This window comes from Pelecanus crispus, chromosome 8, assembly GCF_030463565.1.
Source record: "Pelecanus crispus isolate bPelCri1 chromosome 8, bPelCri1.pri, whole genome shotgun sequence".
Classification (NCBI taxonomy): domain Eukaryota; kingdom Metazoa; phylum Chordata; class Aves; order Pelecaniformes; family Pelecanidae; genus Pelecanus; species Pelecanus crispus.
Window position 1 is genome coordinate 28,442,471 of NC_134650.1, and position 129,545 is coordinate 28,572,015.

The following is a 129,545-nucleotide window of genomic DNA, read 5'->3' on the forward strand; positions in this document are numbered from 1 at the left end:
AATTTCTAATGTACTTCTTTAAAAATAAGCAAACCTGCTCCTGGTATCTAGTTAATCCTGAAGACAATCTAATAGCACTTCAGCTATCACAGCCATGGGAGAAACCTGTTCAGTAGCATTTGAAGTGGAAAGCAAAGTTCAAGTCATTCAGATTCTTCTGTGTTTAGTTTTTAAGAGTTTACACTTGACAAAAGTGTCTGTGTTTTGTAGAGTTTAAATGTCTTTGGAAAGATCTTTTGGAATGCACAGCTTTCTCAGTTCAAAGTGTGGATCATACTGATTTGTTTGTTTGTTTGTTTTTTTTCTTGACTGGAAAATACCAGGATGCTGGACCCCAAATGCAATTGTGCTTTCTCATGTTTTCATTATACATTGTTTTGCAAAAGCCATATTTGTCTTTCTTACCAATGTACTGCTGCCAACATGTAAAGCAAAAAAATAAAACCAGCAAAACCAGGAAAATCCTCCCTGCCCCCAGCCCCAAACTTTTAATCTCTACAGGACAAAAATGGCACATAAACCTGAGTACTAATAAGTTATATTTTTTTATTTAAGCGTAACAGCTTTCAGATATTGTATTAAAGATTTTGCTCTAGTTTATGTGCATGCAACTTGTTTACATCTTTAAACTACTTTATTTGTATATTATGAAACAAGATATGTTGAAATCTAAATCCTCTAGTGCATGCTTTTTTCTTTTCTCCCTGTGTGTATATACATAAGCTAGAAGAAGTACTTTTACGTCATGTAGCATGTGTTTAAAAAAGACATCTGCTGTAGAAGCACTAAATGACTTTGTTTTTACTGTGCCTTACTTCAAAACCATTCCAAGTGCAATACCAGCAGAGCAAAATGTAATGAATCCTGTTGTAACATGTTCATGGATGTCTGAATTGATCTTTTTTGTTAGTGTACAATTTGAGTTGTACTTCAAAGAACTGAATGATGTATGCTTCTTTATACTACAAATAAAAGAGTTGCTTACAATGTGTATTGGCTTTTGAAAATAACTTATGCTTTGTTTTAATGTATTTTCATGGGCCATCATTCTCTGATAAATAACCTTTTACTCATTTTTCTCTTTCTCCTAGATTTAGGTAAGCATGTGTACCTTGCAAGAGTGGTGTGTTTTTTTTGTTTTTGTTTTTTTTTTTTTTTTTTTCTTTTTGCATGTGCTGGTAAGCCAGAAATATGCATGATATATATTTCTCTTGTAATGGAACGCTTTTTAGGCAATGTGATGTAACTGTTTACAAGCTTAATTCTCTCATTCTAGTGCCAGAGGATGCTTAGTTCTCTCCTTCTGGTGCAACAGGAAACGAAGTATTGAACTTAAAATTGTGTTCATGTTTGGATTTAATTGGCCTAATGGGTCACTCCCTTTTCTGTGCCACACAAAATGCTACGTTTATGTCACAATGGAGCCAGACAAGCTTTCTGTAGTAAAAATGGAGAGGGGAAAAAAATTGTATTAAAATAACTTTTATTGCTCTCCAGTCAGAAGCATCCCATGCCAGATGCCATTTCATCATTAAAACCTCCCATCTGAAGTTTTATCACAATCAGCTGGGACTGGAGAGAAAGCTTTTTCACTGTTTTAAAGTGGGACTGTTTAAATTAATCTGTTTCCAAGATTTGTCTTGGTGAAGTCTACCAAAAATCTTACTTTTAAAGTAATACTAGAAAGGACTGCACCATTATAATAATGTTCTCATTGTGCCTTGGAGGAGAATGCTTCTGCCTTTTGAAATTTTGGGGAGTCTCTCTCCTGAGCAATACAGTACTGATGCTGTGTAGCTACCAGTCCACACTGCAAATTCTGCCACGGTCCAGCTGGTCACATCTTGGTTATGGCTTTGCAGTCAGTTGAAACATCTTATTTCTCTCTTAACGGCCTGCATGGAACTTGTGGTTTTCTGTTAGCTAAAATCATGCTTAATCTACTTAAAAGGATGGAAGTTTTTTTTTTTTTTTTACAGCTCCTTCCGTTGTTGTTTATACATTGGCAGGTGCCTTCCTTGGCAGGTTGGGAAAGCTGAGCCAGGGCTGGAATGGAGCACCTCAAGTAACACGTCAGCCATGTTTTAGATGTACACATTCCCCTTGCTCTTTTACAGCTTCATGGTTTAGTCAACAATGATTGCAGTTTAAAAGTTTTAAGCGCAGTCACACGCTAACATGAACTGAAATTAGTAGCAGACTCTGTCATGTGCAAAGTCTGTATCTAGCTGTTACTAGAGAAGTTTAGTTATCACCCTCTGCTGTTTTAATCCCTGTTTAGCATGAGATGGTGGAAACTAGTTATAGAAACTGAACTTGGGACATTTCATGCTGTGCGTTTGTATGAAACCTAACACGTGGGACTTGAGAGTAGCGTACATTTTTTAGGAGTTGTCCGTGCAGAATGACTGCAAAGGCGGTGATAGCATTTTGGTGAGACCAGAGACCCCCAGCTGGGCATCTAACAGGCCCGACCTGCAGACACTCTTACTCTGAACTTTCCTGCTTATTGAAAATACAAACGCGTGTGGCCCGCGGTGATGAAGGCCTCCTTCGCTTTTAATCTCACGTCAGCTTGGGTGCCTGGACCGACGTGAGATTCAAAGCGAAGGCGGCGTTCATCTGCCAGCTGGCATTTTAGCCTTTTCTGTGGTAAAAATGAGAGGGGCCTATGCCAGAGGGGTTTCCCTGGTGCTCCAGGCCTGGGGGGGCAGAGGAGCCCGGGGAGCCTCCGCAGGTGGCTGCGGCCCTGCGGGGCCAGCCTCCCCGCCATGTCCCTGCGGGGCCAGCCTCCCCTCCGTGCCCCTGTAGGGCCAGTCTCCCCGCCATGTCCCTGCGGGGCCAATCTCCCCTCTGTGTCCCTGCAGGGCCAGTCTCCCCGCCATGTCCCTGCGGGGCCAATCTCCCCTCCGTGTCCCTGCGGGGTCAGTCTCCCCGCCATGTTCCTGTAGGGCCAGTCTCCCCGCCGTGTCCCAGGGTCCGACGTCTGATCGCAAACATTTTTTTCGCTAGCCTCTGGCACAACCAGACCGTGTTTACTGTTGGCGTGTGAAGTTTTCTTGCAACAGGCTAAGGAGCAAATCCCATGTAATTAGGCTCTCCCTCCCTGGCCTGGTGGACGTGACCCAGCGGTTCGTGAGGCTCAGCCGTGGGAGGGGGGGAGTCTGCTCTGAGGCCAGGAGGAGGGGTTGTGCTGAGGCAGGCATATTTTGAATGTTGGAGACCTCAGGTGTATGGCAGGTAACTCCTGGAAGTTAAGGTGTGCTTACATTTATACCTTAGCTGCACTTCTGGAAGCAGCATGCACCAGAAGTAACCGGTTTGGGGCTGCTTACCTGCAATTTGGCAGTAGAGGCTTTATAGCTGAGCTGGCTTTCAAATCCAAGAGTTCTCCTTTGCAAATGGAACATAAACACTTGCATCACACTTCTTTGAATGATGGGTTACATCACTGGACAAGGCTGGGAACTTGGGGTAAGGCCTAAATATTTTTTCTTCTCTTTGATGTATGCATTATTCCTTGCGATTGAAGTTTTAGGCCATGCTGTGTTGCAGAAGCCTTATCAAAGGGACTGCTCTCTTTACATGCATATGGTTTAACGGAGTAAGAAAAAAAAATACTGTCCCCGTTGTTAAAGAAAGGGTCCTCACACTCTGCTGTCAGCCACAAAACTTGTTTCTGAAAAAGAAGCTTATTCTGTGCTCACAATCAGCAAAATGCCTCACCCGCGCTTGTATTCCCATATTAAATAATTGAAGAACAGAATTAGCATTGTTTGTATTTCATCTCTTAGTTTCACGCTTCTGATAGTGCTCATTTGGCGATGATACCTTTACTCATGTATTTCTGACACTTTTATCTAGAAATTATTTATATGTTGGTCATCCCGTGGGGTGTTCCTCCCTAGTTTAGAGAGAAGATAGCTTATTCTTGTTACTTTTGTTTGAGATGAGGTGAGACTGAAGAGTTTGAAATGGCCATTCTCTATTTTAATAGTTGCAGCTGTGCTTCCAGATCAGGTGTTTTGTGTCAGAATTTCTTCATTTGCAGAGCAGACTCACACTAGACAGGCTTACAAGTTTTGCTTGTTTATGTGAACTAAGATATTTTCAACAAACTTGTATTAGTGAAACTCAATTCCTGATTTTTTTAAAAAGGAAAAAAGGCCTTTCAACACCTTCATTTTTGAAATAGTATTTGTTTCATTTCAGTCAATTAAAATGGATCACAAGGCTTACTGTTTAACCAGTTGCATCCTGTTTTATATAGATTTGTATTTGACAAAATCCATGGTAATGAATTTTGAGTCTATCACTTACAGGATCTTCTAAAAGCTGATTGCATCTAAAGATAACCTGAAATATTCTAAAGCAGAAAACTTTCCTGAAATGTGCCAAGGTCTGCCTGTAGTCAATCTAAAACTTTGCCTTTTTACATCTACTTGTTATATGGATTTTTGAAAAGCAAACCCAAAACAAACCAGAGGCCTGATTTTTTTTTTCCTTTTTTCTTTTTATATAATGAGGTGAGGGCCACTATATTATTGGACTGGATATGTAGTTGGAAATATAAATATTAAAATAAAGTTGAAGGTATGCTAATCTAGACTTGCTAGTTGCTGTTTCTTATATTGGTGTGTTATGTCCAATTTTCAGTTTACTTTATATACTTGATGATTTAAAAAAAAAAATCTAGCTATCTGATGTTGCTTTCTGTGTGCTTGCTGATAATAAAAATTAGAGTTCAAATAAAATGCCTTCCCTTCTGTAAACTTTACTAAAGTACTGTTATAATTGTGTCTATTTGATGTTAACTGTGTCTTTGAGAGATTATCTTTTGCTGTGGGGTTTTGGTTTGGGGTTTTTTTGCATTTTTTGAGTAATCTTTATTTAGTGGCAGGAGTAGGAGTTTTAGATTTGTCAGGAGCATCAGTGGATTTTTAGTTTGGTATTGTAATTTTGTTAAACTGTTGCTGTTTAGTGCCTACACTGATCTTTGCTACCAGTAGATGTCCCCTTTAGATCAGGGTTTGCAAGTAGTGTATTTGAAATAAAAATGCTTAGGGGCCTGTGAGTTTCATTGTTAGCAACTGCAGTAGAAGCTTCTACATACAAATGTTAGTAAATAATCTGATGTCTGTTAGTCTTAAAATTGGAGGTCATTCTGTTTCCCATAAAACAGTTGATTTAATTTTTTAAAAATTTTTCTCGTTTTTCTGTTTTAAATGTTTTCTGTGTAAAGTGGTGCATTCATTGATATTTGATAGGGTTGTTTTGAAATGTACAAATTTATTTCAAATTGTGAAAATTACAGTAGAATCTGACTCTAGTTGGAAAAATAAACTTTTAAAAATGGCTCTACAACAAGAAATCATTAAAATACCTAGCAGAAATCCAGTGGAAAAGGAGTGCTTTAAGTGTGACCCAACTGTGAACATACTATTTTAGAACATAAGAAACTATGGGACCAAGAAATGAAGCAAAATGACTCTTTAGTGTCTTCTGGATTTAAGAAAGAAAAAAACTTATACCAATAGCACAAAGTTAAGGGTTTACAACCGATTAAATTTGGTAGCAAAAAACATGACTGCAGCCTAAGCTGGACATGCGTTTGGTTGCGACAGCTCTCTGCTCCCAGCTGGTAGATCTGTGTGTGATGTTTACGCTTTGCTGATTGATCTACTTGCTCTTGGCCTTGTGGTTGGTTCTTGGTTTCCTTGTGCAGTATAATGGCCTCAATATTGGCAGGGTTTCTTTTTGAGAGGTGGTGACTTTCTCAAGGTGCTTGTTCAGCTCCTCATTGCTGGGGGTTGTAAACTACTGTTGGCAGAGAGCAAATTAATTTGCTGTTCTTGTTGGTCTGGACCCTGTTTCCAGCCTAGTCCAGATGCACAGCTGCTGGATATCCTGGCATGGTGGCCAGATATACAGGGACGCCAGTACTTGCCCTCCTCCTGATGCTGCCTTTGCAGAGCAGGCTGTGCACGTGGCTCAGAGGGAGCTGGAACTCAGCATGAAGAGAACCAGACTTGACATTTACTTTGCCCCTCGATCTAAGGCCCATGTCTGATGTTCTGAATCACCCTGTATGTGTTAATTTCCCCTTGTAAAGAAAAAGCCAAACTGATGATGTAGGCTTGTTTTCATTTCCAGCCTTTCCCCCATCTCTTGGGTCATTTCCTTGGGTCGTGTTGAGCAGCATGAACTGACTTCAGTCTTCAGAAATTCTCATTGTAGGGGATCTCATGCATGGTAATCGCTCAGACTGTAGTGTGTACATGGTATAGAAAGAGGTATCGTAAAAATGGGGAGGGTTTTTTAATGTTTAGTATTATATTTTCTTGTGTTGCTCTAGCACTTGCCGTATTTTGGGACTGCGTCATTTGTTCCAGAGAGAATTCTGTGAAATTAGGAATGACTGGGGGAGGGGGGGGGCGTTGTATATCAATAGTTCCGCTATTTAAAAAGTTAAACAAACAAACCCTTAGCCTTCAGACACGTGAGTTGTCTCCGTAGATTGTTGTTGCTTTGAAGCATTCCCTGTATTAAGTGTCGTGATGTTTCCCACATAGTTCAAGAATAAGTGAGGTATTTTTAACTCATTTAAAATGTGAACATAGCAATAGAACTATAAGGAAAAAATCATTAGCTCTCAAAATGAGGAGTTTATAAAAGAAACTTGTGTTTCATTATAAAAATACAATAAGCTTATTTGCAAGGTATGTTTTTAAGTGAAAGCATATAAACCGCTAATTTTTGACATTGGAAATTCTAGTTTTAAAATGCTGGGTTTTTTTTCCTTTTCTTTTTTTCTTTTCCTTCTTCTTGGAAGTGTAATGAGTATTTATCTTACTCAGACTTCTGACCCTGCACTAAGAATGTTGGGGTAGCAGAAAGTACAAAGGAATGGTTAGAGACAAGGGAGAGTTTAGAGAAAAGGCCAAGTACCGGGTCCTGCACTTCAGTCACAACAACCCCATGCAACGCTGCAGGCTTGGGGAAGAGTGGCTGGAAAGCTGCCTGGCTGAAAAGGACCTGGGGGTGTTGGTCGACAGCTGGCTGGACATGAGTCAGCAGTGTGCCCAGGTGGCCAAGAAGGCCAACAGCATCCTGGCTTGTATCAGGAATAGTGTGGCCAGCAGGAGCAGGGAGGTGATTGTCCCCCTGTACTCGGCACTGGTGAGGCCACACCTGGAATACTGTGTGCAGTTTTGGGCCCCTCAATACAAGAAAGACATTGAGGTGCTGGAGCGTGTCCAGAGAAGGGCAACGAAGCTGGTGAAGGGTCTGGAGCACAGCCCTTATGAGGAGCGGCTGAGGGAACTGGGGTTGTTTAACCTGGGGAAGAGGAGGCTGAGGGGAGACCTTATCACTCTCTACAACTACCTGAAAGGAGGTTGTAGTGAGCTGGGTGCTGGTCTCTTCTCCCAAGTAGTTAGCAATAGGACAAGAGGAAATGGGCTCAAGCTGCGCCGGGGGAGGTTTAGGTTGGATATTAGGAAAAATTTCTTCAGGGAACGGGTAGTCAAGCATTGGAACAGGCTGGCCAGAGAGGTGGTTGAGTCCCCATCCCTGGAAGTGTTCAAAAAACGGGTAGATGTGGCACTTTGGGACATGGTTTAGTCTAGTCTACCCTTGATTGGCTTAGAGTAGACTTGGTAGTGTAGGTTAATGGTTGGACTGGATGATCTTAAAGGTCTTTTCCAACCTAAACGATTCTATGATTCTAAGTTAGCAAGGTTGAGCCAATACCAATAGAATAAAAAATTTAGACTTATGAGAATGTAACTCACCTTGTGACAAAAGCCTGGGAACATTCAACAGGGCCTTTTACTGCTTGTAGACCTTCAAGGACATTCTTCCCTTGTTGAGCAGTAAGTAAAAATGTGAACAACGACATGTTGCGTTGCTCTTATTTTGGGGGAGGAGCTTTTACACTGGACCTGATGAATGTGCAGTTGTTCTGGTTTATATCAATCTCTTGTATCGGTCCCTACCTTCTGGCTTGGCTCTTAGAGCATTGTAACTTTTGAAAGTTTTGTTGTTGTTGTTTATTTGGTTTTAATCATCACCTGTGATCAGCAGTGAATTTTCTGCTAGCTGGGGGTGGGGGGAAAAGCTAATGCTTCTGCCATGGGTCACTTGTATGTGTATATTCCCTTTTAAAATAACTTAGGATACTGGAAGTTCATGCAAATATAGCTTTTAAAATATGTATTTACGTGCAAAATCTTCAAAATCTTTACTTTGGGTGCTTTTAAAAGGATGATATCAAAAAGTATGCAAGAGCAAAATGAAGGAAACATTGTTATATTTCTTCTTACCACCATCCACAAGAAGGGACTAGAGGTGGAAGGAAACCACATTAGAATAAGTGAGGAGAAGAAGAGTGAAATGTATGATGGTATCTTGGGGAGGGGGAAACTTACAGGAATTTTCTTCCAGAAGCTCTGGAAAACTGTTGAGAGGTTTGCCGGAAAAATCTCTCTGATGTGTGCAATGGAGTAGCAGTAGAATTTAGCTTTCTTTGCTGCATTGAACTTGTCGGCTTGTCAGGAAGAGTAAGATCTTTTCCTGATGTTTTCTGTACTCTTCTGCTGTTAGGGATCTGGCTTCCTAGGTCTAGGTGTCTACTGCCTTCATCATGGGTGGCAGACACACAAAGACCTGCTGTGGGAGAAAAATAAAGGTGTGCTGTAACTGAAGCACAGAGAGGCAGGCAAGGAATAGGTGCTTCCTCATCTCTAGTGAGAGGTTTACTGAGGAAAGGACAGTTTGTGTCTCATCTGGAGTGTAACATTTGTTGCTACAACTTAATCCAATTAATTCTTATTTAAAAATGCTCTGAAAATGTGGGTCTTGTTCCCATTGGATTAGGTGTGTCTTTCTTTTGTTTGATGCAATGCAGTCCTTGGGCAATCATGAGTCTTACTGTGAAAATCCACGCAAACTACATTGAATATTAGTTGTAGTAATAGCATTAATTTAAAATGTCCTTGAAAAGGTCAGGACTACCTTTTTTGAAAAGCAATGCAGAAACTTAAAAATACAATCAATTTTGCTTACTTTTTACTGACACTGAAGTAATCTATGCCTGATGAATATAAGTAGGTAAGGTCATTGTAAGTTTTATGTGTGGTATTTACCTCTTAAATCCTTCTAAAATGATTTATCGGAAGACAAGTACATCATATTCCTGATGGCATCTGGAGCGCAGGTTAGATGATGATCTGCAGGCCGTAAGTAGACACATCCTAAACAAGTAGTAAAAAGTTGGAATTATACCTGTTAGTGCCCATGTGAATAATAGACATTTCTCTTGCTTGTGAGGAGGAAAAGACTTATAAAGATGGCAGCTTCCGTGCTTTCAGTGAAACGTGACTTCTGCTTGTCTCCTAAATCTAATCTTTTTGCTCAGTTAAAAGATATTGGTGACTGAGAGGTAACAGCATGTCAGTGTTTTTATTAGAGTAACCTGATCTTACTTTGTAAGAATTAAGCCCCCAGAAAAGAAAGGATTCTGTAATTCAGAATTTTCAGGTTGCAGGAACAGTTTTGGAGCTGGTTTGGAAAAGGAGGTAAATTATAATGCCATGGGCCTAGACGCTGAGGATGGCATCACAGAGAGTCAGTGTGCTAACAACAGGGGAAATTGTGAATGCAGTGAAGGCAATATTGAGGGGTTGTTTTCATGGGTTTTTTTCCTCCTATTCTGTTCACTGGCACCAGGAGATCATCCAGTCCATCTTTTTTAAATAGAGCCACTCTGAGGAAATAGCATGGTGATGTTGTAGTGTAGTAACTCACAACTGAAGTGAGCCTGAAGACCTTCCAACTACAGGGCAAGTTCAATTTTGGATATTGTGGCTTTTAGAGGCTTTGTAATGGCTAGACTGTTTTGGCTAGTGGCATAGAGATTAGCATCACTCTTCTAAGGATTTAGAAGGTGGTACAATTTTCTGACCTGCTTTGAACAGGAAAAGCAGGTTGGAAATATGCTGAGGAGACAGTCTGCAGTATTAGCCAATACTGTGGGTAGGGTGGGATGAGCTGGAGGCAAAGAGCATTACTGCTGGCAGACTATTCTTGGGATAATTCCGGATAGGCCAGAAATGGAGCAGTGAAGGTGAGGAGAAAAATCAGTCAAAGCACTTTGTAGATTTAACTAAACCAGCTTTGAGGTGGGTAGCTCTGGAACTGCTGGCAACACAGCCCCAGCAGCACTGAGTGTCAAAAAGCTGGACAAGTAGGGATGCAGTTAACAGCACAGAGGTCATTCTGCTCATGTTGCTAGTCTCATGAGCTGCAGTCACAACTGATTATAAAATGATGGACTCTAGATTTTTTTGAGACAATTAAGATAAACGGAAGTGGGGGAAAGGTTGCTGGATACAATTGCAGTTTGTTCATTGGACGTCTGTCATTGAGCATAAATGAAGGTTTAGCCTCTAGATATAGAATAGGAAATGGATTTGAACTCAGAAAGAAGAGCCAAGGAACAGCTTTTCTTATGCCAGCATCTCAGTTTTCATCCCTGTAAAACAAGGCTTATTTAGCAAGAGGGAACATGTAATACTTGTACTGATGTCACTGTAAAAAGCACATAACTTTGAGGTGTAATTATGGAGCTGACAATGAAGCAGACACCCTTGGATCTTGGAACCCTTGAATTTGTAACTCTGGCATTTGAGTCAGAAATTCTTCGGAAAAGCTATTACTGAATTAACGAGTAACTTTTGAATCCTGTTTAGCAAGCACAGCATGTCTCTTCAAATTCTTCTCACTCCTATGTATTGTTACCAATTTCAGAAATATTCAGTTTCTTATTACCTATAGATAGGAAATTTGTGAAGTATACAGGAAAAATATGGTTGCAGTTTAACAGACTATGACACTAAAAATTGAACTCTACAAACTCTTTGTGTAACAGGACTTGCATTTTTTCCTGAATGCTCAAAACCACTGCCCTCCCTGCCCCCACTTGAATGTTTTTCTCTATTGTTCAGTGTACCCAGGAAAAATAAGACTCTGTGGTTTATCACTCATTTTTATTTTTTACCCACATAGACCATAGGGTGTTTTTTGAATTTTCTTATTAAAAACACCCCTCCTTAGTCCCCCAAAACAGTGGAACTTCGATACCCAAGAGATCAGTTTTTTCAGTACCTTTCTCGATGCAAGTAACACACAGTGCTTTGCACATCCATGTTGTTCAGATAGTATTGTGAGTGAATAGTTGTGCTGCGCAGAATGGTAACTATATGACAGTCTGCTTCACTTGAAGATGTTGGAAAGAATACCAGTTATCCCCTCTCCTCTCTTAAATGGATTCTGCTGGTGTGCTTTAGAAATTATATAAAGTTTCATGCTTGCTGCCCTTCAATCACTCCAAATTTGATAGATTTACAACAAGATGTTTTTCATGAATGACAAATAAAATCTTAGATCTGAAACTCAACCTTGCTGCTTCTTCACCAATGGCAAGGTTTCCAAATAGATGACCATGAAGAATATGGAAAATAATCCAAAATACTCCCTGTCACTGTGGTGGCTTTGCAGTGCTAAAAGGAGTAAAGCTTGGTAGGTTTGTTTGCTTTTTTTAATATGAAAATGGAAGTAGCAATTTATACCGAGGGTGATATAACAAAATTAGTGCGAAAGGAAAGCTTTTGTCCTACCTTCTGCTGCTGATGAGTAGCTCCTCAAATTGTTTCCAGAATGCCTTTGTGGCACAGCCTAGACTGTTTCAAATCTAAGGGCCTCACATGTCTCTGGCCTGTTCTTTGTGTATCCCCTCTTCAGAATATACCCCACTTCTCTATGGTGGGCACTTTTTAACCTCTGCATAGCAAGCATTTTATATCAAGTGATCTGTTTGATTTTCTTGAACCTTTCTCTGAATGGATTGCACAAGTAGCCTAGGCCAGCAATCTGCCCAAAGCAACAGCCATCATTGCCCAGGTTTCCTCTGATATTCCCTAAATCTAGAGTTTATCTGTGAAAGGAGCTTATCTAGTTTTGGCTCAATTTGGGTATATTTGAAGTGTGATGTTCACATTTAGTTTTAAATTATCTTTGTTTACATGCTCTGTTTTGACATAGTATCTCGACACCAAATAAGACTGGTCATTTTTTTACCCCCTCCCTCCCCCCCCACTCAGTTGTTCAGACTTTCATTTAGAAGCACAAAGAAATAACCTTTTTAAAGAATGTTATTTTTTCCTAGGTGAATACAGTAAATGCAGTCCATTTCAGACCAATAGTCAAACCGCACATAAGGCCTTTTGACTTACATGTATTAAAGTATTGAAGATAATGATCTCTTGATAATGCTTCATGATGGGAAAGCATTCCTCCCTTTCAAAAAGTGCCTCTGCATTTATCTTACTGCAGTGTTCCCTAAAAGATTACTAATGTGGAGCTTTATAAATAATCCTTTCTGTACTGCTGTAAGAGTAATTTAATGGATATTTCTGGGAGGACATGCTGATGGGAAGATATTTATAGGAAGTATCAAGGGGTGTCTGACAAACTGAGGTGCATGGTTTGGCTTTTAAGTCAGATCTCGGAGCAGAGAGGAGGGTGTTGATGTTGGTGAATATACAGTTTGCTGCTGTGCAGTGTGAGCACACTTTGTGCCTACTGTTCCCAGCCCACCCACCATGTTCTGAGAAGAGCTCAGCTCTTCAACTGTTGTAAACATTGCTCCAGCTGTGTGAAGCCAGTGGAGTGGCTACAGTAGTTGCTGGAAGGCCAACCAAGGCCAGCCTTAATTATGCAGACGTTTTAGAGAAAATCATTTAAATGTTCCCAACACTGAGCAAACAAAGATTTCCTCTTAACCCCACTACAGTAGGAAGCCCTTTTCCTGAAGGACAAGTATTTTTTTTCCTTTTGGAATGGTTTCTCTTCCTGAAAGCCCTCACTGAGTCATCAGTCCTACGTGGCCATGCCTCTCAATCCAGCCCCTTTTCCAAGTATCTTGTTTCTTACAAAGGGAGCTTTCTCCATGCAAAATTCTGCAATACTTTTTAGGCAAACAAAGCTGTAGAAGGGTTTTTTTCCCTCAGTTTTTTTTTTGAGACATGCACTGTGGTAAATTTTGGGATACCAGGAATTTGTTCTGTAAGATTTAATGCTGCCTTTCATAAATATACCTTCATGTGTCCTTTTCTTCAGTTGTGTATTTGTTTTGTGAAAACAATCAGTTGGGTAATACTGTCTTTCAGGTGGTACCTTTTGTGGTAGGGGAAGACTGAAGACTTTCTGAGCAGTTGTTTAGCATGGCTGGTGTTTGAGGCAATTGTTTCATGTGGTTTGGATGGTTCTGTACTGTTGTAGGAACAAGAGAGGGACACTGAATTAATTGTTTATATATGAATTATTGATTACTTTTAAATTAATGAAACTGAGAAGAGAAGCATGTGTTAAAAATTTCTAGGGTTCATCAACCACCATCTGTTACTTAAGTGGATTTGATGTTGGGGCATAAATAAGGCATTAGGTGAACCTGAGTATCTTTCAGTAAGACCAGAATTTTGGAGCTGAAAAGGAAGACTGTAAATATGGAATAGTAGGAACAGAATGGAGTGAGATAACACAAACAGCTCTAACCAAAGAGCGGGCAGGAGGCATTACTGCTGTTGCAGATAATACAAGCACTTGAATAGCACTATCCTGTCCCCCTCCCCACATATTTGCTGCTTAGCAGCTTGCTTCCTTCATGAGTATAGTGAGAGCTGGGGACCTCTTGTGAGAGCGTCATCTGAACCTGTCTAATCCTCGCTTTTGAATTCGGGCTCCTAGCTAGGAGGATCTGTATCACTGGCCCTTCTCTTCTCCTCCCAAGTAGAATCACTAAGTGGCATGGAGGGGGAAAGAAGCAATTATCCTTCCATTAGCACCTTAAATTTCCTCTGGTTTGAGACTGACTTTAAATGGTAAACCTATCTGGGAGTGGGGAGGGAAATCATTGATAAAGCTGTGAATGGTTAAAAGTTTGACTTATGGGAAAGATCAGCGATGGAACAACTTGTGATCAATATGTGGTACGTTGAAAAATACTGAAACTAAAAGGTGCACATCATAACCGATAAGACTCTAAAATGCTTTATATACGTGACCTGAAATGTGAACCAAAACATATATTGAGTTCTGGGAACTGAGGATCACAGTACTTAACAGAGATTTTATGTTATCTCTGTGGGACATGGTGGAAAATAACTTGACGGAATTCAAATGATGATTGCTTAAGAAAACATTTACCTTAGTGACCTGCATAAACTTAGATGATTATGCAATACCTACTTGAAACTCATCTGTATTTCAGCTAGCAATGATATTTCTTTATTTCTTGACTTCCTATGATTAATATTAAACACTTGCTGCATTCCAGCTGAGTGGAGGTTGTCTCCTTGGTGACTAACATGATTTTTTTGCGTTTATTTGAAATATCTCATAATGGAAAGTGGGTTAAAACCAAAATTATAGCACAAATTGCATATGATACAGTGATACTGAAAAATTAGTACACCCTAAGACATCTTTGTCCATTTTACCAAAGCTTATTCAATGCTGTGATGTTCTGCCCCCTGGGAGCCTTGGGGTTCCAGTATGTACCCAACAACTGACTGCCCAGCAGATATCCTCCACTATGGCCAACAGTTACTGGAAATTATTTTTGCCTGTCTGGCAGGTGTGCTGTCAGCTCTTCCCCAGCTGTGCCTTTTGAATTGGGAACCCACTCTGTTACTATTCCAACTGGTAGTGGGTAGCTGGGTCACTTGCTAACATGTCCTGAAGTCTCGATTTAGAGGCTCGGCATGTGTTAGGATAAGGAATGCCTTGCTGTAACCCAGATTACTTTAACTAGGAGGAGTTAAATGTGATTTAGATTGTGAATACAGCATTCAATCATAATGCTCAGAGCAAGCAGTTTGTTGTTGTTTGGTGTTGGGGTTGGTTGGTTGTTTTTAAATAAAAGACATGGGTGTAGAAATAAAGAACCAGCCAGCCTCATGTTTAGTCTAGTTGCATTTATAGCATGTGAGAAAGCTCTCCTTTTGTGCAGTAAACAGCTTTGCTCTTTCCCCTTCTGATAAGAGGTACTTAAGGGTTTAGCCTTTGTGAAGGGTTTAGCCTTTGTGTCTTCCACCTTTTTGGTGGGGCATTTTAGCTTTTACAGCCGTTATTCCCTTCCAAGTCTTCTAGAAGATTTATACTAGTTTAATCTCTCCTGCTGCCCCCCTTCTTCCAGATCCTATTCGTTTCCTGAGTAGGAGACAGTTGGGCCACCCTCTTAGTTAGGATAAAGGCTGTTTCCCTTCCATATGTATGTAAACGTTTCCACATATTAAGCACCAGTTCTTTTACTGAACTGCTTAGGTTTTGCCTCAATGAGGTGTTAAATTCTCTCCTCTCCCTTTGATGGATGCTGTCCCTTGCTGCAGAACACAGTTTCACTGAGGCCCTGTGTTCGGTATTGGTCTGTGCACTGAAAACGGTGTGCTGTAATTCTATGGAGCTTCTTACTGGCTCTTCATAGAGACCAGGCACCACTCAGGGGTAGCAGATTTCCAACCTTTTCCTCTTTGTAGGCTTCCTAGCATTTTCTCATTTTAAAAGCAAGCCTCCACTGAACTCTTCCGCTTTGTTCTCCTCTGCCCTATGATTAAGCATATGTGACTGCCATATTAGCAGTGGTACCAGAAGTTGGGACTTTGCTCTCAGTTGGAGACATTGTACCTTGGTTAGCTGTCATTCCATTAGCGCCTTCTGGGAAGGGCTATTTTCTATCACTGTTTATAGTCAGAAAATGGTGTAAGATAGTCCAGTCCTTAGTTAAGTAGAAGGAGAAGCAGCAGTGGCTTCGCTGGAGCTTGGTACAGAGGGACACTGTAGAAGTTGTGAGCCACCTGATTAGCTCTGTTTGGTTCAGTGCGGGCAGGCCAAAGCTGTTTTCCTCAGCTGCATGTGAGATTTCATCTCCTATTCCTGCTTGCTTAGGTTTATTTTGTGGGAGTCATACTGAGAATAAAATGACTCAAAATATACAAATGGGGAGAAATAATTCAAACTGCATATGATCCTAAACCTCCTTCTCGGTCGCAAATAAAACACTAACACTGGTTGCCATTAATGTCTTGCTTTATGCCCAATGTCTGTGCCTTTGGGAAGCTCACAAAGTAGAAGCTGGATTCCGGTATGTGTTGCCTGAGCACTGGCACCTCATTTGCTAGACAAAAGAGACTACAGAGAAGTGTCCTGAAAACTCATTGAAAAAATGACTTGTGTCTAATTGTGGACTTTTTTCTTATCCCTGACTTTTCTTAGGGGGAATTAGAACAGCAGGCATAAAGATGGGATCTCTACGTTGATTAAATGTTGTAGCAACCCTGCCCCCACCCCCAAGCTGCAGTTTGCCTTCTAAAAGAAAAAAAAAGTAATCCTAAAAAAGCCAATATGCTGTTGAGAGTAGAAAACCTGATTGTATCTATCTGACTCAGTAGAGTGCCAGCAATATCAAATGAAGATTTGAAGGTTCTTGCTTGTTTTAAACAAATTTGAGAGCTTGAGAAACACTTCCAGAACAGCTCAACAAGCGAGCTCCACATATCTCAATAATGTGATTTCTTTTTTTCTTCTTTTTTTTTTTTAACATCATCACTGAGTATTTTTTATGTTGCATGATACCCAGTTCTGATTCTGCTTGCTTGGGCCTATCTGCAGCAGATCTCTCCTGTCTGCAAAGCGGCCTTCAGTGATGCGTAAGCTACCAGAGTGTATTTTGGCCAAAAGAAACACATGTAGCTTAAAAACTACCTTACAAGCTGAGTGGAAAGATAGAATTTAATTGCCTTTTTCATTTTTGCTACTTTGTTTATGAAAGACTTAGTCACTGTTTAAATATTTAATGTCACTCAGTATTGTACTGTATTTAGTCTGTGTCCTTCCAACCAAATGGTTTTTTTTGTTACAATGGATAGAATGCCATTTCACTCAGCTAGTCTGGTGTTTGAACTGTTAAGAGTTCATGTACTGTTGGAAAAAATCTTGAGCGTAGAGTAATATAAGTGCAAATGATATAAAGCAATGAAGGCACAACCCCTGTAGGGGGGATCCAGGGGGGAGGGCAAAAATAGCACAGAAAAATTGAACAATAAACACTAGAACATGCCCTGCTTAGCCAGTGATATGTTTAACTCTTGCTTCTCTAAAGGGTGTTTTATATAGCTTAACTGCTATCTAAAATGTATTGCTAAGAACTTTGCAAGCGATTTTTCTGCTTTCTGCTATGAAGTAGGAGTTGAGGTTAACCTTTTCTAGTAGCGGAAGACTGCAACTGGAGACAGACCTGCTCAGTAACCAAAATATTTTTTTTCCTTTTTTTTTTTTTTCCCTTTTGTATGTTTTGTATTCCTCTTTCTAGCTAAGGAAACCTTATTGGTCTCCAGTGTCATTTTAGCAGCTGGATTCGTTCCAAAGGGTTTAGGCTCAGACAATCAACATTTTAGACTCTCAGTGAAACTCTGCTGACAGCCACAAAATGTATGTCTGTCTCTCCAAACCACGATGTCATTCAGCCCAGTATTTGGCCAGTGTTGGGTTGCTTGTTTCCTTCATTGTTTGTGCAACTTTTCCATTATAATTTCTGTCAGTGGTGAGGTCAGATGGCAATGATGACATTCTTGGCATAGCTTTTTTTTCATATCCTTAGAAAAAATAATCCCATAGTAGCACTTAATTCAGTTTCAGTATTGCCTTATTTGTCCTATTGGCTTGACGACTTGTACTCCTCATCCAGTTACTGTGACTACAGCCAGGCAAATGTCACAGGGCGGTATTTGCTGTTGCTTGAATAAAGCTATCCTCGATCTCTCAATTTGCTTTCTGTTGAAGATTTTATAAGCAAATTTTTATTCCTGGTAAGGGAAGAAGTGGTGGGAACCATGGAATTGCACGAATGCATGTATCAGCAAAATAGTGTGCCAATTAGTGCAGCTAGAGACAGGAACAATTACTACAAGAACTTAATCACACAGCACAGACCTGAACAGCAACTGTTCTAAGTAACAGGCGGTTGTAAGGATCAATGTCTTATGAGCAACCAGTACACACGGAGACACTGCATAAAAAGCACACAGTGTACGTGTTGAATTAATGGCAGTTAAAGTGGAAATCAGCACATCTGCTGTTTCTGATTTCTGAATGGTTGCACCTTTATTATGAAGCATTTCGTACAATGCCAGACCTTAAAACTAAAACATAATTCATTAAATCATAGAAAACCAGTGCTTTGGAGCAGGCTGTGCAGCAGCTTTGAAGGCACTTGTTCAAATGACAGAAGACTGGAAAAATCTGTTCTTACATCATACTCACAGAATTTCCTACTTGAAAACAGTGACATACTGACTTCTAAAAGTTTGTCTTGTCCTTTTCCAACACATTGTATGAAAGACTTGGCTGGTGGATACACCAGGGAGTTCATGGAATATTTACAAACAGATCCTTTTATTGCAGTGAGGAAAAATTTATGATGCATGTAAGAGAACAGGGAGAACACTCAGCTACTCTGTGTTGTGTATGTTTCTTGCAGCGTTGTTGCCACCTGGGCAGAAAGAATCCATTGCACCTTTTGTACCAAGCTATATTAAATTTAGGAAGGCAACCCTGACTTTTCGTGCCTTGTCCTAAAAAAACCGCTCACTACCGCATTAAATCCCCAAAGCTGATGTTAGTGTTAAAGGCAGCACTATGCTAGCTTTAGTCTTGCTATTTGCAGAAGATCCAGTGTGTTAAGAAGTTTGGCTTAGGAACTGGCATGTTTGGTGCTAGATGCTACAGTTGTTGAGGTGTAGCGGTGCTTATTGTCTTTTAAAACTGTTTTCTTAGAAACACTTGCCTTCTCAACTGGCAAGATTTTCAACAGTCTCTTGTCTTCTCTGCTTTTTATTAAAAGAAGGGCCTTTCCAAGTCATCAGTCATTTCTCATTCCAGTGACGCAAGAACTTCTAAAAGTAGTTGCTCCCTTTTCCCTCCAACTTATTTCATGTGAGGCCACTGATTATCCAGCGCTGCATTCCCAAGCAATATGTTCACGAATGTCTGAGTCCTCTTCAGGTGCATCACTTTTCTTTCTTTGAAAATTATGACGCATTGATCAAAAATTACAGGAAAGGGCAGGCTGACTACTTTTCTCATCTACTAGAGGTCAGGTGGAGAGGAAAGAGTATGAGTGGGTGGGAGGATGGAACTGCATTGATACTAGAAACAGAAGTGGAGTCTGATTATTAAGACTGGTGGGGGAAAAAAAAACCCAGAAGCAAAAGCCCAACAAACAGCATCTGGGGTTCAAATACTCACTGTCAATTATTTGCAATATGAACTATCAGAGAGTTACCTGTTGGCATGAACTTCTTGATGCAAGGGGCAGGACCTCTTTGATCAGAACTGCTTTATTACTTTCAGACTGTCTTGCCTGTACCATTTTCAGGCGTTTTAGCCCATGCTCCCCACCCTCTTACCTAGAGAATCAGTCTGTCCAACCTTCAGGAATTTTCCATGCTGTACACCTTTTCATTTCTTCCAGACCCAACTTTTTATACTTTCATTGGTTCCCTTTTATCTTTATGGATAACACAGCTCCAACATGCAGAAGTGTTTATGATCAAAATATTTGTCTTTTTCATTTGCTTTGTCAGGTGAATCTTTCTGTAAGAAAAGTTGAATGGCAACATTTGAAAGAAATCTGCAAGGGCTGAGGCCCTCAGGCATCAAATGGCTGATCTGCGAAAGACCTACATGTGTGTTTTCTAGGTATCGCAAAAACTACTTCTAACAATATTGGGTTTGTTAATCAATGATCTTGCACCAAAACAGGGCCTTGCTGAAAAAGCAGTGACTCTCTAAGGTTTTCTTTTTTGTTCTTTGCTTATTTGCCCACCCAGTTTTATTATTCTCCTCTTAAATGCTTCATTTCAGTATCACCATGTATATGCGACTGGGTTTGAGAGATGTTCCAAGTGTTTCTTTATGGATGGTTTAACTCTTTCTGCAGTGTATTAAGAGGTCAGGACTAAATTATTGAATGTGTACAGAAGTTACTTAGCTTGCTAACAGGCTAAGCTACGCACAGGCAGCTTGCTGTGACTTCTGTTTGGCTTATTTAGGCATGACCTATTGAAGTTTTCTTGTGTGCACTTCTTTGTGATATACATCAATTGCACCAACACTTAACTAGGTATTTTTATGCATAAAGGTTTCAGATGAGAAATGGCATAGAATGACTTTGGCTTTTTTTTTTTTTTTTTTTTTGGAGGGAGAGCCCTTGTAATGGGAGCAAGCACAGACTGCGAACAGTCTTCCAGCTCTGACCAGTAGATGTCACAACAATGACAGTAAGGAAGAGATAAGGTTTGGGGTTTTTTTTTGGTTTCCAGACAATATTTAAAAATAATAAACTTAAATAATAATTAATAATAATAAACCAACAAAAACTTCACTCTGAATTTGCAGAAGCAGCTCAGAGAACTTGTACACCCGGACTTCTCTAGCAGATCAATCTTTTCTAAAATTCATGGTACATACAAGCCTTTGCAAAGCAAGTATCCTATTTTTATTCCTTCTTTATCTTAAAGTCTGGTTAATTTTTTTCATTCTGTTCTCTTTTACATGTAGCAGGTGTTACTGGTAACAAAGGTAACAGTAGGTTATTGTAAAATAATAGAGAATCTTCGCTTCTTAGAGAATCTCGGCAAATGACAACGCTTTTTGTGTGTTAAGAATGACTGATAAACGTTATCCTTTTCAGGAGGCAGAGTAAAGTTTAGTGTTAACTTCCATTGCAAGTTTGTATGCAAAACTATGCGTGAATTTAAATATATTAGAAATCCTTTTTCTTTTCCATGCTGGACTGACTACACTCTTAATGGCCTTTCACATACCTTAAGACTTTAATCACTACAGCAGTCGCTAGTTCCTGAATATTATTCTTGCAAATCAATTAAAGTCGCGGGGGGGGAGGCGGGGGGGGGGGGGAAGCTGCAGGGACCATTTGGAAAAGATCTCAATCCTCACCAAATTCACTACAGTAGAGTAAGTGTTGGATTAAAGCATACAGTGGTATTTTGAGTTAGGCTCTGAGAGATGGCAGGGCGAGGGATAGAAGTCCAGGAACAAGCAGAGGGAAGCAGATAGCTCCAGTAATGCTGCGGAATATTGTGAGGAAATGCTAGCTACAAGAAGAAAATTAAAAGGCCTTGATTTCTGCCAGCACTTCCTTTGGGTTTGGGTCCTAAATGAACAGAAACTCCTGATCGCTCTTCTGAAGGAACTGACTTTAACAAGACATTCCTTCTCTCTGATGACCTGAAATTAAAACACAGTGTTTTGCAAGGTAGAAGTGATGGTTTCACAATGCCTGGCATAAAGTCTGCTCTCTGCAATACAACAGGTAGGGGTGTCAGCCTGAGCACTCAGGGTTGGCCATGCTCAGATTTAAATGCCCATTTATTACTGTGTCTCCTGTCATCTCTCCTATCCCATCAATCTTAGTGAATCAGCCTGTTTGCATCTGAAAGACTTGCACTGACAGTAAAGTATACGCAGCCAATCCATGGATTATTACTAGTGTTGGTATATGCTAATTATATACTGGGTAATCATACTAGAAAACATGTGGAACAGCTTTCAAACTCCTTGTGCTATTTTTAGTAAAACTTGGATATAATTACTTTGCGTTCAGTTACTGGCACTGCAGCTACCCCTTTCTGCTATATTTATAGATTTAAAAAAAAACATTGTTGAAGGTAATCGGCCAGGACATGTGCTCTAAACAAGAGGCTAATCCTAAAGTGGCCCATGTTCTCACCGTGCAATGCGAGCAGATCACTGTGTGATGGCTGCTCCTTTTCTCTCTCGGGCAGGTGTGCATTGCTAACCAAAGGCCAGAGCTTTTGCTTCAACACTGAGAGTGGAACACTTGCATACCTTAATACACCTAGGGATTCTGCAGCTGAGTAAAAGACCCTGTAACAAAACCGCAAGGGAGATAAAAATCTGCATCTCAACTCAGTGGTATCAGTGCTACTGAAAAGTTTTAAGGCCTGAACCTACCGTAGCATTCCCAAAGGCATTTCCCTTGGCACTGCTTGATCAGCCAAGACTTGGCAAATAATTTAGACTTTGTAGGAATTTTACATCTATTTCTGAAACAGTTTAACTGCATCTTGCCTGTGATGATATCCTTTCAGGAGTGGAAATTACTGTTTATGATGCACTCCCTGAATAATAATTTCTCAAAATAATCTTGTCATCATCTAATTGAAACAATGATACTTGCAAGTAGGAAATCACTAGTTACTGTGCAAACTGATACTCTGTCAGCAGTGCTGATCATTCATTACGTATGTCTAGGCTCACTGTTGCTGGCTCTAAGTTGAGCCCCAAACTCTTATCATATTGATTCAAAATTGCCACTCTTCCAGGGGGAAAAATCAATATCCCTCACTTCATATGTCACAACTGAGCGTAGCTGTTTACCACTGCATTGCAAATAGGGAGTTTCTTCCCACTCTGCATTTGGGTCTGCATTTTAAATAAATGACAACACATTTGCATTCTTTTTATTTATTTGAACACTATGATTTAAGAGCCTAAATGCAAGTTCTTCCCTTTATTTCTGCAAGTAGCACTGCAATCATAACTTACAAAAATGTTTAAAATACAAAATGTACATGAAATTACAATACAAGGCTCTGTAAACATCTAGAACTTAATCTTTATTGTCCCACATTTTTAAATATAAAACTTGAATTTGAACGATTTCCGAACCTCAAGGAATGACATCCATTATGAGTATCAAAAATAGAGTTTCAAAGCTTTGTTTGTATCAGAACAAAACTCATGCTATTTTCATTCTTTGGTTTAAAAAGGATGGCAGTTCCCCTGACAACATGAAAGTTTTACTATAGAAATTCAGATTGCTAGTTTACGGTAATTTCAGAAATCACCCCCTCCCCCCAGATTAACAGACTACCCCTTAATTTTTTTTTTTCAGCATTGATCTTTGACCCTCCTTATAGAAAAGCTACCTCATCATTAAGGCTTTCCTTCAGGATAATCTGAATTATTAAAAAGTTTTGGAAAAGTACTCAGAAAGAAGAAAGGACTTAAGGGCAAGGAAGTGGATGCCAACAAAAGATCAACAGTTGCCAGGTTCTGTTGTTTAATTAAATTTGCATAGTCCAATAGAGATTGTGTGCTTTTTATATCACTAAAATTATACAAGATTAACAGTCTTTACCTACGTTATCACACAAGCTAAAATAAAATTAAGACCCTTGTATTGAAGCTTTTACAAGGCAAATACAAAACTGCTTTAGTATCCAAAGCTATATTTTTTTATTTCATTTTTAAATAGGAAAGCATCTCTATGTCTACAGGCATCAAGGTATTTAAAGGCATCAGAAAATTTAGTGCATAGCAACCCCGGATTGTTTGGGCTCCTACATTTTAGGTACAGTGTGAATTCCAGCTACTTGGAGAACTTGCAAGGAGAGTCTGTACCAGTAGGATAAAGGAGCATAAATCCCATACAGTATGAAAGCTTTTAAGTTAGAATTCTCCTAGAAACAATAGTTAATGCAAAAGACCCAATAAATGAATGAAAACTGGAACATGCCTTGCCACCAGCACACAGTCTGAAGACAATTACATAGTTTACAGTGGGGATGGTGTGTGTGTGTGGGGTTTGGTTTGTTTTTGGGTTTTTTTTTGGTTTTTTTTTTTTTTTTTAAGATGTTAAAAAGGTAAGTAGATGTCTTTCTGAGCATGTGAATCCTTTTCTAGAATCTTTAAAGTAAATGAGTAGAGGACAGAGTAAAGCACCATCGCTGAGGGACAATTACAATATCACACTTTTCAGATTACAGCCCTGCCAATTTTTTTTTCCTGTAAATTTAAAGATTTGCACCATTGAATAATATATTCACAAAAAGGATGCTTAAGATTCCCAGCACACACCTAGTGGCCTTGCATTAAGTTGCTCGAAGTAACTATGAAACATCGATAGTAGCCTTAGGCTGCACTCTTAAAAGGAAGTACATGACAAAAGAGTTGTAATTTCACCCGGTTAATGTATAGTCTTTTAAAAAGTTCATGATTCAGCTATTACAAAGATGCGATTACAGCTACTTTAATGGTATAGCTTGGGCGCTGACTTAAATTTTGGTGTAATGTTTTGCCTGCAAAAGGCTCAATGGGAAAGTTTTCCCCATGACTGTCTGCCAAAATGCAACATCAGTAGAGTCTGTGTTTACTCTTACAGGTATTGTAATTCAGTAAGGGTATCCACTTTAAGACCATTTTACTGCAATTTTAAGAGTCTACAGCAATTTTCTGCAGAAAGAGGCATGTGCTCCACACGTGTTAAGCCACTAAAATGTCCACAATTGTCTGAACTAGCTTCAATGCAAATACACTTTCTATATTTCAAAATTGAGTGTACGCGCTCTTAGTTTTCGTTAGAGCATCAGAGCTCAAACAAAAGAGGAACTAAAACTAACATCTTAAAAGTTTTGAGGTTCAGTGTATTTCTGTTCTTACTTTGCTGTGATTGTTGTACCCTGTATGTTCCATATCAGAAAGCTTTGTAAACGACAGTGTCTTCTGAGGGAGGGAAATGTTTGTGGCCTAAGCAGGCAGTTTCAGATCCCCTCCTAGGTTTCTAATCATAGAGGCCTGAGATTTTTAATAACTGTGTAAACAGATTGTTTCAAATGTATCAGATTATGTGGGTAAGGGAAACGCATCCTTTGAGCACAGCACAAAGTTTACTGCTGCTACAAATCTTGTGTATTTCTTTGGTAGCCTCTGCTTCACACGTTTGCAGTTAAACGTGGGCAAATCATACTACCTAATCGCTAATTCACAGTAAATTACTTTTTAGCACACTGAAGTTTATAAACAGCTTAAATTTAAGGAACTGTAATTGTCACCTCCATAGGACTTCCAAGTGGCATGGTCAGGCATACAGCATATAAAAGGTACAGATGTGATCAAATGATTTATTGCATGGAAAACTTGAATGCCACCGAATTGGCAATTTCAAAACCATATTCTGTAGGGATAACAGGAACACTTAGATCCTCAGCAAATATCAAAATTTCTCCTGTATCTAACATGGCTTTGATGTTGCTGTTCTTTAATCTAAAATCCTACTGCTCAAATTTGATTACAAATGTAACTTTCTAAGAAAAAGCTATTTCAAGAAGGAGCCTGTGCTAATAAAGAACAGGAAGGTTATCCACAAAGTTATAAAAGGTAAATTTTGGAATGTCATTTCTATCCCAACACTTTCATGATGGAATGGTCTTTTTGCAGCCTATCAAGTAACATTTTTCAGTTTATAAACAAGTGCAGATCTACATTTGGCTTTGCTTCCTATGAATCTAAGAAAGAAAACACTACAGTATTGGTATACACAATGGCTTCCATGGCATTGGCTTCAGATGACAGGTATGATTCGCCACTGGAAGATCATATTAAAAAAAATTAAACAATAGAAGCTTTAAAGGCTTTCCAAAATGACCAAAAGGTGTTACAAATCATCAGTTACAAACTATACTATCTCTAAGGGAAAGCAGCACACTGAAGATGGGTATTAAATCTTTTTCCACATTCAGTACTGTGAATATTATAAGAGCAAACTAACATCTCCACACATCTGAAGCACTTACAATATAAAAGTATTCTATTTAAATGCAAAAAGCAAAGCTTGTTTGTAACTTTAAAACAGTTAAAATATCTGGTGTAGATTCTGTGTGTCCATTTTAAGAAGTCTCTTTACAGCATCTGAGGAACTACAATTAAAATGCTCTGTCTCTACATCAAAAATGTAACCCACTAAAAGGGCTTTGCAAGGATCCACTGTTCCAGTTCATAAAGGCCACAGAGTTGGAAGCACAGTAAGTCTAAAGAGGAAGAGGACGAAGAAATACTCAGAGAGAAACTATTAAGTTTTCATGGATGTTTAGTTGTAAGCTTATCCGTTACTGGATTCCATCAGATATCCTTGTCTCCAGAGATCCAGGACATGTACGTGCAGACTGGCTGGCCACTGTTGTTCCATGTGACACCGAGATCTGTGACATATCTCTTCCTATGATCTCATTCACTAAAAAAAAAAAAAAAAAAAAAAGAACAAAAAAGTGACTGTTTTTATGCTTTCCAAAAGGTAGAACTCATCAGTGTATCCCTTTTAAACAGAAATATTTCAGTGCTAAGCCTTGATGCAGTTAAGTAACAGACGATGAATGAGGAACCTAACTTCAGTAACAGTTGAGCAAGAGGGGGGAAGTCCTAGTTTCTCTTAGTATTACACTTTGTACTTACCATAATCCGTGTTGGAGAATCCCTAAACCACTTGAAGAAAATAAGCACATATATATTCATGATAACAGGTAACTGAAAGGCACAGATTAGGTCAGTTTAGTACAGATTTCCCCACAGAACTCCTTCTGTTCAAGAGTGTTAGAGGCACAACAAGTAACTCCAATAACTCTTGACTCTTTCAAGCTACTTACAGAACTTCCTCAGAACTTGGATTTGGGTTAATAGAATATTCTTTTTAATACTATATACCTATTTAATTGGCCAGTTTTCTGAATATTTTCATTTCTGAAACTGTAGTAACAAAAATCTTCCTTAGTTATCCATCAACTTTTCTATAGTGAAGAATTAAGACTGACTAACGTGCAGGTCGCATCATTTTGTGTGTCTGTGTGTGCATCAAATTCAGCAAAGATTAGTCAGCTATTACTATTTACAAGTGAGGGACACCACTGCGAATCTGACAAAGTAGCACTTAAATTATCAACAAATGACAACTTTGGAGTGTTACTCTAAAGCCTACATAATTGACTGCAGCACAATTGAGTTTAGAATAGATGACAAAAATAATTATTTGAACGGATCAGCATAAATGCAGTGATATAAATGTCCATTTTACAAAATGGGCAATGGTCAGTTTAACTAACAAAACTGAATAATATTCTAAGTGGAGATGAAAAATATCACATTAGTTAGTAATGACAAATGTTTGATAAATACTAGATTATAACTGAAATATAAATTATTATTTAATAGTTAGAAGAGACAGTCAATCGTGTTGTTTTCCGTGATTGAGTGGCCATAGGTATACGGTATCTCTTATTCAGCAAAACTTTGAATATGCTGAATTGTAGTAATAAAAGAAAAGCCTCTGACATGAGTTTGTTTGGACCTTCTATAAAGAGGCATTTAGTGGGATCCTTTTGTTGAGTAAGGACCATTCCTGGTAAAAGTAAGAACTTTTTGTTTTGTTAGTAAGCAGCTTCTATTGAAAATCTTAACCGGTTTGGAACCTAGGCTTTTGCTCTTTTGTTCTTCCTTGGGTAACTTTACCAAACAATATTGCTATACTGCACCACCCTTCTTAATGCTTCCTTAATTTTCCATAGCAGGATTTAGCCTCCTACTAACCATTCCTGTCCAGTAGAAGCATAACAAAATCAATCTACAGGTAGCGCAGATTGTTCTTTAGGTTTATAGAGTGTTCAACAGTCTGAGCTTTGCCTTTTGTTGCAGCAGTAGCATACGTGGGTCTGAAAGAAAATGCATGAATGCTCTCAAGTATGTATAATGTATATAAAATCTAACTCTGAAAACAAGTTTTGTCTATGTTCTTTTAGTTTACTTAGGAAAGCTTTACAATCACCTTATGTCATATACCCGTATGTAACCACGGAGGAGGTAGTTGTTACCTAAAAGTCAATCAATAGTAATGGTATTCTTTTGCATAAATGCAAGGACAGCTTGTTAAAAATACACATTATGGCAGCCCAAAGGTGAAAACAGTTCAGATGAGCTATGTAATAACCAATTCCCTCAAGCATTACAAGACTTGCAATTTACTGCACTTCAAAAAAGTCTTTCATTCAATGAACTTAACGGGCACTATGATACTGAAACTTGTGTGGCTGCAGGTAGAATACTTTTGCGAGTATTTTTATTATGCCAACACAATGCATAAGTAAACAGCTGTTAAAAAACAAGACCTTTTTTTTTTTAACAAAATTTAGATGTTCACTTACAAGAACTATGCTCCATCAGTTTCTGTCAGGGCACTCATTAGCATGCTCTAACTACAGGACTTCTAACAGCTATTATCCATGCTCAGCTACTGAACAGTTGCTTTGTGCAAATCAAGTATTGCAGCTGTTCAGTACTACTAAAACTTTGATGAGCGGTACAATAATGAGCAACATAGCTAAATACCTTTTATGTTTTGAAATCATTAGACAGTTACTTCCTTTAAGTTTTGATAGATGATGTGGTGGCAATCTGTAGTGGCAACATCAGAACAAACTCATCTATACTGTTGCAACATTTTGTATTTCCCACAGGCAAAGGTGTTTAACTGAACAGCATGTAGCCACGTGGCATTAAATCTTCCTTAAATCACATTACGCTGTGAATACAATAGCTGGTCACGTGGTGTTTTATTTGCTGAAGTTCTGCATAATTCATTATGTAGAGTATTAAATTAAAATTACAGGTTAGTTTGTTTTGGGTTTTAAAAATAATCATCGATTTGTTTACCAAGAAGCTGTTTTACAGCTCAGTGTGATAGCTCGGTCACACCTTTCACTTTGCTGTTGGAGAAGTTTTTTTGGCAACGTTTTTAGCATGTGGCCAATACAGATTTATCTGGTTTATATGGATTTACACTAGAAACATCTACCACTTCTAAGGGAAATGCAGTACCTTGTCTTCTTCCCAACAGAAAATTCTAGTGGAGTGTTTTACTTGGCACAGTGATTTTTTTTAGGATTGCCAATTTTTAAACCCAACCAGTATTCAAGTGAGTGTGGGGTTTGTTTGTTTTTTGTTTAAATAAGAAGTATCTAAATTGGTGTTTTGTCAGAGTGCCACGCAGGCCTAAATAAAAGGCCAGAATCCCTTTTCTGCTGTGTCTGACAAAGGTGTTTTCACTTTTTCACAGACCATAGCCTCCTGACTAACACATCTTCCTACTTCATACTTCCCAAGAGTGCCCGTTTCAGCTGTCTGGAAATCTGTAAGCAACAAATGGATGGGGGAGGCCTGCAGACTCCAGAAGACTACGCGTTGATTTGGATTATGTACAGATGATGGTAAAAATGCTTCAGAGAAAGCACAGCCTGCAGAAGCCAGCAGCTGAGATCAAAGTGCTCTAACCTTTGTGGTGTGATAGTCTGGCTGCCAGGTTTGAGACAAGAGGGCAGGGCGGTATCAGGAGTGATGCGGTAACAGGCTACATGGGGCATGGGCCTGCTGCCTGACTGGCTGTGCCACACGCTTCTGAGCCACGGAAGGGATGAATGGGGGCAGGGGGGAGTCCGATCTAGCCTGCAGGCTAGTAGATGGAGGAATGGACATTTAAATGAGGAAAGCAGCTTTTCTAGAGAAGGCTGGTCTTTTAAAGCCTGAAAAAAACATTGTAAGAAGCCATAATGAATATTTACCAAAATTAGGCAGCCTGGAAGTCCTTTGGAACAGCTCACTGAAGAGATGTACAACTTAGCTTTAAGGCACCAAATAATGAGATGCCTGCTTATTATCTAAACTGGGAAGCATTTGGCTTTATACGAAAGTGGAATGGTATAAATTAAAGAAGTCTAAACTGTAAATCATGTAGTCAGTAAGAATAGTTAAAATCCTACATAGAAACGTATTAGACTGAAGGGGAAATCGTATGGTGTTCTCCTTTTTGTATGAATTCGTGATGGAGAAAATCATATTTGTTTAAAAACTAAAACAGAAATCCAAAGGTTAGTATCTGAATGCATGAGATGCCTGTATACCTTCCTCCACACAGGGTCAATCACAGAACATTTAGTGGTCTGATTAAAACTGAAAACTTAATCCATGAGCATAAATGCAGGTTTTCTATAATGTTGTCTAGCAAAATCCAAGTTTTTAGGTGACAAATTGGGAGAAGTCACTTTCAACAGTCCTGAGAAAGGACAGAGCTCAGGCTATACTGATGATGCTTTACAAGCAAAAGAAAACTTCTTTTCTATACTTCCAGAAGAACACTTTATACCACCCTTGCTGTTTTCGACTATGGGGTGCATGGGCTACGCTGTCCTAGATATATGGCTAGAAAGATTTCATATGCCTTTTTGCTTAACCTTAAAAGCCATCCAGTTAGCAACTAGATACTAGAAAACCAAGATGCATGGCTTTTTTAATACATGCACTTTTTTTTTTTTTTTTCTTTTACACAACTTCCTTCCTTTCTTGAGCAAAAGCTTCTAGGGGAAGGCTGCAGAGCTTGTTCAGGATTCAGTAATACAGCTCTCGAGTATGTTTTTAAGGTTCTCCATGGTCTGTCTGCCAGGTTCATTTGTGTTGCGTAGTTTATACTTCTGTTGCCTCTTTGAAGAGAGCCAATCTTATGAGACTTCAGGTGGAGGTAAACAGTTATGTGGGTAGGACCTTGACTCTTTCAGCCTACTGCCTTCCCCCCCGCCCCATTAAATCACTGCCTGGTTGGTATGTTTGGTGCCAAGTGTTCTGACTGCTAATCCCATACCCTGGACCTCTACTGTCAAGAGATGAGGAACCAGAAATATTTTACATACTAAATAATTACAGAGATCTAGCTAATATTTAGTACTCATTTAGTACCTACTGATCACCTAAAATTGTTTTGGATGAAGATGTCAGTTGAGTGGATAACATAAAAAGTATTATCAAAAGTTTTATGTGCTAACATAATTGCTAGGATTTATAGCAACAAGTTGCTAATCTTGAAATAACGACTGGATGAGATCAAAAGAGAGAGGGGTAGCGCACACACTACACTGTACATAAATGTGGCAGATTCCTCCACTACAAAAGTGGTAACTGCATTTTGAAAACTTGTTTGTCAGATATGGCATGGATCAAAATGCAATACAGCTTTTTTTTTTTTTTTTAATAGAATCCTGCAATTCCTGTGAAATGGAAATGATTTTAACAACTTTCTTATTGTCTATTTAATTGACCTCTTTGGCAGTTATCCCAGATTTCAGAATTTCAGCTGTTACTTTGTTTGCAATAGTTTCACCTTTTTCTTCCCTAGTATTTATACATACTGTAAGCTGGATGGTTAATTTACACTCATAGTTAAAAATAGATTGTGCAGAACAGAATTTAACATGGTGGGGAGAAAACCTTCTGTAACAGACAGATTAGATTGGACCTGTCAATGCTGGTGATACTGTAGTATTGTATTGCAAAGTTTGTGGGTTTTTTTGGTTTTGTTCTTCCCCCTCTGTGCTGCATTGAAAAAACGTGAACATGCTGCATTGAAGAAGCACTGAAAGTCATCTGGAGGCTCAAGACCCTAGAACCTTTCAAAACAAAATTAAGCAGCATACCAACATCAATACCAGCAGAACAGAGTAGAAGATAACTAGCTCTGACTTTTGGATCTTCTGTCAAGCTTGTAAAACAAGAACAACACATACTCTGTTTTACTGGGTTGTTCCCACTGTTTTGATTTCACACAATGTTCTGTTTGCTTTTTTAAGTCCCTACTGACTGCACATGAAAGACAGCTGAGCCACTGAGATTGACAGAAAACTGGGCACAGCTCCTTGGCAGCCTCCTCCCACCCCCCATCTTCTAGGCTGAGGGCTTCGCCTCTTGGTCACTGAAGCCTTGCACTGGGACAGCTGATAAAGTTATTGCTCCAGCTGTTTGCTGCATGAACAGCCAGACTGTTCATGAAGATCTCCTAAAACTGTTGCAATTTGCAATCCAGAGTTTTAGGATAAACTAAAATTAGGCTGAACAGCTCAGCCATTTCTGCAGCTAGTGACACATACAGCTAGGGGTAGCAATCTTATCAGCTGTTCCAACAGAGATGTGTCCTGTGAGCAGTAGTGACCAATCTCTCAGGGGAAATTCTCACCTACAAAAAGTTATCCCTGTTAGCCAATTTGAACAGAACAAAGCTCTTGTATTATGAAGCATTACAACATTGTTGAAGCTGGTGCTTTTAATAATAAGTTGCTGAGTGTTTTGGATAAATTTAAAAAGAAAAAAAATTATGAATTTACAGTAACAAGTTCTTAAAAGAGGAACTGGTGCTTTGATACGTTTGTAAGATCCATGCTTTTCTCCTACTGGTTTGTTTAATCAGTTCTACAATGTCAACTTAATTTATTCTCTCAGTGTGAGACTGATCCATAATTTGTCAGTCAACTTGTATACCTGTACCTGTATTACCTGTATTATATTAGAATAAAACCACATTTAGACGTAGCATTATCTCCAAGATAGGTGTTTGAAGTTCTAACATCAGAAGTAAAGGCATTATCTTTTTAAATCAAATACCAACCAAATACCAGCATGCTTCTAAATTGCTCTGTACTTAATTCCCCCTATCTCTATGAATGCTAAGAGACAAATATTTTGCACTGGTGCACAAAGGAAAATATAAGCAATTCCTGAACCTGAAAGGCCTTTCAGGGAATAGTGCAAGTGACCTCTATTCCCTTGCAGGAAGCTGGTAATCTATAATCAGCATCTATACTTTGTACAGGACAAGAGAATCTCTCTAATAGGCAGTTACCAAGCATTTTAGATTTTTGTAGGTCAAAAATACTGCCTTGAAAACCTCCATGGAGAACTACAAGCAAACCAGTTCAGATTACAAACCATTAGGTACGTAATGGGCAATAGCAGAGACCTAGGGAAAAACATCATGATCCTTCCCCAGGATGTTCCACCAGCCTCCAAAATGTGTTTGTCCTAGGGAACTCCCAAGCCAGAGACAGTATCTTTTGTGCTGAATGGTCCCATTTGGATTTTTCTCCCTGGGGTGTTTAAGGTCTGTGCAAAATTCTGTCATCCGCAACATTCTGAGACGGTAACTTCCAAAGCTTAACTACGTATAGCTGTAGCAATGTTTTTCATGTGTTGAACTTGCTGCATGATTACTTGGTAGACACTTACTATTTTCTCTCCTAGGAAGTATCTTCCATTACCTTTTCCGTACCACTCATTCATTTTATTATCCTTAGCGTATTCTCCTCATTAATTTTTCTGGCTGGAGAGTCCTAGCTGATTCAGTGTTAACTTCTGTTCCAAGTCTTCGGTCATGCTAGTTGGCCTTAACCAAAATACCCCACAAAACAACATGTATGCATCTAATTCTTTTGGGACATCGGGGACAAGATGTAGGCACATAACAGATCTATATAGTAGCATTTGTTCATTCTCTGCTGGTTTCCTAAATATTCCTGGTATTTATTCACCCTTTTAAGAGTACTTTTAACACTACTGAGCAAGTTTTCATAGAATTGTCCATTTTAAATTCAAGATGGGTTTAAATAAAAATAGTTCAGAGAGCTTGTCACTGTATGTACAGAATTAGGGCAGGGTTTTTTTTTCCTTCCCTTACCCTAACTTCCACTCCTTTAAACTAACTGATTTTCTTTAATCACAAGGCCTTCCTGCACAGGCTTCTAGACAGTTTTTGTTTTTCACTACTCTGAAGAGCTGAGCAGCAGAGGTGTCACATTTACCAACTTTCAGTCCCCTGGCTCCAAATCAGATTTAAACAAGAGGTTATATGTTACAGCTAATAGCTCAACTGTTGTTTACTCTTTCAGAGCTTTTGTCTGGCATGTCATCTAGTTGAGGTGAATTGTCACTGTCTGTTTACCTGTTTGTCCTGAAGCCTTTTTACTGACTCTTCAACTTGAGACAGGTCCTGCAACATGTCCCTTTTTCAAAGCACTTTGGCATGAGAAACTCTAGTTCCTCAACTGTGAGCATCAATACAAAAAAAACTTTCTAAGTTCATTTATTTAACTTTAACTGAATTCCTGATTTGACACCTGTTGGCCAGGTTTCATATTTAACCTAGTAATTTTCATGTTCTTTTCCTGTCTTCTGTGTTTGGAAGCACCTTGCAGCCTCTCTCACTGCAGAGTAGCTGTACACTTAATCTGAACCTTCATAAATAGTTCGCAGACAGCTTGCAACTACTTTACCCTTTTGACCACCTATTTTTTCTTAAGTAAGTTTTATTGTTTTCCTATAGTTCCCCTTTGAGGTTTGCCACAGCCTATAATGCCGCAACTGCTACAAAACAAAGAAAGATTTGTTAATTTTTATTTTTTTTAAGCAGTTCCTGTACACCCCTTTGGACCAAATAAAGAGATGTTTCCCCTTGTGGGTTCTTCTCATGACTTAGTGCTCCATGAAGCAGTCATCACATTTACCCATTCTATAAAGGATGACTCAAGTATTCCATTAGTGTATTTCCTGCCTTTGCAGATTGTCTGATCTCCTGCAGCACCCTATAGCTATGGTTGCTCTCCTCTTTAATTTAGAATATAATTTTAATTTAGTATAATTTAGAAAGAAGCTATACTCTTCCTAATTTAAGCCTAATTTTAAGAAAGTTAAATCTGTAAGCATTCTGTACTACTAGTTGATACAGTTAGCTTGTCTGATTTGACACTAAGCATTCTTCAAGGCACAGAACCATTCTACTAACTCTTCTGTGTAAACATCTCTTGTGTTAGTACCACACTATCTTTCTTACAGCAAATACCTAAAATACCCATTATTTTAATTTAAAAAATGGCATGTTTCTCAATTGTATTTCTCAGATGCTAGCATTTGTGTGTAAGCATATTTCTCTCTGGGTCTGGTTTTCCGTTTGTGTGCCCTTTTTAAAAGGGACCTGGCAGCATACATTTCTTAATTCTAAGTTTGGGGTTTGCCAGCCTGTGTGTCACTCTCTAGTTGATGATACTGGTGTTCAGGGGTTATTTTATTATTAAACTGAGTTTTTGTTTTTCAAGAACTCCTGCTCTTCAACAATTAGTCTGTACCTACCAGATTCTGAGTTGCACAGGATATAGTCTAGAACACAGAAATAATCTAAGCCGTAACTGGTATTTTACTAACCGATTTGCTGTTTCAAGATACAGAAATGTCAACTTAGTGTACAGAGTTCTTTCCCTAGTTTTGCCATTCAGAATAGTAGCTACTTACCTTACTGACAACATTTTGAAATGTAAGGAAAGCAGAACTAAGTCAGGTTTTTTGAAAGATGGTAAAAAGACCAACATCGTGATTTATTTTAGTTTCATGGGCAAACTTAAGGTCAGTCTACACACAATTAGTGTGAGAGTTTTATTAAGGCTATATACAGAGCTTGGTTACTTTACTGTTAACAATCCCAAATCTACTGTACACTTACAGGTGTTCCCCTTTGAAAATCTATGGGGAAAGTAAAATGTGTTATATGTGTTTTTATATATGTGTATATACATATATTGGGGGGGGGGGGAAGGACAGTATAGTTCTTTGGCATTTTAGGCTTGTTTGTAATAAAGTGAAAAACACTTAAGAAGAATGAGTATAAACACAAACACGACCAATATACCATGCATCAATTTCTAACAGCGATACTATTTTAAAAAGTCATAGTGCATAATGATCTTCTTTATATGTGGAATGAAGAAGCTGAAAGCACCTTAAAATAAATCTAGATGATCCTTCCCAATTATAGTGCACATTCAACTAGAAATCTATTTATGAATCTGTATTCCTCATACTTAGATTGGTAGTGCATGCCACTGTATTCCATCTATTTCAATTGACATTGCTTCATCTTTTTAAAAAAAGGAGAAACATTCTATTCTCATAGTTAACTGATCTGGCCACTCTACAACCTTGCCTTTGTTTGGCTTAAGATTTTTATATCCTCTTCTGTTGTTTTGCTAGATCCTACAGCACTCAGGAAGTTCTGTGGCAGTTACATATACTTTAAGTGGAGGTTTTTACTGAATGAGTGTACACCTGGTTCACAACTTCTGATTTCCAACTATGTCAGAATACACAGGTGTCCAGTTATAGCAATACTTAAGTATTACATAGTGCTTTTCACTTGTAGACGTTAAGACTATTAAAACACTTTCCCCTTTCCTTCGTGCTCCAATTTTAAACATTGAAGCATTTCAGTAAGCAGACTCACCCTCTAGATTTTCCACATAGGAGTTGGACATGAGTGCTGAATGTTGAGTCCATTTCTCTGTTGAACCTGATGGCTGGTATTCCAGGTCAGAGATAAAACTGTCTGTGTCAGAGAAGAAGACAGACATAACTACTGACTGGACTAAACCAAGAAGTTACAGTTCACTCAACCAGGACGTGACTTTCCGTTTTCTTTTAATAGCACTAAACTTTAAATACCCAGTTTCATTCACAACTACTACATATTTTGACATAAGTAACAACTTATAAATTACCAGAGTGCCTATTAAAAACAGTATCACTTATCGTGTATATTTAGTTACTTTTCAGTTAGCAGCCAGAGCCATAAGGGTAACAGTTAATATTTTTGGATGCCTGCTTAGTCGCATCATCATGAGTTTTGTGTACTAAATAAATTTCATTTTAGTATTTGTGTTAGTTTAGAACATTCCTCCTGCAATTTTCTCAATCTGCTTTACTTACTGCGGTCAAATTAAAAGCGCTTATGCCCCTTGACAGCACCTCCACTGAACAAGGTAGACAAAAGAGCCAATAAACCCTTTATTTTTATTTTTCCTATCCTTTAAACAAAGGAAACTGTTGCTGTAAACAGCTGTTAGCTTCCCCTTTACTTGTCAGACTATCTGAATGTTTTGCCCAAGGTACAGAGCTACAGTCAGGCCACACACAGTTTGAAGCGTCAGAAAACTAAGCATTATCTTGGTATAGGTGGTGGCTCCATCAGACCAAGGCAATGTGAGAAACCAAGGAGGAAGTGGAGAACTGTATTCCACTAAACTGTTTTTCCTGGAGGAAAAATGAATGTAGAATAGTGTATTTATTACTTTAACCAACAAGTGCGTGTTTATTCAGTTGTGATTAGTGACTATGCAGAGCTTACAACAGTATACTGGGTTGGGTTTGGGTTTTTTTTTTTTTTTTTTTTTCCCCTGCCCAAGACAGAGCAGCAAGTTTAGTACATTAGGCTTTAATACAATTAAGAAAATTACTCTGGAAACTGGCTAATTTGTGCCTTCTGGATAGAGCCACGTTTGCTTTGCCAGCATGATTTCTAAGCCCTGCTTAGGGATGGCTCCTGGGAGAATGAAAGAGTCTATTCTTACTTCCTCCTGAAATTCAAGCAGTTCAAATTACTTCTTTGGATGACTTCTTATGCTTAATTATTTAAAGCATAAAGTTACATGCATTTAAACAGGAAGTGGAAAGCATTATCTGGGTTCCAATGAAAATGTCTGCTGCCATTTTGAACGAAAGGAGTAGATGAAGGACAAATTCTTGCCAAATAATAGGAGATTAAGAAAAGAACCTTTTTCCCACCAACTATGGTAGAACCAGCGAGAAAATAACATTTAAATAAAGATCTAATGAATCCAAGGAGATGGGCAGAAAACTACCTTGGGATGAAACAAATTAACTTCTATGGGCAATCCTCTTTAAAGCTCAGGCTTTCAAAGGAGCAGACAACAAACACACTGACAAAAAGCCTCCAGAGAAAACAGTGGAGTTAATTAGCTCTTTTAAGCAACAGTCTCTGCACCATAAAGTCTGCATAGCTTATACAGTAAGGATTATCTGTCACTTTAGCAGAGAAATATGATTCTGAGCAATTTTTCTAATTTATTTCATACATAGAGGGATTCTGAGGTTCTTGCATGTTCTGACAAAGCTGTTGACAGTATTGAGTTTTTGCTTTTATAAATCCCTGACAAAATGTGTCATGTGTAGCACATGTAGCATGTCTCCAGCCAGCACCTTCTGGAATGAAGCATGCACTTGCCTTGGGCACACAATATTTGTTGTTTGTGAAATGTGGTAAATAAAGCAACAGCCTTTTAAAGTGTGTAATACAGCATAAAGATTTTGTTCAATGCACACTGAAGTTAGAATCTTGAGCTACCAGATAAACATACATTAGAAATACCTTTCATAAACATTTGAGAAAGGTTTTTACTTCCTTAAGCAATACTAAAATGTGTTTTGTACCCAAAGAATATAACACTAAAATGACAACTATTTCATTTAAATAGAAATCAAGAAAACTGACATCCTGTAGATCTATCTATTTAACTGATCAAAAATTCACACTTTTATGAACTACCTCTTTCTCTTGGCTCCTCCCTTAAGTAAAGAAAGGTTAAGAAAAACTTTAAACCCTCAATTACCTGCACCAGATTTGGGTCAAAGCAGTAAGTCAACTTAAAATGAGAAGTTCTATTACAGATACAGGCAGACCAAAAAGCTACTGGAGTTACATCATATGGTTTTCAGGATCTCTTCCCATAGGAGTCAAGCAACTTCATTTTCTGTAGCGCTATCTGATCAAATGTTTAGCCTGTGTATCCTTTACTATGACTGAACTGCTGAACTGAAGTAGGATGTGTGGGCAATGGGACTTAAACTAGAAGATGTACTGGTTTTAGAAAAGTAGATCCCAAAAATGTTCTAGAATGCATGATTGTTTGCAGTGTTGCTAAAGTAAGTAGCACAGAGTGGGCTTTTTTTAATATGCTTTGCAAAAAGAAGTTTCATATAATTGTATGGCAGATCGTATCAACTGTCTAGATTTGGTAGTATTGCTGCATCCACCTAAGAGTTTATGTGTTTTAGAGAACAGATGAGTGAATGGCTGTATCTACAGAGGTAACGAGTATCAGTAAACATCAAAGAACATTATGGAGAGACTGCAGCACACATGTCCTCGGATATAGCCCTTCTTTTGCCAATTCCAGATAGGACTCTACCAGCTGCGTTTACGTGAAGAATCCCTGCAGCTACATCACACTGCTTAGTGCAGTAAATTTAGCCTGGTTTTGACTCCACATGACCAGCAAGTAGTAGTGTCAACTTTCCCTTAAAAAAAAAAAAAAGCTGCCAGGCTATAATTAACCCTCAGTCTTCTCTGCTGTGGAGCAGCCAGCTGATTCTGTTGGTTTCTGATCAAAAGCAGTCATATGGCAGGCCATGTTTGCAACAGCAATCTATCAAGGTTGCGGTGGGTTGCCTTGCAAGTTACCATTTCAAGCCATAAGACAGGCTTACAGTAAAGTTGGCACTGAACCTGGAATTACTGAGTAGTACTTTTTTTTTTAACTAACTGATAAACTAAGGCTGCAAAATGCTAGGAGGAGTATAGTTTTCCTGTGCACATTATGTTTATAGCTATATAGACAGACTGAATGTGCCTGCAGAGTCACAGCACAAGCTCTGCAGTTATTTGGTACAGTAACAAATATCCCTGTCCATGTCATGGTTATGATGTCACTCACACTCTGCATTTATGTATCATAGTGAAACCAACTCATTTAAGTCATACGTTTACCCCTTTCTCTCACACAAGAGGATAGACGAGTCTAACATAGTAAGTATCAAGCGTGCAGTAGCTAGAGGACACATGCTGTGCAGCGGAAAGCAGCGCTGAAGTGTCTAAGCATGTTTTTGCCAGTGTCACAAGGGCATGCCTAACTCCTTCCAGTTCTGCTACTATTGCGAGCATCTGCACAGTGATGTAGACATGCCACCTGCATTCACGGAATAAGTTTCTAACCTCTTCTAATTCTTAAATGGGAATCTTTTTGCGGTGGTGCAACTAGTTAAGCTTACTTTGAATTAGTTACAAGGTGTTCTGTGGCTCTCAGAGGCAAACAGGAAGTTTCATACATTAGCTGGTCATAGATACCTGAGGATTTATCTGAAATTCTTTACACATCAGCACTCTATAGCAGGTCTTCTCAATAGATGCCTTGCTGGTGCAGATTTTATGAACACAGTGAATGAAGCCATGAGAAGATATGGTCGTATCATCCTTTAACTGTTGACAGCCCCAGATGGATAACATTCTCTTCACCTTTCGTCGCTCTTCCAACCTTTTAGTTTTAATCTACTGCTCAGTCTGGATCTTCCTCTATTTCATCTGTTACACCCCTTTCTAAAAGTAGGTTCCCATTCTCTTCCAATACATTTCAGGTTCTGCCTTATCACCTTACTCAACATCAACATCTCACTGCAGGAGCCCAGAAGCTTACGAGAAGAATTAGAACCGTAAACTGCTTTTTATTGCTATCTCCATACTGCTTGACAATATATATTTAATAGACGGAATACTAAGAAAGGAGGAATTTGAACACAAACTTACTAAACAATTTATGCTAGTGTAGTTTTTGGAATGCCTTTTATCAACAGGAATATTCTGAGAGTTCTGTGTACAATGTAGGCTAGAGTTCTTGTCACACAAATCCATGTCAGGCATGCTTGCTGCAAGATGCAACATTTCGTTCCGTGCTTAGGAGACAGTAAAAAACCCCTTGAGTTTGAGATGTACATCTTGAGAACATCTCAAGTTTGAGTTGCACTAGCAAGACAGGTTTTTGAGCCGCTCTCTTCCATACTACGCTAGACTCTAGCATTCAGTATTTTTTGTGTTTCTGTAGACCTTCAATGCTCTGTTTGGCAGGATGCTGCCTTAATTAAGAATGGCCTGTTAAGTTTTAAGTACGTATAGAAATAGAAAGTACAGCCATTCTCCAGTACTTTCTCATTAGTTACTACTGTGATTCTCCAGAAGTTAAGCTGAAGCTACAGTAAAAAGCCACCAGTAAAGACATACAAATTTTCTAGCAAAGATCAGAATAATCTCTGAGCTTCCCAGCAAGAGAATTTATCTACTAGAAAGTTATCACAGAACTATTAAAATGAATGAATGCAAATGGCTTAGAATTCTACATGGAATGTGTCTGACAAAGCAGACTTACTCCTTTATGTACACAAAATGGTTAGAGGATTTCTAGTTATGATTTATAGTAAATCCACATAGTGGATTTTCTAATCTCCAGCTTTATGTAATGGAGATGCAATGAGTAACAAAATGTAAGAGGATTAGTAGAAGGTCATCCTGAATTGCTCAATACAGCCTAACATAATACCTTAAAAATGGTTAAATACAATTGTACATGTTAGAAGTCACATTGCTGTAGAAAGCCATGAAATCCAAGGTAAACTCAAACTCACTCCTAAACTGCAAACCATAGGAGACTAAATTTTAGATCAACAGTATTAGAATAGACTCAAATCTAAAACTTGACAGTGGGATAGGTAAACCACCAGACTAGGAGCACTTTTTAAAAAGGGGGGTGGGGTGGGGTGTGGAGATAACAGGGCCTCATCATATAACTAGATTGAGTCTAACTTTGACTAGCTTTTTTTTTTTTTTTTTTTCCCAAGTGGGGAAGAAATGGGAGCTTTATTAGATGAGTATACAACAGAGCACAGCATGGATGATGGAGATGGGAAAGGACAGAAATGACCAACTGCCTGTTTCTTGTCATTTCAGCTGCCTTGTTTACACCTATTTGCAGCCCTAAATATTCCATGCTGCCTATATAGGGAAATGCTAGCCTGGGGAGTTGGGCAGACTTGCTGAAAGATGTTAAGGGAAAAAGAAGGTCCAACATATCAGGCAGGGGAGGAAAAGCAGAGGGGACAAATAAAGAGCAAGAAGCTGCTTTTATGTAGTTCCAGTCCAAAAGTTTACCAGCTTGTGCAGATTGCAAAGACCTAAGCAGAAAAGAGTACTGTTTTTCAGAACACCTTTCAAGTAGTAGCATACAGTAGAAATTACTTTGAAATTGTGTTATGTTTCAAATGTTTTCTGTAATATCATTTGAATTTCATATCTAGGTGTCCTCATGCATTTTGATCCCTTGTTTCTTCAAGTGAATTAGAAAGTGTTTCCTGTAGGGAGCAAGGATGTGAAGAGGGGAAGCCACACAGAAGAGCAAATTCAAGGTGGAGATTAGAAAAGTCTAAAAACATCAATCAGATCCTATTGAAAAACAAGAAAACAAAGAGCCACACAAACTTCAGTAGGGAAAAAAGAAAGGGGGGTGGGGTTGGGGTGGAAGAAGTAGTGTACTTTATTCAGACACCCAGTAGAGGTAGAGGATCTGCCTTTAAATCATGTAATCCTTTTTCACTCATAGTCTGAACAGAGCCCAGCTTGCTCTAACTAGTAAAGGGCAAAGGAATACAACAAAATTTAAGATACCCCATTCTGGTCATTGGTAAGCATATCTGACTTTGCAAAGAAGCTATAAATGGTGAATCCAGATGTGTCACACCTTCCAGGAGATGCTGGATCAACACTAAGCCAGGTGCTCTTGACTTGAGCACCAATGGATGAAGCAGCTTTGTAGTTCTGTATTAAGTAGCGGATTTGGATTTTTTTGGTGTGTTTTGAAGAAAAAGCCTGAATGTTGGCTGAAGAGACAGTAAGATTCACTTTTAAGAGTCTTGCTTAAAGGAATTTATGTAACTGCTATCCAGACTGCCACTTCTGTAGGTGAGGTGAGGGGGTTTTTTTGTTTGTTTTTTAAAGAATTTTAAAAGCATACTCTGTCAAACTAAACAGCTTAGTAATTCCAGGACTAATTTTGTCATGAGGTAGCACTACCATACTACACTCAAATTTTGTTAAAATTTCTTAAAATATTTTATTTTATTGGCAAAGAAAATATCTACTATGCTAATTTTGAAATAGCACATGTTACTTAAAAGAAAAGATTATTTAAGCTGTCAGGGCTTTTTGTTTATTTTTTTAAGACTACTGACTTAAATATTTAAGTCAGTAATCCAGACATAATTTATAAAATTTTCAGTTGGCTTTGCCTTAGTGTTTTGAGAGGTTTATTCACCTTAATTAGTAACCCTTAAAAACCTCTTTTCCAATTAAATATAGCTTTCAGGTTTGATATATTAGCTAGGAGAACACACTGTATCAATATTCATTTATGTATGCAATTATGTTTGGATTTTTTCCCCTTAATTGTTACAACATTAATGTAGAATAACTCATTTGCTATTTGTGTCTAGCTCTATTTGTACAGAAACTAAAATTCAATTATACACAAAAGAAACATTTTGAAATTTTTTAAACCACAGTATTATGTTAGATACATTATGAAAAAAGTGTTCCTGTCTAAACATGTTTTTTATTTAAAGCTGATGAAGCAGAGGAAGTATTTACTCATGTTGAGAGAACTGAGCAGCTTTTTTCTTGTCAATATGCCCTTTCACTATGCCCTTCAAGATTTTTGGAACAGCAGGTTTCGGGCTAGACATCTGATTTGTGTTTGCAGATTGGAAATGAAAAAAAAAAAACCACCAACCCCACCCCAACCCCAAACCCACCCCCTACAAGCAATCATCGAACGGCGGTAATATGAAACTGAAATGCAGGTAATCTCTATGCTTGCAAATGTATTGCTGCTGCCAAGTGCCAGGTTAGCATTTAAAACCATGTTCAATTTTCCATATAGGAAGCGTATACTTTAATCACCAGTTATCAGACCTTCTTTAGACTTCTATGGCAGCATTATTTAAAAAAATAAATTAATACAGCTGTGGCCATCTGACTCATATGTATATTGATTATACTTCCCTAAACTATTAGCAAGTGGCCATGCTTTACTTGTGGCTCTTGCAGCTTTTCCTGCGAGTTGATGTCTCTGTCAGCACAGAAACAACTCAGCAATTTCACTGTGTTAAGCAATGGAAATAGTTTCTAAAAGCAACTAATATTTGTGATATAGGGGAAAAAAACCTGAATTTCTTTGTACCATGCATTCATTTTAATTTCTGAACAAGTGTAAACAAACTGCCAGGGTACTCATAAATGCTAAACACTTCTGCTTATATTGTGAAAAGCTTAAGTACAGTATTTAGTAGTATTTTATTTATTTCTACATCGGTTTTGTGGGTGTGGAGGGAAGAAGGATGAAAAAAAGGTAGGTTCTAACATGAACATGACACTGCTTGAAACATTAGATTTCTCACTCCTCTAGTACAGAAGTAGAAAATGCTATTTTTCCTGTCGCATTCTGCTTCATAAAGCCTTGCTCTTCTCCCCTCAGCATGTCCTTGATAGAACCAATCTCTTCCTTCCTTTCTAAATAAAGTTAAGTTGATTGATAAACAAGTGTTTCTAAGAAGAGAGCTTTGTTTAATTAGGGTGGCCATTTAACCGAAAGCCCAACTCTATTATCAGTTTCTCTCATTCTCTTCTTAGTATGCTGTGTCTTTAAATGCATTTCGTACTACTGACTGGAGGTCACAACAGCACAAGTCCATTTATGCAAGGAACTGGGACTGACATGGGTATCTGACAGATGGCCTACGCTTAGTCTTTACATTACTGCTGATGCAATTAAGTAATTACTATGGATGATTAAAAACAAACCCAAAAAACACCGCAACAGTTAAGGCTATTGTACAAAAGAGATACCAGTAAGATTCCCATCATCAATACCAAACACCATTTCAGGCCAGGCCTTCTGTTCTTCCAGTCTTATAACATGACATGTTCTTTAAATTGCTTTGCATCTATGCTTCAAGTAGCCTGACGTTTAGGATCTGACATCTCTTTCTTTTCACTTGGGTGGACAAGTTTTGTAAATTAACACTGTCCAAGTACTTAAAGTAGAGAACTTCAAAGCCTGGCCTTTAGCACTATGTTAAACAAGTGAATTTCTCAAAAAGGTAGGAAGAGTGGTAAGGAGAAAGCAAAGAGCTACTGTGAGCAGAGGTGCTGAATGATGACAGCATATCTACAGAATATCTGTGAAGAGACTAAGACAATGCCAAAATGCATGTGATATATTTTCAAAAAACTAGCCTGCCATTCAAAACTGGGACAAGTCCAAGAAACAAGACTCCAAACCACATTTACATCACTTAGATATATTATTATGACTTTCACTGAAACATACCACCAAGAGAATCAGAAAAGGCTTCAAATTAATTCCTTATATATAAGGTATTAACGTGTAGGAGTTAATACTCAAGCCCTGTTTTATGACAAAAATCAAAGTCTATGGGCAAATTAGACTAAAGTACTTGAACTGTATAACTACAAACTTACAGCTGACATCATTAGTTTTAAACAAGTCATTGCTTTGGACACAAAAATACAAACCCATTTTGATGATACAAATTTAATTCTGTGAAGAGGAGTGTGTTCTGAACAAAACAACCCTCCCATACCCACTTTGTACTTTAATGTAGATTGTATCCCAGTATTAAAGTATTATATCCACTTACCATCATCTAGCGTGATGTCTTGTAGTCCTATGGTTTGAAAATTCAATTCTCGATCTTCAGGTTCTGGTTTAATGTTAATAGCTGCCCCATCTGGTGAAAATGGAGATGAATCGCATACGGTATGGTGTACTAGGGATGACGCTGCATTAAGGCCTCCCAGTGCTGGACTATGCGCTTGAGGGGAGTGCTGTCCCGAGTGACTTACAGTGGTTGGTGGGGGAGATGAGGCAGGTCCTGAGCTAGGAGATTGGTAAGGCAGAGGTTGTAGCTGGGGTGAAGAAGGTCCAGACAGCGGTGAATGGACCAAAGGGTGGGAAGCTGTTGGGGATGGGGATGATGCGGATGCTGGATTTGTAGAGTGGTATGGGACTTGTTGCAGCTGGGGAGAAGACTGCCCAAGGGACCGACTCATTGCAGAAGGGATGGAGCCCTGCCCAGCGCTCGGGCAGTGGTACCCCATTGATGGTAGGTGAGAAGACGACTGTCCTGAATGAGCTGGGTGTGCTAGTGGGTGCCCTGCTGTACTTGATGTTGACACAGAACCTGGATTTGAAGAATGAAACTGCATTGGTGGTAGAGCTTGGCAGCTAAGATTTATCAAATGAGGTACAGCAGTGTCTTGCTGAAAGGAAATAGTATCAAATCCTTGGCTGGAGGCAGAGTTCATAGGAAGACCAGACTGTCCATTGTATACATCGTTAGACTGCATAGGCTGGTAAGAAGGCCTCACAGGAGGTGCTGATGTTACCTGAAAAGACTGAACCACAGCAGGAGGCAAAACATGACACTCTTCACTCGGACTAAGGTTTCTGCCTTGCATATGTGGCAGGTGGGATACTGCTGAGGTCACCATTGCTGTGTATGGTGGTTGAACTGGACATACAAGGCTCCTGGGTGATGTAGACAGTAAATTGTCATGTGGATGCCCTTGCTCTGGTGAAGGCAATTGAGTTCGGATAGAGTGCAGGCCCTGGACATTGCTTGTATGAGGCAGGGCCAAAGATGGAACAGCAGACAAATCCATCTCATCTCTGTGCTCTTGTTTCATTATAACTAGAAAAAGTAAAACACTGTATTAAAATTCCAACCCATTTGTATCTTGTGATAAATACACACTAATTGCTGTTTAACAGCCACAACAGTTTTGTTAATGTCCTTGCTCTAATTTCCCTTCTTTTGCTCTGCTGTGGTTTTTTTTTTTTTTTTTTTTTTTAAATACTTTATGCCTGGTATATTAACCCTCAAAAGCCAGAACTCTCCTAGCATTTACTCAAAGCCAGTTATCTTCCCTTCTAAAATATCCTCCTATGCAACATATGTTTTCAAAGGCGTTTGCAACGCAGCCAGAGAAAGTCCAGAAAGTCCAGCACATCTAAAGGATGCAGCCCATCAGAGGCGGGGGGGGGGTGGGGTGGGGTGGGGGGTGGGCAGGGGGCGCGCTGCTGGGCTCCACTGAAAATAGGCAGACAAGAATTCAGTATCAGGCACTAGGAAAAGGTGAATGCAATTTTTAGCTGGCTTCAAACTTTCCTTAGCCTCTGATCAAGATGATAGCTGAACTTTGGCAACACCGTTAAACTAGTCTGAGTAGCGCATATTGTTTTAATTACAGCAGCTCTTTCAGCATATCTCCCAATTTCAGTGATGGCAACAATTGTTCGTATAATACAGAGTTACAAATTGACACACTTTCAGTTACAGGATTATTTTTTTAAGCTACTGGTAGGCTCATGAAAAGATACTGATTTTAAGTACAAATAGTAGAAAAATACTAACACTTTTAACTGCTCAATTACTACTTTATACAATACACTGTTAAAGAAACTGTTATATATATTTATAGATAAAATGGATTTTAAGACGTTTGTGCAATAACAGCTGCAGTTATAATTAACCTTCTTATTTAAGCAGTGTCATTACTTCATTCCACCATTTAAATAATTTAAATATGGATTTCTGAAACAAAAATATAGTTTAAGATGTGTCTTGTAACTATCTTAGGAGCTGACATTCTTAAGAATGGTTGAAAAATACCACATAAATCTCAGAACACTATAAATGGATACTTAGCGTACCAAATACTGAGGTAACATGGCTCAAATTGGGCAGGAAGGTATGAAGTAGGTAATTTTAGAGCACAAGTGAGCAAAACTTATTTTAAATAGTGTAAACTACTGGTAGTTGGCTTTGTCAGCATACACATTAGCTTTAAGGAAGTTTATATTAATATCCATATCGGACTTTAAAGACTCCTTCAGATACCTGACTTCAAGTCCTCCAAACAGTTCTAAAGGGTCTAGCGCCATCACTGGTACATTGTGAATTCTGACTACTCTAAATGGGTACAAATTTCTTAAAAGAAAAGAGAGTAAGTGGCAGGCAAAGGACTAGGCATTGCATATCTAGAAGTAACCAATTCCTCGTACCAAATGGAAGGGATTAACATGTTTTAACTACATGTACAGTTAACATGTACAGTTTTCGCTTCTGGCTAAGTTACAAACTATTTTCTCTCAACACGCTGCAATGTGTCCAGAAGGGAGAAAAATGGTTTTTATCTTCCTTGTATCTAAATCGGGGGGGTGGGGGGGGTGACATTTGTGGGCAGGGGGAAATGTGTAAAACCTGTTATTCTACGATCTCACTATCCTCACTAGAATTACTTAGAAGAGCAGCTTCTGAGAGTCACCATCATTATCAAAGAAAAGTAGAATGCAAATTATTCTGTAAAAATTGTAGTGAAGAAATACCTGCTGTAATCATAGCACTGTAGCTTATTACTCTAAATTTCAGCTTTTTAATTAGACAAGCTTAAGGAAATTGTTTTACAAACAATTCAAAGCTAGTCTTATCTACCTGTCAAAGGTAGACAAGACTGTCTGAATTACTTTCAAATGTCTACTTCAAAAACCAAAACGTTGCATTCTATTTTATTTTTGTATTTAATACCTGGTGTATAAGTAAAACGTTGAGACTGGCTTTTTTTCCTCTTGCCATTGCAGAGATAAAACTGCACCTGAACTGCAGCTGTAATGGTTTTGTTATGGTATGGAGGAACTTCAAGTATGATGTTTGCCTATATGAAAGTTGAAACAAAAGAGTTTTACATATCAAATGCAAATGAAACTGCTCTTAATTACAGAAAAACTAAAAAATTATTGCAAAACTAAAGCAAACTGATGTTTTGAAATTGGTAAAGTTTATGCATATTACATAGTAAAACAGAACTATAAGCAAACTTCTACTTGGAGACTTTTTTCTTTTAAACACAAGTGTTCTGAAGGCAATGCTTTTAATTAAATAGACATCTATTTCTAAAGGATGGTTTGTTTATCTGCCAGAGCATAAAAAAACTCTAGCAGCCAAAAACTGCATTTTGGGTCATTATGCTTTTAAGAAAAAATTTAATGCACTGGAGATTATTTGTCGTCTTAAAAAAATTATCTTCGGTTTTCTTTTTTCAATTTCTTTTTTCATTGCTTTCACAACAAGCATACTATTTCCAGTTTCTTCAAAGCATTGTCTTAATGGCTACTTTATAGTATTAAGCCAATTTAGAAGTCTCCAGTTGTCTGTCTGAATCAGCCAGTGATCTGCTTACTTTACTAAATGAAGTCTAAATTTCAGAACAACAGTGAAGATGTCTAGTTTCTCATTTTAAAACAGAAAGCTTTCTAAAGTAAGAAAAATTGTTTCTCACCCCTTGACACTTTTCCCTAATTATTTTCCCTTCTACTTCCCACTGTGGTCGTCCATCTGTTGAGAGAAATTTACAAATAATTCAAGTGTTTTAGAAAGTGCTTTTTGCTTAAAATACTTAATCTTAAAACCACTTAAATACTTAATACAAAACTGCATTTATTTTCAGTCATATATAGGCCATTCAACTGACATATATTGTAAACAAAGTATAAAGTACAGAGATGCTTTAGAAGTGTCAACACTACGTTGTCCATAAGTTGACCGTTGGGCAGGGTTCTGCATTTTAACAGAACCTGCTGATTCCATACAGTTAGATTTAATTCCAAAGCAGGCAGTGTGTACTATAAGTGTACAGAAGGATTTTTTTCCCCATTTTTCTAAAAACATTTTTGAAAGGTAGTTAAATTACTACTAACACTTGTGATTATTCAAACAAACATGCTGATGACTTAACCTGTAAGTCACCATGTGAGAGATAACATATGCCATATCTTCATGCACATACCCACAGGTTATACATTTAAAACAAACACCCTTCCTGGAACCGAAAGACCCTGTAAGTTCAAATACGGGGCAAGTTGTCTGTGTTGTCAGGGAAGTAAATCACCTTGGTGAACCTCTCTCTGCTCTGACCTAGCATAACCCATTATCCTTAATCTAACACTGGGTTCTCTCTGTTAAGTGGGTTTTTGTACAGGCTATCAGGGAACCTATTGCCTAGCAGCAGAACTTCTTTAAAAGGCATTCAAGTTGTGTGTCAAAACACATTCTTACATAAACCCCCCACTTAAGTTGTATTTGCTAATAAAAAAACCTCCAACTCTTACTTAAATATTTAACTAATATTGAAGTAATAAGATGTAGAAGAACTGGACTTGGTTGCAAACTTTTATTTTTAATGTTTTACTTTTGCTACTGTTTTCCCAAAAGTTCAAATCAGATATTCAAGTCACAGCATAAATTTAAGTTGTTCAAATTTTATGCTCTTTATATTAAAGGGACGATCAGGGAATAAAAGGAACTCTACGTATTAAGACAGCTAGTCCTAAATTTTCAACTATTTTTCATGCATTTTAGTCTAAGTAAGAAATATTAAGATCAAGATGTATATCCAGAAGAGCTACAGAACCAGGAAGGAATGCTGAGTAACTGAACATCTTTGAGTAATATGTAAGTATGTAGTTGAGCATGCGTATGCGCACCTGTGTATAAGACAAAACAAAACCAAAGAAAACTTGCAAAATGTTCATCATATCTGGTTGTAGTAAACTAAAAATGAAAAGTATTTCATAGGTTTTTCTGGGTGTTAAATTCTCTAGTTTATGGAGGTGCATCATCATGTAGTGATAGAAGAGAGGAAGAACATGGATTTAGGGGGGGGAAACGCTTTCAAACCTGTACTTATATTCATCCAAAATCTGCAAGTTTCTCGATAACTTTGAGTCTCTATTTCCTATATATTAAACTGAAAAATTTAATCTACTACCCTCTCAAAGAATATTTCATTTCATTTCATGAGATCAGTAGGAAGCAGGTAAATTTCTCTACAGATTTCACTGCATGAAACTGTGTGGAAATGAAACTGAAACTACTGAAAATTAAATGAAACTATTTCGCTGCATACACACTATGTCTGTAGTATACCTTACCTGAAATGCTTGCCTGCAATATTATTTTTAACTCTACTTTAGTAATATGCAAGTGTTAGCCTGCTGCATTTCTCACCCATGACTAAGTGTTGCCCAGAAGACTGAACTTGGATTCTAGAGAATGAGAATCATGTAATATAACTGACTATAACATTTCTGATTGCTTGGCAATTAAATGTTTGACCAGCTTGTCAAGCACACAAATGTTTAATACACATACAAAAGGTTGCTGCTGTTCGTACCACTGCTTATCGCCAGCATTTTGCCTACATGCACACTTGCCTGTTTACAGATGCAAATTAGGCATAGTCACAGCTGAAGCATACACTGCACACCAAATCTGAGCCAGAGACTTTTTTAAAGAAATGCATCCCTTAAGAATAACTTCTATAGAAAAACTTACACAACTATATGGAAAAAAAATCAGTTGTGTTTTCTAGCTAGTATTTATTTCATCAGCTTAGGAGTAAGTCAGTTCCTATGCAGATGTAATATGACGTCACTGCCAAATAGTACATTTCCATTAGATCCCATTTTCATTTTTTCATTTTTTTTATAAGAAGGAGAAAATACATGGTATGATCTGTCAACAGCATCTTTCAAATACACACAATTCAAAGTTAGTTAGCCTGTAATTGTCTTCCTGAATCAGAAGTACTATTTTCATTCATAATTGCCAACCACCGTATAGATCAAGGCCCAAACTGACATTTCAGATTACTACTTGTGACTTAAATATGGTTTTTAAAAAAAATTAAAAAAATTCCTAAAATCAAGCTCAGGTAGTGTTTTTGGTTTTGTTTTCAAGAACTAAAAAAAAAAAAAGTAGTAAGACCATATTTACCTTGTCCTTTTTCAAAAAATATAATTTTGGATTCTGGAAGAAAATTGGATCCTGTCACCACCATTTCATGGCCTCCATTTACTGAGCAGCTATTGATGCTGTACTTCTCAATCTGAGGAAGTTCTTGAGCAGATCGCTGAGCTTTAAAAAAAAAAAAAAATCAATGGAAAAATTATTACTCGCAATTTTAATCACAGTGACATTTCTTTTATGATCCTAACTTAAAGAATCAGGGGTGAAACTAAAATGACCATCTATTTACATGTATAAATTGTATTTGTGTATGATTTATCTTTTTTTTTTTAAATCATGTCAAAATTACATTAATTATAGGAAAGAAACACCAGGAAGCCATGAATCCCAACAGTCTCTACTGTTACAGCAAATTAAATTTTTCATTTAGGAATATTGGTTTAAAAATTACTTTAGTATTTTATAAACAAAATGAATTCTAGGGGAATTTCAGATTGTTTAAGGCCATGTTTTGATTCATTAGTGCCAGCATTTACCAAATGAACTCTCTAGAAGTTCAGCTGTTCATTAGATAATATTGTATAAAGACAAGTAATGGTATAGACTCTTGTAAATGAAGTGGTATTAGTTCTTCAAGAAATGAATATTTATTTTCACTGAGATATATCAGCTGCCTCTGCTCCTATACAGGAACTACTGAAGCTGCTAGCTATGTGACTGCAATATTAGGTTTAAAGCCTAAAACATTGTTTTTCCTCCAAACCTTCAGGCTGCCACTTGGCAAGTACCACCTTTCAATAAAGATATATTAATTTGTGGTAATTTAGCACTTTACACCATGCTTTTGTACATACACTTGTTATATACAATTCTGACAATAAATATTGTCAGAATGACAATACTACTGACACACGCAGAGAACTTAAGTATAAGTTATGTATAGGTAAAGCAATCTTACAGCATTCAACAGGTATGGAAGCAGTCTGCAGAGATAAGACTTTTCCACTAGGTTGTGGGATGTGAACACGAAACACAAGTCGCACTCTGGTATTCTTTCTTCCAATATCTGTCTCTCCTTTACGGAGCTCTATATCTGAATTGCGAAGTTTCAAAATACCAGCACAATCGATACTGGAGATAGGTGAGGACGGATGGATCAGAAGAGAAATGGAAGAAAATGAATCAAACTATTGCCAAAGTATACTCTGTAAGCCTTTCTTTTGTTAAAGAATGAAGAGCATTCTATTTTTCCCCCATGTCACGCTATTTTAGATGTTATTTTAAGTTGTCTGAGATTAAAAGATCTGTTAGTGTCAAAACAGCAGCAAGTACTCCATTGAAACATTTTGTCCTGTAAACGTCTAACTGCTGCTTTTTTGAACCTTTAAAAGATTTACCCTTCTAAGTAAGTTATTTAACATAGTAAACATCATTTACAAGGAGCAAGAAACCTAGACTTAGTTCTGCCTTAGGAAGGACTGGAGAATGACAGAAGTGTAGCCATCAAATCCCTGCTACCATTCCACATACTTATCAATTATTTGAGACACACGTACTTTAACCAAGTAACATGTATACATAAACTTCTGAGGAGTGTTATCTTGCACATCATTGTGGGTTCATAGCATTCAATGGAACTAGCATGAAGTCTGCCAAGTAGGAAGTTTAAGCTGACTTCAGAAATCTACATTATGTGCTACATAAACAAATAATTGCGCTTGACTCTGTTCACCAACCCTCCAGCAAGAACAGAGCATTTTAATTCTTGCTGTAACTAACCATTAAGCTATTATTTAGCACATTCTATCTGGCAAGACCTGAACAGTCAGAATAACACAACTGCTAAAAATAAAATTAAAAAAAAATTAAAAAAAAAACAAAACAAGGAAAAGGCCTACCAAGATACCAGAAGTTAAATCACCACATTCAATCCAGAAGCAAACAACTAAATCTATAACTATTTTCAAGAAAAAAAGTCTTATGTGTTTGTAAAATCAAACAAAACCTCTACCAGCCAGTAGCCCACATAGAATTCTACAAACGTGGAGTCACATATATGTATGGATTGTATGGGGAAGTATAATCCCAGAAGCACTCATCTATCTTCCCGTCAATCTTGTGAGCTTCCCTGTCTCTCTGCTCCTTTACTTCTGACTACCTAAACATTGACATGTTTAAAGAGATGTGTCTATCTTAATCATGAGCTATATTTGTGGAAAATACGATATTCTACAAGAATAAAAAAAGAAAAGAAAAAAAAAAGACACATAGCATCTAAGTTATGCTGTGATGTACCTGGCTGACATATTATTTTCAGGAAGAAGTGGTATTTCCAAAACTTTTGTGCTGGCAATTATTATCTCTTGACTAGCTGTTGCAACTGTTTTTCCAGTGATTCGGTGCACCTGGTAGAACGCATGAGGTCTTAAGTAGCGATCATCTGCTGTTCCGATGAACATTTGTAGGTTTACTGGCTTTTCGCTGTAGCCCAGGAGCTGATGAAAAAGTAGATGTAATAGTAAAATATTAGTTGACTTTTACTGCATTTGTGTATGCATAATATAAATATGCAACTAGTACAAAAACTTCAGAGTCGAAAAGTAGCATTTAATTACAAACTTCGTCAATCTTTTCAGAGATCAGAAAACTGAGTAGAGATATCTGTCTCCCAAAACAAGTATCAGCAACAACATTTACCAGAACAAATGGATATCAAAATATCTTTATTATTCTTGTATCACTCAAAGAGAAAAGAATCATTTTATCTACAGAATTTCTACACCAAGCTATGCTATGTTATAGGTGAGTTTCTGATACTGTTTTTAATCAAAGCCAAATTATCAATTTTACTAAGATACACCTAGTTTCTAGAAATCCTAAAATATTTTAAAGTTTAATTGTTCTACTATGGAATGCAATAGTGAGTTTTATTAAACTTAAGAGGTTTTGTGAATGCAAATGTATTGTTAGGGCAAAGAAGTTTAATTAATAGCTAGAAAATCAAGTATGGTTTATTTTTGGCAAAGAAAATGTTTTAAAAACCAAAATTTGATAAGTTAATCCATCCATCTTTCCTTTTCTTAAATATAAGACTAACCACCAATGCACAGTTATCATAAAACCACCTGTTGTTTGAGCTAACAGTAGTAATTCTAGGCACAAAACACATTGAAACATCAAGAAAAAAAATTTTAAAAACCCCATTAACTCTAAAAGAAAAAGCTAGGTTTATGATAGTACATTGGTAACATATTATCCAGAAGATTTAAGGAAACAAGTTTAACCAATAGTAACACGCAAGTTTCCTTTAGCCACTACATTTCTAAATCTGAAGCCTATAAAATATGTCTTACAAATCCATGAAGTTTACTTCACCTTCCTGCAATTGGCAGACTGATGCACATTGCAAGTTACATAATTTCTAAAAAGCAATGCAGCAAATTTACATTTCATCAACTTCGAAATAAACTTATGTTCAAACTGGAGGGAGGGCCAGACAGTCATTCCTTGAATGTGGTTTTGTCATGTCAATATTTTTGTCTCTAGGGAGAGTTATTTGGTCACACAACAATATTATCCAAGCTCTTTACAGAACTAGCACTTAAAAAACAAACAAAAGCATGTCAATTTAACCGACTTACAGGAATGATTTAACACCAGTAGTCAGCAGTACAAAACACCAAAGCACACACCCACACCCAGAAATCAGAAGCACCGCTGTAGATTCCTTGTATCTTGATGCACTACTTGATGCAGTGAGCTTTATGTACACCAAATGAAGGCCTATTTTCTATATTCAAGTTATGGCTATGACAGTACCTACCACTGTTGTCAGTTTTATTAGAGCTTTCTCAATCAAGAACAGAAATTTGGTTTCTGATGGAATTCTGGTACTTTAAAGAGCCATTCTCACAGCTTTCAGTCTTACATGCATGCTTTTGTCCAAGATGTAATACTCATTAATTAATCGATCTAGATACAACAGCATAGTCATATTTCCTTTCCATTAACTTTAGTTTGCATTTTTCCCATTTGCCCTATGAGGTTAAATGTGAAAAGCAGAACAGCCAAAATCTAGACCACCTAAGACAAATAAAACTGAGCTTACTCAGATAAACCCAAAACAACAACTGAGGCTTGTTCTTCACCTCTTCATATCCAGCACACACACAATCTAAAATAATTCCCGAGACATACTGCAGATAAAAATCTACAGACAAGATACAGCATGTAACTGTTATTGAGCAACAACATATCTTGAGCAGCTGACAAAAGCTCAATAGATTGAATACATTATTTGTTACAAACACAATTCTGAGACTGCTCTCAGAAAATGCCTTTTTTTTTTTTTTTTTTTTTTAAGTGAATTAAGAGGAAAGAAAGGAAACAGTTCAGAAGTATTGCTTCTATTGCTTTTCTGGGCTGGGAGATCTCTACATGATTACTACAGTAAGGAGACTGTGCTGCTTTTCATGGTTGTATACAAAGAATTCGGAATTCTGTTGTCCTCAAATCTCCTTGTACCTTTCTTGGGAGATGTACAAGATCTCCCAGCTGTTGTGCCTTTAAGAAGTCAGTCCAGTTCAACTTTTACCATAAAATGTAGACTACGTTTGTACTGCATTGTATGTAGACTACAAATGAGGTTGTGCTAAAGCAGACTGGTTTCTGTCCTTAAACTCAATGAATTCTCATCTGTCTCCCCGCTTGATTCCAGCTACCATCGAGAATTCATGCATGCACAGGCAAGCAGAACAAACTGACTTAATAACCTTGAATCAAAAAGTCACATCTCCTCATCTTACCCCTTCAGACCCTTGTTATAATGAAGGAAAAATACCTGCCACAGAAAGCCAAGCAATCTTTAAAAGTCAGGGCAGCTTTTATCAAATACAATGTCCTGTCCAATAATTGACATATTTCCAACTAATTTCTTACATGATCTCATTTATTTGCATTTATATAGGTATGTCTACTATTTGCAGGTTGTCAGTGTTCTGACAGGTTTCTCTCCCTTCATCTGTTCGAAGTCATCTGTAAACTACAGGACACAACTAGATCACAACAGACTTCACTCTTAGTTATTGTGGTGTTGATAGTGGAGCATAGGGACTCTTGCACCAATTAAATATATAAACACATAATTTCCTTTTTATACTTGATGCAGGACTCCAACATCTTTCCAAAAGATTTTTTTTTTTTAAATACCAAATGAATATTTTCGTATTTTCTGTGAGTCTGAATTATTTTGGGAGTTTAAAGAAAATTTAAGGACATGTGTTAGTTAAGTATTTACAGCAGCCATCTTGTCCCAAGTTCTCAACACTGTGACTCAACCATCCATTTTCCTCGGAGTTAAAATTAAATCTTAACACATGGAATACAGCCTAAATGTGACATTTGTTAAACGCGTTCACTCGAATACTGGGAGTTACATAAATTACAAGTCAGACCTATTCAAAACTTTGAGTAACTTCCAAATGGGGTCACTGTGACAAAGCTAATTGCCAATTAAAGCTGTCTTCCCCTTCCTTAACAATGGACATGTACACAACAGTTCTAGAGATACTAGCGATATGAGAGAGAGAAAGAGGTGGTGGGGGGCAAGGGATACTCGTAAAGCTAAGCTGGTCTGTCTATAGTCAGTGCAGAAACTGTCCTCTACAGAAGCCTACGCAGAGGAGGAGCTTAATTTAGTGTAGCAAACTATACCCCATGCCAGCAGTTGCAACAGTATTGCCTATGAGACTCTATGGACATATACTACATTTGAATTGCTGAAAGCCATGTCTAACAGTAGTAGTTTTGCTTCTGTTACTCTTGAGCAAAGTTCACCCTCTATGCTTGCCCAGATAGGCTATTATAGAAGACTTATAGGGCCTGTTGTGGGAGGTGGAAGTGGTGGGGAAAGTCTGACAAAAAAATGCCCACCCCACCAAGAGATTACTTATATATCAAGAGGTTATCAAATGTGTTTTCTGTATGATGCCCTTGTGATACAAGCTTGTGTGCTTGTTGACTGTCTCACATCACTACAGTACATTAGCTATACCGAAGTAGAAATTTGAAACTATGTTACTACAGCTTCAGAATAATAAAAACTCCACAACAGGACCCCACACAGTAGTACCACCTTTAGTCACTTTCCTTCTAGTTTATATACTGAAATAAATGAAAACAAAGAAGAAATCCAATGCCTCAAGGAAACTACAAGGAAAAATATTATAATGCAACAGAATACACTTTTATAGCAATTTAGAAGACACCTACACACGTTATAATACAGAAATATATAAATAAGGCATCTCATAATTAAAAATCATCTGTAATAGTGTCAGGACAAAACCCTGAAAATTTCATACAGATTTTAAAGCCGTGCTAGCGTAAACCAGTCCCAAACAAACAAGTCAACAAGGTCCCCCTGCCCACTGTCCCGAACTATGTCAATTGGATGCTTACACTATAGCTTTGTCTCAAATGAATTACTGTAAAGGACCTGCAATGAAGTCCTGTTAAAGGTACTGGAACATATACATACATATGGTTAGGCAGAGTAGTAACAGGGTAGCAGAGACTTCATAAATGTATACTTTTATTACAGGTGATTTATTGCATTTATTCAAGGTTTAAAATAAAAAGAGAACAGCATAAAAGAAAAACAATGTAAAGCCATAAATACCACCAATGTGTGCAAGTAAGTGTGGCAATTAAGTAAGCTGGGGGATGGGGAAGAAAAGAATAACCCTGTCTCCCACATTATAGAGTGTAATTCAGGGCCTGATCACAGTAACAGGGGCCGCATAAAAAGGAAACATATCACAGTTTTAAGTGAGCAATGAGCACATTGCACAATGCCCTCATGTTTCCAACAGCCGTATTTACAGCAAAAAAGACAGTAAGCTTAACAGGCTGTGGATGCTAGTGAGACAGCCTTTTGCGCTAGCTAAAACTTTGAGGCAGCTGGAGAGATTGACAAAAACAACATGTTGATAAAAAACTCCCCAACCAACCAACAAAAAACCCCCAACCTTTATTATACATTATTATATATATATTATATATTATTAGTGCTTTAGAATTAACATTTTTCTCCTTAAATATTGTCTAATAAGTGAGCTGACAACTCTAGGCATAACATGGATTCTGCAAGAAGTAAAATAAAAAATGTACAGTGTCTGTAATCAAAGGGAAGAGTTGGGGGGGGGGGGGGGGGCAGTGTCAAGGGGTAGGTAGAAAATGATCCGATAGCTTGTGGAGAAGATGCCTGCACATCCCATGTAATTTCTCTTACATAGTCATTCAAAGCCTTCAGTGAAACCAACATGCTGTGCCTAGCACCATGTAATTAGAGACAGTCCGTGTCATACCATTCCTGGATTACTTTGTTAATTCACCTGAAAGTACTCCTACCTTATTTAACTGCAGCTGCATTCAGCAGTTTGGTGAAGAGCATGAAAGTATTCTGCAGTCCATTCTATGAATAATCCTGGTGAGAGTAAGCCTTGGACGTCTCTCCCTACACAAAACCTTTACATAGTAAGCAAAGCAGAACTTTCTGCCCACCACACTCGGTCCCCATTGGAGACTGAATCATCACAGAATCTGAACTACCTTCTGTCTCCTAGGAATGGTGTCATCTCTCCCCCAAAAGAAAGATGGTATTTGGAGCCAGAATTGCCATTATTGATGCAATACCTGTGAATAATGAAGGAGACTTACTACCCCAAATCAACTTCAAATAAAAAAAAAAAAAAAAAGAGACATTATTTTGGAATTTAAAATGCATTCCTTTCAAATACAGTTTTGTTCTTGTTCAAGAAAAATGTTCATTGTTCTTCGTTTCATTGACAGGGGGGTGACACTTTCTTACTACCTCATCTGCTTTATGCACAATTCAGTATGTTGAACTGCTCAAACATTTAAGTCAGTTAAAAAAAAAAAGCTAATTGTTCTTCAATGAAAATACCTATATAATTTACTTGATACATTTTGTTCAAATACCTAATCAAGCCATGGTATCTGTACCTTTAGTTCACCTTAGTAAAGAATACACAATATATACAACGAAGAACATAGTGTCTATACAGACCATAGGTGTTTAAATTAACAGCATTTTACAACCTATTGGTACATGCTGCAGAATCACCATGATGAAGATGTGTTACAATATCAGCCTGCCCAAGATTCAGTCATGGGTCACTTACAGAAAGACAGTAACTTAAACTACTGGTTGAGCACTAGGTATACCTTCCAGCATTTACTCTATTAATGTGCAATCCTAGAGCTGCACACTACAAAAAAAAAAGTTACTAATTTTACTTTAAAAAAAGATAGGAGTAGCAAACAGCGTGCTATAGACAACTAGTAAGTTACTGCACACTGTCACCACCGACCTCTAGAAACCCTCCTCTGTAATAGAATACTGATACACCACCCACTGCTTTGCCGAGGAAACTCAGCCAAGTTGTTTTTGTGTTTCTATATCGTTTCCATAGCAAAGGTCAGTGCATGCGTAAGTTAAACTAAAGCTGGAAGGCTAAAGACTGAAGGTCACTACAGGATAAGCCAGAAGAGCTGCACGCCAAAGCAGTTCCAGCCTTATTACTATACTGCATACAGTAAAGTCATGCATGCATGTCAATACTTAGTTTACAATTTTTACCAAGTAACTGCAAAGACAGTAAGTTAATAAGACAATTTTTGGATCATCAAGAAGTTGTATTTTATATTACAAAAACATTCATATGTTCTTAATGCACATATGGAAAATCCTGAAAAAAGCGTGTAACACTAGAGACTACATAGATTAATTTGATCACTGAAGACAGCAGCATTTAAACCTGGAATTTTGTGGCAGTGGTGAGAACCTTTTCCTTGCTGAGGAGAGCAAATAGGTCATATTAAATAAGAAACATCGACCTGGAAAAAAGAAGTTAACATTTTGCCAGAGTACATGCAGATTATATTGGAGCCACATCTGGCTCACATGTCATCAATTCCATGCTCGGATCTAAAGGAAAGCCTGCAGCACTGGACAAGCTTGTGAGAAGACTTCTTTTATTCTCCAATATTTAGAAATTTTACCTTCCCTCCCTGCCTTTTTTAAATTAAGAAGGTTCTATATTTTCCATTTATTGTTGCAAGCCAAGTATTACCAATCTCTATTCAAATGTAAATGTTATTTATCCAAAAGATGCAATTTCTTAAGACCTGTAGCAAGACTTGAGAAAAATATCCAACAAAAAAATATACACTTCACAGAAAACAGGTACTTATCAGACAATACTAGTATACTTTGAAACAGTCTGTTTTTCTGAACCAAACCCCACTTTGTTTATTTACAAAAAACTCAATTCCTAATAGGGTCACTGAATCCGGAAGTGATGTCAGGGTTTCACATGCCTCCTCTTTCAGACTAAAACCTAAAGAAAAAAGTGGAACTAAAACTTGGGGTGGGGGTGTGTTAGAAAAATTATTTTATTAGCTAAGTTTTCTGCTCAGCAATCAAGCAATACTATGATACTAATGACATTCAGACAGTGCCGAAATCCATTGGATTGTTTTTTGAAGCCATTTTCCTGCAAAACTTTCCAGCGTTTATTAGGAAATTGCCACGTTTAACCAAACTTTCAGTGGGGTTTAATACTCATGTTTTATCTTTTATGTGCCTTTTCTTTGCTTGATAATTGAAGATGAAGATTCTATCAACACTTTAGTACTCCTTTGCACAATTAATTCACTGCTTATGGCATTACTGGATTGGTAAAGTGGCTGATTAGAAAGAAAGCTTTTACACACAAATAGGCGTCCCTAAAAGTAGGGCATATCTTGAAATACAAGACATGTCAGTGGCAAAATCTGGGATAACCTCAGTGAACAAAAGATTCGGTTAACAACTCTAGCTTCACCAAATGCACCAGTGTCCATATAAAAATCTTCAGTTCAAACATGAAGAACGGGGAATGAAATACACAGCTGTGTAAAGAACTGTAAGCTCCTACTAAGCATTTACTTCAGATGGAGATTTCCTAGGCTTTCCACCACCTTGATATGAAAAGCATGTTGTAACTAGTTATTTCCTCCTTGATAGTCTCATGGCAGCTGGATGCATTTCAGTGACTTCTGTATTCTTTAGAACACCCCCCAAAGTTAAGGGTGTAAGCAAGGAGGGCAAAAGAGGAGAATGAAGGCCCCATCATATGGAGGTGAAAGGAAAGATAAAGCTGTTCTCTCGAATTAGGTATTTTTACTTTTACTTTGGAAGACTGCATGAGTAAAGATACAGTATAATTCACCATGAAACCTAAGCAATCCTAAAGGAAAAGAACTTTCACTGATTAACTTTTAGTCCACTTCTAAAGTAAACCAATGCTTTTAAAAAACTTCATTTAAAGAAAAAAAAAAAAGCAAACTACGCCTTTGAAATGTTTTGCCCTCTGAGACAACAGAGATATGACCCACAAGCTTGGAATCTTTTGGACAACAATATCAAAGAGGCACCAGTGCATGGCTTTGAAGAACCAAACTTTTTTCTTCAGACATTTCTCCACAAGAACTTCACTTTTGAGTGCTGTGCAGCTACTTTCGTAAAGAACTGTGAAGACTCTCAGTTTAGAAGCTGAAGGGCTACTCTACCAAGCTGAAGAGCACACCTATTAACAATGATCTGGGAATAAAAGCAAGGGGTGACAAAGATCCAAAGGCATGAAAATGAACATAATTTGAAAAAAAAAGACACACAATGACTAACACCAGTGGTACGATTTATCATGACTTTATCAACAGTTGCATTTTGAAAAGCTTGAAACAAACCACACATATAAAACCAAGGAATTAGAGATCAGGGAAGTTACTGAAAGTCAGGCTGACCACAGTCATCCCTTGTGGTCTTGCAGAGGTGCAATGAATGCTGACCTATAATCTTCAATGGACTGTTTAAAAGAAACTGGAGAAATTCATGGAAGAAACCTCCATTCAAATCTATTAGGCAATAACCCAACCACTAGCTCAGAAAGTCTTAAGAGCACATGGGAAATTTTTTTTTCCATTCCGATTCTGCAAAGGTTGTAACGTTACAAAAACTTAAATTTCTGATTTTTTTTTAAAAAAGCATCCTCCTTCCTCTTTTGCTAAATGAGCTTATCAAGTAGACCAACTTGAAGATTTTAAAACAGTACAGACCTTTTCAATTCTAAAAAAAAAAACAAAAAAAACCCAAAAAAAAACAATGTAAAAGGAACAAACTTTAATAAACTATTAGATAGTGGCACAAGTCCAATTTTAAAAACATTTTAAAGGTCATCACAAAGACAAACAGGTCCTGCAAAGGACGAAAGCAAACCAGTAATTGCAAATACCAGTGCATTATTGGTCATGATACTGTATGTTTACACAATGTACATCCTTCAAGGTTTACAAACTTTGATTTCTCTTTCTGAAATCTCGCACTCTTATATACTCACTCACCACTTGCAGACAGGATTGGAAGTGTTATAAATACTAATTTCAGGCATACTTTGAAGAATGTTTTAGCCCACTCCACACTACCCAAAAAAGATCAATTCATAGCTAAAATAGTGTTAGACTAATAGTACAACTTCACACAGTGCAGAATTGCCAGTCACATCTAACTAGCCATCACAATACACTATCCATCTGCAGTTTGCTCTACGCTCTTGAAAAAAAATATACTATTCCTGAAATACCAACTCCTAATGCCAAATTATGCTATGGACAGTTTTTGGACAAGCATTTCCAGGACAGAAATAGGTTATTTCCACATAACCTGTAGAAAAAACCCATAAATTAGTTTTACTTTGGAAAAAAAATTACTTTTCCACATTTTTAGTAAACATATGATACAAAAAGCAGAGAACTGTGTCATCCAGTGTACCGTTTCAAATGTTTTTCACATTAATTACTGCATTTTCTAGATTGAGTATTCAAACTAGAGTATTCAAAATAGTAGATGCATCAATATGGCTTTTACTATCTATTTTGGGGATTCTGGAGCAGAAGATGCCTAGTTCTTGAAAGATACGTATTTTTAGACTCTCATCCAAAGGTCAATGTTTTTCCCAATACAGTCCATGACACAGTTCAGACAGGCCGAGACTTACCTTCTGCCTTCTAGATTTATTTGCGGGTTGTCACTGCCAAACAACAGTAGGCAGTTAGAGCTGGGATACAGCCTGCCTTCTGGTGATGTACAAAATAGGGAAGAATTCAAGACAAAAATAAAAATTTAAAAGTGAAAGGCAGGAAGAATGGGAAGGGTCATGAAACACAGAAAAAGCGTGTTGTTTATTGGCTTAGAGAACAGGGAGAACTCTGATGTTATACCTGTTATTCAAGTAGTTACATGAATTGGCCACACAGAATACCTGTAAAAAGGTGACAGCCACAGAATTACAGGCCAGGAAACATACACTCATTTAGACAATCCTTCATCCATTTATTTTTATTGGATCATCTCTGACATTGCTCGGTTAGATCCTCTCTTGTAGGTTATAGTTTCTTCCACCAGAACTCAGGCAGAGTTTGACAGGCTTTTTGAGGACACATTCCTGTTTCAGAATTTTCAAAGTAGTTCAAAATTAGTTTACTTTAGCTCAATTAGTTTACTTTTTCTTCCATTGCAGCTCTTCAGTCATGACTTCAGGCTCTGCGATCACTTTAAAACAGAACTGACATTCAGTCCCTCTTTCACAGGTCTCCATTAAACCTCACACAGGAGGTTACTGTTTGCTTGTCAGTGACAAGAAATGTATAACCATTTAAATAAACTAATTTTTATTTAACATTTCTGTAGTTTTTGATCTTATACCTTTCTTCAGCTATAATACTGCTGAGTTGTCCATATGGATTACATGATGCTTCCCCTCCTCTATTACTGCAGAATCAACTACAGTAAGAATTTTGCTTACAGCAGAGGAATTGATGAATGACTATATCCTTAAACCCTTCGTAGCATGGCAAAAAGACACTTCTGGTACAGGCAAATTCTAAATAGCTACCACTGCCCCAAATTTGTCTTGCATGCATATGGCACAAGTAGATTCTATACAGTGTCTGTTGCAGATAATCATCAGTTTTAGAATAAATTACCCTCGTTACAGTTCACATCTAGAATCGATTCACACTGTGGTAAATGGCCACAGGACAGATACTCCTTCTTGCATACAGAATGGTGCTACCAAGTAGCTGTTAGCTCAGCAGTCCCTCAGTACATCACATTGTACAGGTATCAAGAAGAGTACACGTAGATCACCTTCTTCACTAGTAACAGGACAAATGATAAAAAGGAAATACTTCTTGTTGAGCACAACATAGCTTATGGAATTTGCTACCAAAAGATACCATTAAATTTAACAGACTTAAGAAAACTCATAAAATTGCAGAAGTTGACATGATAGCAGGAACAGAGTATACAAACCAAGTCTGCTTTAACAAGAAAAAAGTAATTTTAGATCAGAGCAAAAATACAAAAATTTAAAAAAAAAAAATGTTCCCGAGAGATCCGTATCATGTGCCCATGTGCTCTAAAATGCTTATCTTTTTGATCATAAGCATTATCCAAGTGAAGTCTCATGAAGAACCCTAACCATTTTAGATAACATTCTAGCAAACTGTAAGTGTAAACTTTATTTTTTTTTATGTACAATTTGACCTATGGGAAGAGTAGGAAATTCAAGCAATTATGATCATTCATTTAGAGTCAGATGAAGTGTGGCAGCTACTTGTTTAAAAGGCTTCGTAGATGGGTAAAGCAAGTACTCTAACCTATTGAATTAGAATGGTAAAAGGTAGACAGTGCTCAGAGGCTTTCTATGTCTTCTGAAAATGCAATACAAAATTTCCACAGAATTTGGATTATAAAAGTTCAACATGCCACCTTTCTTCTTGCTAACCATTCTGCCAAATTATTTATTCCTTCCCTACAAAAACTGTCAGCATTATCTTGCAGATTCTCTACCAAGGTAAAATAAATTGTTCCAGATGACATGGATTAGCTGGAACATACTCCCAAGAAAGCAGAGATTAAAATGATGGGTATCTGCTATTTAGAACATTTTGCATTAAGAAAAGCTGAAAACAAGAGACTTTCATTACAGAATTTGCTTCCTTAAACTCAACAGACTTACAAAGCAAAGCATGATGCTCCACTCATTTAATTTCCTCACATTTGGAAATAAGCTGATTAAATGTACTCAACAGATGATGCCAAATTTGTCAGAAGCTTAGTCTCCTAGCAACAGGTATGGTATAGTATTAGTAATAGATTAATGACATGCACTAATAGATTAATAGCTTTAAGCTATGTACTATCTTAAAATCTTTATTTTAAATAGTACATGAACTGCACACACAGAACTCCAGAGACGTCACAGTTCGGAAATTTCTAGCTTTCTATAAAATAATATTGAAAAGCAAAACAAATTGTGTAGCAAGCAAAAGCACACAGGCCTTCAGGCACTCAAAGATGTGGCAGTTGGACTTGATGATTGTTGTAGGTCCCTTCCAACTCTACTCTATTCTGTTCAGCCACATCCTTTCTCATCTCTGACACTGGTTAACATAGAGTTATTTCACACAAGAAAATGTGGAGTACTTTACTGGAATGATCACACGCATGGAAGTCACTGGTGTAAAGCTAAGAGCACCAAAAAGAAAAGTTAAGTCAGAAACAAACAGTAATGCATATCGTGAACTGGATTTGCATAAGCAGCTTCCGGAAGTGCTGGAAAAGATTTCACTTTTGTATTTAAAGTAATTTTCATCTGCTCACAGCTACTTAGTGTTCTACCTTTTGCCAAACTTGGCCCTTAGCATACTGTTTTTCCCAGCAGTCAGTAAAAACTTAATACAAATGGACGGTTTGTTTCATAACAGCCTCCTTTCTCCCATCAAGCACAACAATTAATTTCTAATCCAGCTGGAAGAGACCAAATTGCAGAATAGAATATTGATTTGCATTGATAGTATTCATTTTAATTTAGAGAGGCATAGTACAATCCATGTGTTTAAGCGTGAGACTGTGAGGCACATAAATACTATCCCCATTTTTAAAACAGAATTCTTGTCATAGCAAGGTATTTCACAATTCAAATGCAAATAAATAGCTTTTAAAATCATCGGTGTAAGTCACATAGATTACAGATCTGTTTTTTCTAACTTGCATCTAGTACTGCAGCTTAGAAGCATCTAGTTCTGTAAGCAAAAGACAGCCTACATATATTTGTCAAATCTTATAAGCCTCAGCAAAACAAGTTCCTTTAATGCAAACATTAGTGCAAGACACAAGCACCTAGGGGTAATTTAAAAAAAAAAAAAATTAATGCAGTTTGCAAAAGCTCAGCAAAGACTTATTTTGTCAGCTAAAATCTCTCAAGTTTCCGTCCTCATTAATGAGGTGTTAAATTCCAGTGCCAGCACCTTGGCATGTGAAAGTTGTGTTTACTTGTTCTCCACCAACTAAAGCAACACAGTGCTCCATGTGAAGAAATGTGCCCGACTGACTTTCAGATTCCAGCCTAGTTCAGGCATCCTCAATTTTCTCTAGTTTGCAGCATAGACTTCCCTGATAAGCACGTGACCCTTGCCTCTACTGTGCTAAGAAATCTAGTAGGTCTGTCTGGCCATAGGAGAAAGTTGGAGCTGGTTAGGTTATGGTATTGTGATGAGAAGAAAAACATCAAACAACTTTGTAGGGAACATGAAAGTTGAATGAAGAGATCAGATTAAGAATGGAAATGGAAGGATAAGAAAAGACATTCAAGAAGATGGTATGCTGTTGTGGCTGGAAAGCTGCCTGGTAGAAAAGGACCTGGGTGTCCTGGTTGACAGCTGGCTGAACATGAGTCAGCAGTGTGCCCAGGTGGCCAAGAAAGCCAACAGCATCCTGGCTTGTATCAGGAACAGTGTGGCCAGCAGGAGCAGGGAGGTGATTGTCCCCCTGTACTCGGCACTGGTGAGGCCGCACCTTGTATACTGTGTGCAGTTTTGGGCCCCTCAATACAAGAAAGACACGGAGGTGCTGGAGTGTGTTCAGAGAAGGGCAGTGAAGCTGGTGAAGGGTCTGGAGCACAGGCCTTATGAGGAGCAGCTGAGGGAACTGGGGTTGTTTAGCCTGGAGAAGAGGAGGCTGAGGGGAGACCTTATCACTCTCTACAACTACCTGAAAGGAGGTTGTAGTGAGGTGGGTGTTAGTCTCTTCTCCCAAGTAGTTAGTGACAGGATGAGAGGAAATGGCCTTAGGCTGCATCAGGGGAGGTTTAGATTGGATATTAGGAAAAATTTCTTCACAGAAAGAGTGGTCAAGCATTGGAACAGGCTGCCCAGAGAGGCGGTGGAGTTACCATCCCTGGAGGTGTTCAAAAAATGGGTAGACGTGGCACTTCGGGACACGGTTTAGTAGGCATGGTGGTGGTGGGGTGGTAGTTGGACTGATGATCTTAGAGGTCCTTTCCAACCTTAATGATTCCTAGTTTTTACTTTCATTAAAAAATAATCCAGCCACCAAGCCAGGAAACATGAAATTACTGCTCTACCCTTAATTGGTTTAGTGGTGGACTTGGTAATGTTAGGTTAATGGTTGGACTGGATGATCTTAAAGGTCTTTTCCAACCTAAATGATTCTATGATTCTATGCAGATATCCAGCCCTTTTTTGGAGGGAGAGAAAGGAAAGACACAACGTCTTAAGAGGAAAAAAAAGGAGGAAAGAAGAAATTCATCAGATGAAAAGCTTGGAGGGAGAAGATTGCTTAGTCAAGGAAAAAGGAACAGACAGTCAAAGACATTTAAATTCCGCTGGTATATCTTTATTTATATAGGTGTAACATTAGAGCTGTTCCAAAACTGATATAATTACAAAGCATGACAAAATTTGCTTGCCAGAGAGGAGGAATAAACTATAAGGAGAAAAAGTGATAACATGTTTATACTACAGTATGAGTAGGAGAAAGAGGTTGGGAACTGATTATGGAAATCCTGTTAGCACTTTGCATCTGGTCTCAAATAGTAATGACTTACTTCCAACTATTGGAATAGGATAAATATATAAAATATGTTTTTAATGTATAGACTGCTGTAGTGAAACCTTGAAACTGAAACCCCGACTGCCATTTTGCTGGAAAAGAACAGGAAATATCCTGGATTTAGGGGAAAAGACAAATCCTGCTGTAACCTTAATGTAAGCAGATTAATCTTTTTTCCCCCCTATTTGTCCTGTAAAGATTTTATAATTTTTGTCTGATTTGACTTATAAATGAACAATTAAGTTTTATCTTAACCTGGCTTGGGATTAAGATAAAGACCATTAAGCAAGATTGAGATGAATAAGTAAAGAGACACTGCTTTCACCCAACGATGTGGCAAACTGGTAAATCAAGGCATCTTCAGAAGTCCCACAGTTCCTCAGCACAATCTTCCCCATGTCTGGTGAATGAGAGGGTGGGTTCCCTTTCCAGCTGCATGAGCCAGCTGGCACCGCAGATATTCAAGGGGACATTACTGACTACCCCTAACTAATCCAGAAGTCTTCCCAGCACAGAGTAGGACATTTGTGTACACACCTGTACTCTTGAGAGTCAGAGGAGCACACGACAACTAGTGCACACAGTTATACTCACAATACCAAACCTGCACTTCTTTCCCTTCAAAGAGAATATGATGGCAAAGCTTTCTTATGAAAGCCAAGCCTAATTTACTAGGACCTTACATCTAATTCTGAGCTCAACAATAATTGGATGGTGCTTGCAAAGTATTTAAATAATATACTTTAGGTGCCATTAGCATTTGGAATATTTAGCGTTAGCTAAAGAACCCAGCCAAAGCAACTGTTAATGGCAGGTACCAGTTACCAAAACAGTCAGTATATCACCACCCTCTGTTAGCCAGGTGAGGGCTGTTGCCCGCACTACTGCATTTTCTTGAATCTGATCAAAACTGTTCTAAGAAACAATAAATCTTGCATAAGTCTGTTAAGATAATGGAAATGATGAAGGGGGAAAAAAAAAAAGCGAGAAACAAGTCTTACTTGCCCTTACAGATAACCAGTCCAAATCTAATGAAACTAGGTGATGCCCTACTTTTTAAGGAGATAGCTACCATTAAACTGTGAGTAATATAGGTGTAACATCAGAGCTGTTCTTTGGTTTGTGCTGAAGAAAGAGTCAAGTTTAATTTACTCCAAACATTTAAAGGAAGGTTAACAGAATTTATGGGTACCATTTCACAGAAATAACCTAATAAAAACACGAACAAGAGGCACTGATAGTGTTCAAAAGCTGTCTCAACACCAAAAGAAAGGTGATTTCCAATTCAAATGAAGCTATGTCATATTTCGGTATAGCTCCAACTAATCTATTATCATGGCTTTTCTTACCTGCCCCCATGCACACTCCTTCCTCCGTAAAGTGTGTGTTAAATATGTTAATACACTATTGCACTGTGAATCCATTCACAAGCATAAAACTGCATACAGCATAAAACTGACATGCACCGTAACTGTAGCAAACATCTAAAGCTAACTTTTCTATTGAACAAGTTACAGTTAAGGGAGAAAATCTTACCCAGGAAGGACTGTAAGCTTCACACAAGGCAACAACTCACAGCATTGTAAATACCAATAATTGTAGTTAAAAAATTATCTTGTATCCAGGAAAGCCAGACTTCCTACCTTCACTACAGGGTGTCCTCCAGTAGATGCTTTTACTGCTCCTCTGCTTCCTTCTGTTTCATAGTGTGCTCTGTGATGAGTTTTAGGCTGGACTTCTATTTTCAGTTCACACTGCCCGTAATGACTTGGTAAAGGCCAGTCAAGAGGTGGCAATGAAGATGTGCTGCAATCAAGACGAGCACACTATGGTTAAATGAACTATGCCATTTGGCCACAGTATAAACAAAAGTAACTTCACTGTAAAGTACAGACAATGATGTCACTTTCCTAACAGATGATGACCAAATAAGAATTGCCATTAGCCTAAAACTGTTACTTGAAAAATCAAAAACGTTGCTGCTGCATTAAAATCTTCAATTAAGTATTTCTTTTGGGGTTGTTAGAGTGGAATTTCTTCCTTCCAATACCTGAATAAAAGAAAGGTACTGTATGACTCCCCTGTCCCACATTACCAGTGCTATTCTATAATGCCTTTATATTAATTTTTTATCCTCAAGTATATCAGCAAGCAAGTTCAAAAGTTGTTTAGAAGGAACAATCTAAGTTCAATCTGCAAGTCCTTAAGTGTTACCTCTCTGCATTATCATCTTCCAGCTTGTTGTTTTTGTTTTTCTACGATTGGTAAGCACTCCACTTTGTTAACTATCATTAAAATGAACACTATATGATGATCCAAAACTTTAAAGCTAGTAGTCTTATCTAAGCATAAAGACTTACTGCAACAGACAAAGACACCTAAAGTACATGCTTAGCTTATCCACAGATTATATATACCCTTACACACAGTAGCAAAGTCACTCCAGGGAAAAACAAAATGCAGTAATAGAAGTAATATGGAAGAACCTCAAAGGGAAACAAGCCACATGGTATCACCAATGCTTTCATACCTACCCTTTTACTTGCATATATTTATAGACTTATGATTTGAGTAAGATGAACAGTCAGATTCAAGTCAGTAATTACCTGGCAGAGCAAATTAATTTATGAGCATTTAAAAGTGAACTTTTATAGCACTGTGTACCAGACAGGAACATTTACAATAAAAACAAGCTTCTATTAAAATAGTTTTTTACTACCTTACTCAGACCAACAGGAAAAGCAAATCAGGTTTTAAAGAGATGGACAAATATTGGTTTGTATTGTCATCTGATAAAGCTCAATTCCATTTCTTTTTGCTTTACAGGAAGTCAGGAAAAACCCCACCACCAATCCAAAGCCATATAAATTTCCATAAACATGAATAGCCACAGGTCCAAGAAAGATAAATTATACCTTCTGGAGAATTTAGCTAAGACCTATAAAACATATCCACAGTTGAGAAAGATGATAATGTTTGGACTGAACAAAAAACAAGAAAGTTCTGTCTTTAGGAAGTATCTGGATGGACTTGGGCTCAGCCTGCAGCACCATGCAGCTACCTTTACTACAAAAGTCACTGTCCCTAAGCATGGAAAAGAGGGAGAAGAAATGGCATCATTTGCTGGCCTCCTCCTACAGGAGAACTACCTACAAGCCTGTTGACCTGCTGCTTCATGGAGCACCTCTACTGTGCACTTCAGGAGAACGCCAACGTTATAATATAAGCCTTATCTCCTGAAGCACCTTTCTGAGATCAATGGGAGGAACAAGAGTATTTCCCTTTCTTCTTACTGAAAGGAAGAAACGTGAGCAGTGAGTCATCTCCACAAGCATTCAGTGTACAGCAAAGACTCTTCTTCCCCCAGTAAGGAGGTCTAATGGCTGGTCCTTCCACAGCAATAGTATTTACTGGGTAGGAGAGGACTGGTGATGTCAGCAATTAAAGAGGAAACTGACAGGAATGCAGTATAAGCCCAATCCTTCCAGCTACTTACCACAGGCCAAGACGTACTGCCTAAATGCTACTATTGGCTATCAACTAGACCTTGCCATTCACTTTTATAGCTACTGAAGGAGGACTCAAGTCTTCAGTCTGAAAAAGGAAAGAAAACGTCAGGATTAGAAGATACTAAAAAGAGTTTAAAAAGAAATGTAGCATGCGAGAAATTTTTCTTTAGTATTTCTGGAAACCTTTTTCCCCCCATATAACCAAATATTCTATGTCAAAATAGTTGATATACACAGCAAACGGATACAGTCCCTAAGAGAACATGGTATAACACACACACCACAGACTATACCAATTACTGAGGTATTACTGAAAGTTTATTATTAAACTTGGTCAAGGAAAAAAGTACTTGTTGCTTGTGACCACTCTCCATATAGCTTCTCAGAGAGGTTTACTCCTTCTACAATTAACTAATAAAAATGTGGCACAAGCTGTATCAGACTCCCGTTATCTCCTGAAAAAATATTTGGAATACTAGAACAAACACAGAGACAGGAAAATAATGAAGTCTCAAGATTTTGTCATTCTTTGAAAACAAATAGAAAATATCAGCATGAGAGAGCAAGCAAGCACACAACACATGTGCAGATGCCTAAAACATCAAAAAATTGGAAAGCTTTCAAAACACAGTTTCCCAAATAAATTACATAGCCTTTGAGGCTGTGCAGCATCAAACTGATGCTTTCTAGATGTAGCAGGCTAGAGAGTTACAGCTGCTTCCCTTTGCAGTTTGATGTTGGATACTCAAACGATTGTTTCTCTCTGAGTATTTTTCTTGCTGTCTCCATAACCCTCAACTTCTCAGCAGCAGTGGAATCTTAAAAAGTTTTAGGGCACACTGTCATGCATCTTTCTGCCCTGTGAGGTATCAGTTTAATGTATTTCTGCTTCCACATCACCCTTTCACTTTTTTTGAGACAAATGCTGTAGAGATACACATTAAACTGGATCAGTGATCTAACTTTATTTCGTTTTGAAAAGTAAGTCTTTGAATCCTATTAATTTACTAGAGCCCCAGCTGTCTATACAGCTTCTTCAAACAGAACTAGTAGGAGAGAGGCAGAGCGGGAACTTCCTAGCCAGCACTGTCACCTTCTGAAAGTCACATGAACCCACAAGCTCGGACACTAAATAAATTTTTAAAAGTATCAGAATACAGACTACAAACTCTTGTTGTTTTGTTTTTTTGGAGTTTTTTTTCCACTATGTAGAAATCGGTATCAAAAGAGAAGAATCATGTCAGTGTTTGGGGGGCAACAGGTAGCAAGTTTGCATATATTTTGAACACTTTTCAATACGAAGCAATGCTGTTTTTGTACCAGATGCTGCATATGGGAAAGTAAGTCTGAAGCTGCTACCTTTCCTGCATTTAAGGATCTGTTCTCAAGAAAATATTGGTCAGTCTACACTATTATGTGAGGATCAGCAGTAAAACTGCTAGACTTACAACTCACCACAGTTGTTTTGTTTATCAGTTGTAAACTGTGCATTGAACTCCAATGATCTCTGATAGTTTGGAACTTACATAATCTCAAAATTTAGTGCTGCATTACTCTTAAAATACCTAGAACTTCTTTAAAAATAAGAAGCTCAGCCACTTCAGAAATGAGCAAAAATTTGGTGTTACAAGAAGACTTCCATCTCTCCCAGCTTATACACAGCACGACAGTATTTGCATTATTGATAAAGCCACCTAACTTTGCATTCAGAACCCACATCAGCTGCTGACTGTGGGGCTTTTTCAAGTCATTTTAGATCAAAAGAAATAAGAACTTTTGTTATTTAACACCCTCACTTTTCAGACTTGATGGGGAACACATTTGTAGACACTTCTATGTTTCACACAAAATTCTACCCGCTTCATCACAAAATTACTGTTACAATAGCTTGTGACTTAGTCTTTTACAGAAGTTTCTCTAATTTTTTGTTTTCTTTAAATGAGTAAAACCCTTATTAACAATGCAGTAACCTACTAGTAAAGCACCAAATCGCATGTCAGGAAACACAAATAATGAGTGACAGTCATTCTAAAACCCTCATTAAATCAAATCTTAGCATGTTGTTGTAACAGCACCAGTCTGCAAACCTACAAATGTTCTTCCAGTAATACCAAGAGAGTTTTATAATCTGATTAATGCAAGCCTCCAAAAGCTACTGCTATCACATCAAGATTAAAGGCTTCAGAGAACAGTAGCTATTAAAGGAAACTTAGAACTAAAGAAGGAACCCCTCAGTAGCATCCTCAGCAGAAGCCACTGCATTTAAAATTATCACTGAAGGGATAATTTTATCAATATTAATTTAAGAGATACCTTCTTCCTCTGCAACCGTTATCTCTGAAAACAGAACTGATTCAGGCTGCACAACTGATAAGGAAACACCTAATGTTCAGCATAAAGACAGCCACACGAGTCCATATGGACTTCAGTATTCAGACCTGTAAAAGTCAGGGCCCAGCTCATGGGCTGACTATGCCTCTCTCACAAAGGAAGAAACAAACCCCAGAAACAAGGTTGCTTGTTTGCATTTGATTGCGGCCCCACAGTAGTACACACAGGACAGAAGGAAGAACAAAACTTGTAAGAGCCACTAAAAATAATCCAGTTAAAAACATAAACCAGTTACCTTCCATTTGTAGCATTCTTCCTGGGTAATTAATTGGACAAATAGCTGGGACTCTGTGCAGGCAAACTGCTAACACTGGTACCTCAGGCAAAGTACGTGTACGATTAGCTGAGTTTCAGTCTAATGCTCTCCTGGACTCCTTGCTTATAAAGTTTTTGAACACAGGTGAAAGTTACATAAGAATTTGTTTTACCCTCTCTGTATGAACATGTTCCTGCCTCTTTGTAGTCAGTAATTCTAGTAATAAACTTTTAAAGATATCCACTAGGATCTCAAGATGCTTGTGAAAGTTCTTATTTCCTTCATTGGTTGAGATTCACAGATCTCCTAGAGTGATTTTTTTATTATTTCTTAGTTGCAGCAAAAATAACATTTTCCACTTACAGCTCCTCCCAACACATCAAAATCTGTCATTTTGGGAAAAAGCTCACCGACCACACAATGGATATCCCACATCTTTTCCTCATCCCAGGTTTTTGCAGAGATTAACCAACAGCATATCCTGTGACAAGTCAATGTTTTAACACAGCAAACCCCCGAGTATCTCAAATTACAACTGATCCAATACTACCGTCCTTTTCCAGAATGCTTGAAGAGCCAAAATACTGCTGTGGTTGCTCCCCACTACCTAGAACAAAGCAACATTTTCCCTGGTGGAGTAATTTTGTAATTAAGAATTTTGGGGCCATTCCAGTTGCCACAGTGGCTTATCAACAGACTTCTTAAATACTGTTTACATTCAGAATATCACTGTTCTACTACTAGCAGCCCCACAGTTAACTATGCTTTCAGAGTATTGATACAGTATACTGCCAAGTAAAATCTATACTTTATCATTTCAGAACAAAGCAGAGAGCTGAATCACATGTACAGCACAAAGGTCCCATATTAAACACTACCTGAATTTCCCTGGATTCATTTATGGTGCGTAAACATTACAGCAATAGCCTAGCTTATTAAAAAAAATCTAAGAGGTTCAAAGTTCTCTTGCTTGTCTCACTTAAGTGTGTCCTTATCTTCAAAGTCAGCGATTTGCAAATATTTTCACTTTAAAGTTTTGCTAACATAGCACAGCTGGTATTATTTCTATTTATCAAAATAAGATGGTAACTACTTAGCAGAGTAAGTTTGCCTATAGTCCACTCACATTGAAAGATTTATTCTTCTTAAAATTAAGACCAAAGTCTCAATAGTTATATTAAAAATAGAACATAATTCTGTTCCTCTCTACTCCCCAGTCTTCCAAGAGAAGGATTCAGACAAGAGAAGCAACTTTTCCAAGTATTTGGCCATCTACTGCTATACTTAAATTATTTTTTTCTGAGAGAGTAAGCAACATTGTCAGCAATCCTCGTTTCCAGTGGTCACTGCCAGATAATTGCAGGTAAAATACTCTCAAGTTGCCATTAAGTATCCATCACTAAAGAGATTCCTGAACTGTAAATACATCTGTCACAGCCTGTTTGTTCATCACCACTGGAACAAAGACACTACTTGATATCCCATCACTTCTCAGTGCTCTAGATTAAATTTGTGACACAGCAGTCCAAAGACAAACATCCATTTATACAGTAGTTTTTAAATCAATGTGTAAGTCTCTAAGAATTCCATGAGGGAAGACACAGTAAAAACAACTAGGTTTTATTTCAAGATTTTGCCCATTAATGAATATTGCCTGGTTATCTACCAGACACAAACCCACCATTTGTTCCCATCAAATACTTCAGGGGTTAAAGAAAGGAAGAAAAAAAAAAAAAAAGACTGACTCATTGAGTTTCCTACCCTACAAAGTGCCTATTTGCTTCAGACAGAAATTAGATTCTCAAGGTCTATTTTACAGAACCTAAAACTTACTGTTCCACTAGCCATTCATGTTAAAAGTTGCAAGTTTAAAGCAAAAGAAAACAAAACAACCAACCCAAAGGCAAAAATAACAGAACGCCCACCATTTTCAATTGCATCATCATTGACTACTCTTCTAACAAAATGCCCCATGCTACCTACGTCAGTGCTGGCCATGTCTGTGATGGCTGTTACCTCCAGAACACTGTAACCACGGTTGTTAACACCATAAATGTTGCTGATCTCTTATGAACTGCACTTTTAGTGACAAGCACTCACCAGAAGTACTATATTATATTGGTTGCTCAGTAGAGGTTTCTGGGTCATCCCTATACTCTTTTTATTCCCCTTGATGAAGTTTAAAAAAAGTATTGTAAAACAGACTTTCTAATTTTTTTTTTTTTTTTTCACTTTCTAGAAATCTTACAACTGTGAATCTGTTTCAGGGGAGATGGATCAGACACAGAAGAGCTATATACATTGTAACTGAGAACATTAATTTCTGTAAAACAAGTATACATATCACTTCAAAATACTGTTTGCTACTCCTCTTTCTATACAGCAGCTTTGTACTCAAGGAGGCTGAGTGGGATCCAAACAAGAAAATTTTAATAAAAGGGATCAGTCTTGAAGAGCTTCCTAATATTACATGGTTTCATAAATATTTGCTAAATACCTATTAAATAGAAATTTCACAAAGTTTCAAAGGCTTAAGGATACACTTCAGATAATTCACATGAGCATACAAACCCCTTTCAGATGGTGCTTCAGTGAGAGTGAGCAGATGAAATTCAGATATTCAAATGTGAATAGGCCTGAGGAAGAAACACTTTTTCTGGTATTCTTCTAGACTATTTATAACCTATACTGACGTAGGCTATCTAAACAAGAAAGTGAACTTGAAGCATCTATGTTTTTCCCTTCCAACAGCCAATACAGAGTTTGGGAAAGGAGTGAAAGAAACAGAGAATCCAATTAATAAAAGCATCTGAAATAACTTTATGCAAAAGCCTAGAAATAGGTCTTTCAAAGAGATTTAGTGAAAAAAAAACCTTGAGTTTTTTCTGTGAGTAAAACTCAAGCTCTAACAGTACACGTGCAAGAAAAAGTCTAAAACGAGCATCTTCATGAAACATTGGGGTAATAAGCAAATGGGGAGGTCAGATCTACTATCACTACATTAAGATCCCAAAAAGAAAGAGATTTTCCAAATGGAGGGGAAGGAAACATGAGACACACAGATAAAGTGATTTCTCATCCATCATCCTGGGGGGAGGCTGGGGGGGGGGTGGAGAAAGAGGTATCTTAAATAACAGTAACAAGAGTAAGAATGTAATAAATAAATAAAATTATCAAACAACTTCATTGCTGAATATTCTGTAAAATGACCAATTTAATCTGCCATCAAAAGAGTGCTCATCTGCCAAGGCACTTGGTTAGTGACATCATCAACAGATACCTTCACTAGTCCTAGATACAGAAGACACTACCTAGTTCCTTTTTACCGGTTTGAAAGGAATTGTTACACTGATTCTGTCCATTGTCACTTGTCTACACTTATCTTTGACAAGGAAGCAGAAATGTGACTCAGGACACATAATACATGTACATTTTTTTACATGCTACACAGTGGCAGATTATGGTTTTCTGTGACCAAGTATCAAGCTGTCATCTAACAACATTATTTGGGTGGTATCTGAAATACAACTAAAATGCTCAAAAGCATGTTACACATTTTTAAATTCTGTTAAATACTGCACACTTACTGAACACAGATGAAAGAAGGAAAACATGGTCAGGACTCGACAGATAAACCAAATTACAGATTTACCAAACCTTAGATAGCAATCAGAGAAGGTGCTATCTGCACATTTCACACCATGTCACATGTGAGGCAAGTTATCCCCAATTCTACCAGGAGTCAGCTTATTGGAGCTGAGTGTGCACACTTGTCAGAGTCACTTCATATGCTTGGAATCAATACTGTAATTTACTTCATGCACTACTTTGTACTGGACAATACAATCAAGACATTTAAAAAGCATATTAATTGTAATATACATTGTAATTTATATTACAATTAATACATTACTGTATATAATAGGTAATAAAGATATAAATTGCAATTAATATCTAACTCTTATGACAACTGAGGTGCTCAATTTTGGTCATTGTCATAAACTACTTAAGAAACAGTGGATCTTCTTGCATTTCATTTTTATCCATAAAACATAAGAGTAAACTTAGCTCCCCTACTTTATAAGCATCAAAATTACAAAATATTATATGACAGAATAAAATGTTTTAACATACTGAAGATGCATACCCTCACAGCACATGTGGAACACGCTACAACTGCTAAGTAATTCACTGAGGATACTGCTGCCAATGCAGCCATTTCCACTAATTCAATAGTCAAGACTACATTTTTGGCAGCAAATGTATACAGCTTAATGGGTTTATTTAGTTTACTTGTGAATAGGTGTAGTCTTTATTGTCTTCTGCATGTTTGCCCACTTTTTATTTAGAGAAGTTCTTCAGTGCCAGCTTCTAAATAAATTGTCATTTAAAAAATATTTTTACTTCTTAATGAAAGCAGTAAAATTGATTTGTATTCAGTTGTTCTCAGTTCTCCCCACTACAAGAGGAAGCAGGTTTAACTGAATATCTATTTTTGTAACTATTTTGGTCAACCCACAAAAGAACCACAGATCCACACCCCACCTTGCCACACGCCTATATGTTCGTATGCTTTTACCTTTCAGTAGTGCTCACCTTTTATGAGCTATGTTAGCCTGTGAGCTAATAAAAATGCTAAGTTAGGACTGCTGAGTATCCTACATAAATATAATATAATTCCAAAATACACAATTAAAGAAAAATAGTTATCATTGTTTTACTTAGAATGAAAAGATTCTAGTAACAGACGGAACACCTTTTATTAACAGGTGAGCAGACTCCAACAGAATTAAAAAAAAAACCAAAACCCAAACACCAAACCGAAAACACACAAAAACCCAACTTCAAGTCAGTTAACGTATCTGTCGACACAGTAGTTTCAGATCTGGTAAAACAGAATTTTCCATCTAGCAGATTTGTGTCTTTACTGTTAAACTTCACATTCATAAACAGTTATGAGGAAGGACATTAAAAGAAAAAAAAAATCACTTGTACACACTAAAATCAACACCTTTCTGAGGAGAGGAGAAATTAAAATCTGTGGTTATACAATTATGCAAAAATGACAAAATGGCTGAATGAGCATTGCTTATTTAGATATTAACAATCTAAGCTAGTTGACAACTTCTAAATAAAGTATACAAAGCTTAGTTTTAAAATTAACAGAAGTTTTGTGTTAATAAAAATGAGCCTTCTGTGTGACACATCTATCACCACATAGGAATATGTTCAGCAGTAAAACTGAAAAGTTAACTGTTGGAACTCAGATGAACAGTGAAGTCTATTTGACAGTACCCATTAGAAGTTACCCTTCCGGAAGCTCTTAAAGCTATAATTCACTTATCTATTTATTTTAAGGATGTTTCACTGTACCCTGAAAGTACTGGTTTCTATTTCACCCATTTGTGTTCGTAACTTCCATCTTAGGTACTCAATAGTAACAGTTACAGCTGAATTTTCTCCATTAGTTCTCTGCCTAAAATGCAGGTGGAAAGCAGTCTTCAAAAGATGACTGAGTGCTTCTATATTCCACAAGATGGACACCCCTGAGAATATTCATGTACCCAACGGAGAATGAGACAGGTATTCTAAAACATTTTTTCAACGGGCTTGATCATCTGACAAGTCATCAGGAAATAATACATCGAGATGTTAAAATTATGCAAGAATGATATCAGAATTTGCAAGAAGCCACTAGAAAGGGGAGTTACATAAAAACTAGCATGTTGCCATGAAAGCCAGCATCCACTTTTCAAAAAGTTGTGCTTTTGAGGGAGGTCCCTGAGAAGAATACCTCTTCAGTAAGCTTGGCTTACTGAAGCCAACTTACTTGTTTTCTGCTAGTTTTCTGCTAAGGATTTAAAACTCTTGAGAGCCAGGGAAAAAAGTCTCCTATAGGGCATCTCTGAAGATTGGTCAGAAATATTCTTTTCTTTATTTTGCTTTTTTTCTTTCCTTTGGGGAGGAGGTGGTAGGGGGAAGGAAAACATTAAAGCCATGAAGATTTTCTAAGCCATTCTTCCTAAAATTACAAATACAGAGTATGAAAACAAGTGCTTTGCAAAAATGACTTTGCAATGAGAAGAACACTATATTTTGTCATTACCTTTTAGGATTTAAGCTTTGCCTTTTTCAAAATAAAGCATATATGTGGAGAATCCTACCCTAACTTTCTCCCCCACCCCTCTAAGAAAGAGGAATTGCTTCATCCACTACATCCTTGAAGAGCAAATCTTAAGCATTGCCTGTGGACAGAATGATACTATTTTAATCAAAGTTATTTAAAAATGTATACAGACTAGCACGGAAGCACTGACATTTAAACCTATAATATGGATTTTATATGGCTAATTGTGCTTAACAGATATTAATCTAATGTACCTTTCTTACAAAACATCCACACAAAAAATGTGTGCAGCTCCTTCCTCCCAGTACCTCCCTACCCCTTTATTTTTAAAACCTAGCAGATCAGGAAGGTGGTTCGGGAATCAAATGCGTAACTTGAGCTGAGTAATCACAGTATCTGTCCATTCAGCAGCAATACTGCTTAAGGAGTTCTCATTTCTACTCCACCTGCTGCATTGTGCTGGCAAAGTGATTCCAGAAGCTGTATGGTTGGAAAGATCACAGAACTGCTCCATCTAAAAAGTAACAGAATGGGAGGGAGGGTGAATTTTTCCCCCAACTGAACCACTTCCCCCTTCTGAGCCTCCACAGATCATCCTGCTAGCATATGACAGGACTACAAAAAGAAAAGAGCTAGTGAACTCAGCACCACGATGGTGGAAATACCCTTGGAACTACAGCCCAGAAACCAATTCTTTCTGGATGATTTTCAGTATGGCATGCAAATTTATTTTCTCCATTCTATTTCTAGAATTTTATCAGCCCAAAGCAGCAAGTAAAACCAAAAGCAAATAAACTCCCCACCTCTTCTGTGGTCTCACAGTTTTATAAAATCATGTAAGTCAGGTTTCTTTAGCTATATTAAAATGTTAACTGCTCAGATTAGATGAAACTGCAAAGTGTGCACAAAATCTGCAGACATTTGATTCAGCTAGGCTTGTGCACATATGCAAACCAACTGTATTTGAATAAAACTAATCCTATGTTACAATGCATCTACTGTATTTTTAAAAGAAGAAAAAGATGGGTATTTGGTGTCCTAACTTGTTTTTTCCTAATTACATCATCTACCTGCCTACAAGAAGTTTTCTTTAAGAAGTCTTAATGCATCACTGAAATACAAGCACATTTTTACGTCTATTTAAAATGCACAGGAGGGGAAAAACAGGAGGGAAGCCTTCTGAAGGACTTTCTGATCACTTACCGAAATATAGGAGTATGACCAGGCTTTGGTTTGTTCCAAGTAAAGTGCGAAGGAACAGAAAGAAATTGGTCTCCAGGCAAATCTTTTTTCAAGGTGTGTTGAGATCCAGAGCAGTCATCTACTGCAGTTTCAAGGGATGTTGATAAGTTACCCTGTTCTTCAGGACAGATATCTATTTTTCCAGATAAAGTGGCAGTCTGATCCTCTGAGGTCTTTCTTGTTTTTAGAGGAATATCAGTCTCTGTACAACACTGAAATGGTGAAAGGCCAGAATTAAGGCCTTGTACGTTATGGATGGAAGTGTTTAGCCACGTGTCTTCTGTTATGCTTCCTCTGGGAGAATGGCCAGGTGATGGAGTTGGAGAATGGTGAGGAGAGAGAGAACCAGCATAGCAAATCTCAGCACTGGAGTGTCGTCGTTTCCCACAGGGGGATGTAGGTCTCGATGATGGCCTTGATGTTGGCCTAGGGCTTAGCCAATTTTCATCTGTAATACTAGTTCTAGGAGAATGACAGGGAGACTGTCTAGGTGACAAGGCATGCCCAAATCCATAAGGCTGCTGCCAAGATTCATCACTGGGACCTCTCGGAGAACCACCAGGGGATGCCAAAGGAGAGCCAAGGGTAAATCGAGCAGCTGCTTCATTTAGCTCTGAGTCTACATCATCATAAACATGGGAAATGGATTCACAAGAGGAAGCATCTGAAAACCAACTTCTGGACGAAATGCTACTGGCAGGGCTTGGACTAAGGGATGATTCCCTATATGATGGCTCAAGAGGAAGATAGAGATGGTCCCGTGAAGGCCTTTCCATATACTCATTTTCTGTGCCATTTGTGTGCAATTCATCTTCATTGGCTTCAATCCCTTGATGACAGTTAGGTGAAATAGATGTAATTTGAATACTGGGGCACTCAAAGGGTTTGGGTCCACCTAGTGGACTATATTTGGATTCTGGTACCTCACAAGTTCCTTCATAGTTCTTATGACCCTGAAGTCTTGTAGGTGGTGACAGAGGAGAGGAGTGAGACTGCAACCCATGGCGAGGAATACAAATTGGCTGATTTACAGAGGATGATGGTTGGTCTACATTAAAGATGTATATGGATGCACAGTCATCTGACTCAAGATCTGAAAAGAAAATAATTTAAAAAAAAGAAAAAAGAGAGAGTCAGAATACAATACTTGGAAAATGCCATAAACAAAATCCTTTGTTTCCCAGGTATGGCCTGTTTTCAAGATCCTAGACATTTCCCATTACACTACCAACACAAAATAAAGCTCCCCAGCCATATTTACAGCTAAGTGTGGCTACAGCATAGTTTTCTGTCATAAATCTTGTTTTCAACCAGATTCCACAGTTTATACACATCTTCAGTGGTTGAAAATGTAATACACACAGAAAATGGGTTTAAAATATTGAAGATATCTAAGCTGGAACACTCAATTCAAACTATCTTTCATAACTACATTCCATTCATAATTAAACATTTTTAATCATAATCCAGTAAAAATTAATCTTCTGGACATGTATTCATGATACCATGATACTTTTTGCAAGCCCACTAGTCAATACTTACAAGCACTGGAATATCACATACATAGTATTTATCTCCTTTAACACTACAAAGCATCTTACAAACTCAAACTTCAATGAAGATTATAAACAACCAAAAATATTCACTCAAAAGAGGCTAACAAAGAATATTATTAAAGATATTATGAAGAATCTTATTCCAAAGATCTTTTTTGGTTGCTTAGAAAACTCTCAAGTGCCCATCCCACAGAATAGCATTTTTCAAGTGCAGTCTCACAAAGTTTGAGCACAAGTTGTTCAGCATAAAAAAGGCAAACCAAAATATTCTCAGATCTCACTAACTTATCCAAAACACAGGAAATATTCCAAAGAAAAACAAGCAATTGAGAGGGAGTGCAAGTCCTGTTAACCAAATCAGCAGCTTTGTCTCACAGAACTGAAGCAGATTTTTCTTGCCTTGCTTCTCAATATTGAATTAACTGCCAGTATGAGACATTTGTCTGAAACAAGAGTAGAAAACACAGGTTTTTTTTCTTATTTTGTAACCACTATGCTTCCAGTCTTGTTTCTGTCCCCTTGTAAAATACAGCCTTCCCTCTATAATTATAGAAAGTAAGTATGCAGGAGACCTCATGTAGTTCACTAGTCTGTCATCTCCTAGCAGATGAAATTAAATGTACTTGAACCATCCCCACCAGACACTGAAACTAGTCTCAAAATCTGTTAACAATATTGTCTCTACAACCTGAGTAATTTCTTTTAATGCTGAATCACTTTGACCATCACTAACATTCAACATCACCATTAAAATCATACAGTTTCTAGTGCTTTATGTGGGTTGGGTTTTTTCTTTAAGTATTTTTTTTAGTAGTAGGGGAATATTCTGCAGAAGCATAAATGTTTCTGCAAATTAAAATGCTCCTCTGTCAAACGTGATGATGAGACATCGTATTCATACAATTCTTTTCCATAAATCCAGACTGGATGACATTAATTGCACCACTGGGTATTAGCTTTTTTTTTTTTTTATAAAATGGTTTTTGTCCTGAGTATCAGTAGAATATTAATACTTGTTTTAAAATAAATCTAGTCTCTCTCACAATCAGACAAAATATCCAGACAGGAAGTCATGTGTTTTAGGCCTTTCCATGATGAAAAAAATTAGTATGTTAATGAAGTAATTCTATTATCAGTTTCACTAATAGCAATCAGCTTAAAATTAACTAAAACAGAAACAAAACAGAACAGCATCTCCTCAGAGACAACAAGGAACCATTTTCAAATGGAGAGAAAGCATACTGTTACCAAGGAACGGACTATGTTCCTCAGACTTTAAAAAAAACCAAAAAGCTGAAGATTCATGGGCAAGGAGCAGCTCTATTAGTAATCTGTCTATTAAAGGAGGCTCAAAATTGCATTTAAGACTACTACCAAGTAGTTTTATAAGCATTGTGTGATTTTGTTATATATTACATATAGTCATATATAACAATTATCCATATTATATAATTATATCATTAACAACTACTATATATGTTAAGACCACAAAAAAAAAAATCAGTACAGGCCAATTTCTAAATATGCATACACTAAAAGGATCAGGATACTCAGTAAGGACTATGTTGTATATTGTACAAATAATTAACACAAGCTCACTACACTGAACACTGTCAAAACAGCATTTCCCTGTCCTTTCACTAGAATAACAAACGTTTTTTAAAACTTTAATTGGGTGTCTTTCTTTTTGCTGTTTCCCATCACAAAACATGAAATGCAGACAGTAGTTAGTTACAGGTTTTCCACATCTATCGGTATAGTCACGTGCAAGACCACAGATGTCCTTGTTTCCTAACTCAGTATTAGAAGTGTAGGTCAAGGGAGGAAAAAGGCAATCCTAATAAAAGCAATTATCCAGCTACTCAAAACTTAGAAATAAAATAGTTACAGGTACAGAAATTTTGAAATAATAAAAATGTTATGGGAAAACAACAGTTGGAAGGCTTCAAGTCCTGTGTGTAACCATTTAATGCCATTAATGGCTTTAGGAAGAGTAGCAGCACATTGCAATGGTGAGAGTTTTAGCACAAACAAAAAGCCTTATTTCTCATGCAGCAATAATCAAGAAATCTTAAAATATTTAAGTCAGTTTGCCCACTTTCAATGTCACTGGGATTTACAAAAAGCAGATGTACACTAGAATTTTAAGTTTCATGAAGCTGAGGTGGAGAGATCAGACTAGCACAGAATTATCAACATCAGCTAGGAAAAAGTGGGGAAGAGATGGAGAAGGCAGGAGAGCACTCTTCTGACTCAGGCTTCTTTGGTCCCTCTCCATGACAAACAACTTCTAATGAGTTTGGCACCGTGCTCTCCCATTACCCCTCCCCAGCAGCATACACGCATACACTCAAAAAACAGGAAGCCAGAAACCCAAAGTAAGAACTATGCATCTAATGAACACTGAATCCCAAAAGCATACTTAAGACTGTGGAAACAATGTATTTTGAAGTCTAAATCACCCAAATCATTTTCAGACACAATCAATAAACAGGTACGTTTATTTCAGTTTGCACACACAAGCCCTCCCCCTTATAGCAATGTGTTAAAATAACCTTTTAGTTGTTCATACAAAGGACAGCACTAACTACTATGACCTTTACAAATCGTCATTAATTCTACTAGACTATTTACCGATAATTATTTTTGTCCTATTAAAGACTGTAGAGAGAATCCAATCTGGAAGAGTCCTCTGACCAATTTGAAGGAACTAGTAAACATACAAAGATGAATATAACTTGGGTGAAAGAAATAGGGGAAAAAAGAAAGAAAAAAACCACCCAAACAGCTGACAATCCTTAAGATGGAAAGGAGTGAGAATAGCTCAAAAAAAAAATCCAACACAGGGCTTCAAGAAAGCAGAGGGTAAACAAACTCTGGGAAGTCTCACAATAGGCAAGTGCAAGGAAAAAAAAAGAGTTATGGAGAAGCCCAAGGCAAAAAATGGAGTTATGGAAACCTGGTTACTTAATAGGAGAGCTATGACATCCAAACAATCCTATTGGGGGAGGAAAGACAGTAAAGAAGTGAAGTTGGCCAAGTCATGAGGCCTTTACTGACCATAAAATATAAGAAAGAAGCATTCAAGAAACAGAAACTAGGTCAGATTACTAAGGTAGAGCATAAAAACTACCACAAGCACATGGGGGCAAGATGCTAGACAGGACAGACACAGCAAAATACAAAGACCAAGAGAAGCAGTACCATTCACATCAAAAGCCTGCTGTGACCTTGAAAAGCCAGGTGTGTTAAATGCTTTTCCTTTAGTAAAGTCAACTGAGTAAATTGCTAACAAAGTTAATAGCAATGCAGACTAAAGAAACCTGGACTAAATAAAAGGTTAAAAAGCACTAAAGAATTATGGGACCATAAGTTTAACTTCAGTTTTAGAAGTAGTATTAATAGTTCATTTGTTCCAGTAAGCATTTAAAAGGAGACAGGGAAACAAAACAAGAAGTCAATGTTTGCTAAGAACAAAACCACGTCAAACAAATTTTGTTTTACGATCAAAGGAGGTCTTCTGGATAGCTAGCATAGAAAGAAACTCAGCTTTGTTTTAACTTAGTAAGACTTTTAACACTACCATGCACAGAGAAGCCACTGAGTCTTTAGAAATTTAGTGAAGCCTTCTTCCCCACCCTGCTGAGATCAGGTTTACTACTGAGGGATCACAAAAGTTAGCAGACGCTCTATAGTCACATAGTACATATAAGATACATAAAGCTACAGACCTCCATTGCAATCTCACATCAGGCATCTGTGTCATCCTTTACCAATGAGAACCAGAAGGTCTGTTGTTTTGAATGTACATTTGCTACTGTCTGGAAACAGACTAGTTTACAGAAGCTCCTGGTCAGTATTAAAACAACGCTGGCTCATCCCTTACTAAGCTGCTAACTACACTTCAACATAAGCTGTCTTAACTGGCGAATATAATTAAATAATATCCAGAACAACTGCTCCTAAAGTACATTTTGCTCGCTATTTGCTGTATCAGAGTGCACATTCAGGACTAGTAATGCTTGCCACCAGTTGTTCACTCCTCAACGATGTACTGGCACATGCATATGTGCATCTGTGCAGTGAGCCAGATTTCTCCACAGAAGGAAGGTCAATTACTATCAAATGTCTGAACACAAGCCCTGTGCCAAAATTATCCAAACCTCTTTATTATTCTAGTTTGTAAGCCCATAAACAAACAGGTTCGGACAATAGGAGTTGTTACAAGGTACTAAGAAAGTGCAACACGACCTAGGTCTTACAAAAATACTACTGCGAAAACAGGATCAGTAATCAAGTCCTTTAAATAGCAGAAGGAAAGACTTGAGCATTGCCACAGACATCATGTGTGTTCTGAGGCAAGTCATATAATCTGTCTCAACTCCTAAACCATAAAAAGAATGACAACCTCTTCTGTTTTTCAGTTCTGTCATGACAGTTACCATTATCTCTTTCTGAACATGGTGGTATTATAAAGAATGCCACAGAAATATCTCTAAATAAGAACAAAAAGCACATGCAGCTCCATTTTTTAATTTCATTATCCTATTGATTTGCAGCAGTTCATGTATTTCTTGGGATGGAAGAGGAGTCTTAATCTTCACAAAGAATCCAAAATACCCAATAGTCATAGTTTTCCTTTTGTGCACTTAAAAAGACAATCAATCAGAGTTCTTGATGGTGCACTAACCACACTAAAGCTCTGTAATTGGATATTTAACTCCAGTTTTCCATTGCAAGCTATATGTTCTCCAGAGACACTTCCTACAAGCTTAAACATCAACTTAAACACAACCCCAAAAAAACCCTAAAAAACACAGCAATGCATTGGTTCATAATGAGTATAACTGACTAGTAAGCCACCAAATACTGTACTAAAAATAGTATAAATTGTGAAAACAAAGTAGCAAGGTGGAGCAGGGGGAAGGCACATCCTTATAGACAAAGTTTAGCAACAGACAAAACAGTAGTGCAAGTTTAAGCTTTCAGAAGAGGATGATTTACAACAACTATCATTTTATGAAGCAGTTCGCCCTCTTCAATGATTTTGTGCTCTGTTTCATGGTCATATCAGATTACTCAAAAAGGATAAAAATAAATTTTACTTCTGTCAATCATGTCCACTAGAGGCAGCTCTGTCATGCCTGTCAATTTCAGTCAATTTCTTCTGTTAAGCAAGAATACTGGAAATCTACAAGAAAAGCAATTTTCTCAACAGTGGGAGCTCATCAACGAGTCCTTTTCCAAATTCTAGTCTGGATGAGAATTCATTATCCTGGGTAGAAATGCAGAAGAATAATGAAGCTGCACTAGTTTAAGCAGTTTAAGGAAGAGAATAAGACAGCACATCAGATGTTTACAACCAACATTGAATGAAGTAAGAACAACTGGCTCTCAGGGTGTAACTACATGTTATGGTTTTTTCAGCAGTAACTACCCTCCCATACACACACAAAGGGGGAAGGGAAATGAGAAGAGAGGTATTTTTAACCCAGATAATTTTGGCAATCAGATTTGCAGTGCACTCACATAAACACCTGTATATATACAACTGACAGGATGGCAAGCTTTAGGACATGGGGAGAAATGTGCAACCAGGACAGGAACTGCAGGTGTTTTCACTATCAAATAAAAATGTAACATGCAACTAAACCCCTAGGCCATAGCCTGGTATGCATTTAAACTAGAATGGCTGTCTTAGCGTACATCCAGCTTCACCCTGAAGTAGTGGAATTAAGGTCCAAATATGGAAATAACAGTTATGAAATTTTATTTGGTGTGTAAGAAAAACCAACTAAATAAACATGAAAATCAAATGCACCTGCTTAAGCCATAAGCACGTTTCAGAAAATTACGGACTTCTGTTGCAGCAAATGGAGTTAATCTCAGTTGAGGTTTTTTTTCCTTTTTTTTAAAAAAAAATGTAAGTTCTCATAATCTTTCATAGCAGAGTGCTTTGAGATATGCTGATAAAAAGTGATGTACAAAGCAGGTAAAGAATCCAACTTGTAACTGTAAGGTTCAACAAGAATTAGTCACTGTAAGTTCAGTTACAAGAGCAGAAAATAGCAACCGGAAGTGCTAGGCAATGTTTGTACCTGTGCCTTCTCTAGCTCTTCTGGTATTTCTGCTTGATTATGAAGCATATCTTTAAATGAAAACTTTATATAGAGCTTGTGGTTCAGTATTTAAGGATTATTCATTAATACTCATCACAGGTTCAAGACGAAAAGTATTTACTTTTTTACTTTAAAAATCTGTAAGTTCTACGGGTGCCTCTTTGCTTCCTTTTTTTTCCTCAGTCGGTATGTCATTCAAGAGGGCACACCATTTTACTGCATAATACCCTTGTAGACAAAACAGAAGCTGTTGCCCTCCTGTTTGATGAAGCCTCATTTGTCATTCAGTGTTAGACAGAAAGTCAGCATAACATGACCCGGTAGTTCAGAGATACTAAGAAATACACTATGGCCTTTGGGGAGATTCTTAAAACGACACAATACATTCATGCAGCAGTTACTAACACATAGTATTAACAGCCTATTTGTCAATGCTATTCTGAAGTACATTATTCTATATGATCAGTTGTTAGAATCTGTGAAAAGACTGCAGCCCTGCAATCCCAGAGCATCTGGTATGCGTAGACAGGGGAACTGAGAGAAGACTTGAGAACTCCAAAACTGGTGTGTTGTGCCTGACCCACAGGAAGAAGACAATCATAAAGGCAAGTGAGGACATTAGGCAAATACCGATTGAAGCGAATAAGGGAATGATGTGCTGTAGTTGCCAGACGAAGGTTTGTCCAGGTTCTCGGTATTGTAGGCCAATTTATCATCCACAACCTAACTCTGTCTTTGTGAGGGCAAAACTAACAGACTCCATAAAAGGTTCTCCAGTTATTCAAAGTTCTTGTTTATGCTGTACCTATAAACTGAAATCCTCACCTACCTACCTACATGGATGCCTTTACCACTGATCAACTTCTAAGACCAATGAGCTTGCTGATAGCAACCTGCTGCTCTATACAGAGACACCAGTCCAGTCCTGAATCAAGCACTGAGCAGAACCCAAGTTTCCAAGATCAGAGTGTGTAAGTAGGGCCATAACAAACAAAACAGACAGAAGTGTGCAGGAAAATGGGTATTTTAGCTTATAGGAGAGCATGATGATACAGGCTAGGGTCTTTGCGAAAACTGGTAGAAAAGGAACGCAATAAGCTAAGGCAAGGAGTTTGAATGGGGAGAGGCTACACAGTAAGAGGAGGGGAGACCAAAATGGGGGCATGCCTCTTTCTGTTTATCAAACAGAGCATGACACAGAGGCTGAGAACTGGTACTGATAGTATCTGAACAAACCAGTTTGGGAACTCTTCACACCTCAGCAAAATTACACTGTACTTCTTCTGCAGCTGTCCTACAACATGACAGAGGGCAAACCATCCCACAGCAGGCAATCCTACCATACAGTTAACTCAATATTTCAAGTCATTCATATTACAGCTATTAAACAATAGATTTTAGAATACATCTTTGCTGTAGACTTCAGGTGCACGGAACTCAAAGGCTCTGTACAAAGGACTGAAATGAGCCAGAATGATAATCTGAAACTTTCCTGCTTTCCCAGCTGCTCACATGAATGTAGAATCAGAAACACCCCAAATTCTCTTTGCCAAGATTGACACAGTAGGTGTAACAGGAGGAAACAGGAATCAAACAGCCAAATGAGAAAGGGGAGGCTGAAGCTGAGCATGAACACTGTTTTCAGCAACTTTCAGAATGATCCCCCAAAATACAAGGGAGACAATATCAGCACACCTCGTGACTGTGCCACATGCAAGCCCTGAAACTTTGCATCTCTTCACAGAGTCCTTAAGAGCTTGCGTTTATTCTAGCAGAAGTAGAGGTTTCACCATATACTGTATCTAATCAGCCTAACCTCCTGCCCCCACCCAAAAAAGCTAGGCAATTTGAAAGACAGCAGCATTTGCTCTCAAAAGCCTAAAATTTGACAAATGACACTAATGAAACACAGAGACTCTGACCTAATTTAAAGAAGCTATGCAAAATACAAAAAGTTGACAGATTTTCTTAGTGGTTCTCTGGATTAAACCACACATTCTCTTGTGGCCTTGTCACTTCAGCACAGTTATCCCAAATGACACCGTTAAATCCTTTTGTAATCATAGTTACTCCATCTCCTCATCTCCTTTGTATTCTTGATTTAGGGAACAACTACTAGAAAGCATCTAAGATACACAAGTAGCTATAAATCATCGTAGAGATTATTACAGCCCATTATGCAGCCATCAAAAGCAGTGAATCATTGTCACTAATGGTTAATAAATGCACCACGACTGTGTTATCAACTCGTCATTCTGTTTTTAGAGTATGCTTTTATTTGGGGTATGAAGATACAAAGGGTTACTCTGTAAAACAACTTTAGTTAGAAGATAACAGTTTGTGCCCTGTCCCAACTACAATCAGTCACAATTCCATTCTCCCTCCAGCATAGTACAAAAGCTGCTTATCACTGAATTTATGTTTAAGTGGTCTTCCCACTTTTTATATTTACCAAAACCATTAAAAAATTTAAATCTGGTACTAAAACAAACATTTCTCCCAGCATTTGCTCCTAAAAAGGAAAGTTAGCAGCCACTAAAACATGAAGACTCTCATTAAGCAGTGAATCCAAAATTATTTACCTCCTGCAATCTTGAATAACGCCATACATAAGAAAATAGAAAGATCTAGGTTTGAAAGGACCTAAGAGCAAGTCCAAAGAGGAATATTTACAAAATGTCAAAAATAACCCTCTCCACCAACCTGTTAGAAACCAAACAGAAAAGTCCAACTCCATCCAGCAATTTTGCTATATTAAAAATATTTCTAATTTTTTAGAAGTGATGACTAATCTTCAAAATGCAGTCCGAGAAGCCATTTTTTGAACAATCAATTGCGATTAATATAAATATTAATATGAATAATTAGAACAAAATTAGAATAGAATAATCATAATTAGAATAGAATCATAATTCTACATTTCTGGGAGTAATAAATTCACTGCTTATGTTTCTACCTACAGATGTCTTTTATGCAGCCTCAAAAGAAGTTTTTATTTCCGCCTTAAAAACAAAACAAAAAAAATAACCAACCAACAAAAAAAACCCCACAACACAACCCCAAACAAAACCCAGAGTTCTATTTTCATGAATTTGTTGCTGAAAGATCATTGGTTTGTAGTCAGATCCCCAGAAAGTTGATTCTTCTCTTCTTCCCCCAGGTACATAAAAATGAGGACTGGGCCTCCCAAAGAAAACTGACAAAAGTATCTTCTCTTCTATCACACCTATCGTCCTTTGTCTGAAATGTAACCATAAGCATTCAATGCCACGGAGACATTTAATCAGAAGAGCCACGTAAATGATTAAGTTCAGCTGTTCCGTTAACTCACAAGATGTGCAGGCCACAAGGCAGCCTGAAAGTCTGCTTATCAACCACTTCTGCAGTTCTTCAGATTTAAACTGATCTTCCCTGAATGACTTTGAACAGTTCCACAATTTTTTTTAATGTTCTATTTCGCCAGTATTTCACAAGAATATTTACAGATGGATATACCAAAGGTAGAGGAGAATGCTGGCTCATTAATAAGCTTGTTCCTGCCTTGCAATTTTACTTAGCCTTACTGATCATTTCACTCATCTTAAATTCCACTGTCATTCGAACCCCACATGGCATGCCTGGACAAATGCAAGGACTTGGATGTTGTTTTACAGGCTGGGCTTACTGCCAAGTCTGCTCCACGTACTTCCCTGGCCCACTAGGGCAGCTTTAGGCAACAACTCCCGTATTTACGTTATTGCTGTGAACAGCCAAACTGGTGCTTACTATTGACCCAGGCCCAATCCTCTCATTTCTCACTCATTCACAGCAACACTACTTATTTGGCTACTCTTCAGGTGGGATGTAGAGCTGCAAGCAGTTTATCATAACATAAACAAAAGAAAAAAGACCATCATGTTTTAAGCAGAGGGCTACTTTTTACTCTGAATAAAGAAAGAGCTTATTTCTAATTTTCAGAAATATGCGAGATAAAAGCATTAACACAAATGCTTTTGTACACTGCCCATCTCCCACATCCGAACCCTCAGTATTTGTTTTCATTTGCACTGTGCCCATAATTCAGATGGGAAGGAAGGGGACAGAGGGTGAGGTGCAACTATGAATTCACACACAAAATGAATGACATTTTGTCAAACTAGGGATCTTTTTCAAATCCCTGAAATACATAGTGACTCACTACATAGTGATTCTCAATGCACTATGTAGTGATCCAAGAACCATATGCCAAACCATAAAACTTATGAAATCAGATCAGGTGCAACTACAACTGCTTTGCAACATCACACAAGAAAGTTTGGATAAAGCTTGACCAGGACGAGACCATTTGGAAAAATACCAAATAGGCAAGACTTCATTTAGCCAGCACACTGTGAAAAAACACAACATATTTGGACATGTCAGCTTCCCAGGATTACCATCTTAATCTGTTACTCTTAATGGCCAGGCAACTGTGACTCCATTGATACCAGATTTGACTTTAATACACATTTTCCTTTGGTCCTTCCTCAGTGTCTCTGTCACAAGGTTCTTGTCACAGACCCTCTGTTTTTGCTCAGATGCAGCTGTTTGGTTTTCCCTCCTCCCCTCCATCAGCAGATTATATAACCACAGCCTATGACTGATTTGCATTGTGTGTGTCAATCTTTTATGTGCACAGATACTAGCATCCATTAGCTTGTAAAATAAAATGATAGAAACCAAGTTTCCCTCAAGTGGTGGTTCCTATCGCAATACATTTAATACTCAAAATCTAACAAACATTTCTGTTAAAAAGTATCATTTATGTCTAAGGGAGATAAAAAAGGAATGGACTCAAGCAATTTGTCCATTTCTTAAAGTTGCACCAGTTGATCCTAGTCTTAATCCACATGAGCACTCTTTTGTATAGCAAATGTTTACAGATGAGCACAGACAGCTGTATTTATATGGACGGCTCAAATTATACATATTAACCACAGAGTTACCATCTTCTGCAAAGACTTTCTCTCCCACCCATTCATATAGGCAACCAAATCTAAACAGAATAAAAAGACTTTAAAAAGGAATAAAACCTTAGGTGAACCATACAAGTCAGCAAGACAGTCTTTTTAAAAGACTTCAGAGGATCACATCTTGCAAGTTTCTCTTAGTCAGCTAAGGAAAGCAAACTTTGTAGCAGTTCTGGATCAGAAGTATGTGATCACAAAAATCAATTTCACCAAGAGCAACCCTCAGTCAGCTCCCACCTCAAGTTCAAAATTATTGCCAGCATCCAGTCCTCAATTTTCCACTCAGTCTAATTATGAGACTACTCTCTTTCCTACCACAACTTCACTTTCTTAGTATTGCTTACCTTAATCACCATCTTAGGGAAAAGAACAAAAAGTTCAAGCACACTGCAAACTTCTGTAAACAGCTTAGGCTGTTTTCTACTTTCTACCAACAATCCCTGACAGCAATACCTGTCATGAATACACATTTAAGAAGTGAAGAAGAATACTTTACATATTAACGATCAAGGCAAAGCTATAAAGACTAGTATTGTGCTGGTGTTTCAGTACAAATCACTGGTTTTAAGACTTTTACTACATATCTAAATTAAATGACACATATATAGTGCCAGTTTTTGCTACAGAGAACTCTGCCTAGCTACTGAGGAAAAATTCAGGGCCCATCATCACTTCAGAGCGCTTAACACATGGGCAGGAGGTAACTGCTGAGCAGCCCAAGCAGCCCGCAGATGCTCATAGAGAAAGAAGGTCAGACACGGAAACCTTCAAAAGAGAAGATCAGGCATTACTTTGACAGTCACAATGGCAAAATGTGTATTTCAATCTTGATACTCAGTGACAGCCTCAAATCAATAAGCTAATAGCTCTAAGCTAGAGGAGAAAAACTCAAAGGAGAACAAGCGTATAGAAGTTTTCAAATAAACTAAAAATCCAGATATACTCTTCTTATCCAGAGCAAGGCTTCAGCTTACAAAGATGTTTTGAATTCTCACTAAATTCATCGCAGAACTGGGATATATTTCATACTATACTTTTCAGGAGAAAAGTAAGAGAGATTGTCAGATTCATCTGTAACAAGATTACTAAATAGTATTACTTAACCAGATATTAAGTCACAGGAAATACAGAGAACCTCTTTTCAGCTTGTTTCACAGTTTCCAAGAAAATAAAACAGATATTATGAACCAGAAGTCCAAGGAGGGTACTTTTATCAGTACTTTTAAAGCACTCATATTTTGGGTAAACAAATAAACAAAATCAATCAAGGATGTTTCCTTATACTGAAAGACGGTATGAATTTCTCCTCCTCCACTTCATAACCCAAGAACAAAAGGTGGATGTTAGGGTGAAATTCCCATTTTACTCTGTTTTACTGGGTAACAAAACCTTAGCCTGTCTTTTGCTCTTAGAAGACTTCATCAGAAATAACAGGAACATTTTAGACAGGATTCTAAACAGTAGTATCAATAACTCATCTGTCAGAACTTCCTAAGTAATTAAATAATTCATTTTCTGGATATTGTACAGTTTGCAGCCTGTAATTTTAAGTCAGTCCCCACTTCACATACCAACAAGAAATAATTTTGGATGTTACAGAACCTTACAAGATCCTGAACTCCCAGCTTAGTACTATGTACCCCAAGTTCTTTAAAGACCTTTACCCTGTAAAAACTCATTCTTTAAAATAGAAGATGAACACTTAAAATAAAAATTCAGCTAAAGACGCAAATCATAGCAACTTCTATTTGCTCACCTTTTTGCACAGTTTGGCATTTAAACAGTAAACCACACCCTCAGCAGAGTTCTTAACAGCAGTATGAAGACCTTAATGCAATTTATTTGCTTAATGCTTAATAAATTCTAGGCAAACTTCCTAAAGTTATACTGAATAGTACTGCAAGACAAGGAGGGGGTGAAGGGGATGGGGATATCATTAGAAAAGTATTCAAGTTGAATTCAAGTGTCACATATTATGTCTCAAAAATCTCTTCATTAGAAAGACCAAACATGGTGACACCTCAAATACATTAATTGACAAAGTTAGTTATGTGACAGTCTGTTTTAGTAGACTATACAGGACCTGAAAGATACTGCAATTCAAATGCCTACTCAGGCATTTCAAATGCAACTAATATAAGGTTGCAGTAGCATCTGACTGCATCTTGCCACTAACCAAACAGTTTTGCAAGAAAGAGTATACCAAAGACATCTGGTTCACTTCAGGGTGCTCTACAGCATTACCTTTGGGCACTGGAGGCCCGAGTTATTTTGTCAGAAAAAGAGCAAGCTCATTAGTACTTGGGACTGTACTACCTGTTTTGAGCACTGAACACTACAAAGTCAAAGTGATAATTTCTTTCTTCTTTAGGACAAGGACACTAAACTATCAGAGAAAAAGAGAGCAAGATTTTGCAGAAGGTGCTTAGTACCTGATTTCCACTTAGAAGTAGCTGAAGAGCTTTTGACAATCTCTTATTTAGCAACCACCTGAGCAAATTTTTACTTCAGTTCACAAGCCATATGAAACAAGCTATCCCTTTGATTTCAAGTGAAGAATGCTGCAAAGATTGCAGTATTACACTACAGACTTTCAAGCATCTTTCAACCATCTTTTATGCATTCCCCTCTGCAGCAGGAACTACAATTCTCAGATGAAGCACACAAGCACTACTGCAGAACATTAGTCTCAATTCCTGCCGCTTAGAACAAAACTAAGTACGTTAGTTCTACTATCCTGCAAACCACTGAAATTGTTCTCTACAACAACTCAGAATCCCAGTTGCTTTAATTTCTCTTGCTGTCCTTTTAACATCATAAAAAGGGTAATCTACTGCCTGGGACTAGCATTTTCTTAGTAGTTCAGAAATCAAGAGCATATTAAATGAAATGAAAGAATAGTTCACGCTTCCTTGCTTTTGATTAAAAATACAGTTAAAGATAAAAATATACAAATAGATATACCTACATACGTACATACCTAAAAGAATAAAACCCTCACAACACTACAGTAGTCTCAGGATAAAAGAAAGCATTAACATAGATTTCCATGTTATTTACACAAGAACTTAGTACTAGACACTTCTTTCACAAAGATGCCATCCCCAAACTTCTAGAGAATACAGCATGAAGCATGAGAACATGTTTTCAAGTGTTCTCCAAGATCATGGAACACTTAGGATATTAAATATTATCCATTTGAAATTAAGCAGCTTTCCCCATGACCTACAGGTTTTATTATTAGCACACATTAGGAAAAAAAAAAAAAACAAACCAAACAAACCCTTATACTTACTTTGCTGTACAACAGACATCATCGTTGAAGCAAGTGATACGGCATTATGAAATACACACTTCAGGGAGATCTAAGAACTTTTGTTCATCTAACTAATATACTTGGAAGAGGGGGAACGGAAAAATGTAAGATTTCGAATATGGGTCCTCTTTTATAAGAAATCTAGTTCTTCACATTTAAAATACATGGGCAGAATTAACAGCTGAACTCTGGCAATCCTTTTAATAGAATACTTGAAGGCAGAGACCTATTCTAACCCTTTCCCCTGAAGACCACATCTGTGCACAGCAGGCAAGATCATCTCCAGTATTTCACAAAGCAGTAAAGTTACTGAGTTACAGATGCAGAGGCAGGATTTCTTACTGAAAGCTACAAATCAGTTCATGGTCCAAATATCACATTTTCAAATTTGCCTTAAAAATCGTTTTAACTTATCAAGCATGGAAAGTTCTCTATATTCAGAGTAATATCTGAACCGCTTCTTAAGGAATGCTACCAATATACAAATACTATAAAACTGAATTGAGTACCACTAATATTTCCAGTTTTCTGAGCAACATGTTTTCTCATTCTCATCTATCGTTCACGGAGGTGCATAGTTTAGACTACTAGTTTTATGTGAAAAGAATAGAAATAGTGGTGTCATTTTTGTTGTAATTTGTTAACATTCCCCACTGTTTTCATATGGTACTGTAATACATCTATTTGGCTAGCAGAACTCAGGCCCCCTTCCCAAAAGCACCATCTGCTATTCCACTAGAGTTGGAAAATAAGCAAAGAAAATCTCCCCTTATCTGAAGGAATCTGTAAACTAAATCTTAGCATCGAGACAGTTAGAGATTTTGTAAGAAATGAATCACAAGTGTTCACACTGGATGATATGCAGGCTGTATCAAACAAATTTCTTTTCTAATCAACTTATGCAGACAACCGAGTTGGAGAACAAAACAACATGGCTGCATCATTTAGCCTGGATACAGTCATGTTTCAGAGCTATCTTACCATCTAACCAGTTAGATTTAAGATAGCGCATTACCAATTAGTACTTATTTCAAGTAGGTCAGAAAAAAAGCATACAGCCATCGAACTCTGGTACAGCCACGCGCTGCACAGCTGGCTCTTATTGATTCCGCACATCATGATTACAGGGAATACTCTATTTTCTGCGGTTTAAAGAAATATGATGGGTTTTAAACGGCATTTTCAGGTTCCAATACTACAAAACAGAACAAAACGGAAGCACTGCGAAATGTGTGTATGTATCTGTACATACGGACCCAAACAGCCATCGCATCTCAACGCGCAGCGTTTTGCCCATCCACAGGTATATATACACACACGTACGCAAAGTTTGTAAGAATACGCTGGATGTAACTATGCTGCTTCATATACGGGGAACAGTTAGGTAGGAACTTGTCACCGCAAGAGCCCCAACCGAGTCTCTTGTCCGGCCCCACTAACATCTCCTGCTCACTACCCTGCGCCCAGCTTCGCTGCACCTCACGGGGACCCCCAAGTCCTCCCCCAGCCCTGCGAGGCGGCCCAAGCGCGGCGCCGGCAGCGAAGGGGACGGGAGGCGGCTGCCCCCGCCGCTACCTGCGCCAGCGGCGGCGGGACGCGGGGACGCCCTCGGTGCGGGGGCGGGGGGGGGGGCCAGGCCCACCACATCCAAGCCGCCCCCTGCCTCCGCGAGAGCCGGGGCCTCCCCCTCACAGCCACCGCGCCCCGGGGAAGGCTCCTCCCGCACGACGCGAGCTCTTGGGTTTCTTTTCCTAGAGAAAGTTGTAACGGCGGCGAGAGGCCCGCAGAGCCCCGGCCCGGCTCCGCTGGCGGCATCGCCCTCCTCGGCCCCGGGCGCCTCCGCAGCCCCCGCGTCCCGCGGGCGAGGGGAGGGGAGCGGCGCGGCGAGGCGGCCGCAGGCTGAGGGAGGAGGGACGGCGCCGCTCCCCCCCGCCTCCCGGTCGCCGGTCTCCCGCCTCCCGCGGCGGCAGCCCCCCCCCCCCTTCGCCTCACTCGGAGGAAAACAGGAAGCCGACCCCCCCCCCCCCCCCCCCCCCCCCCCCGGCCCGGCCCGGCGCGGCGCGAGGGAGGGGAGCGGCCGCGACCCGGCTGCGGAGGAGCGCACCTGCAGGCCCCAGCGGCGGCCCGGGGCCGGGCTGCCCGTCCTCCCCGAAGATCAGCCTGAAGTCGAACTCGTCGGTGGCGCCGCAGTTTGCCGTAGTCATGGGTTTGGCCGGCGAGGCGAAGCGAGACCCCGTCGCCCTGCCGGGCCGCGCCGGGCTCCTGCCGGGCTGCGCTCCCCGCCGCCGCCCCTCAGGGCCGCCTCATAACACCGGATGGCGCCGCGGCCGGAGGGGAGGGGGCGGGCGGGGGAGGGGAGCGCGCAGGGAGGAGGCGGCGGCGCGAGCGGCAGCTCCGGCCCCAGCGCGAGCTCCCGTGCCCGGGCGCCTTCTGTCACTCAGGGGGGGAGGGCGCCTACTACGGGCCGCGCCGCCCCGCCCCGGCCCCGCGCGCCCGCCGGCCCCGCCCCCCGCGCCGTGCCCCCGGGCGGCCCCCCCCGCCCCGCCGGCCGCCCCGCCCCGGCGTTTCCCACAGTTGGTCTCGCTCACGCGGTGACGTCGGCGACACCGACGGTGCCTCGTGACCCGCACCGCTACCGCCGAGGGAGGAAGGACGCCTCGCGGCAGGTCACGTGGCGCGGAGAGCTAGCCTCGCACCGCCCCCCCCCCGCGCGCCGCGAGGTCTGCCGGGGCTTGTAGTTGGTTGGTCGGCGTGGAGCGGGCGCCCAATCCGATGGAGCCAGCTGAGCGCAAAGGGGCGGGGCAGCCCCGCGGGGTGCGGGTGCCACGTGTCGGCCGCCGCCACCGCCGTGCCCCGGGCGCCGCGGGGCCTGCTCCCGGCGAGGCGGCTGCCGGGGGCGCCCGCCGGAACGCGACTGCTTCGGGAGTCCGTGCGTGAACCCTCCTGCAAGGCGCAAATTGCCGCGCGTGAGAGCAAAGGAGCGAAATCCTTTGGGGGACGCGGATTTCATGTCAGGGGCTTCTAAAAACCCGCGTGTAAATAGATGGTGCTCTTGGCACCAATTAGCGAGTCGCGTAATTAGGTTGGCGTAAGCTGAGGAATGTACCTTGGATAACAAATGTTGGCTGGAGGACTCGAAGCTGCTAGCTGCTTACCTCCCAGGCTCCTTGGAAACAGTGGTGATGAAGCAACTGTAAGGAGACTAATTAAAATACTTTTTAGCGATGTATGCCGTTAGTAAAGTAGTCGTTAGGAAGAGCACGGAAATTTCAGAGTCCTCTGCCTGCACAATATTATGCCGTCAGCTCTTGTTTTTGCCTTGCATTAAGGTTGAAAGACAAATAATCGGGCAAAAGAAAACGTAGGATTGAAGTTGTTCTTACAGAAGGAGCAAATGTTCCCAGCAGCGGATGGCAGTGTAGAAACCATAACGGGCCCGATGTGTTTGGAATTGGCAGTCTAAGAAATCTCAGAGCAGCTTAGTGAAACTGGCACTGGGTGCTGTGGAAAGTAAAAGATTGGTCTTCAGTATAGGTGATCTAGGAGGATTTTAGGTTTGTGCTGAAACTTGGGCACTGATGAGAATTAAACTCCTACTCGCAGCCAGTCACGTTCGCCTATAGTTAGTTATGTGATATTTACAGCTTTATTTGTGTTACGGACTGTGAAACTCATATGCACCAGAAATACCATTGCTATATCTTTTAAGCATTAAAGGACCCGGTGTCATGACTTAGTTGAAAAATTAACTGGAGTTACTGTGTCATGACTCTATGGCCATGTGGAAATTACAGGTTTTATCTGTTAACACCTTATTAATCATATTGTTTAATTAATAAATTAATTGTTTCTATGTGCAGGGTCTTTTTGTGTTTGTTGCTATTTAGACGGATCCAAACAGGCATTAATATAATCCCATGCATGCATTTTTATCTAGATGTTCTCTTTACAGACTGTGAATGAAAGTGAGAAAAGGCAGCTAATGTAAGAGAAATGGGCTACAGTGCAAAATTCTCAGTCCAGCAGGCTTTTAAAAGAGTTCAGTTCATTCCATCTATCTGTGCACTCATAAGGAAGATCAGTAATGTATGCTGAAGAAAGCAAGCCTAAGTGAAAAACTACTTTGTGACCCTGCAATTGTAGTGGAAACAGAAAGCATCATATTAAAAAAGTACTGTGTAGAACTTGGGACAGGAGGAGTTTGCCCAAGTGAAAAGCGGGAAGGTGCTTCTAGTGCCCAGAACATAAAGCAGCCACGCTTATGTTTTACTTCATTTTCTAATGCACCGTGCTTTTTGTTGTCACTTCCCACACACCACTAGCTATTTCTTCACCTAAAATACATGAGCAACTACGGCTACTGTTCCTGCAATACTTAAACCACAGGTTGATGCTCTTGCTAGGGTAGCCAACTCCTTCTCCTGAAGGGAGCCTGAACCTTTATAAGCAGCGCACACCCAGTTGGCCTGTAGCCTCTTTTTACCTCTAAATCCAAGGTCATGTAGCAAGACAAGCTGGAAAAGAACATGTAATTGGATTAACCATGGTTAAGAAAAACCCTCATGCATTCTTGAATGAAAACAGGTCTACAATGAACACTTCAGTAAAATATGCTATATATAAAATGGCTCTTAGCAGCTAATTTTTGTCTGAAAATGTTTGGGTAATCTTTCACATTTTCAAAGCACATATATTAGAATTTGTCTTATTGTTAAATAATTGTTGTGTCAGATTACAGCACATGGAGTAACCATAGCAGCTTCCTGTTCTGCTACACCAGTAGATTATCCATTATGCATGTCCCTGGAGAAAAATACAACCAAACTTGTCCTCTCCATAAGGAGAAATTTGAACACAACCAAGTATTGATCTGTGTTCTTTGATAAGATGCTTAGAGTCTATTTCTAATGAGTGTGCTAAATTTAAAAAAATGTCTTGTTCTTTCCCCTTAACTGTAAATCTTTTCTCCCATTTGAGACAGTATTCATTCCAAAAACTATGATATATGCAGGACATTAGGCAGTGCTTTTAGTCCTACCTACAGCTGTCAATTAAAAAGAAAAAGGACTATATACCCTAAAATAAAATAGAGTAATTGGTTATGTCATGACTGTCTAGCTAACAAGGTAAGAGTTTACAGAATATGTAGAAGGTAAGATGGCACTGTAAGCAATTAATAGATATTTACAGTAATCTTTATAAAGCTTTTTACATCAAAATCAGATATATCTGCCTTTGAGTTCAGAAATTCCATTTCTTGCCAGCAATATCCTTTCTTTTTGTCTTGTCTTCACCATGTTTTTCATTTTACTGTCTCTGTCCTACTGCCCCAAAATGCGCATCCTTTCTGCGCTTGAATCTGTAAAAACACCTTCAAACCCTTTCTATACAGCTGAAGAGTAATTGGGGCGTGACTGAGAGTGAGTTGGCAGAAGCCCTAAAATGACTGACGTGGGTTTACATCAATTTCCAGGGACTTATGTCAACCTCTGTGCTTGAGGTCCACGGCATGGATGGCTGATTTGGCTTTTGCTAGCTATTGAGAGATGAAATGGCAGCGGTAACGAGGGCAACTTTATTTCACTTGTGGTTTTGTGAGGAGGGGGTACTTTTATTTATTTGTTTATTTAATATGCATAGGTGGTTTCTGTCTGTGCTACTTTTAGGCTGTGTTATTGCATCCAGATGGGGATACACCTTGATCTGGTCAGAAGCTGGAGTTATTGCATGTGCCTTGAGAAGGAAGGAACGCGCTTCCTGTGGTATTTGAATCCTTTCCAAACTGGGGCTATTTTCTAGGCGTGTTGTGACTTTCGGCTCCAAAAACCTGAGGGCTACATTGTGCTGTGTTTTATTTTCCACACATCATCCTATGCTGGATAGCTAGGAATTCTGGATCTGCAGCCACATCCCAGATTTGTATTTGTCTTGGAGTAATAGGGATTCCTCCCCCCTTCCTATGGGCAGCAAATCAAACCCAGCTGAGCAATTGTAGCCAGAATAGGCTTTGGAAGAAGCACGGTCAGGCATTCGTTCTGCATGATTCAACAAACCAAACAGCCTCGAATTAAGAATATAACGCATAAGGTTGTATTTCATGTGCTTGATCTCATTCCCGTTTGTGGTTGAATCTGGACCTGTTTAGAAGCCACACACACCAGCGTGGCATAGAAAGGACAGACGAGAAAGCATAGAGAAAGACTCCTGGAATTAGCAGATAGTGTTCCTTGGCTGCATCTATGGTTATGCCTTTTACAGCTACTACTGAAAAAAGCACGACTACAACAAGGGAAATTTTTTGACCAGTGTGAATGTGTCCTTAGACACTTAAACTCATTTGCAAATGGCATACAGACAAAATTATCACAGCCTTCATGTCTCTTACAGCTAACAAGGCACATCCATTTTTTAAGCATGCAGAATGGTGTTATGTGGGAGAAAGATACTATTTCAGTACTGTTCAAGAAAGTTAAATTCAGCAGTCATATAGGAAAGGGGCTTGCATTGTGCACACAAGGTCATAGGTTATTTATATTTAATATGTGACATCTGGCATTTTAAATAATTTCCTTGGCTAATTACCAGTGCCTGGGTGAAATATGAAACTTCTGCCATTGGGGAATTAAAAAGAAAACAAAAACAAAAGTAGATTGCATAGCATTGGAAAGTTTTGTAGGAAAATTAGGAGTTGTCCTAATTCAGGCATTAGAATACATGGTAACACAAGATAGAGTAAAAGGGAGCAATTTGACTGAACTTGGATAAACTTTTAAGTTTTCAGTGAAAATCTGCAGTCATCCTTTTAAGACTCCCTATGCCGTGATTTAATTACAGCACTCCTATCTAGATCTTATGCTCAGCATTTGATGAATGGGGCATTTGTAATAGCAAGATTACAAAGTTTGGAAAAAAAAAAAAAAACCAACAAAGATTGCCTACAAGGTGTATGTTGACAAAAACATACCTACATAAACACTTAAGGAGCTCACAGTCTCATTTAACTGTTTTACAGTTTTCCCCAAGAAGTTTCATCGCTCCCCTGAACTTTCTGCAGTCATATTAGTACACTTTAATATATTTTTCTTCAATATATTTTTACATTAAATAATCACTGCTTTGCTTTATTGTTTGTTTAACATGCTGCCATGTAAAGCAGACATTACTTCATAAAGTTTGCTGCTGCTTAGTTTTACGGAGCAGGTTGGAATCCTCGCATTTGGAGGTTATCATCACACACGTTAAAAAGACTAGAGGGTCTAGAAATCTGGCACTTAACTGTGTGGCTCTTTTCACAGACTTTATATTCACAGTATTTTGCTCTCAGATGATCAAGTGAAAGCAAAGTAAAATTATCAGCTGCATTATTACTGATATCAATATATAAGGACACTCCAGACACAATTATTTCCTTCTGAAATTACTGCTTTTACAGATACCTTAGAGTCTTATTACGAAGCCTAAAGTGGTTTGTGAGTGAAATCAGATGACAACTGAGATTGCTACCAGAACAAGAACAAACTCCTTTAATGCACAGTGATGTTTGCATAAGATAAATATTTGTGGAAACTCAAATGAGGTTTCATAAAAGCTCTTAGGCTTGATACAAAGACTGAGGTGGCATTTTACTTTTCTATATTTTAACTTTCCTTTTTGACTGTTCATTAGCCAGCAGACAGTGCTCTTGTACAGGACTGGGATATAGAAAATACAGGTTCTGTTCCAAGCTTCCAATTTATTGTAGTCTGATTTTCAGACTTTCTCAAAGCAGCACAAGAAATTTCCTATTTATATAGACACTTAAAACACTGCCTTAGTTTCCCTCTTACATGAGAATAATATAACTTCCGTTGTCCTCTTTTTTACTTAGATTGCAAATGCCTCTGAGTAAGGACTCAAGTCTGGATTATTTCTTATACGCTGTGTTTGAACAGTCAAGCAGCCTGGCTAGGTGATTTGGGCTAATATTTCTCTTTGTACTGGAAAAGGAGAAGCATCACACACCTGTTACAGCAAAATGGAACCCCAGTCTCTGAGCCTTTAGCTATTCTATTCTAGGATCCATACATACTATGATACTCCTATGATATGGCTGTGTTTTGTTCAAGTGTAATGCATGTGCAGTTTAAGGTGCACCTGTTTTTCTGTATTCCATATATACATTTGATGTCCTTTGATTAGCTTAGATATAATCACAATCTCATGTGCTTAAGTCATTCCTCCTTATATATTGTAATTTAATAAATGATACATAGCCTTTGCTAATTAAGTTTTCTTTATCAGTATATTAATTGTCTTCAGGGGTAGCAATAGAATATTTTCCCTCATTATAGCTTTTCACCATAATTCACAATAAGCAACCAGAATAAATGTATTACTAATCTTTTATTGATATGCATATTCCCAGGTTTCTGTATGAAGCCTGATGGGCTCACTCTTCAGTGAGAAGGACTGTCAGCCTTGTGCAAATCACTTTTGTCCTTAACTCAGGGGAGGCTAAGCCAACATAAAACAATAGGTTCTAATGCCGTGGAAGACTTTGCCCCCTGGTAGTTTGGATCTTGCACTTCTACGTGGCTTTTCTGTTTGTGAGACTGGATCCATTTTGCAGTCATTAGATCACATATGCTCACACCACTTGCTTAGTCTGTGCCTAATGAGCTTTCTGACCCAACATCTTAATTAGGATACATCAGGTTGCTGAGAGGCAACAGATGCTGAACACAATTGCCATATCCCACCTGTGGCAGGTGCTTGTGTGTCTTTTTTGCTGTGATCCACCTCAGTATAAAGTCAAACAGGCCAGCCTGGTGGTTTACATTTATTTTTTCCTTTGCATTGGAATAGAGGCAGTACTTTTCATTAGCAGCTCTTGCCTCTCAGTTTTTTAGTTGATTGAGTTTCCACCTGGCTTGCTGTCCAAGATTGCATGTAAGAGGGTTGATTCTTCTTTGACAGAGCAAGGGCTGGGAGGTTTTAACTACTCGATTTGGTCACAGAATCAATCCTCACTACAGTCAGTCATCTGATACTATGCTGCTGGTCCCAGTCCTTATCTTTCTACCCCAACCCTTTCCCAGGAATAGGCTTAGCTGCCTCCTCTGGCTCCTTGTATGTCAGACTGGATTGGGATAAAGGTACTGCTGTATATTAAAGATTTGTGGAAAGTAGAAAAGACAAAACACAGCAATAACTGATTAAATACTCTCTCAGTATTCTTCCAAGCTGGAGAATGAGCTATTCAATTAATGAACTGATCCCAGTCAGCTCTAGAAGAATATGACTCAGTAAAGGTTCATCCATTTAAAATTGATTTATTTTTGCTGTATTTGCAGATCCTATATATTAATTCATCGGATATGTATAAAGAATGGTTTAGCTGTTAATTTATATTGAACAAAACAACAGAGTTTCAATGAATGCTGACATAAAATGGATTTTTAACATGTATTCAAACTAGAAATCTTATCCCAAGGATTCATGTCATCTAGTCGGCGAGCAAAAACAAACCATATGATCAGTCCTTGTGCTTTCATTATCAAAAAGGCCACAGATGTCTGAATATGCACAAATCATCTGTCTACAAATGCAAAATAAATGTTTGACTTGCTGCTTACTCCTGTGGAGACCAGGGCCTGGTGTTCCCATACGTTAAGAAGAAACAATACCAAAGAAGCCACAAGGAGGTAACTAATGATAAGCTACAGAACAAATATTTCCAGATTAAGAAAACTGGTAAGAGAAAAGGCTAAACTTGTTAATTCAACATTATGACACTATTTGATCAGTAAATAATTCTATGAGGTCCTTACCAAACTTAAATAGATTATCTTCCCACTAAAAAATGAAATTTATCTGAAACAATTGTATAAGCCATGACATTAACAGCGATTCATGTTAAAATAAAGAATATGTCTGTTCTAAAGCATGATACAGACTTTTGAGTGGTAAAAATCTTTTCTCTCATGTACTTCATTGCATAATGTCCTTTTGAGGCATTAAAATTGCTTGGGTTTGACAGACTAAAGATATGACAATGTGTATAATATGTTATGTGCCTTTATCACTTAAAATGTTATCTAGTTTACATTTAAAGTGTTCAACACTGTACTGGTTACTGGTGAAAATTTAACTCTATTAATAATTTTTATTCTTATTCAGTTTGATTTTTTTGTAAAGCATTTGCTGATACCAAGGTTCACAATCTGCTGACTGATCAGAAAGCAGCCAATAATTGCAAAATGTATCATTAGAGAATTGTTCAGCATGCAAGCTCCTCTCTAATCTTGTAAATTATATCTAGTTTCTGTCATTATTAGGCAAAAATGTCACAGTAGTTACATCCAGAATGGTAGTAACAACTGGGAGGCAAAGAATGTAAAGTAATGGACACTAGCCACCTCCATGATTAAGGTAAGTGATTGGTAACAAGTAGTTTAATATCCATAAATGAAAGGCACTATATCAAAGCTAAAAGCTATTTAGGGAGAAAGTAGAACGGAAGACAAAAAAAATATTAGAAAACCTCTGTGTACTACAACACAGTTGTGTTGGACAACACCAAAGAAAAGTAATTAGCACAAAACCCATAGCTGAGGCAGTGAACTATAAACAAACCTGTGCCCTATGCTGTGAACTCCAGTGAGTACACTTCAGTGACCTTCACTCCATAGTAGGAAGACTCCCATTTGCAGTAATGATACCAGAGATGGAGGTGCCTTTGCTATATTGACACCAGCAGACTAACACTGCTAAACTATTGGTTGGAAACAGATTCTGGTCAGAACTGATTTGGTACAGCTTCAGCCAGTATCCTGAATATCAAAAGATACCATATATTTCTGCAAACCATCTTCAAGGCCTTTTCCACAGATGGAAGACTAAAACAAACCAGAGTTTTAGCAATGACTGCTATGAAACAAATATCTGGATGAAAAAGAATGCAAAACCCCTGAAGATCTAAAAAAAAAAAAAATCAGAACTATTGCATGGCACAAAGTAAAATGTTCTTTCATAGGGACATAATGAGGTTTTAAAGATATGTTTTTGATAAAGATAATACAATGGGGAAAAATTCAGAAAAAGAGTTTGATGACCATTTGAGAAAGGAAAAAAAAAAAAATCAAGAAAACAGCAAGAAAGATATTTCAACTGGGAATTCATCGAATTACAAGGAAAAAAAGCTTGAAGACTACTGTTTTGCTTATTTTGTCTCCCTTTACTGTTTCTATTTGTATAGACTAAAAGCCTAGCAAAACATTGTCAAAAAGATGGATAATTTTTCAAGGTAAAATATCTACTGTTGATATGGCATCTAACTTTTATCCTATTACAAACAAAGAAAATAGGCAGACTAGATACAAGGATTTTAATGTAACCATCTAGAAGGGGAAGATGTTATAAGAAGAGAGTAATGTAAAGAGATGAGTAAATATACTTAGACGTAGGCACCACTGACAGTGCCCTCCACAGAAGCACAGTAAATAAACTAATGGCAATAGGTGCCATATATACAGACTCTTACCTGGTCAGCCATTGAGACAGCAGGACTAGAGGGTACCAGACTGAAATCCAAGGTAGGACAACAAAGGACACCTCTTCAAAAGATTACAGTAGTATGACTGCTACGCTGTCACTGTAAATAGATGTTCATGGCACACTAGCTGGTAATATAGATATCAGGATGATATTGGCCTATTTCCTATTTAAATAAAACCAAACATGCCTCTTCTCCAAGTCTTGTTCAGTCTGCAACTGAACAGTCCAAAATGTTTTCTGAACCAGGTAAAGAAAAAGGTTTTAATCAAGGGAAGGATCCTGAGGAATAATATGTGTTTTAGCAATAGTGTGCATAGTAGTAATATGCATTTGGTTAAGTTCCTCTTAGAGCAGGAGGTTATGGATCGAAGCAGTTAAAGTGAAAATACCTGATAAATACAGTTGAAAAAAAAAGAATTAAAGCATAAACCCACTAAAATGACAGGTTTCTAAATGGATGGAACTAAGTTGTTTTTTTTTTTTAAAAAAAAATTTAGTATTTGTAAACATAAAATTATAAAATACAGGGAGGTGCTAGTGCTTTCATGAAAATTTCTTCATTAATAAACCCTTTTGCTGAACTAAATGTACTCACAGACAAGAAAAGGCGAGGTCTCTGGAATCTGCTACTTAGTTTTCCATTTGAATTAAATATATACATCTTCTTCAGTTTTGCTCAATTAAAAAAGAAGAAACAATCAGCCGTGAAGTGGTTTCTGCTGGGCAGGGATTCAGCAGGAAGTAGTCAGCAGGACTGTATGTACCCACAATCACTACAATGCATGACTTTTTTAGCATGTAGTAGCATTAAGCTGTCCTGATGGCTTTGACATGCTTTTGCTCAGCAAAAAAATGCTGAAGAGAACAGCAGCTGCCCTTCTTGGTGCTCTCCTGCAGGCAGACTCTTAATCCTCTGGGTTTATACAGTTGTTCAAGAAACATTAAAAGGAAAAGCCTTCTAAAGCACCAGAGGCACCAAATGGGAAACTGCTTGCTCAAAGTTTTACCTATATTAAGAAAAAGTTTATTTTATGCTTTTAAAATTTTTACAGTAGCACCTTCCAAAAACAGTCAATATATTAAAGATCAATTATCACAGAATACTGGTTCATATTTATTATCACAAAGGGAGGGGTGTGTCTGCTACAGTATGACCATAAACTGGAAATGAATCTTTTCCAGTCAAGACAGTACATGAAAGTTATTCGTCTAGCAGCTTCCAAAGTTGTAAACCCAGTTCAACTGGCTACCAGGCTCTGACTGTGCTTGGTACAAAACAATTGGTATGTACCAGTGAATCAGACAGAAGATCAAACTAAAAATAGTTTCAACATCGTTATTTATATACCTTCAGAGTATTAAAAACAGTCTTACTGGATTTCTTGGACTTTTTCTCATTGGGAATGCCCTAACAAATTATACCGAGGCTGTTATAAAATTGATTGTAAAAGTTTAAAATTAAGCTTTAAAATTAGAGTAGAAAACAATTGTAAGCCAAGAAATGTTAGAGTAAAACTTGAAAGAAATCCAAACTTGTTCAGGCATAGAACTTCATATAGTATATCCAAGCAATGTTAACTCTTTCCTATAGCAGTCCTTTAGTTGGAAAATAACTTTGATCCATTTTTTAATAGGATTTTAATCTGGGATTAGAATCTGTTATTACAGTAAATGATGTCAAACATTTGGAATTAATGTAGAGTGTTGCTGGTGTCAGTAACTTTGTGAAATACCTAAAAATCTTCAGTTAATTAAATGTAACATCAATTCACTGTGTGAGGCTTCATGTTAGGAAACAGTAGCTATATGTGGTTTATATTGCTAAGAGAATCACAAATAAGAAAGATCCTAAAAGGAAAGGAATGGTTGCCAGTAAACTGTACAAGACCAAAGGTTAAGTAACTCTCAGAACACGGGGTTATGGGTTGAAGTAGTTAAAGGGAAAATAGCCCAGAAATACATTTCAGAAAATGAACTAATTAACCCATAAAATCACCAGAATGACAGGTATTTAAACAAAAGGGTGGGAATAATTCCTTTTTGGGAAACCTACTTCAGTGTTTATAACATAACTGGCCCAAATATGACTCAAAATTAAGAATTAAATTAGCATTGTGTACAATTCCTTTGTACTTAATATCTGCATTTCTCAGTAGCGGCTCGCTCACTCAAGAAAAACAATATTCTTAAAGGGAAGTTTTTATATTTTTTTTCTGCTTCAGTTTAGGGTGTATTTCTATAACACCTTATGCCAACCTAATTTACAGCTGCGGTAGCCTGGCCCTCCACCCTACCCTTAGTTGCTCAGCGATTTGCGCTGATGTGAGCACTATGCAGTAAGTCAGCTCAGGGATTTGAGCCAGTTAAAAACTCGCTCTCCAAAGAAAGCAACTTTTTGTCTCGGTTCCCTGAACTGGCTCATTATATGGTAGCATGAGTGGCACAAGGGAGGGACCTCAGCTAGCTCAGTTCAATGCATGTTTGATATAAGGTCCTAGAGAACCCCTGGGACCATCAGCTGTCCAACAGTCAGTGGCTAGCCATCTTTATATGAGCCCCATAGTTCACAGTCTAAATAGCGACTTAAACTATAATTAGCTTTAGGTTCCACTAATACGGCAGCTAGTAAATTAAACAGATGGAACTTCACTAAATCTGATACTTCTGACAAGGGAACAGTAACATCTTTCAGCAGAAAGTCACAAATCACCCAGCATGACTTGTTATAAATTGTTAGCTAGAACCCAGAGAGTAAAGGTGCAGTGAGATAGCTGCACCAGCCTAACACTTCCCTGTTATGGAAAGGAGGGTTTCTGCATGCTTTCTCTCATATGGCCCTCAGAGAACTGACTTAACTCACTAAACCAGATGGACACATCTCACTCACTTTTGCTGTGTTGCTTTTCTGCCTGGGGCAGTATAAGGTGGGAATGGAATCACTTTCTTCTGGAAGCAGCAGGTTTTTCCAGCTCACCTCAGCCTGCCATCTTTGCTTCCGAGGCTATGAATGCATGTCCTGCTCTGATTGCTGCTGGGTTCGGCAAAGAGTTTACCTCTCCCAGCCACCTACACAGCTTACGCAGCGACGCAGTGAACGCCCCCTTTTCAGTTACAGTTAAAATGAGCCACGTTAGCCCACACAGCTTAAACAGCAGATCTTCCTTAACTCCTTTTGAAAATCAGGATGGAACCTGTATCTTGGGCATAAGTTTATCACCTTATTTTTCTTCACCAACAACCCACCTGCCTATGCCCCAGAGCCAGTCCTCTGAGGCATCTTACGGGTGTGTACCAGAGGTCTCTCATTATGCACCTATTTTGCAATGAGGCCATAACAGACAAAAGATGGGGCTTTGCATATAGCCTTTTCCTGTTCCCCTGTTGTTGTGCCTTCTACACACCTCTTCCATAAAATAAATAAAATTAAAAAAAAAAACAAACCAAAAACCAACCAGTAATTTGTACCAACTGAACATACCTAGTTTCAAAAAAATAAGGTACTGATAAGGATCAGTCTGCTGCTTCAACATAAATTGTCGACTGCTTGCCTTGTGCCTAAGTGTAGAGAGAGGGGGGGAAAAAAAAAAAAGCTTTCAAAACATGGGGTAGGTTGGATCAAAGAACAATCTATCGGGAATGAATGCAGGGCAGCAAATGCGCAATCACAGGTTTCTGACCTACAAGACTTGCAGGAAAAGCCAGCCCAAGTCAGGTACAGTACAGAAATCACTGGAATCAGTTCAATTTGACTGAATGTCAGAGCATGCGCTAATCTAGCAAACAGAGCCAGACCTCACCCCATTTGCAGGACCTTTATGGCTGTTTTAAACACGTATCTTTACTGTGCCAGATAACAAAGCAAAGATGGTATTAACTTAGCAATTAAAGAATAATTAGCAAAAGAAGCAACGCTTTGATCCACACCAGTTAGTCAGACTGCCATCAATGTCAACTGGAGATATTAAGTATAAATCTTTCTCTAACAACATTTTAATCAATTTGAATAAATAAATTAATTTAGGCTACAAATTATAACAGTTAAGTCTCAAAACCCCCTCCTTTACTCATTCATACTTAAAATCAGCAACCTAGCCGTTGAAGTAAATTGCAGTTATAACAACAAGTACTAGGAAATAAATTTAATATTTACATCTGTTTGTACTTTGACACTAATAAGAATATGGTGTTAGGCAATACCAGCTTAATGGTTTCTTCCTTCCCTCTGCACCATAGAAGCATGCCATCTGCATGCATCTGTTTTGGCACAACCATTTGTGAGACCACCCTGTGAGCCAGGCCAAGGAACTGTCCCAGCTTCATGTTGGATTTGGGGGGAGTGGCGGAGCGTTGTTCAGGTCAGGTAAGTTCCCCAATCTGAACCACAGTGCGGCCCCGCAAAAAGCTGTGTCAGCACAACTGTTCAGGGATGGCGTAGTGGCTGCAATAAGCAACGGAGACCAAGAATATCTGAAGTTAGTACTGCTGCCAAATGCTTTGTGTCATGAAATAAAAGTGCAAGAGCGGTACTAGTCACTGTGCATGCCCACAAAGGGCAACAGCACAAGAGAAACACTAACGCACTGCCATTGCATCAATGTTCTTTACAAATACCAGTACAAGAACTGTGAACAAGTACAGAAATGAAGAGATGGTACCTCAAGGATAAATGCTGCAAATGCATTGCTACAGAGTGACTTTAGAAGAAAACCTGTGATGAGGCTGATCAATAGTGAAACTTGGAGAAAGTAATTCTGAAAAATAATGAGGTTTATTGCAAGTGATAAAGACAAGGCTACTGAATTATTTGCTACAGGATTTTCTCTTGTTAACATTAGTGTCAGAGATATATTTTGCATTCAGTAAAGAGAAGGATAATCACTTCAAAGGATCATTATCAGAAATAAGTGATATGCAGTAGTAAATCATCAGGCAAAAATGGACTGAAACTTACTTCAAGTAAGACAGAATCTTTAAAGCACTTAGACAACAATTCACCGATTTATCCCCCTCCCCACAGTTCATACCAGTAACGCTGAAAACAAACAATCTATCCACTAGGGATGATTGTTGTTCTAAGCCATGGCCCCAGTGAATATATTTTTTAGTCTTAGATATAAGTAAGAGCTACAAAAGGTTAAAAAATGTGGGTATAGTTCAGATAAACATCTAAGAGTTTGGAAATTCATCTGAATGCTTTCGTCAGAAAAAAATGTGATCTAAGTCTTGTGAGAAAAAGGCTTATTTGTGATGTTGCTGGCACTTTTATTTCTGTTCTCAGCTGGAATATGATGAGAGTAGTCAAATTCTCACATAGTGTTTTGTCTTCAAGAGTGTGGGGGAAAAGTTCAGTTCTAAAAATAGAAGGTTACGGTGAGACTTTTATCCTATGTAAACTGACTTTGCCTCTTGTTACTGAAAGAGACAATGGGATAGTAAAGTAAAATTTTGCTGAAAACTCAAAAGTTGCATGCAGTTAAAGAAGAAATCATTGTTTGCATTTTCCAAGTTAAAAAAATCCCCACATATTCAACTTGAAAGACAGCTTCTGGTTTTTAGTTACATAGTGCTAAATCAAAAATGCCTCTTAATTAACCTGAGTAATAACTCTGACAACCACCAAGTTCTTACGGTAGTGCCTTGAAATAAAGCTTGACTATACACAGCAGTAGGTTGAGGGTCTTGGCTACGGACGGAGTGAATTGTCTACAATAGATAAGTTACTTCCAAAAACTAAATTTAATTTCCAAAATGCCTTAGAAATTTGTCAGTCTTTCATTATAAGTCAATGGGATGTAGTGTCCAATATTAGTTCTGAAAATGGAACTTGAACTTTTAAATTACTTAGACTTGTTGAAATTTTTTTACCAACAGCTTTATGTGACAAAAACACGTATCTGCAGGGACAGGCTATGGTGTACTTGTGCACATAAATTTTCACGCTGTAGCTCCAGCAGACTGCTCTGCCTCACCAAGGGCAGCTAAAGAAACAGCACATCACTTCCAAAATGGCAATTCTCACTTTTGACAGGTATTTTTTTTCTGGAACAAATGGGTATGGTTTATACTTCCTTGGACTAGTTCTACTGGGAAGTCTTTAACAGATTTCTAATGTCACAGACATCCAAGTCAAGCAGGTAGCTAATATCTACAGGACATAGTCTGATAAATACTGCTTTTGTCAGCAGCGCTGACTTAAACCACCCTTGACTCCAGGCTCCTTGTTCCCTTCTTTTTCTTTCTCCCTTGCTGCCCCCAACCGTTTGGAGGGTTGGTGGAAGGGGTGTGCAGAGGTGTATCGATCCCCTAATCTGTTTTACCATGAAACCTCACAAACAATTGTACTGCCACAACTGAGACAGTGACAAAGATGTGGGGAATGAACAGCTGGGGACTGAGGAGCACTGACACAGGCAAAGGTGTTCATCAAACTACAACAGCCATCCTGTCTGAGCATAAGACTTTTCTGCAGCCAATTAAAGGAGAATTCTTGGAAAGCAAAAAGGTGCCAGTTAAAGATGGCAACAAAACTTGTCCTTTAAATAATAAAACTCTTTTAAACTGAAACCATAGGGCTGCCATTTAAATAGTCTAGTTCAGTGACTTCCTTGCAAATAGGCACTTTTGGCTGCTGCTTTGCAAATCCATATTATAGCACATTTACTAAATGTGCAAAACTGGGCTTCTTTACACAGGGCTTGTGTGGTAGAGACAGTTCTTATTAAAATTTCAAAATTTTTAAAGGGTCATATCTCTCAGTGTTATGTATTCAGAACTCATAGTTCAGCTGGCATTTTGTCTGTGCACAAACTACATGACATTGCCCTTTTCTTCCAAAAAAGAACATCCACCTATAATTTAGACTTGTGTTATGAGGACCAAGGAGATATCCACTTAAAAAGGGTCACACACAGTTGAGACCTCTTTATAATAAACTCACTCTATTTAGTCTTCAAGGGGGTCTCTCCTTCTCCTTCCCACCCCAGATACTGTTGCAGTTGCATACTGCTTTTGTATGAACGAGCTTGTTGTTACTGACTCTTGCAGTTTATTGGAAAATTAAAAATTAAAATATGCAGACTATTTTATAACCACACATAAATTTACAAACTTCCAAGATCCAGTATGTTTGCCTATCTCCAAACCAGATTACACAATACAGGCATTTGTAGGGAAAAATTCATAGACAGATTTTTAAAGGGTCTGTAACACTCAGAAAAGAACTGTTAAGCAGCTGCTCATTCCCCACTTGTATGAATACAGGGCTGAGTTATTACTCCATATAATACAGTACTTGTTTTGGCATAAGGTAGGAGGTAATCCCTAACACTTAAGTCTGTTTACAGGTCATATCTGCCTCCCCAGTGATACTACCAGAGCCTGGTATTCTGAAGGGCAGTGGGACTAGACTGAGTACCTTTCACATACTGACCAATGTATATGCTCCCTATACAGAATCTCCATAAAGAGATTCTAAAGAATATGCTTTTGTTTTAGGGAACAGAGGGACTTTTTTGTTTTGTTCCTCTCCTCCCAAATGTTTCCCTTTAGAAAAATGACTCTCGGTAATCTTGCATGTTTGGGGTTTTTTAATCTATAGACAAAAATATGGAGCCAGGAGTCAGATGAAAACTAAAATGCATAAATCATTTAAAAGGAATTTCTATCTTATCTAGGCTTATTTAGATGCGGTAGGAACACGGAGACTGAAGCCAACTGTATTTTTTTTGCCAATCTGCCTTAAAGATCAAGAGTGAATAATGTCAAAAAGTTTATGTTTTCCCAGATATATGTTATATGGTTCACAGATAACAATGTCTAGTTCATCTGTCACCTATCTCAGCAGCTGTAAGAAGTACCTGGATTCATCAGGAAGACATACTGTAGAAGATGTCATCACCTCGTTAGTTTAGAAAATAGAATCTTAGGAGCAGAATCAAAACTATTGAAAAAAGGTTAGTGTGGATCCTGGAACAAGCTTTCTTTCAATTCTTTCCCCTGAACCTTTGCCTTCTCCTTACATTTTTCCATCCCTTATGCTCTTTGGGACCAGTCCAGTATGGAGGATCTTTCTGCAAACCTTGGCTTCGCTCACAGCCAAGTAAAGCAAAGGATCAAGCTCATTTGCCTGTCTAGAGCAATCAGGCTTGCAAGGTTATCGTTCAGAAATCATACGGACCATAAACTGAGCATTTACTTAGCCTCTTTTTTTTGAAAGAAGAACCGGTATCACAAGTCACCTTGAGAATGGAGTTTCCATCTTCCCTGCCTTGATCCAAGAGGGAGCATTACTGAACTTGAGGACATGGTCAGACTTGTGCAGATGATCTGTCTTAAAAGGTGAACTCCTTCACATGGCCTGTAGTTGACAGTCCTCTCAGATCTGGCAGTCTGACTATGCATGGAGCCACTCCCTAACCTGGTTCTGTCAAAATAATCTGTTTTTTGTGGCAAGTGATCAGAGAACCATAGGAGAGGAATGAAAGAAAAATGTTCCTTTTTGTTGGCTCCTGTTACTCTAGGGACTGGACAAGGTTCTCACTGACAGCTGGTTACCATGGCTATTAATACCCTGAAACAAAGTGAATGAATCCCCATGATTTAGAAGAAAGAAGCGAAATCTCACTAGGAAGCCCTAGGAATACCTTAGGAGTAGGCAATTGTATAGCAGTTTCTTCAAAGAGAGAAACTGATGAGAATTTGGAAAAAAGATTTTATATTTTAATGATCTGTAAAGTTTAGCCTCTGGCAGTTCTATTTTAAAAATAATCTTTTACAATTAAAACCAGTTAACTCAGAAACTGCTGCAAGATGAAATATATTTGATCTCTTGTCCACATTTTCAATGGCCACAACTTCTGTTTGCTGCAGACTAACCTCCCTCCAAATATTAAATGCTGGTATCTTATGTGCATAGAGAAGAGGCACAGCATCTGTTACACAGTCAAGAAACCACTCTGACCGCCCTACTGCCAGGAAAGACAACTCATTTTGTACAAGAATGCTATTTGTCTGTTAGCCATGCAAGAATCTACTTAGCTTCCATTTCAGTTCATCTGTAGTTCCCAATATCTACCCTTTAAATACTTACAGCTGCCACTTCTGTGTTGAGAAAGTGTCTATTTTCATCTTTCCTTTAGGAGTGAGACACTGTCCAAAGCATCTGGTAATGTGAACTGTGGGGCCCTGGACAGCCCAGGAACTATATAGCCTGGTTCAAAGTCATCCTAGATGAGAGTGTTTCATGAGCGGTTCTTCTGGCAGCAGTGGCCCTTGGTTATCAAAAAATTCCACCCAACAAAAACACACTATTTTGCTGGCTTGTTTTCACACTGTATCAGTTCCCCAGTCAAGTTAGCCAAACAGTTGTACACATAGTTGCATTTGCAGAACCGAGACAGCGATGCAGGGTCAGGAAGAGATGTCCAGGGTTACTTTTCTAGGATTGACTTCACAAGACACACTTGTAAAACTGACTTGACCACACCGTATCTGAATCATAGGCAGAGGACTTCAGCCTATACAGACACTAATCCAAACCTTTTCCAAAGCACTAATTCCCTAGACAAACATTCAGATGTGTGCTGTGGATTCAGTAATTATTTCAAAATATTCTTTGTTTTCAGGAAACAATAGTGGGAGGGCAAAAGAGGTAAAACATGGTATTTATTTTTAGATTCTACATTTGATTGATTGTTTATCAGCTGCCATGATCCCTATTGTGGACTAGCAAGAGGCAATAATATGTCTAGGGTTTAAAAGATACGGTCTTCTCTAAAATCAGATCAGGGAATTGATTCACTTGGAAAAAAAAAATAAAAGCAACCACAAGCAAGTGTCTGTGCTGGCACGATGGAGGAGGTAGTAACCAATGGAGGTTGCAACAAGAAGCAGGAGGCAAGGACTTGGTAACTTGGTTTAAACCACAGCCTATTATGTGAGCCTTGATAACATACAATGTCTCTGTGTTAACAGAGGAACTGGAACTGTAAAAGGATGAAATTACTGGTGAGTCTGAATAGCTCAATGAAAGAGCTCAGAACAGATGTCAAGTCAGCTTTCATAGTCCCTTGCCTTAGTTGTATCTCCACACTTTCCAGGAAAGTAAGTGTTTAACATGTTTGAATTAAATGCTACAGTAGTTCGTTTAGTAGCTTTGAGTGTCTCTGAGAATTGTGTGTTATTTGTTTCAGGAATAGTTAGTCCCAAGAATATACTGGCAACATAGTTCAAACAGTGTCATTCTAATGCACCTATGAGACTCAAGGACAGGGAGCAACTTCCTTAACTGATGGTCATTCAATACCCCTTTTTGGCTTTCTTCAGTTCACCTCCCATCTCAGTAAAATATAATATGTTTCATGAAACATCTCATGCAATCCCCGTGAAGTACTGGATAACAGTTCCTTCTTTTTAAGCACACAATTTAAAAATTTCAAACAGAGAAGGGCTTGAGGCAAAATTCCTTGCCTAAATAGCTTTTAAGTTTGTGAGAACTTACATCCAAAATATGTTACTTTAATCCATCTAATTTACCCAGCATTTCATCCTTTAGAAGTAATTCTGTCTAAAGCTTTATAGTCAACTAGTGAAAACTTGAAACAATGCTGATCTCCATTTTAAATAATCTCCTGTCAAGAGTCACATATAAGAAAGTATGTCACTACTTCCCATATTTGTAGTGGGTAGGTCTGAATTCAAGACATTATCTAGCATCTCAGAACCATACCTAAATCACCAATAAACGTACTCAGGGAGGTGGTAAATAATTTTGTTCTATGGCATTGATATGGCTTCATGTAACCCCAGTTCCAGCTCCCTGACTATTTTAACTTTCTTCTCACTGCTTCATCCAACAACACATTCTTTAAGCTGCTTTATATGAAGTTTTTCTTTCTCCCATGTCTTCATAATGACATGAGTCCACTCTGAGTCCCTCAGCTTCCTCCTCCTTTACCACATTCATCTTTGTCTGTCACAGAGGGCACAAAAAGATGTACTCCAGCTTCTCCGCTACTCTTGTGAAAAATGGGTCAGTCAGCTTTGTGCTCCTCCCTACCTTCCACCCTTTGTATACAGTTATATCCTGTCTGCCCTACCTTTCATGTTTGCTCTCTTAGACGGTAAATTCTTCATAGCAAATGCTCCATATGCTCTTAACACTTGGCCTATTTCGGATATTGCTAAAATATAGATAATACAACTATATTCCACACAGACCTGGACTTCGTCTCACAATAACAAAACAAACCAACCCTGTGCATAATTGCTAATGTTTTTAAGTCACAAAAGCAATGTTGTAGTCTATTTTTAGACACTGTGTTAAGTTTCACTCACTTTTGATAATCTGCATTTTCCTTTTGTGGAGTTATGTTTTGTTTATAGTTTAGAAATTGTGTGTTAGATCTCACATGATGACCTTTAAAATAAACCGAGCTTAACATCTTGATATCCATAATGGCGTGGGAGTCTAAAGATGTGGTTGAAGATACTTGTTTCTCGTTAGGAGGAAACTAATGACAGATCATGCCACTTCCTCACTTATCAAGGAAGATCCTCTTGGTGTTAGTTTTATGTTAAACTACAGCAGTTCATGATGTGCTGTGGGTGTATTTATAATATATATATGCAGATTGTTGACAGAGCTCAATACTGTATATTGTTCATTAATTGACTAATCTATACAAATTAGCAGAATAAATTTGATAGCTTTTACCTGCTATGCAAAGGTTATGAACTTGTCCACAAAATACTGAGCAGTCAATAGATGGGAAGTATACTGGATAGAAACATGCCAGACATTTCCCAATTCCATTTCTTGAATCGCAAGGAAGCATATGAGACAACTGCACATCCAGTTGGTCTGTATGTTCTCATCTTGCTTATGTCTGTGCTAATTTGCATAGAAATGTCAAAGAGTGAAAATCACACTCTTTTAGGAGATCAGCTGCATCATTGGCAGTAACAGTACAAACTCCACAGAAGCCCATATCACTGACCCCGAGTTCTGATCTGGAGATACTGTACTTGAAAGGACTAAAAAAAAAAAAAAAAAATTTTTGATTGCTCTTTTCTTTTTCTGCCACTGATGTTTGTGCTAAGGTTGTCAACAGGATGTTTCATGCTAAGAACTGGACCAGCAGCTCATTCCACTTTAGTTAAAGCATCCTTACTGCCTGCACAGTTATTATTGTGAGTGCAGGTGCTAGAGCAAAAGGCTCCCTATCCAGTTTTGTTTTCCACCTTCATAATTCATATGAGGTATTCTTGCTACATTGCTGTTCTAGCCAGTCTTTACATGTCAAGCAAGGCACTTCAGGCATTGACTGACATTTGGTAGCAGATTTTGTTGGGGCCAGCAAAGGTGGTGGCCACTCCAAGCTGTCTGCTCTGCCCCTGCGCTAGATGCCCCTGCTGAAGGGAAACACGCGTGCTCTTGAGGACCCCAGTTACAGCATGAGAAAGTAACATAACAAAAACCAACACTGACACCGGTTGAATGCTACCAGCTGTGCACTACAGAAGTCAAGGAAGAAGTATTTGCGCTGTTTAATGATCTCTACCTACAGAAGCAATCATTGCCAAACAAAGACAGGAAGACAACAGATACACTTTTTGGTCATCCCAGCTAAATGCCTTCTTGAATGGAAGTCAACACCTGTACAATAATGTTCTAGTAACTCAGGTGTAACAACTGAATCCCAAATTGATTTTAGTTCACCCAAGGATGCAAGAAAAGCTTGCAATGGAAATTCAGGGATTAACAAAGTGACTATTTATGTTCAGATAAAAAGACTGGTCAGCTTGACATGCCTACTCTAGATATTGAGGTGGAACAATGGTATTTACGAAAAGCTAACTTTAGCTTAGTGAGGCTAAGAAAACAACTGAGCAGAAACTATTCTGAATTACCATTTGAAAACCATCTCTTCCCCACCCACACTGACCTGAGTGAAGAGTAGCCTCAATAAGCTAAGATTAGCTTTTGTCAGTATCCCAAAATATGTTAAAAAGTTACAGACAACAATTTCTCTAAAGGCCGAGCTGTATTTAGTGAAAATCAGTTTAAGTCAGTTACAGAAAAGCCAAGCAAACTTACTAATGCAAGAAGGAATAGTTAGCTGCTTTCTGTGAGTCTACGATCCTAGAACTGTTAAAAAAAGGAAGAGTATCACTGCACACTAAACTGAGGAATATTGCTCCTATTTGCTGATAGGCATTTTTATCTTTGCAACCAGCAGAAATAAACTACAGACCTGGGTGAGAGTTCTGGCCTTGCAACAAATTTTCCATTGGCCCTAGGTAGCTAGTTTGTAAGGATATAATTAGAGGATTAGAATGTCCTAAGACAAGATAGCTACTATGTTACCTCTCTCATTTTCCCAGAGGGGAAGTGTTCATGGCTTCAGGATCAGGTTTGGCTCACATAAACCCTGTAAAATTTGTAAAGGAGAGTGTTCACTTTTCATACATACATTCACACAGAAACATCATCATTATCTGTTTTATTGGGCCACACAGGGCATCAGATCTGTTTTGTTGGGCCACATAGGGCGTCACTACGATGACAGCGTGCACGTGGGATTCTAACGCACAGGGGAAGTGAGAAGAGTGAACTGTGTGGGCGAAATGTTCTCTCCGACCAGGTGATCCGGTGAATTCACAGGCTGGGCTGAGGGGGAAATAGCATGCATAATGGCAGTCTAGCAGTGATAGGTGAAGATGCAAGATGTTTTTTAACAGGATGAGGTTAGCTCTTCCTTTCATGGAAATATATCAACCCTTTCTGGAAAATCTCCTTTTCATCTTTTTTTTTTTTAAAAAAAAATTAAATTAAGATGTATGAAAATAATACAAAAAGTGGGGGTGGAACAAATCTCTTTGTCTTCAGTGTGTTTCTCTACAAGAAGTAGTGAAATGGAAACTCTGCCCTCCATCGTACTTTGAGCTGCATTTGCTTCCATAATGCAGTGGTGTAGGGCATCATTTTAAATAAATGGTGTGTTGCACATTTTGTCTCTAACAAAGAATGGAGAATCCTTCTACTGTGGACTTACATGAGTTTAAATACTGAATATGAACATGAGGAAAACAGGTAAATGCTGAACCAGTACTATTGTACATAAAGACGTCAGTGACTAGTTTTCATTTTTTTTTGCTCTACTTATCCTATTGCTCTAGTATCACTGCCTTTACAGGACACACACTCATCTCGGGTCACACTGCATAGTCTTGCATGTTACCTACACTAGTGAACTACCACTGATTCTACATTCTACATTGCAACATTTGGCATGCTGATAAAACTTAATTGGAGAGAAGATAATTTATTAAATCTCTATTAATTCAGTATTCATAATGCAGTATTTATATAGCCTAAGGGCCATAAACATTTTAAGTACTACAACTGTTTTCCATGCTCAGACAGCAAAATACGAAAGCTGGTATTAGCTATAATAAGAGAATGTCACAGGGCAGCAAGACAGTAAACTAGAATTACCATGTCACTGATATGACAGGCAGGCATCATGGTCTAACTGCACAGTGATTTACTTAATCCTGCAGTCTTAATATTCCAGCTTTCTGAAATCATAGCATTCTGGTGCCCCTGCAAACATTCCATCTGCCATTCCCTCTCACCTAAGGATCTGAACACTGAATGTTCAATTAACTTCTGAAAAAAAGAATGAAAGAACCCCCAAACCAAACTGTATGCCATACAGGGGAAATAAATGCATGCTTCTGCTGAAGTGAAACTGTCCCATATTGTTTTTAACACTCTTAAGATCTCATGGGTTTTGTGGTTCATATAAGTACCTCTACCCAGACATGTTTACTTATGTTCTGTCTGGTGTCCAGGATTTGGTTCTATTTCAGCACAGTGAGAAGAAAACAATTACAGTGGTTTCATCTTTTAAATTGTTTGTTGCCTGGGACTTATATAAGAGTATGTAACTAGAGCAGATACACAGGTGGCCAAGAAATTTGCTTTAAATTTAATAATGATCCAGAGAGCTAAGGAAACAGTAAAGTACTAAATGGCATTCATGTCTTTGCTGCCTGAGAAACTTAAACAAAATTGCAATAGTTAACTTCTTAAGTAAATAAGCGTGCACTGAATCAAATCACATAAGTAACTGAGAAGCTTCCCAAGAAAGTTTGAGCATCATTTTTTTTCCTAACTCAAAAGGAGAGTATTTTCCAACATTTGAAATTAAAAAAGGTAAAAAAGTACTAGCTTTTAGTTTAATATCTTTGTAACTTTCACTTCTCTCAGATCACAGTGAGGGAAAACATTTTATCAGTTTCTCTTTAAGAAGTTTAACGTAAAGACCTATGACCAAATGTTAACAATCCTTGCTAACACCTGTGCACAAAAGAGACAGTGGCAAGTATACAGGCATGAATGGCACATGCAGCATCCTAACGCTGCATAGATAATTTTACAAATCAACAAAAAAAATCTTATTGGGAAAGGTAAAATGTTTAAACAGTTTTAATACAGCTAAAAAGGACAGACTGAAGATCTGTACTTGAATCCAGTTCTGTCAGCTCTACGCAACAGAATACTAACAAAAAAGTCCATGTTCACAACTATAGATTATAACCATTTCAGTTACAATCACCAAACAACCATTTTTAAAGGCAGTTAAACAGGAAGCTCAAACACAATGACACACTGAAGCATTAACAAATAGATGGAGATTATCAAGGAAAATTAAGTTAAAATGAGTAAAGTGTGAGCTTTGTACTACACTGCTTTGTAAACTCTCACTAGAGGATCTCTCTCAGACAATAACTTTCTAAAAATGGAAAACAGAAACTCTCCCATCATGCCAGGGCAGGGGAAAAGTATTTATTTATTTATCTAATAGATATTTAACAGGCAGATTCACATTAACTCCTACAACACAGTTCCATTTGGGTGCTAAGTGAACACCACAAATACCTATTTTTTAAGCCTCCTCTCATAAAAACGCTGAGGTTAATACTCCTTTGAGTAAGGATGACTGGACTAGACTCCCTCTGGAGCTCATCAGTTCTTCTCCTTAACTGACCTAGGCAACTGCTGTTTAACAATACACAAGGCACTCCCTCCTCACCAAAGGCTTTGCGTCTTGCTTTTAATGTTTTTCATCAGCTTTGTCATCAGAAACTCTGAATAAAAGCCTCAAATATCAGCCTCCTGTGCTGTGGTACAGACGGAAACTTAAGCCTTACAGGCCATCTCATCGACATAGCTTCTTGACTTGCAGTCCAAGCATAAGCGGACTCCTGTTTAACAAGACAACAGCTCTCAAGTATGTTGAGCTTGTAGGTTTGATTAAAGAAGTGGCAATAAAATGCTTTTGTGAATGAAGACTTCTTTCTAGCTAACACCTGTTTGGGACCTCTTGCAATCTTGCCAGTTAACGTCTTTGAAAAGCATGCCCTTCTGCAGGTCATAACGGGTAAGTAAAAACCAAACCAAAACAAAAAAACATCCTACCTTCCCCTCCTCCCCCAGCAACCCAAGGCATGCTTACTCTGAATCAGAGAGCAGCTGAGCTGACATGTGGTTCACTTGCCAGCTTTCTGAAATTGCAGTACTGGGGAACTCTAGGATTTTGATATTCAAACTCTGTATTTGTACCGCCAACATTTAACCTCACATTCCAGGGCGGGGTTGGGCTCAGAGCCCAGGACATTCCAAAAAGCATTCCAACCAGCAAGGCCCCGGAGGTAGCCCCACAGTGAGCGCATCCACGCTAAAAGGCTAGTAAAGTATCTTTGCATTCCCATTCACATTTCTAATAAGCAGAGTACATGTAGGCTACAGGACGACAAGTTACGGTTCTCCCCATACGCATGGATCGCACTTTGGCAGGTATCGTTACGAATAGTTTCTGTAGCATCAGTATCAAGAAGCAAAACACAACTGGTTTTTTGTTTGCTTGCTGTAGCCTTGTGACAAAAAACCCAGTTGCTTCACTGAATTCCACAGGATTAATAGTGAAACATTTTCACTAAGCAAATACTTAAAATAGAGCACAGCTTTGGTTAGTATCGACCAAGTATCATATTCACACCACATTACCAAAAAAAAAAAAAAAAAATTCTGAAGAGTGAGGCTAAATATCCTCCAACCCAACTGTGGTCTCAATTGCCACCCTATGTGAGAATGCAGAAGTGCAATGGCTGGACCGTTAAATGCTGCAGAAGTCAGCGTATTTTTCTGAAAAAAGTAAGCAATAAAAAATTCTGCCACCTTCTGTTTATGAAAGGTACAGCAGAAAAAAGCAAAGAAACTCATACAGACGAGTCACCAGTGTAGTTTGCTCTTTAAAACTAATACGAATAGAACAATTTCTAGAAGGAAAGCACTGGTCACTGAAGTAATTACTTTAAAACCAGTGCTGAGAAGGGAATATACATAGCAAATGCAACTATCCTATCTGTAGAACTGGTTAGAATGAATTGAATGATCAAAGTAGGATAAGTCGTCACACATTAGTTGTAATAGAGGAATGAAAGCATGTAACAAAGTCATTAAACCAAAACATTCTGACATGCACACACACATACATACAATTGCAGCTTTTCTTGAGTTCTTTTTGAAACTAATCAAGGGTGTCAAACATGTTATGCTTTCTAGCCATTTGACAGAATCTACAGCCCTTCTATATTTAGCATTGAATGCTCATTCCAACAGAGCGACTCCTCACTCTCATTTTCACATGCTCTGTTTGGCCTAGCTATGGCCATCCATAATTACAGTGCAGACAACCTCACTAATGTATACAAATATTACAATGAATTACAAGGAGTAAGTGTAAGCATTGGTGACCACATAATAATTTAAATAAGGATTTGAAAATACCCACTTATTAGAAAACAAAAACACCCCCCCAACTTTTAGCACCCATTTGATTTAATATAAATACAATACCTATACTTCACAGACTACCATTAACATAGTATTTGTTTCAGCTCCTATGAACTATATATATAGTATCATCCAATTCTCTCCATCAACCAAACCAAGGCACATATTATATAATGTGAGATGACTCGTAAAGCATCTAGGGTATTCATGCTGGGGTATTCATACAACCTCTGTTTAGGCATCTACCTTCAACTATAGTTCCATGTGAATTTTTGACAGCATGCTTCAGAAATCTGCTCAGCTGTTCAACATAAAACCAAATTTTACACATTCTCAACTGCCACTGGAGCCATCTATCTCTCACCATAAACATGTGCTCTGAATTGCATTTTAAGTCAATTGCCGGACAGAAACAATGTGAAAAGTCTACACAGGCTACACCTCACTGAGGTGGCAGGAAGGATGCATGTTCACATCATGTGACAAACTATCAGGAGAAAAAAGAAAAGGTACAAGCACCTTTATGAAGGCCCTTGGCTCCTACACTGAATGATCCTATCTCTTTTCTTAGATCCGTTATCAGCTGTGGCAGACTTTCTGCTGAGTGATTTTTCTTTGGGCTTTTCTATGAGCCAAGACAGAAATTACATGCTCCCCATGGTTGGCTTATCTATAAATTGGCCCCAATGCGCTGTAATTTCCACCAACCCATAGTAATTGTTGCCATACAAGTCTGCACTGTATTTAGGCACCACCACCTATAACAACGGGGGTTTACCCAAAGATTCAATTTTAATTTTAGACGGACAATGATGACAGGGAACGAAGCCAGATTATTCTAAGTGGCAAAACAAGAGACAATGGGCACAAACTGAAATACAGGGTATTCCAAGTAGACACAAGAACAAAAAAAAACACTTTTTTTTTTTTTTTTACCATAAGGGTGATCAAACACTGGAACAGGTTGCCAAGAAAGGTCATGGAGTCTCAATCCTTGGAGATACATGAAACCCAGCTAGACACAGTCCTGGGAAACTTGCTCTAGTTGACCCTGCTTTGAGCAGGGGGGTTTGGGCCAGATGATCTCCAGAGGTCCCTTCCAAGCTCAAACATTCTATGATTCGATGATATTAGCCCCTGGCAAGCCACACTGCTAGCAGGACCTAAGAACAACTTTTTCTTTATTATTCTATGATGTCTCCAAATAGTCCTGAGAAAAACAACATACCCAGATAGCACTCACAATAGGAAAATGGTTACTTCTGAAATTTCCGATTAATACTGCAAATTCTTTTGCTGCTTAGGAGTGAAATTCTAGCACTAAAGTTATATCAAATGTAAGTATATTTAACAATTTACTGCAGTGTACAAAATAAGCACGAAAAACTTCCTTCTTCTTAGACCGCATAAATTTACTATAAATTACTCTTAATTAAACAGCAGACATTTTAAATACGAATACATATCTACTTAATTTCACAAGTCTGAACATTATGTGGTGAGATATTGTTCTTCCATTGTAAAAGAATGGTTTAATGCTGGCACTATCACTTGAGGAAGACGATTCAAATTTTTAAATAGGAAGACTATTTATTAACTACATCCAAATGAATTATATTTTCTATGTTCTTTATATAAAATGCTTTAGAGATCATGGCATGATACCCCGTCATTTTGTTTTCAGACCAGAACTGATAATCTGAAGATCCCTCACCCTGTTGAGGGAAACTAAACCACAAAAAACTGTTAATAACCAAAATCCCTGAATTCTCTTAATCCATGAAGACATTCTTTTGGGGATTCAAAACTCTAATTTAAATCAGACAAGCTCAGCTGGATTGCCATGAAATCAGACTGGGTCTCTATCCTCTCTTGGCAACATAGCATGTACTTATAGTTTACTGTAATAGGAAGTTACGATGATGGCAAACTAAGAAGAGAACATGTGCCTTTGATTAAGACCACCAGTATCATTAACAACTAAATACTGAGGCAAACTAGGTCACATTTCAAGATCAAACACATAAGGCCATATTTGGATGCCCATTATTGCAAGTAATATACATGTAGACATTTACTAGAACTTCCAAGTTCAAAAGAACAAAACAGCTCAAAGTGCTTTCATTCAACAAATTCATGGCTACCAGGCTTGGCTCCAATTCCTTATTGGAAAGGCACAATTGTAATACCTAGGACCAGGAAAGGATGGTTAATTCTTACTGTCCTATTTCTAGAGGGTAAAATGTAGTAGAAATCACAA

The 129,545-nt window shown here is 38.3% G+C and overlaps 1 protein-coding gene across 4 annotated transcripts; it reads right to left on the bottom strand.

Moving 5' to 3' along the window:
- Window positions 1-22,630: 22,630 nt before the first annotated feature.
- On the bottom strand, window positions 22,631-100,092 carry NFATC3 (nuclear factor of activated T cells 3). Of its 4 annotated transcripts, none has more exons than XM_075714860.1 (12): window positions 99,992-100,092; window positions 81,870-83,001; window positions 70,027-70,189; window positions 53,641-53,840; window positions 52,304-52,476; window positions 51,373-51,513; window positions 48,878-48,933; window positions 48,127-48,253; window positions 45,991-46,230; window positions 45,178-45,267; window positions 36,068-36,169; window positions 22,631-26,173 (listed from the first exon to the last, which is right to left on the bottom strand). In XM_075714860.1, exons 1-12 carry the CDS (start codon window positions 100,089-100,091, stop codon window positions 26,049-26,051), a joined length of 2,649 nt encoding a protein of 882 aa, XP_075570975.1. In that variant the 5' UTR covers window position 100,092; the 3' UTR covers window positions 22,631-26,048. The 4 variants fall into 4 exon arrangements, 3 of the variants coding, with proteins under 3 accessions (XP_075570975.1, XP_075570973.1, XP_075570974.1); XR_012831242.1 differs by adding an exon at window positions 29,257-29,504 and having other exon boundaries at window positions 26,142-26,173; window positions 45,178-46,230; XM_075714858.1 differs by having other exon boundaries at window positions 45,178-46,230.
- Between the last annotated feature and the right edge of the window lie 29,453 nt (window positions 100,093-129,545).

Coding starts and splice junctions, on each gene's coding strand:
- NFATC3 (XM_075714858.1), bottom strand. CDS start 100,091: ATGACTACGGCAAACTGCGGCGCCACCGACGAGTTCGACTTCAGGCTG. Junction 53,841..70,026: donor GAGGACACCCTGTAGTGAAG/GTAGGAAGTCTG, acceptor CTTTTTCATCAG/CTCCTGGGCTACAGCGAAAA. Junction 48,934..51,372: donor ATTTTTTGAAAAAGGACAAG/GTAAATATGGTC, acceptor TTCTCTCAACAG/ATGGACGACCACAGTGGGAA.